We start from the raw sequence: 144,179 nt of genomic DNA on the forward strand, positions 1-144,179 counted from the left end.
TTGACGCAGGCTTTAACATTTCTTATAAAGCTGGTTTGGTTGTGCTGAACTCTTTTAGCTTTTGCTTGTCTGTATCTCTCCTTCAAACCTGAATGCTAGCTTTGCTGGGTAGAGTATTCTTAATTATATATTTTTCCCTTTCATCATTTTGAATATATAGTGCCACTCCCTTCTGGCCTGTGGGGTTTCTGCTGAAAAGTCTGCTCAGAGTCTTATGGGAGTTCCTTTGTACATAAATAGTTGTTTTTCTCTTACTGCTTTTTGTATTCCCACTTTATCTTTAATTTTTGCCATTTTAATTACAATGTGTCACGGCATCGTCCTCTTTGGGTTAATCCTGTTTGGGACTCTCCTTGCTTCCTGGACCTGGATGTTTGTTTCCTTTCCAAGGTTAGTGAAGTTTTCAGCTATTATTTCTTCAAATAAGTTCTCTGCCCCTTTCTCTCTTACTTGTCCTTTGGGACTCCTATAATGTGAATGTTAGTATATTTGGTGTTATCCCAAAGGTCTCTTAAACTGTCCTCATTTTTTAAAAAACTATCCTCAGTTGTGAAAAATTCTTTTTTCTTTTTCTTTTTTCTATTCAGCTTGGGTAATTCCACTACTCCATCTTCCAGTTCACTGATCAATTCCTCTGTATCATGTAATCTACTGTTGATTCCTTCCAGTGTATTTTTTATTTCAGTTATTGTATTCTTTGGCTCTGTTTGGTTCTTTTTTATATTTTGTAACTTTTTGTTAAAATTCTCACTGTGTTCATCCATTCTTCTCCCGAGTTCTTTGAGCATCCTTATAATCATTACCTTGAACTCTTTATTGGGTAAATTCCTTATCTCTCTTTTGTGTAGTTCTTTTTCTGAGGGTTTGTCTTGTTCCTTCATTTCGAACATATTCCTCTTTTTCCTCATTCTCTGTGCTTATTTCTATGGATTAGGTAGGTCAGTTACACTTCCCAATCTTTAAAAATGGCCTTATGTGGAAGACATTCTATGGGCCTAAGCAGCATGCTTCCCTCTAGTCACCAGAGTTATATGTTTTAGGAGCGCCCCTATTTGGGCTGCACACACCCTTCTGTTGGAGAAGCCAGCTACTGTGGTAATGCTAGTAGGTGAGGCTGGCCCCTGGCCCAGTTGGCTGCCAGGACCTCCCTCATGCAGTGGCTGCCCCAATGGTAGGCAGGTCCAGTTCCCATCATGGTTGGTTGCAGGGCTTGAAGGTGTCTGGGCTTGTTACAGCCTCCCTGGTAGGCACGGACAGGTTCTGGGGTGGCTGGCTGTGGGGCCCTCAAGGACCTGGGTCTGGTACTGGCCCACTGGTGAATGAGGCCTTGTCCCAGAGCATCTGGCTGTGCCACCTGGGGTCACCAGGTCTGGTGCCAGCCTGCTGGTGGGCAGTGTTGGGTCCCAGGCTGCCTGGGTGTGGGGCTGGTAGTGTCCAGGGTTGGTGCCTGCCTAATGGTGGGTGGGTTCCTGTCCCCACATCACTGGCTGCTTGTCTTAGGGAGTCCCAAATAATGGTGCCACCGACTAGTGACCAGATAAGCTCCCAGGACTAATAGGCTAGAGGGAGGACTCCAAAATGGCAATTGTCAGCACCAGTGTCCTTGTGGTAGAGTGAGCTCCCCAAAATGGCTGCCACCAGTGTCTATGTCCCCAGGATGAGCTCCAGTTGCCTCCTGCCTCTCCAGGAAACTCTCCAAGATCAGCAAGTGGGTCTGACCCAGGCTCTTTTCAAATTAGTCCTCTGTGCTAGGACCCAGAGCATGTGAGATTTTTACACACATCTTTAAGAGTGAAGTCTCTTTTTCCTATAGACCTCCAGGTCTCTCATATTTAAGCTCTGCTTGCTTTCAAAGACAGATATTTGGGGTCTTGTTTTCCTGGTTCAGAACACCCAGGCTGCGCAGACCAATGTGGGGCTTAGACTCCTTGCTCCTTGGGGAAAACCTCTGCAATTATGATTATCCTCCCATTTGTGGGTTGCGTACCATGGGAATGGGCCGTGACTATACTGCATCTCTCCTACCCATCTTGTTGTATTTCCTTCTATCTTTAGTTGTGGAACGTCTTTTCTGCTAGTGTTCAAGTCATTCTCATAGATAGCTACTCTGTAAGTAGCTGTAATTTTGGTGTGCGCATGGGAGGAGATGATCTCAGAATCTTCCTATTCCACCATTTTGACCATACCTCCCCCACTTTGTTATTTTAGAAAATTCTTTCTGGCATTTATATCCTTCAGATTTCCACACAAATTTTAGTAACAGCTTATAAATATCTCTTAAAAACCTGTTGGGATATTGATCAGCTTGAGTTGAATCTATAAATTAATGAGGAGAATTTGACACAACTTTAACACAACTGAGTCCGCCAATCTATGAATATAGTGTATTGCTCCATTTATTTAACTTTTCTTCTATTTCTGTCAGCAAAATTTGAAATGTTAAATGTGCAGGTTTTCACATATTTTGATAAATGTAGCTTTAAGCAATTCATATTTTTGGATACTATTTCAAATGTAATTGCTTTTTTATGTCAGTATTCAATTGTTATTTGCTAGTTTATAAAAAATAATCAGTTTTTGTATGCTGATCTTATATTTTGTGACCTTGCTTAATTGTGTATTTAATAGCATTTCTGAAGATTCATTAGGATTTTCCATTATACAAAATGTCACCTGTGAATAAAGATAGTGTTGTTTTTTTCCTTTTCAATCTTTATGACTTTTATGTCATGTACTGGTCTCATTATATAGTGGCTAGGACCCCCAGTACAATGTTGAAAAGAGATGGCAAGAGTGGACATCCTTGCCTTGTTCTCAATCTTAAGGGTAAAACATTAGGGCCTTTTTGTAGATGACCTTTATCAGGTTAAGTACCCTTCAATTTCTTTTTGCTAAGAGATTTTTAAAAAATCATCAATTAGTCTTGATTTTTTTCAAATGCTTTTTCTGCATATTAAGATGATCATATGGTTTTTCTCCCTTATTCTGTTGATATGGTGAACAACAGTGTATTTTCTAATGTTAATACAACCTTGCATTCACAGAATAAACCCAACTTACCTGTGATGCATTTTTAGATAGATATTGCTGGATCCAATTTGCTAATATCTTTTTGAGTGATTTTATATCTTTGTTCATAAGGGATGTTGCTCTGTAGCTTTCTATTCTTGTGATATTTTAGTCTAGTTTTAATATCAGGGTAATGCTGGCCTAAAATTTATTTGAAAAGTGTCCTCTCTTCTAATTTCTGGAAGAGTTTGTGTAAGATTGATATTACTTCTTCTTAAATGTTTCATAGAATTCATCTTGTCCATCTGGTCCTATAGTGTTTTAAATGATGAATTCAATGTCTTTATAGAATATAAACTTATTCTGATTTTCTATTTTTTAGTCAATTTCAAAAATTTGATTTTTTTACAATCAGTTTGTGAATTTCATCTAGTTGTGAAATGTCTTGGCATAAAGTTATTCATAATACTTTCTTATTATCCTTTTAATATATGTAGGATATGTAGTGATAGCCCTCTTTTATTCCTGATAGTCATAATTTGTTTCTTCTCCCTTTTATTCTTGACCATGTTAGTAAGGCTATTGAATCTTTTCAAATAACCAGCTCTTGGTTTCACTGATTTTCTCTATTGTTTTTCTGCTTTTAATGTCATTGATTCCCTTTCTTTATTATTTCCATCCTTCCACACCTTAGATTGAATTTGATCTTCTATTTCTAGTTATTCAGGTATAAGCTTAGATTATTTACTTGAATACTTCTTTCCTTTCTAATAATCAATACCATAAATAACCCATAAGCAACTGCTTTAGCTATAACCCACAAATTTTGGTATGGCATATTTTCATTTTCATTCAGTTAAAAATATTTTCTAATTTAATTTATGATTTCTTTGACCCATGTGTTATATACAAATTTGTTTTCAATTCCAAATATTTAGGTAATTTTGAGATACCTTATAGTTATAGAGTCCTATTTTATTCTACTGTGGTCAGAGAACATACTTTGTATGATTTCACTCCTTTTAAATTTATTGAGACTTGTTTTATGGCTCCAAATATGGCTATTTTGGTGACTATTCCATATACAGTTGAAAAGAATGTGTATTTTGATGTGTGGAGTTTTCTATAAATGCCAATTAAATCATGTTGGTAGATCTAACTCTTCAAATATTTTATACTCTTATTGATGTTCTGTCTACTTGTTCTGTCAGTTACAGAGAAAAATGTGTTGAAATACCCAACTATAATCATGTTTTGTCTATTTTGCCTTTCATTTCTGTCAGTTTTTACTTCATATACATTCAATCCCTGTTGTTAGGTGCATACACATTTAGGATTGCTATGTCTTCCTAGAGAATCAACTTGTTTATCATTGTGAAATACCTGTCTTTATTCCTAATATTTCTTATTCTGAAATCTACTTTATATAATGTTAATATAGCCACTTCATCTTTCTTTAGATTATTTCTGCATTGTGTATCACTTGCCACATATTTCCTTTTTACCTTTCTGTGTCTGTATAATAGAGTCTCTTAATTGGGTCTTGGTTTTGTATCCAAGAGAGGAGAAGAGAAAATGTTTCTTTTCTTTTGTAATGTAAGGAACTCCTATTTGAAAGTCAAAGTAAGTGAAGTCAAATGAGTATATTTTCCAAGATGAGTCAATGCCACCTGACCCAACAGGATTTTAAAAAATCACAGTAAGAAATGAGGAAGAATTAAAAATACTTCTGGCAATATTTTGACATTGAATGAATAATGCATGACTCTCAAGCAGCATATAATACAAATTAAAAATTTTGAGTCAACAGCTCAGGCACATTTTATAATAAGATTGCAATAGAGAATGAAGTATAGGCCTAAGTCATAGACACAATTGAAATACAAATAGCTTTCAATTTTATGCCTTAGTATAAGGGAGCAGTGATATTAATGACCTTTAATGAGAAATAATCTGAAACTTATTTTTATTTGTCAGTGGAATAGACTGCAGTACATTGATATGTGTTCTTTTTTCTAGCAGTTTTACAATATACCAGGTAGTTAGGACACAACAATTAACAACACTATCACTATTCCTGCCCTCATGAAGTTTATATTTTAGCAGAAGAAAGAATGAAATATGTAATTAAATAATTACATGTAATTAAATAACTACTAGTAGTGAGAGCACTGAATGCTATAGAAGTGTATGTAATGAGGACATAATCTAGTCTTCAAGGGACCAGAACCAAAGGTTATAGTTAAGATATCTAAAGAATGAGCAGGAGTAAGCTATGTGAAGAGGGTTGGTTTGATAGTCCAACATGGGCAAATGCCTGAGGCAGGAGCAAACTTGGTATGTTTAAGGAAATGAAAGAAGGCCCACTTTATTCCAGTATACCTGGAATAAAGTGAGGGGGATAAGGTAGGATATGAGATAGGAAAGAACTAGGCAGTGACCTGGCAATGTTAAGAAGTTTGTTTTAGTAATTAGGAGGCTGCAAAGAACAATGGAAATCAAGGTAATGACATAATCAAATGTGCATGAAAATTTTTTACTCTTTGCTGTGTGAAGAAAATATTGGAGTGGAGACAAAAGTTTTATGCAGAAACTAGTTAAGAAGGTATTGGAGCAGTACAATTAAGCATTATTAATAGCTTTGTGGTTAGTGGGTATGATTATGGAGATGTAGAAAAATAAATTAATTGGAGATTTTAAAAAATAAATTTATTTATTTACGGCTGCATTGGGTCTTCATTTCTGCATGTGGGCTTTCTCTAGATGTGGTGAGCAGGGCTACTCTTTGTTGTGCTGCGTGGGCTTCTCATTGTGGTGGATTCTCTTGTGGAGCATGGGCTCTAGGCATGCGGGCTCAGTAGTTGTGGCACACGGACTCAGTAGTTGTGGCTTGTGGGCTCTAGAGCTCAGGCTCTATAGTTGTGGTGCACGGGCTTAGTTGCTCCGCGGCATGTGGGATCTTCCCAGACCAGGGCTTGAACCCGTGTCCCCTGCATTGGCAGGCGGATTCTTAACCACTGCTCCACCAGGGAAGTCCCAAGATATTTTTTTAAGAAAGTAAAATTGACAGGGCATTTTTGATTCATTGTATATATGGGGTGAAGGAAAAGGAGAAAATAAGATTGATTCATAAGCTTATGGCTTGAGCAGTTGAATAGGTAGTATTACCATTTATTGAGTTTGGGAACCCCAGAAGATGAGCAGGTTTGAGGAAAAAAAGATAATTAGTTCAATTTTGAACATATTGAACTTGAAATATGCAGATGTAGAGTATGCAATTAGCTATAGTATTGAGCTTAGAAAATGGTGTATGCTGGAAATCAAAGGTGGAAGTCATCAGCATATCAATGGTAGTTGAAGTCAAGAGTGGATGGCATTTCTTATGACAAGTGTGTAGAATTGAAAAGCCAAGTGTCCAGGAAGAGTCCTGGGTATTCCAACATTGAAAGGCCAGGTACAGGCGAGGGATCTAGAAAAAGAGACTTGGAAATGGCCACATAATAGGAGGGAAACCAGGAAAATATAGCTTAATGGAAACCAAGGTAGGAAAGAACTTCAAGGAGGGAAGGGTCAATTGTGTTGAAAGCTGCTGATCTTGTAAAATGAAAAGGCAGGTTTAATTTTCATACACACATTCCAAATGGATATAATTAGCAAAGAAAGTGGTGTTGTAGAGTGCAAAGAACATGACATTTTATTGAGACAAACCTGGTTTAAAATCCTAGCTCAGGAAAGTAATGTCAGCAAGATAGTGGAATAAGGGTTTTAGCTCTCATCCCTCCACAGAAACACAGATTTTTTACAACAATCAATGATGAGAATACTTTTGTGGGCATGCAGAAGTCCATAGAGGGGTTCCAGCACCTCATTGGAGAAAAAATCCAAGAATAAACTAATTGAAGAGAATAAGAAGAACAGTTTTACTTTACCTGTGTAACCCCTCCCCAAAGGCGGCACAGCTCAGTGCCAAGAGAGATCCCCTTGGCCTGTGATTTCTCCCATGGGGGAAAGTGAGTGCTTGGCTTCTCTAGCTGCTTTGGAGGTCCACTTTATTTTCACTCCACCCATAACACTTAGGATATTGGCAGAGTGAGTAGTCAGGAGGCAGCGAGGAGCAGGGAAAATGGATGGAGACTCAGAGCAACTTGTGTGTGGAACTCAACAAAGGGTCATGGATTCTACTACTCACCTCATGGAATCCACCAAGAGGTCTGTACACAAACCTTGTAGGATGCATCACCTGCAGGCTCCCCCAGCTGGTCCACAGGTGCCCCCAGAACTCCATGCATCCTTCAACCCCCTGGAGCTAGTGCCCTGTGCATGCCTCCATAAAAGGTACATGTAAGCCTCTGCAGATCATGCACAAGCACGTGCATTCAGCTGGCTTGTCTCTGCTGGGTTGGGAGAAGGCACATAACCTTGAATGCTTCAGGGCACTACTCTAGGGAAAATAAATGGGAGACTCTCAGTGCTTGGCCTGGCTTTGCAGGATTGAGAGAGTGCATACAAAATTGACTCCCCCACCCCTAAGAGGGAACAAGAGGAGTGGAGTGGGCACACCCACAGGAAAGGTCTGAGAGACCCCCAGAGTCCCTAGCTAAGCTGACTTGTGAAGGTCTTTCTCTCTCAGAGTCAGTCAGTAAAGACCAGAGGAGCTGACTGTTTCTTCAAATGCAAAGAAGGCAACGCAAGAATTCAAGGAATATAAAAAAAAAAAAAAATCAAGGAAACATAACACTACCAAAAGAATGCATAATTTCCCAGTAACGAACCCCAAAGGAATGGAGATCTACAAATTTCCTGACAAATAATTGAAAATAATTGTTTAAGGAAGCTCAGAAAGCTACAAGAGAAAACATACAAAGTCAGAAAAACAACATAAGAACAAAATGAGAACTTCAGCAAAGAGGAAAAAAACCATAAAAAGAGAATGAAACAAATTCTGGAGCTGAAGATTATGATGCATGAAATGAGAAATGCAGTAGAAAGCTTCAACAGCAGACCTCATCAAATGGAAGAGAGAATCTGTGAACTCAAATACAGGTCACTTGAAATTTTCCAGTCAAGGGGAAAAAGAACAAAAAAGACTGAAGAAAACCTATGTGATTCATGGGGCTTCATCAAATGAACCAATAAACACATGGGACTCTGAACAAGAGATAGAAAAAAGGGCAGATGGTTTATTTAAAGATATAATTGCTGGGACTTTCCTGGTGGTACAGTAGTTAAGACTCTATACTCCCAATGCAGGGGGCCTGGGTTCGATCCCTGGTGAGGGAACTAGATTCCTCACAGCACAACTAAAAGATCCCACATGCCACAACTAAAGATCCTGCATGCCACAACGAAGATCCTGCATGCCACAATGAAGATCCCACATGCTATGCTGCAACAAAGACCTGGTGCAGCCAAATAAATAAATATTTTAAAAGTAGATAAATAAAATAAAGGTATAATTGCTGAAAATTTCAAATCATGGGAGGGATGTGGACATCCAGATATATGAAGCTCAGATCATCAAACAAGATCAACCAAAAGAAGATTAAACCTAGGCACATAATAATCAAATTCTCAAAAGTCAAAGACAGAGAATTTTGAAAGCAGCAAGAGAAAAGCAACTCATCATATACAAGAGAAATCCCATAAATCTATCACTGGATTTCTCAGCAGAAACCTTATAGACCAGGAGAGAGTGAGATGATATATATTCAAAGTGCTGAAAGAAAAAAAAAAAACCCTGCAAACCAAGAGTAGTATACCTGGCAAAGATGTCCCTCAGAAATGAAGAAGAGATAAAGCTGAGGGAGTTTATAATCACTAGACCTGCCTGACAAGAAATGCTAAAGGGAGTTCTTCAAGTTGAAATTAGAGGATGCTATTAATAGCATGAATACATATGAAAGTATAAAACTCAAGTGGTAAAGCTAAGTATATAGTCAAATTCAGAATACCCTAATACTGTAAGAGTGGTGCTTAAATGACTTTTAACTCTAGCATAAAAGTTAAAAGGTAAAAGCATTAAAGAGAACTATAGTTGGAATATTTGATAATGGATACACGTTATAAAAATGATGTAAATCATGTCATCAATAACATAAAATGTGGGTTGGGGAGTAAAAGTACAGAGATTTGTATGCAATTGAAATTAAGTTGTTACCAGCTTAAAATAGACTTTTATAACTATAAGTTGTTTTATGTAAGCCTAATAGTAGCTATAAGGAAAAAGTCTCTAGTAGATACACAAGAGATAAAGAGAAAGGAATCAAAGCATTGCACTACAAGAAGTCATCAAATCACAAAGGAAGACAGCAAGAGAGAAACAAAGGAACTTTAAAACCACAAAACAATGAACAAAATGGCAATAGTAAGTCCTTACCTATCAATGATTAACTCTAAATGGATTAAATTTCTCCAATCAAAAGACACAGAGTGGTTGAATGGACTTTTTAAAACTTTTTATTTTATATTGGAGTATAGTTGATTACCAATGTTATGATAGTTTCAGGTGTTCAGCAAAGTGATTCAGTTATACATATACATGTATCTATTCTTTTTCAAATTCTTTTCCCATTTAGGTTGGTACATAATATTGAGCAGAGTTCCCTGTGCTATACAGTAGGTCCTTGTTGGTAATCCATTTTAATATAGCAGTGTGTACATGTCAATCCCAAACTCCCTAACTTTCTCTTACCCCACCCTCCGGCCAGTAACCATAAGTTCGTTCTCTAAGTCTGTGAGTCTGTTTCTGTAAATAAGTTCATTTATATCATTTTATTTTTAATTCTTGATTTCTTTCTTTTTTAAATAGATCTTTATTGGAGTATAATTGCTTCACAATACTGTGTTAGTTTCTGTTGCACAACAAAGTGAATCAGCCATATGCATATGTATATCTCTATATTCCCTTCCTCTTGAGCCACCCTCCCACCCTCCCTATCCCACCCCTCTCGGTCATTGAAAAGCACTGAGCTGATCTCCCTGTGCTATGCTGCTACTTCCCACTAGCTAACTGTTTTATATTTGGTAGTGTATATATGTGTCGATGCTACTCTCACTTTGCCCCAGCTTCCCCCGCCTTCCCCTCAATGTCCTCAAGTCCATTCTCTATGTCTACGGCTTTATTCCTGCCCTGCCACTAGGTTCATAAATACCTTTTTTTTTCTTTAGATTCCTTGCACAGCAAAGGAAACCATAAACAAGATGAAAAGACAACCCTCAGAATGGGAGAAAATACTTGCAAATGAAACAACGGACAAAGGATTAATCTCCAAAATATACACACAGCTTATGGAGCTCAATGTCAAAAAAACAAACAATCCAATTAAAAAAGGGGTGGAAGGCCTAAATAGACATTTCACCAAAGAAGACATACAGATGGTCAAGAGGCACATGAAAAGATGCTCAACATCACTAATTATCAGAGAAATGCAAATCAAAACTACAATGAGGTATCACCTCATACCGGTCAGAATGACCATTATCAAAAAATCTAGAAAGAATAAATGCTGGAAAGGGTGTGGTGAAAAGGAAACCCTCCTGCACTGTTGGTAGGAATGTAAATTGATACAACCACTATGGAGAACATTATGGAGGTTCCTTAAAAAACTAAAACTAAAACTACCATATGACCCAGCAGTCCCACTCCTGGACATATACCCTGAGAAAACCATAATTCAAAAAGAGACATGTACCACAATGTTTATTGCAGCACTATTTACAATAGCCAGGACATGGAAGCAACCTAAGTGTCCATCAACAGGTGAATGGATAAAGAAGATGTGGCACATATATACAATGGAATATTATTCAGCCATAAAAGGAAATGAAATTGAATTTTGTGGTGACGTGGATGGACCTAGAGTCTGTCATACAGAGTGAAGTAAGCCAGAAAAAGAAAAACAAATACCATATGCTAACGCATATATATGGAATCTAAAAAAAAAGGTATTGATATTTAGATTCCGCATATAAGGGATATCATACAATATTTCTCTTTCTCTGTCTAACTTACTTCACTCGTATGACAATTTTTCGGTCCACCCATGTTGCTGCAAATGGCATTATTTCATTCTTTTTAATAGCTGAGTAATATTTCATTGTATATATGTGCCACATCTTCTTTATCCATTATTCTGTCAATGGACATTTAGGTTGCTTCCATGTCTTGGCTATTGTAAACAGCTCTGCAATGAACATTGGGGTGTATGTATCATTTCAGACCATGATTTTCTCCAGGTATATGTCCAGGAGTGGGATTGCACGGTCATATGGTAGCTCTAGTTTTAGTTTTTTAGGGAACCCTCCATACTGTTCTCCATAGTGGCTGTACCAATTTACACTCCCACCAATAGTGTAGGAGGGTTCCCTTCTCTCCACACCCTCTCCAGCATTTATTGTTTGTGGATTTTTGATGATAACCATTTTGACTGGTGTGAGATGATATCTCACTGTAGTTTTGATTTGCATTTCTCTAATAATTAGTGATGTTGAACATCTTTTCATGTGCCTTTTGGTCATCTGTATATCTTCTTTGGAGAAATGTCTATTTAGGCCTTCCACCCATTTTTTAATTGGGTTGTATGTTTTGATGATATTAAGCCACATGAGCTGTTTATAAATTTTGGAGACTAATTCCTTTTCAGTCACATCATTTGCAAATATTTTCCCCCAATCTGTGGGTTGTCTTTTTGTTTTGTCATGGTTTCCTTTGCTGTGCAAAAGCTTTTGAGTTTAATTAGGTCCCATATGTTTCTTTTTGTTTTTATTTCCATTACCCTGGGAGACAGAGTGAAAAAGATATTGCTGCATTTTATGTCAGAGAGTGTTCTGCCTATGTTTTCCTCTAAGAGTTTTATAGTGTCTGGTATCACATTTAGGTTTTTAATCCATTTTGAGCTTATTTTTCTGTATGGTGTTAAGGAATGTTCTAATTTCATTTTTTTTACATGTAGCTGTCCAGTTTTCCCAGCACCATTTTTTGAAAAGACTGTCTATCCACCATTGCATAGTCTTGCCTTCTTTGTTGTAGATTAATTGACTGCAGGTTCATGGGTTTATTACCGGGTTTTCTATCCTGTTCCATTGATCTATATTTCTATTTTTGTGCCATTACCATATTCTTTTGATGACTATACCTTTGTGGTATAGTCTGAAGTCAGGATTCCTCATTCTTCCAGCTCTGTTTTTCTTTCTCAAGATTGCTTTGGCTATTTCAGGTCTTTTGTGTCTCCATACAAATTTTAAGATTTTTGTTCTAGTAATGTGAAAAATGCCCTTGGTAATTTGATAGAGATTGCATTAAATCTACAGAGTGCCTTGGGTAGTACAGTCATTTTGACAATATTGATTCTTCCAATCCAAGAACATGGTATATCTTTCCATCTGGGTCATCTTCGCTTCCTTTCATCATCAGTGTCTTATAGTTTTTGGAGTAGAGGTCTTTTGTCTCCTTAGGTAGGTTTATTCCTAGATATTTTATTCTTTTTGATGTGATGGTAAATGGAACTGTTACTTTAATTTTTCTTTATGATCTTTTTTTGTTAGTGTATAGAAATGCAACAGATCTCTGTATATCAATTTTGTAACCTGCAACTTTACCAAATTTGTGGATGAGCTCTAGTAGTTTTCTGGTAGCATCTTTAGGATTTTCTATGTATAGTATCATGTCATCTGCAAACAGTGACAGTTTAACTTCTTCTTTTCCAATTTGGATTCCTTTTTTTTCTTTTTCGTCTCTGATTGCCATGGCTAGGACTTGAAAAACTATGTTGAATAAAAGTGGTGAGACTGGACATCCTTGTCTTATTCCTGATCTTAGAGGAAATACTTTCATCTTTTCACTGTTGAGTATGATGTTAGCTGTAGGTTTATCATATATGGCCTTTATTATGTTGAGGTATGCTCCCTCTATCCCCACTTTCTGGAGCGTTTTTATCATAAATGGGTGCTGAATTTTGTCAAAAGCTTTTTCTGCATCTATTTAGATGACATATGGTTTTTATTCTTCAGTTTGTTAATGTGGTATACCACACTGATTGATTTGTGGATATTGAAAAATCCTTGCATCCTGGGATAAATCCCACTTGATCATGGTGTGTGATCCTTTTCAATGTATTGTTGGATTCGAATTGCTAGTATTTTGCTGAAGATTTTTGTGTCTATGTTCATCAGTGATGTTGGCCTGTTATTTTCTTTTTTTGTGGTATCTTTTTCTGGTTTTGGTACCAGGGTGATGGTGGCCTCGTAGAATGAGTTTGGGAGTTTTCCTCCCTCTACAATTTTTTGGAAGAGTTTGAGAAGGATAGGTGTTAGCTCTTCTCTAAATGTTTGATAGAATTCGCCTTTGGAGCCATCAGGTCCTGGACTTTTGTTTCTTGGGAGTTTTAAAAACACAGTTTCAATTTCATTACTTATGATTGGTCTGTTCATATTTTCTATTTCTTCCTGGTTCAGTTTTGGGAGATTGTACCTTTCTAAGAATTTGTCCATTTCTTCCAGGTTGTCCATTTTATTGGCATACAGTTGCTTGTAGTAGTCTCATATGATCCTTAGTATTTCTGTGGTGTCAATTGTAACTTCTCCTTTTTCATTTCTAATTTTATTGATTTGAGTCCTCTCCCTTTTTTTCTTTATGAGTCTGGCTAAAGGTTTATCAATTTTGTTTATCTTCTCAAAGAACCAGCTTTTGGTTTCATTGATCTTTGCTATTATTTTCTTCCTTTCTATTTCATGTATTTCTGCTCTGATCTTTATGATTTCTTTCGTTCTACTAACTTTGGGTTTTGCTTGTTCTTCTTTCTCTAGTTGCTTTAGGTGTAAGTTTAGGTTGCTTTATTTTGAGATTTTTCTTGTTTCCTGAGGTAAGATTGTATTGCTATAAACTTCCCTTTTTGAACTGCTTTTGCTGCATCCCATAGGTTTTGGATCATTGTGCTTTCATTTTCATTGTCTCTAGGTATTTTTTGATTTCCTCTTTGATTTCTTCAGTGATCCATTGGTTTTTTTTTTTTTTTTTTTTTTTTGCGGTACGCGGGCCTCTCACCGCTGCGGCCTCTCCCGTCGCGGAGCACAGGCTCCGGACGCGCAGGCCCAGCGGCCACGGCTCACAGGCGCAGCCGCTCCACGGCATGTGGGATCCTCCCGGACCGGGGCACGAACCCGCGTCCCCTGCATCGGCAGGCGGACTCTCAACCACTGCGCCACCAGGGAAGCCCGATCCATTGGTTTTTAATGACATATCGTTTAGCTGCCACGTGTTTGTGTTTTTTTACAGTTTTTTTCTAGTAGTTTATTTTTAATCTCATAGCATTATGGTTGGAAAAGATGCTTGATATGATTTCAATTTTCTTAAATTTACTGAGGCTTACTTTGTGGCCCAGCATGTGGTCAATCCTGGAGAATGCTCCATGTGCACTTGAGAAGAATGTGTATTCTGCTGCTTTGGGATGGAATGCTCTATAAATATCAATTAAGTCCATCTGGTAGAATGTGTCATTTAAGGCCTGAGTTTCCTTATTGATCTGTCTGGATGATCTGTCCATTGATGAAAGTGGGGTGTTAAAGTCCCCCACTATTATTGTGTTACTATTTATTTCTCCCTTTATGGCTATTAGTATTTGCCTTATATATTGAAGTACTCCTATGTTGGGTGCATATATATTTATAATTGTTATATCTTCTTCTTGGATTGATCCCTTGATCATTATGTAGGGTCCTTCTTTGTCTCTTATAACAGTCTTTTTTTTTAAAGTCTATTTTGTCTGATATGTTATTGCTACTCCAGCTTTCTTTTGATTTTCATTTGCATGGAATACCTTTTTCCATCCCCTCACTTTCAGTCTGCATGTGTCCCTAGCTCTGAAGTGGGTCTCTTGTAGATAGCATATATACAGGTCTTGTTTTTGTATCCATTCAGCCAGTCTATGTCTTTTGGTTGGAACACTTAATCCATTTACATTTAAGGTAATTCTCGATACGTATGTTCCTATTACCATTTTCTTAATTGTTTTGGGTTTGTTTTGTAGTTCTTTTTTCTTCTCTTCCTCTTTTGTCCTATTCTCTTATGGTTTGATGACCATCTTTAGTGTTGTGTTTGGGTTGCTTTTTCATTTGTGTGTGTGTATCTGTTGTAGTTTTGGGGTTTGCTGTTCCCATGAGGTTTTGATGTGGCAGTCTATATATGTACACGATTATTTTAAGTTGTTGATCTCTTTCCTGCCTCAAGGAGTTCCTTTAGAATTTGTTGCAAAGTTGGTCTGGTGGTGCTGAATTCTCTTAGCTTTTGATTGTCTGTAAAGCTTTTGATTTCTCTGTCAAATCTGAATGAGAACCTTGCTGGGTAGAGTACTCTTGGTTGTAGGTTCTTCCCTTTCATCACTTTAAATATATTGTGCCACTCCCTTCTGGCCTGCAGAGTTTCTGCTGAGAAATCAGCTGATAACCCTATAGGAGTTCCCTTGTATGTTATTTGTCATTTTTCCCTTGTTGCTTTTCATATTTTTTCTTTGTCTTTAATTTCTGTCAATTTGATTACTATGTATTTCAGCATGTTCCTCCTTGAGTTTATCCTGCCTGCGATTCTCTGCACTTCTTGGATTTGGGTGACTGTTTCTTTTCCCATGTTAGGGAAGTTTTCAGCTATTATCTCTTCAAATATTTTCTCAGGTCCTTTCTCTCTCTCTTCCCCTCTGGGACCCCTATAATGCAAATGTTGGAGTGTTTAATGTTGTCCCAGAGGTCTCTTAGGCTGTTTTCATTTCTTTTCATTCTTTTTTCTTTATTCTGTTCTGCAGCAGTGAATTCCACCGTTCTGTCTTCCAGGTCACTTATCCATTCTTCTGCCTCAGTTATTCTGCTATTGATTCCTTCTAGTGTATTTTTCATTGCAGTTATTGTATTGTTCATCTCTGTTTGTTTGTCCTTTAGTTCTTCAAGTCTTTGTTAAACATTTCTTGCAACTTCTCAATCCTTGCCTCCATTCTTTTTCTGAGATCCTGGATCATCTTCACTATCATTATTCTGAACTCTTTTTCCAGAAGGTTGCCTAGCTCCACTTCACTTAATTGTTTTTCTGGGATTTTACCTTGTTCCTTCATCTGGGACATAATCCTCTGCCTTTTCATTTGTCTAACTTTCTGTGATTGTGGTTTTCGTTCTGCAGGCTGCAGGATTGTACTTCTTGCTTCTGCTGTCTGCCCTCTGGTGGATGAGGCTATCTAAGAGGCTTGTGCAAGCTTACTGATGAGAGGGACTGGTGGTGGGTAGAGCTGGGTCTTGTTCCTCTGGTGGGCAGGGCTGTGCTCAGTAAAACTTTAATCCACTGGTCTGCTGATGGATGGGTCTGTGTTCCCTCCCTGTTGGTTGTTTGGCCTGAGGCAACCCAGCACTGGTGCCTACAAGCTGTTTGGTGGGGCTAATGGCGGCCTCCAGGAGGGCTCACACCAATGAGTACTTCCCAGCACAGCTGCTGCCAGTGTCTTCATCCCTGCAGTGAGCCAAGCTGCCCCCCATCTCTGCAGGAGACCCTCCAATACTAGCAGGTAGGTTTGGCCCAGTCTTTTATGGGGTTACCACTTTTATGCCCTGGGTCCTGGTGCACACAAGACTTTGTGTGTGCCCTCCAAGAGTGGAGTTTCTATCTCCCCCAGTCCTGAGGAAGTATTGCAGTCAAACCCACTGGCCTTCCAAGCCAGGTTTTCTGGAGACTCCTTCTCCCATTTCCAGACCCTCAGGCTGGGAAGCCTGATGTGGGGCCCAGAACTTTCACTCCAATGGGAAATATTTTGTGGTATAATTGTTTTCCAGTTTTGGGGTCACACAATGGGTATGAGATTTGATTTTATTGCAATTGCACCCCTCCTACCATCTCGCTGTGGCTTCTTGATTGTCTTTGGATGTAGGGTATCTTTTTTGGTAGGTTCCAGCATTTTTTTTCCGATGGTTATTCAGCAGTTAGTTGTGATTCCAGTGTTCTTGTAAGAAGGGGCCAGCACACATCCTTCTACTTTGCCATCTTGAGCTGTCAGGTTGAATGGATTTTTTTTAAAAAGGCACACACACACAAGATCCAACTATATGCTGCCTACAGGAAGCTCACTTAACTTTAAGGACACATATAAGCTGAAAGTGAAGGGATGGAAAAAGATACTTCATGCAAATAATCAAAAGAGAAGGGTTAGCTATAGTCAGACCAGAAAAATAGACTTTAAGTCAAAAACTGCCAGAAGAGACAAAATAGGTAATTATATAATTATAAAGGGGTAAATTCATCAAGAGGATATAGCTTTTATAAATACATAAGCATCCAACCCTGGAACACCTAAATATGTAAGACAAATATTAACAGAAATGACGGGAGAAATAGATAACAATAAAATAATAGCAGGAGCCTTCAATAGCCCACTTTCAACAATAGATCATCCAGACAGGAAATCAATAAGGACACAGAACACTTGAGTAACACTACAGACCAAATGAACCTACAGATATATACAGGACATTCTATCCAATGGCAGCAGAATGCACATTGTTCTCAAGTGCACATGAAACATCTCAAGGATAGATCATATGTTGGGCCACAAAACAAGTTTTAACAAATTTAAGAGACTAAAATCATATCAGTATCTTTTCCAACTACAATTACCTCCACATAATAAAGGGTATATATGATAAGCCCGCAATTAACATCATAGTCAATGGTAAAAAGTTGAAAGATTTTCCTCTAAGATCAGGAACAAGACAAGAATGTCCACTCTCACCATTTCAATTCAACATAGCATTGGAAGTCCTAACCAGAGCAATTAGGCAAGAAAAAGAAATAAAAGGCATCCAAATGAGAAAAGAAGAAGTAATGTTTGTTTGCAGATGACATGATCTTATACACAGAAAACCCTAAAGATGTCACATAAACATTGTTAGAACTAATCAATGAATTTTAAAAAGTTGCAGGATACAAAATCCACACAAAAAAATAAGTTTCATTTCTATATACAATCAACCAACTATCTAAAAAAGAAATTAAGAAAACAATGCCGTTTACAATAACATCAAAAAGAATAAAATACTTAGGAATAAATTTAACAAAGGAAGAGAGCAATGTGTATACTGAAAAACTATAAAACATTGATGAAATAAATTGAAGAAGACAAAAATGAATGGAAAGATATCCCGTGTCCATGAGTTGGAATAATTAATATTGTTAAAATGTCCATACTGTCCAAAGTCATCTATAGATTCAATGCAACTCCTATGAAAATTTCAATGGCATTTTATACAGAAATAGGAAAAACAATTCTAAAATTCATATGGTACCACGAAAGACTCTGAGTAATCAAAGCAATCTTTTGCAAGAACTAAGATGGAAACAACACACTTCCTGTTTTCAAAATGTATTACAAAGCTAAAGTAATTGAAACAATAGGATACGGGCATAAAAATATACACACATACCAATGGAACAGAATAGAAAGCCTAGAAATAAATCTATACCCCTACAGTCAACTGATCCTTGACAAGGGTGCAAGAATATACAATGAGGAAAAATAATCATTTCAATAAATAGTATTGGGAAAATTGGATATTTACAAAAAGAAAATTTTCTTTTTGTAAATATCTAAGAATGGACTTGGACCCTTATCTCACACCTTATATGAAAATTAACTCAAATGGATTAAAGACTGAAACATAAGACCTGAAACTGTAAAACTACTAGAATAAATCACAGGGGAAAACTTCTTGACATGGGTCTGCACAATGATTTTTTTTGGATATGACCCTGTATTAGTCAGGGATCTTCCGTGAAACAGAACCTTAGAGATAGAGACAGAGATAGATAGATAGATAAATAGATAGATAGATAGATAGATAGATATGAGATTTATTATAGGAATTGGCTCATGTGGTCATGGAGACAAGAAGTCCTACAATCTGCTATCTGAAAGCTGGAGAACCAGGAATTCTGATGGTATAATTCAGTCCATGTCTGAAGGCCTGAGAACCAGGGAAGCCAATGGTATGACTCTCAGTCCAACATCAAAGACCTGAGAACCAAAAAACCACTGATGTAAGTCCTGAAGTCTGAAGTCCCAAGAACCAGGAGCTCTGATGTCTGATGACAGGAAAAGATGGACATCCCGGCTCAAAAAAAGAGAGAGAATTTGCCCCTCCTTTGACTTTTTGCTCCATTCAGGTCCCCCAACAGATTCGATGTTCCCCTCCCACATTGTTGAGGGTAGATTTATTTACTCAGTCTATTGAATCAAATGGCTATCTCTTCTAGAAACATCCTCACAGACACACCAGAAATAATGATCTGCCAGCTATCTGGGCATTCCTTAGCCCAATCAAGTTAATACATGAAATTAAGCATCACAAACACCCAAAACAAAGGCAACAGAAGAAAAATAAACAAATGGAATTGCATGAAACCAAAAAGCTTCTGCACAGCAAGGAAACAATCAACAGAGTGAGGAAACAACCTATGGGATGAGAGAAAATATTTGTAAACCATACATCTAATAAGGGATTAATATCCAAAATATATAAGGAACTCAAACAAAAAGTGGGCTAAGGAAATGAATAGACATTTCTCCAAAGAAGATACACAAATGGCCAAGCATATGAATAGGCACTTATAATCACTAATCATCAGAAAATGCAAATCAAAACCAGTGTGGTACTGGGATAAAGACAGACATATTGATCAATGGAATATGATAGAGAGCCCAGAGATAAACTCTCATGCATATGGTCAAATAATTTTTGCAAGGTTACCAAGACCATTTAATGGGAGAAAGGACAGTCTTTTAAACAAATGGTGCTGGGAAAACTAAATATCCACATGCAAAAGAATGAAGTTGGACCCTAATCTAACACCATATAAAAAAATTAACTCAAAATAGATCAGATAGATAAATGTAAGACATAAGACTCTAAAACTCTTAGAAAAAAGATAAGGGAAAATCTTCATGACATTGGATTTGGCAATGGTTTCTTGGATATGACACCAAGGGCACAAGAAACAAAAGGAAAAAATAGACAAATTGGAATTCATGAAAATTTTAAAACTTTGTGCATCAAAAGACAGTATAAACAGTAAAAAGGCAGCCCACAGTATGGGAGAAAATGTTTTCAGATCATATATCTGATAAAGGAATATATAGTGAACTCCTAAAACTCAACGACAACAAACAACCTGATTCAAAAATGGAAAAAGCCCTTGAACAGACATTTCTCCAAAGAAGATATGGAGAAATCTAAATGGCCAATAAGCACATGAAAGGATTCTCAACATCATGAATCATCAGATGAATGCGAATCAAAACTCACACCCATTAGGATGGATAATATCTAAAGAACAGAAAATAATGTGTTGCAAGGCTGTACAGAAATTGGAGACCTTGTGCACTGTTGATGGTAATGTAAAATGGTACTATCACTGTAGGAAGCAGTATGGAAGTTTCTCAAAAAATGAAAAATAAAACTACCATATTATCCAGCAATTCCACTTTGGAGGTATACCCAAAAGAATTAGAAGCAGGGTCTTGAAGAGATAGTTGAACACCAATGTCCATAGCAGTATTATTTACAATAACTAAAATGTGGAAATAACCCAAGTGTCAATCAATGGATATATGGATAAGCAAAATGTGAATATATATATATGTGTGTATGTGTGTGTATATATATATATATATATATATATATATATATATATATATATATATATATCACTATTGTACTGCGAGTCCTAGCCAGAGCAATCAGGCAAAAAAACTAAATAAAAGGTTCAAAATTGGAAAGGGAAAAGTAAAAATGTCTCTATTTGAAGGTGACATAATTTTATATATATAAAATCCTAAAGACTCCACCAAAAAAATGTTAGATCTAATCAATAAACTCAGTAAAGTTGTAGGATATAACATCAACATACAAAAACCAGCAGCATTTGTATACACTAACAATAAAATTATCCGAAAACAAAATAAAGAAAACAATCCCATTTATCATAGTATCAAAAACAACAAAATACTTGGGAATAAATTTAACCAAGAGGTGAAAGATCTCTACACTGAAAACTATAAGACACAGATGAAAGAAACTGAAGAAGACACAAAAAAATGGAAAGATATCCAGTGTTCATGGATTAAAAGAATTAATATTGGGACTTCCCTAGTGGTCCAGTTGTTAAGACTTCGCCTTCCAATGCAGGGGGTGTGGGTTCGATCCCTTGTTGGGGAGCTAAGGTCCCACATGCCTCATGGCCAAAAAACCACAACATAAAACAGAAGCAATATTGTAACAAATTCACTAAAGACTTTTAAAAATGGTCCACATCAAAAAAAATCTTATAAAGAAATGAATTAATATTGTTCAAATGTCCATACTTCCCAAAGCCATCTATAGATTAAATGCAATCCCTATCAAGATTCCAATGGAAAAATACCAGCAGTCAAACACACAATCCTAAAATTTGTTTGGAACCACAAAAGACCCCAAATAGCCAAAGAAATCCTGAGAAAGATGAACAAAGCTGGAGGAGGCATTGCACTTCTTGATTTCAAACAATATTATAGAGCTAATATAATAAAAAAATTGATTTATGTTTAAAATATAAATAAAAACAAACACATAGAAACAGATACATAGACCAATGGAACAGAACCAAGAGCCCAGAAATAAACCCATGCATACATGGCCAACTAATATTTGACAAGGGAACCAAGAATACTCAATGGAGGAAATTCAGTCTTTTCAATAAATAGTGCTAGGAAAATTGGATATTGACATGCAAAAGAATGAAACTAAGACTCTTATCTGACAACACTCACAAAACGTAATTCAAAATGGATTCAAGACTTGGGCTTCCCTGGTGGTGCAGTGGTTGAGAGTCTGCCTGTCGATGCAGGGGACGCGGGTTTGTGCCCTGGTCTGGGAGGATCCCACATGCCGTGGAGCGGCTGGGCCCGTGAGCCATGGCTGCTGAGCCTGCATGTCCGGAGCCTGTGCTCCACAGCAGGAGAGGCCACAACAGTGAGAGGCCCGTGTACCACAAAAAAAAAAAAAAAAAAAAAAAAGGATTAAAGACAAATGCAAGACCTGAAACCATACAACTCTTCCAAGAAAACAAACGGAAAAAACCTTTCTGACATTGGTCTTGGCAATGAGTTTTTAGATATAACACCTAAACGACAAGCAACAAAATAAAGTAAGCAAGTAGGACTGCATCAAACTAAACAGCTTCTGCATAGCAAAAGGAATGATGAACAAAATGAAAAGGAAACCTACAGAATGGGGAAAATTATTTGCAAATCACATATCTGATAAGAGGTTAATATCCAAAATATATGAGGAACCCATTCAATTCAGTGTCAGAAAAACCCACAAATAATCCAAGTAAAAAATGGGCAAATTACCTGAATAGATATTTTCCCAAAGGTTTTCAAATGGGTATTCACATGAAAAGGTTCTCAACATCACTAATCATCAGAGAAAATGCAAATCAAAACCACAATGGGGGTGGACCTTCAAGATGGTGGAGGAGTAAGATGTGGAGATCACCTTCCTCCCCACAAATACATCAAAAATACAACTACATGTGGAACAACTCCTACAGAACACCTACTGAAGGCTGGCAGAAGATCTCAGACCTCCCTAAAGGCAAGAAACTCCCCACGTACCTGGGTAGGGCAAAAGAAAAAAGAAAAAAACAGAGACAAAAGAATAAGGATGGGACCTGAACCTCTGGGAGGGAGCTGTGAAGGAGGAAAAGTTTCCACACACTAGGAAGTCCCTTCACTGGTGGGAATGGGGGTGGGGTGGGGGGGGGAACTTCGGAGCTACAGAGTAGAGTGCAGCACCAGAGGTGCAGAGGGCAAAGCGGACAGATTCCCGCACAGAGGGTCGGTGCCGACTGGCACTCACCAGCCCGAGAGGCTTGTCTGCTCACCCGCTGGGGCAGGTGGGGGCTGGGAGCTGAGGCTTGGGCTTCAGAGGTCAGACCCCAGGGAGAGGACTGGGGTTGGCTGCATGAACACAGCCTGAAAGGGGCTAGTGTATGCCACAGCTAGCTGGGAGGGAGTCCAGGAAAAACTCTGGACCTGATGGAGAGGAAGGAGACCATTGTTTCGGGGTGCGCAAGGAGAGGGGCTTCCTGCTCCATGTGCCCACAGATAGCAGAGCACCACCTAAGTGAGCTTCAGAGACAGGCGTGAGCCACAGCTATCATCTAGGACCCCACAGGCAGGCATGGACCACTAACGCTGCCACCACTGCCACCAAGAATCCTGTGTGCAAGTGCAGTTCACTACCCACCTCCCCCCAGGAGCCTGTGCAGCTCGCCAATTCCAGAGTCCCATGATCCAGGGACAACTTCCCTGGGAGAACACACAGCATGCATCAGGCTGTTGTAATGTCATGCCAGCCTCTGCTGCCATGGGCTCACCCCACATTCCAATTATGACTACCATATCCCTCCCTTTCCCTGGCCTGAGTGAGCAAGAGAGCCCTAATCAGCCGCTGCTTTAACCCCCTCCTGTCTGGGTGGGGAACAGAGGCCTGCGGGTGGCTTACATGCAGAGGTGGGGCCAAATCCAAAGCTGGACCCCAAGAGCTATACGAACAAAGAAGAGAAAGGGAAATCTCTCCCAGCAGCCTCAGGAGCAGCGGATTAAATCTCCACAGTCAACTTGATGTACCCTGCATCTGTGGAATACCTGAATAGACAATGAATGTTCCCAAAATTGAAGCGGTGGACTTTGGGAGCAACTGTAGACTTAGGGTTTGCTTTCTGCATTTGATTTGTTTTTAGTTTTATGTTCATCTTAGCTTAGTTTTTAGTGCTTGTTATCATTGGTGGATTTGTTTATTGCTTTGGTTGCTCTCCTCCTTTTTTTTTTTCTCTTTTTGAGAGTGTATGTGTGTATGTTTCTTTGGGTGATTTTGTCTGTTTAGGTTTGCTTGGTTTTTTTGTGTGTGTTTTTTTGTGGGGCTTTCTGTTTTTTCTTTTTATGACTGTGTGTGTGTATATTTCTTTGTGTGACTTTGTCAGTTTAGTTTTGCTTTTACCATTTGTTTTGCAGTTCTATCTGTTCGGTTTCTCTTTCTTTTTTTACTTCTGAGCCATGTGGCTAGCAGGGTCTTGGTGCTCCAGCCAGGTGTTGGGTCTGAGCCTCCATGATGGGAGAGCCGAGTCCAGGAGATTAGACCACCAGAGACCTCCTGGCCCCATGTAATATCAATCAATGAGAGCTCTCCCAGAGATCTGCCTCTCAACACTAAGACCCAGTTGCACCCAACGGCCAGCAAGCTCCAGTGATGAATGCCCCATGCCAAACAACTAGCAAGACAGGAGCATAACCCCACCCCATAGAAGAGAGGCAGCCAAAAGTCATACTAAGTTCACAGACACCCCAAAACACACCACTGGATGTGGCCCTGCCCACCAGAAGGACAAGATCCACCCCACCCACCAGAACACAGGCACCAGTCCCCCCAACCAGGAAGCTTACACAAGTCACTGAACCATCCTCACCCACTGGGGGCAGACACCAAAAACAATGGGAGCTACAAACCTGCAGCTTGTGAAAAGGAGGCTTACCCCAAACACAGTAAGTTAAGCAAAATGAGAAGACAGAGAAGTATGCAGCAGATGAAGGAGCAAGGTAAAAACCCACTAGACCAAACAAATGAAGAGGAAATAGGCAGTCTACCTGACAAAGAATTCAGAGTAATGATAGTAAAGATATCCAAAACCTTGGAAATAGAATGGAGAAAATGCAAGAAATGTTTAACAAAGACCTAGAAGAACTAAAGACCAAATAAACAATGCTGAACAGCACAATAAATGAAATTTAAAATACTCTAGAAGGAATCAATAGCAGAAAAACGGAGGCAGAAGAACAGATAAGTGACCTGGAAGATAGAATGGTGGAAATAACTTCCTCAGAGCAGAAAAAAGTAAACAGAAGGAAAAGAATTGAGGACAGTCTCAGAGACCTCTGGGACAACATTAAACGTACCAACACTTGAATTATAGATGTCCCAGAAGAAGAAGAGAGAAAGAAAGGATCTGAGAAAATATTTGAAGAGATTATAGTTGAAAACTTCCCTAACATGGGAAAGGAAATAGTCAGTCAAGTTCAGAAAGCACAGAGAGTCCCATACAGGATAAATCCAAGGAGAAAAATGCCAAGAGACATATTAATCAAACTATCAAAAATTAAGTACAAAGAAAAAATATTAAAAGCAGCAAGGAAAAAGCAGTAAATAACATACAAAGCAATCCATGAGGTTAATGGCTGATCGTTCAGCAGAAGCTCTGCAAGCCAGAAGGGAATGGCAAGACATATTTAACGTGATGAAAGGGAAGAGCCTACAACCAAGATTACTCTACACAGCAAGGATCTCATTCAGATTCAATGGAGAAATCAAAAGCTTTACAGACAAGCAAAAGTTAAGAGAATTCAGCACCACCAAACCAGCTTTACAACAAATGCTAAAGGAACTTCTCTAGGGAGGAAACACAAGGGAAGGAAAAGACCTACAAAAACAAACCAAAACAATTAAGAAAATGGTAATAGGAATACATATATTGATAATTACCTTAAATGTAAATGGATTAAATGCTCCAACCAAAAGACATAGACTGGCTGAATGGATACAAAAACAAGACCCGTATATATGCTGTCTACAAGAGACCCACTTCAGACCTAGGGACACATACAGACGGAAAGTGAGGGGATGGAAAAAGATATTCCATGCAAATGGAAATCAAAAGAAAGCTGTCTCATATCAGACAAAATAGACTTTAAAATAAAGACTATTACAAGAGACAAAGAAGGACACTATCGATCCTTGATAATGATCAAGGGATTGATCCAAGAAGATATAGCAATTGTAAATATTTATGCACCCAACATAGGAGCACCTCAACACATAAGGCAAATGCAAACAGCCATAAAAGGGGAAATCGACAGTAACACAATCATACTAGGGGACTTTAACACCCCACTTTCACCATTGGACAGATCATCCAAAATGAAAATAAATAAGGAAACACAAGCTTTAAATGACACATTAGACCAGATGAAATTAATTGATATTCATAGGACATTCCATCCCAAAACAACAGAATACACTTTCTTCTCAAGTGCTCATGGAACATTCTCCAGGATAGATCATATCTTGCGTCACAAATCAAGCCTCGGTAAATTTAAGAAAATTGAAATCGTATCAAGTATCTTTTCCGACCACAATGCTATGATACCAGATATCAATTACAGGAAAAAAAACTGTAAAAAACACAAACACATGGAGGCTAAACAAGACACTACTAAATAACCAAGAGATCACTGAAGAAATCAAAGAGGAAATAAAAAAATACCTAGAAACAAATGACAATGAAAACACGATGATCCAAAGCCTATGGGAGGCAACAACAGCAGCTCTAAGAGGGAAGTTTATAGCAATACAATCCTACTTCAATAAACTAGAAATATCTCAAATAAACAGCCTAACCTTACACCTAAAGCAACTAGAGAAAGAAGAACAAAAAACCCCCCAAAGTTAGCAGAAGGAAAGAAATCATAAAGATTAGATCAGAAATAAATGAAAAAGAAACGAAGGAAACAAGAGCAAAGATCAATAAAACTAAAAGCTGGTTCCTTGAGAAGATAAACAAAATTGAAAGCATTTTGAAAATTGAAAACAAAAACCATTAGCCAGACTCATCAAGAGAAAAAGGGAGAAGACACAATTGAACAGAATTAGAAATGAAAAAGGGGAAGTAACAACTGACACTGCAGAAATACAAAAGATCATGAGAGATTACTACAAGCAACCATATGCCAATAAAATGGACAACCTGGAAGAAATGGACAAATTCTTAGAAATGCACAACCTCCAAAGACTGAACCAGGAAGAAATAGAAAATATGAACAGACCAATCACAAGCGCTGAAATTGACACTGTGATTAAAAATCTTCCAACAGGGCTTCCCTGGTGGCGCAGTGGTTGAGAGTCCGCCTGCCGATGCAGGGGACACGGGTTCATGCCCCGGTCTGGGAAGATGCCACGTGCCGCGGAGCGGCTGGGCCCGTGAGCCATGGCTGCTGAGCCTGCGCGTCCGGAGCCTGTGCTCCGCAACGGGAGAGGCCACAACAGTGAGAGGCCCGCGTATCGCAAAAAAAAAAAATCTTCCAACAAACAAAGGCCAGGACCAGATGGCTTCACAGGCGAATTCTATCAAACATTTAGAGAAGAGCTAACACCTATCCTTCTCAAACTCTTCAAAAAATGCAGAGGGAGGAACATTCCCAAACTCATTCTACGAGGCCACCATCACCCCGATACCAAAACAAGACAAAGATGTCACAAAAAATGAAAACTACAGGCCAATATCACTGATGAACATAGATGCAAAAATCCTGAACAAAATAGTAGCAAACAGAATCCAACAGCACATTAAAAGGATCATACACCATGATCAAGTGGGGTTTATTCCAGGAATGCAAGGATTCTTCAATATACGCAAATCAATCAATGTGATACACCATATTAACAAATTGAAGGATAAGAACCATATGATAATCTCAATAGATGCAGAGAAAGCTTTCAACAAAATTCAACACCCATTTATGATAAAAACTCTCCAGAAAGTGGGCATAGAGGGAACCTCCCTCAACACAATAAAGGCCATATATGACAAGCCCACAGCCACCATCATTCTCAATAGTGAAAAACTGAAACCATTTCCTGTAAGATCAGGAACATGACAAGGGTGCCCACTCTCACCACTATTATTCAACATAGTTTTGGAAGTTTTAGCCATGGCAATCAGAGAAGAAAAAGAAATAAATGGAATCCAAATCGGAAAAGAAAAGTAAAACTGTCACTGTTTGCAGATGATATGATACTATACATAGAGAATCCTAAAGATGCCAACAGAAAACTACTAGAGCTAATCAATGAATTTGGTAAAGTAGCAGGATACAAAATTAATGCACAGAAATCTCTGGCATTCCTATACACTAATGATGAAAAATCTTAAAGCGAAATCAAGAAAACACTCCCATTTACCACTGCAAAAAAAGAATAAAGTATCTAGGAATAAACCTACCTAAGGAGACAAAAGTCCTATATGCAGAAAACTATAAGCCACTGATGAAAGAAATTAAAGATGATACAAACAGATGGAGAGATATAGCATGTTCTTGGATTGGAAGAATCAACATTGTGAAAATGACTCTACTACCCAAAGCAATCTACAGGTTCAATGCAATCCCCATCAAACTACCAATGGCATTTTCACAGAACTCGAATAAAAAATTTAAAAATCTGTGTGGAAACACAAAAGACCCCGAATAGCCAAAGCAACCTTGAGAAAGAGAAACAGAGGTGGAGGAATCAGGCTCCCTGACTTCAGACTATACTACATAGCTACAGTAGTCAAGACACTATGGTAATGGCAAAAAACACAAAAATATAGATCAATGGAACAGGATAGAAATTCCAGAGGTAAACCCACGCACATATGGTCACCTTATCTTTGATAAAGGAGGCAAGAATATACAGTGGAGAAAAGACAGCCTCTTCAATAAGTGGTGCTGGGAAAACTGGACAGCTACATGTAAGAGACTGAAATGAGAACACTTCCTAACACCATAAACGAAATAAACTCAAAATGGATTAAAGGCCTAAATGTTAGGCCAGACACTCTAAAACTCTTAGTGGAAAACATAGGCAGAACCCTCTATGACATAAATCACAGCAAGATCCGTTTTGACCCACTCCTAGAGAAATGGAAATAAAACAAAAAATAAACAAATGGAACCTAATGAAACTCCAAAGCTTTTTCACAGCAAGGGAAACCATAAAAAAGACAAAAAGACATCCCTCAGAATGGGAGAAAATATTTGCAAATGAAGCAACTGACAAAGGGTTAATCTCCAAAATATACAAGCAGCTCAATATTAAAAAGCAAACAACCCAATCCAAAAATCGGCAGAAGACCTAAACAGACATTTCTCCAAAGAAGATATACAGATTGCCAGCAAACACATGAAAGGATGCTCAACATCATTAATCATTAGAGAAATGCAAATCAAAAGTAAAATGAGATATCATCTCACACCAGTCAGAATGGCCATCATCAAAAAGTCTACAAATAACAAATACTGGAGAGGGTGTGGAGAAAATGGAACCCTCTTGCACTGTTGGTGGGAATGTAAATTGATACAGCCACTATGGAGAACAGTATGGAAGTTCCTTAAAAAACTAAAAATAGAACTACCATATATGCCTTAGCAATACCACTACTGGGCATATACCCTGAGAAGACCATAATTCAAAAAGAGTCATGTACCACAATGTTCATTGCAGCACTATCTACAATAGCCAGGACATGGAAGCAACCTAAATGTCCATTGATAGATGAAGGGATAAAGAAGATGTGGCACATATATACAATGGACTATTACTAAGCCATAAAAAGAAGCGAAATTGAGTTTTGTAGTGAGGTGGTTGGGCCTAGAGTCTGTCATATAGAGTGAAGTAAGTCAGAAAGAGAGAAACAAATACCGTATGCTAACACATCTATATGGACTCTATAAAAAAATGGTTCTGGTGAACCTAGTGGTAGGACAGGAATAAAGGCACAGACATAGAGAATGGACTTGAGGATACAGTATGGGGGGAAGGGTAAGCTGGGATGAAGTGGGAGAGTGTCATGGACATATATACACTACCAAATGTAAAATAGATAGCTAGTGAGAAGCAGCCACGTAGCACAGGGAGATCATCTCGGTGCTTTTTGGCCACCTAGAGGGGTGGGATAGGGAGGGTGGGAAGGAGACACAAGAGGGAGGGGATATGGGGATATATGTATACATATAGCTGATCCACTTTGTGATACAGTGGAAACTAACACAACATTGTAAAGCAATTGTACTCTCATAAAATGTAAAAAAAAGTACATAAAAGAAAAAACCACAATGAGATTTCACCTCAAATCTGTTAGAATGGTTATTTTCAAAAGACAAGAAATAACAAGTGTTGGCAAGGATGAGGAGAAAAGGCAACTCTTGTGAGCTCTTGGTGGGAATGTAAATTGGTGCAGCCACTATGGAAAACAATATGGAGGTTCCTCAAAAAATAAAAGTAGAACTACCATATGATCTAGCAATTCCTTTTCCAGGTATTTATCCAAAGAAAACAAAATCACTAACTCAAAAAGATATATCCACCCCCATGTTCATTGCCACATTATTTACAATAGCCAAGACATGGAAGCAAGCTGTTCCTATCAATGGGTGAATGGAAAAGAAAATGTTTTACACACACACACACGCACACACACACACACACACAATGGGATAGTATTCATTCATAAAAAGGAAGAAAATCTTACCATGTGCAATAACATCGATAGAACTTGAGGGCTTTATTCTAAATGAAATGAGTCAGACAGAGAAAGACAAATACTGTATGATCTCATATGTGGAATCTTGGGGAAAAAACTGAACTCAAAAATACAGAGAATAGAATGGTGGTTGCCAGAGGTGGGGGATTCGGGAGGGTGGGCAAAATAGGTGAAGGTGGTCAAAAGGTATGAACTTCCAGCTGTAAAACAAATAAATCCTGGGGATATAATATACAACCCAGTGGCTATAGTTAATAATGCTGCATTATATAATTGAAAGTTGCTAAGAGAGTAGATCTTCAAAGTTCTCATCACAAGAAAAAAAGGTGTAACTATGTGTGGTGATGGATGTTAACTAGACTTATTGTGGTGATCATTTCAAAATATATACAAATATTGGACCATTAGGTTCTACCTAAAACTAGTATAATGTTATATGTCAATTATATCTCAATTAAAATAAAAACAAAAACAATGTCATGCACACACATAGAAAGTCCTCATTATCCGAGGACAACTGGTACTTAAAATGCAACCTGAAGGGAATCAACCTAAAAGGGGAAAAAATTTCATCACAAATGATGGATAAAAGGTTTGTTTGGGACTTCATCCAGAAAAATAAAGCCTAAGATTATGAAAATAAGCTTGCTTAATCTCATATTTAAAAGAATTTAGGTTTTAATTGCAGCTATGCACTAATTTTTAGATTGGACAAAGAATGAAATAAGAATTGTTTGGGGGATTTGGGGCATTTTTCCAATAAAAGTATCACATTATACAGTATCCTTCACCCCATTTATTGTTCTCCTAGCATAAAAAGGTGATTTTTGCCCAAACATTTGAACAATTCATTGTTTCTTCTAAAGACTCCTCATTAATTTGGTATCAAAATACCTATCAATCATCCTCCATGTAGATTTTCTTCACTTCAGTTGTTAACTGATCTAATTCATGTGTCAGTGGCTTTGGCGTATTGAAGCAATTATCCAACACTACTTTCAAATTTATGAACTCCTGTATCTTTTGCATGATTTATAATTTTCCCTTGCAATTCATTTGTAATTTTTTATTTTGGCCATGCCACGCAGCATGCACGGGATCTTAGTTCCCCAACCAGGGATTGAACCTGCGCCCCCTGCAGTGGAAGAGCAGAGTCTTAACCACTGAACCACCAGGGAATTCCCATTAATTTGTAATTTTTGCATTGTTAGCATTCAACAGTCAACGAAGGACCAATGATATGATGAAGAGTATAGATGCTATTGTTTAGGTTTTTGAGGCGGACTAATTTTATGTGATCAATTTATCGGTGGCCTTTTCCATGGTATAATGAATTTTGCTTTCCTATACAATGTCATAAATCATACACACTCAGAAAAAAATTAAAGTAATTTTTTACACACACATACACACGTCTATATACATGTAAAGTCTTGTGAGATATATACCCTAAATGGTAGGATTAAGGTTGATTTTTATATTTTCCTTATTACCTACTTGCATTTTCAGATTTTTCTATTACTGATCATGCATTACTTGTGTAACTTAAAAAACTTTTATGACTTATCAAATGAAAGTAGGTTTTGAATAAGGTTGGAAAATAATGAGGCTTATAGTCTGTCTAGTGACAGATTTCGTTTGCATTTGTTTTACAAAGTGGCAGCTGAAATTAGGCCTCAGTAGCAGTGTATCCTAGAGACTATGGACAGTAAATGGACTTGAAACTACAGGATGATAGATTTTGGTTATATCTACTAAACGACATTCTGTTTGTGTTGTTAACTCTGGTAGGCACTACTGCAAATTGAAAAATCTGATCCCAGTTTAGGATTAAATCTGATCCTATTTTGGAATTGGGGAATTAAATAGGTTTCCATAGTCTCTGCTTTTGCAGTATTTTCTAAGCTTATCAGCATCACTTGTGTTCCTTGCTACAAATACAGATACTCATCTTACACCCTCAAAAATGTGACTTTGTAGGCCAGGAATCTATGCTAACAGCTAACATCCCAGGTGATTCTTGTGTAGCCTATGCATACACTGGTGTTAAAGGATCAATGTTTTAGTCCAATGGTTCTAGGAAGAAACCACCAAATTCTTGGTGAATGGACATTTACATTCACTTCTTCATGATCATATAATGAGAGTTTCTTAGGGTCCTCCTTGGGCAATAAAAATGTGATACAACTTCTATATGCATCAACTGCCAGCACCTGCCAACCAAGATACAGTGAAAGATTATTATGTTATTCCTCAGTATCAAGTAGCAGACCATAGAATGCAGCAAAATTTGAAAGAGAAAAGTAACCACTTAAAAAAGGCTTTTTGCCAGATTCTAATACAGCTAAATTATAAAAATTTTTCTTAATGACCAGCTAATACAACCTCATAATTTATAGAGAGTCAGAAAGATGAAGTCATATGAATTGTATTGAAATCAGAATTGTAACAAAATCCAGGACAAAAATGTCTCAATTGCATATATTATTTAAGTCTTTTCAGAGCATGTATCTCTAGTACTTAGCATACTTCTTGGCACATTATGGCTCAGTAAAGTTTGTTGAACTGAACTGCTCTGTTTAATTGCAGGTAATCAAAGTCATGGCAATAACTTCTAAAAAAATTTCCTAGAATGTTGGCCTTCCTAATTTGGCAGGCTAAAATTGTATGAATAACTCAGTAAGTCTGGATAACTAAATCATGTTACCTTAATGACTGAAGAAAAGTTCTTTCTGTGGGATTTATTACATAAGCAGTAACCTTTGTCTCTATTATGCTCCTGTCCCACTCATCTTTTAAGATGCAGTTTGACTGTGAAGTCAGATTGGGCTTGGCCCCACAGGAAGCTGCATTGTATAAAGGTATATGGGGACCGTGGAGTAAAAAGAGACATTGGATTTGAATTTCTGATTTGCTATTAACATTTAACAAGAGTTAAGCCCAAGATTTCTCACCATTTTCACCATGTTCTTTTATATATCTACATAAAGAGATATTTATGGATTGTTTGTAAAATTCTAGTTGTTACTGAAATTTTAAGATATGGACCTCAAGAAGATACTACCCAGGGTTGTTGGAATATTAACTGAGACCACATATATCTAAAAAAATGAATGTAAGAATGTGCCTGACACTTAGTAGGAACTCAGCCACTGCAGTCTCCAAGAGAGCAGGAACTGTGTTTTGTGTACTGTTGCAGTAGTATCTCGGACATAGCAGGGGCTCATTAAATATATGTTCAATAAATAAAATGTTAATGTTTCCTTTCCTCTGCCTACTTTGTTCATAAAATCTCTCTCATATCAATTATTGTTCTACCATGCTAAGTACCTTGACCCAGATTGTGAACGTATGGTTTTATCCTTGTTTGTAGTCTCCCAGTTCTTGGTCTTCAGCAGGCTCCAATAAATGTTTGCTAAATAGAAGCCATTAGCCTGTATGTTGATTCAATCCTCTTAAATTTCTATATGACTTTCCATTATACTTAGAAACTTACTGTCTTCTTGCAAAAAGTATTTCCATCTCTCAACAAAGCTAATTATCTGCACAGCTGTGTGAAGATAGAATGCAGAGTTGAGCAAGAGTGTATCCTAGAGATCTTGTGAGCCACAGGATACCTGAATGAATTCCAGCCACTTTTTTTTTACACAGCTTCCAAAACACTCTGCAATTACTTCCCAGAAGGAAGTAAGATACCCAAATTAAAAACATATATCCCTTGATTTCCATTGTGTTACATATGGACTCACAGCTTTCAGATACTCTTAAAACATAGCATGAAAACCATTATCTTTACATGTAAGCTATCTGAAGCCTTTTTTTTTTTTTTTGCAGTATGCGGGCCTCTCACTGTTGCGGCCTCTCCCGTTGCAGAGCACAGGCTCCGACGCACAGGCTCAGCGGCCATGGCTCACGGGCCCAGCTGCTCCGCGGCATGTGGGATCTTCCCGGACCGGGGCACGAACCCGTGTCCCCTTCATCGGCAGGCGGACTCTCAACCACTGCACCACCAGGGAAGCCCTCTGAAGCCTTTTTAAATTTCTTTTCCTTACAGGGAACTACCGCGGCCACAGATTTGAAATAAAGTTGAAGGCTGTAGTGGGAAGGAAAAAAAAAAAAGGCTTGTGATGCCTTGGGGACACCAAAGGTGTGGGTGGCAGCCGCCTTGGGTTCTAGTCCCAGCTCCACAGTCTCTAACCCCGGGATGATTTAGAGCAACCCCTGTGAGCCTTACTATTTTAGACTCTAGGACTGGACTCTATCGGTGGTCCCCACCCCGACCCCCCACCCTGTCAGAGAAGTGCTCCAGGTAAATCCCGAGCCGAGTGGGGAGGGAGATGAAATCCTGCTCACTGTGTTTTTGAGAAGCAATAAAAGAAACAAAAGAAAACCAAAGCTAACCTGCTCTTCATGACTGTTCTGTTCCCTTGCCCCTTGAAGAAGGTCACAGGTTCGGTCGGTTTCCCGCTGCTTTTCCGAACCGGGGTCACGAGCCCGCATTCAGCGGCCATGTTCAGTATGGAAGGGTAGCGGCCCTCCTACCCTTCCATTCCTCACTGGAGCGCTGCACCCTTAGCAGAGAAGCTGCCACAGGCAGTGACACAACACCAGGCCTGCCTGGTCTCTGTCCCCTGACCTTGTTCCCGGCTCTGTTTCAAGCTCTGGGCCCCTTGGGCCCTTTCTGCCAAGGTCCCTGGGCTGTGTACTCTGAAATACTTCACCCTTCGGTAGCACTTACGGACTGTCTTACAACCATTTTGCTGAGAAATGTGAGATTTCTGCTCCTTCTCCCATCTCTGCGCTTCTGCGTTGTAATCGTCCCTTTTCAAAGTGACAGGAAGGCCCAGGACACAGGAACAGAAATGGAGGGGACAAACGGAAGCAAACAGGTCGATCTGGAACTGTTGGATTTAGTCAACCAACACTGATTGCCTATCCTTCCTTGCACTCCCTCTTAAGGAACTTCTGAAACTTATGAAAGACGGGGTGGGTTAGGAAGCCAAGACCTCGGGAGACAAACCTTGGCCCCTTCAGTTTCTGTGCAACTTGAAGCCACGGTTTTCTTATCTGGAAAAAAAGGTTGATGACAATAATAACGACTTCCTACCATTACACCAATGATTAAATGCAGTAATATATATTTATCTTAGAATACTATTTGATACCAGAGAAAGACATGTGCACAGATATGGAGGTTCAGCGTTCAGTGCTGAGTAAACAGCTGATGCAAAAACTCAAAGGTAGGAACATACCAGCTCTGTTCCAAGATAGAAATCATGGACGTGCAATATGATCACGCCTTAGAGATGTATTTCTACCCCTGTACATGTGGGGATAACTTATATAGGCATCTTCATCCCTACCAAGGAAGAGTTGGAGAATGGGGAAGACATTGCTATGTGTCCTGGATGTTCTCTCATTATGAAAGTGATTGATGACAAAGATCAGTTTATGTGTGGAGAAACAATCCCAGCCCCTTCCACCAGCAAATCATTGGTTAAAGGCTGAAGGCTTGAGGAGTCAAAAATTCTAAACAATTGGAAATGAGGCAAGGTGGAAAAAACAAATGTCAAGTTACAGGCCTCTCCCATAGGGACACCAGTTTTGTGGTTTGTTATTGCGTTAGATTGTGGATTCTTTACATCAGATTATAAGTAAGCCAACGTATGGATTTTATGCTTAGAGCTTTGAACTCTAAGTGTTCTCAATTTTTCATCAGAATTGTAAAGGAGGATAATTTCAAGTCAGTGCTTTCTTTCCCTCTGTTTCATCATTTTAATGTCTTGAACCTAATTACTTGCTGTCTGATAGCAGCAGTATCTACCCCAAAGTCATTAGTATCCCTTATTTTTGACTTGGTTATAAAAATAATTCAAAGTAGCCCATTTTACAGTTTGACATCACCTTTGCTTTGGAAACTTTGGAACTTAAGACACTTAGTTGCCTTGTCAGTGCTGCACTTTCATCTCCTGCACCAAGCCTCAGGCTTGCCCTTGGTCTTGCCTTTTTGAGAATGTTCATGTTCTATGAAGCAGGCCTTTTCTGTTACACTCCATGCAGTGTTTGTCATGCCATTAAAGTGAAAATATAGTGAGCTGCCAATTTCTCCAGGACTAAATGTTCGTGGATAAAAAAGAAAAGTCAAAAAGTTAAATGGTCAAAAAACTTGGAATTTCCTCATGAATATTCTGTATTTTTTTTGAAAACTGGAAAAAGTCAAGGAGCTGAGGGAGGTAAAATTCATAACAGAATGAGAAGAGCAAAATATGCCAACTTAGTAAGTGGAACACTTGAATAATTTTGCCAGACCAGGGCAGATATTTCTATATCTGGATGCTCACTTGTTTTTAGAATAGGCTAATGAAATTGCTCTTCAGATGGGAGTTGATGTCAAGTCTTTGTGACTGGCAACAATGCTTTCAGCATTATCACAATATCATTTTACTTAACCTAAACAGTGAAGCACCTACAATAACTCTGTTTGCTGATGATTGTCTTGAAAATGAGAAGCCAAATCTGAATAGATGTGTCCTTGGGGGCATATCTAATGCACCTCTATAATCTGTGACCAAACCAGAGGAACACTCTGACAGAAGAATGTTGTCCTGGAGAAAAATAAATATATAAAGAAAGCTGGGTCATCAGCTTTCCTCCATTAGAATGCTGAGAGGAGCAAGAAATTAGAATCAATATGGAAATTTGAAAACTCCCCTTTTATACACAACTTTCCTGTGTGTATATAAACTTAACAAAAATGCACTGATGTCTGGCAGGTTGTTTGGGAAATGGCTCCTGCAATTAGAAAGTAAAATGGCTTACCAGAATGTGAACATTCTATTACTGTTAGCTGCACATGGAAACAAGAGGTTTAAATTAAAACGTTTGTAGTCTTTTATTTTAGTCTGCCAGCACCATGGCTACGTGTAGCCATTTGACTGAGAAATAATAAATCATCAAAAGTTGGATGATGGAAGTGCTTGGTATGTTATGAGAAGCACTGTTCTATTGCAGATGTAAAGAAACGGCATGTCCTTCGTATGATGAGAAATTTCATTGCTATGTGGGATAGAAACCTCAGAAGTAATCCACAGCTGCTTTGCCAAAGCTGGTGTTGGAACCATTGATGGCTAAGGCCAACAGAGCAGGAAGTGTGATGACACTAACTGGAATGAGCTACAAAGAGAAACAAACTGTCCCATACTCAAATGTCAATGATTTTGTAGATATTGATAATGTGTTAGCTCCCTCTACTGATTGTGAATTTCAAAGGAGAACAGGCATTCTCAAGGTAGATCTATTTTGAGCACAGACGAACAGGAAGAAAATTTGCCCAAGTCCAAATATCCAGGAGAAAAGAAGCATAAATAGCACTGGTGATCAGTGATAAATTGCAATAATGTGAATGATGTTGATGCCAAAACAACAGTCACTAGATTTGTTTGTGAACTACAAAATAACACATCACGATCCAATCCTGTTAAGCAGAATGTAAAACCAGGATCTCTCAGATATGACTAGAGTTCTGTATGACATATGTATCTTATTTTAGCACAACAGACAGTTCTGGAGCATCTACTATAAGAAAGCTAGTTTGTAATCCAGGCTCCATCTCTTCTTAGCTTTGTAATCTTTGTCATGTGTATAATTGGGAGACTGGATTAGGTTATCTAAACCATCAGTTCTATAATTCCAGGTTTGGTAGCTGCAGGAACTGAAATGGAAATTGAAACCTTTACTCCATAAGCTCATACTATCTAAAATCATGTATTATAAAAAAAGAGAATCCATTTTTCAGTAACCTGATGAAATGGTAACAGAACTTCTAAATTTGAAAATTATCAAATTATAAAGTCACCTATTTAAATGGTTCTGCATGCACTGTAGTATACACATCCAGAAGCACTCCTCTTGGAAACTACCCAACATATTTTGAAAACTGTACATATTAATTTATTACCAGGGTAGACAGTATATTGGTATGCTAAATAAAGCCAGATAATTTTTTAAAACCCATACATCATTTCACTCCTTTGCTTGAACCTCTCTATTTCCCATTACACTTAGAATAAAGTCCAAACTCCTTCTTCTAGCTTACGCAGCCTTGCAAGACCCTCTGGCCACAAAAAGATAAGAGGGAACAAACTCCAAGCAGAGAGAGCTGGTGCAAAGATATAAAGTGAGGAGGAGCTTGACATGTTTGAGGAGCAGAAGGGCCTGTGTGATCTCCTCTCCTACTACTCTCCCCTCACTTCCACTACCCTCCAGTCACTATGGCTTTATTTCTGTTCCCTCTGATCTTCTTATGGCTGATTCCTTCCTGACATTTATATTTCAGCTTAAATATTACCCCATCAGAGAGAACTTTCCCTGATTTCCCAGTATAAATGCTTGTGCTAGAGATACAAATTTTGAAGCACAGGTGAGATTACTTTAGGAGAGAATATAGAGTAACAAGAGGGGCTTTGATAGAGCTCTAAAACCTCTAAATTGAGGCAACATTTAGAGTTCATATAGCTATTAACTCAGGACTGTCCGGATCCAAAACTTCTCTTTCTAAGATACTATGCTGTCGGGCTTCCCTGGCGGCGCAGTGGTTGAGAATCTGCCTGCTAATGCAGGAGACACAGGTTCGAGCCCTGGTCTGGGAAGATCCCACATGCCGTGGAGCAACTAGGCCCATGAGTCACAACTACTGAGCCTGCGCGTCTGGAGCCTGTGCTCCGCAACAAGAGAGGCCGCGATAGTGAGAGGCCGGCGCACCGTGATGAAGAGCGGCCCCCGCTCGCCGCAACTAGAGAAAGCTCTTGCACAGAAATGAAGACCCAACACAGCCAAAAGTAAATAAATAATTTTTTTAAAAAAGTAACATCTCAAATAATAGGTATTGAATAAAATTAAATTAATATTAAGATGAAAAGTAAACCTTTGCAGAGGATGAAAAAGCTTAAAACAGCGTGTACTTGGCTGGAAAATTAAGAGGTGATATTTAAGATATGTCTTGAAGGGTAAATAAGACTTAGATAAGGGAGGCAGCCTGTGCAAAGTCACTGAGGCATGAAAGAGCATGGCATTGAAGTGTTAACTCCAGTAGGCAAGGACATTGTCTGTCTTGTTCACTACTATATCACCAGGATCCAGAATAGGCCTGGCTCATAGTAGGCACTTAGTACATATTTGTTGGAGGAATAGATAGATGGATGAATTAGTGAATGACACCATACAAGAGTAGGCTTGAGCACAGGATGTGTTGGTGAGAGAAGCAGAATATGAAGCAGGGAAGGTAGAGAGAGGTCAGGTCATTGAGGGCCTTGAATTCTCCGTTTAGAATCTTAGACTTTATCCTCTACATAATGGGGAGTGAATTAAGATTTTAAGTAGAAGTTGGAAATGATCAGATTTTGTTTTAGATAGAACAATTTCAAGTGATGAGGAGTGGGTGGGAGGGAGATGGTGAAGGAGATACTGTAGGTACAGAGATATTACTTCTGGTTTCTAGTGCTCAGATCATTTGTCATGATTTTTTTAATGTCTATAGCCCAGCCAGAGCTGATAACAATAAATAAGGTATGGTATATATTGCACACATTAGAGTAGAACAGTTTGTATAGTGCCTCGTGACTACTGCTATCTTTTTGTCATGATTGGAAAAATACTGAGGAATGCAGTGGATTGTAACCTACACAAAATATCTCACCATTTCTCATTTTCCTTTTCTTTCTCCCTAAGTATAAAGTAAATGCTAGCTATCATTATGTAAGACCTAATAAAGAAGAACTAATGACAAATATAATGCTTGTTCAGTACATGCTTATTGTCCTTGAGTGCTTACTCTTTGCCAGGCAGTATTGCTCATTTATCATTGCAGCAATCTTTGAAGACAGGTGCCATTATTATCTTCATTTCAAAGATGAGAAAACTGAAGTTTGACAAGTGAGATATTTAGGGAATGGAATTAACATGGCTTGCTGATTGTTTGGATGTGAACTATGAGGGAGTGAAAGCATTCAAAATGATACCCAGCTTTCTGGTGTGGGCAACTGATTGCATGGTTGTGCCATTTACTGAGATGGGATTAGAGGAGAAGGAGGAGCAGCTTATGGGAGAGGGGAGAGTAGAAATGTATTAGGTCAACTAAAGACTACATTAAGTTTTAGGTGCCTGAAAGAGATGCCCAGCTTTCATTAGATATTTCAGTCTGGGTTACAGGAGTCTTGTCCGGGCTTCCTATATGTGAGAATCATCAGCATACAGATGATAATCAAAGCAATGGGATTAGTTAAGATCACCCAAGAAAAGTTTGACGACTAAGAAAAGAAGAGAGTGTAAGGAAGAGCCCTATGGAAAATGAACATTTCAAAGGAAAATGAGGATCTGCCACAAAAGTGGGAGGGGAACCAGAAGAGTGCAGCATCTTAGAAAAAGCTAAGAGAATAAAGGGTGCTATAAAGTGAATGTTTGTGTTCTTCCCACCCCAATTTATATATTAGAACCTGGATCCTCAATGTGATTGTATTTGGAGGTGGATCTTTGGGAGTTAATTAGATCATGAGGGTGAGGCCCTCATGAATGGGATTAGTGCCCTTATAAGAGATGTGTGAGAGATACTATCTCTCCACCACATGAGGACACAACAAGAAGGCAGCAGTCTGCAAGCCAGGAAGCAGGTCCTCACCAGAACCCCACCATACTGTGGCACCCTAGTCTGAACCTTGCCAGCCTCCAGAACTGTGGAAAATTAATTTCTGCTTAAGCCATTCAGTCTGAGGTATTTTGTTAAAGCAGCCCAAACTAAGCGGGTTTCAAGAAGGAGGGAATAACCAATGTAAAATCCTGCAGAGTTGAAGTATTGTAATGGTTAAAAAGTGTCTATTCTAGCAACACGGTTGAGAATTTTGACTGGAAAGGAGAAGTTAAGTCTGTGTGTGGTGAGAGGTTTGGGGCGGTGTGGGGTTGAGAAAGCTGACTTTGGAATATTTTAGATGAGAGAAACTTTGACAATCTTTAAACGCTGATAATAAAGGGCAAATAAGCAGGGAGCCGTTGAGACACGAGACAGACTAGTTTATTCGTGGAGCTCGACTGAGTAAGTAAGAAGGAATAGGGATGTAAAGGGGATGAGGGAGTTTACATCAAAGGAGAAGTAGTTGGTTTATTATTATTATTACCATTTTTATTATTGCAAAAGAATGGGAGAAAGGATTGCTGAGGGATCCAAGGAGGTTAAAAAAATTTCGTGGCGAAAGTAGAGGGAATTCCTGTCAGATGAATTCTATCTTGTCTGTGAAGTAACAGGCGACGTTACCTGCTGAGACTAAGCAGGGAGACGGTGGGGAAAGCTCGGCTCTTCATTTATCCCGCCGGTGGACTTTTTGTGGCCGGGCATTCTCTCGCTTTCTCTAAGGAACAGCGCTTGATGTTGTTTATGACAAGAATTGTTGATGGAGCGAGTGACAGATTCGGCGATAGGCCAGCCGAAACTACCACTCCCAGAATGCAGTGCGGCTCCTGGGAAGTGCGGAGGCTGGGAACGCAGCAGGCCCCTCCCCTCCTCTCGCTCCCATTGGAGGAGCGCTCACATTCCCAGGAAGCCGCGCGCGGGCGGGGCGCTTTTGCGGAAGCCGGCGGCGTCTGGTTCAGCCTCCTCCGGGAGCAGGCAGTTGGCGACCCCGCGCTAACCGGCGCGACTCTGTCCCGATCCCCGAGTTCTCACACGGTGTCCAGACAGGTAAAAGCAGCGGGGAGCGCTGGGCCGAAGGCGGGGAGACGATGGCAGAGGGAGGGCAGAGGTGTCGACGGGAAGGTGGAATTAGGAGGCACTGCAAGGTTGACTAGGGCTTCTCTGGTGTCGACAGTTCGAATTGTCGGACAGGTCCAGTTTTGGTGAAGTGCGTTTTATGCCGCTAACAGGGCCTCGAGTGAAAGAGTCAGAATGCGTCACTTAAGTTGTTACAGAGGAAAAAAGAATGTTAACTTTCCCTCAGTTTGCATTCTGCAAGACCTCTTTGTACCATTTGAATATCTTGAGATTTCTTGAATCTTCTAAAAACTCTCTACGCCCTTGTTTCGATGACGTCACTTTCTGGTTAACCTCCTACTTCTAGGCTCCTAGCCCTCTGCGTGCCCTTCCTCCAAGGCCCAGTGTTGTAATTCTTCTTCCTCAGTTCGGATAGGAGCTCTATATCTCTGCCCCGACCTATTTCCTCAGCGTCAGACCTGTACAGTGTTGTTCTTCTTATTACTATTGGCCAATATTCAAGAAACTGACCACGTACTAGACTCTTTAGTAAATGCTTTACACCTCCCTCCTCCATAACCCCCACAAACAATCAGTTATCAAGTCCTTTTCTTTTTGTCTTATTAATTGCTCTCAACTACCTGTACCTCCATTGTCCCACCCTTGATCCCGGAGTATACTGTCATGTTTCGGACATTTTTTCCCTTTGAAAAGCTGTGACTGAGAGCAGAGCCACTCATATGTTTTGTTTAACACATATTTATTGAACAGCTAATATGTGCTAGACACTCTTCTAAGTGCAAGGGATATAGCTGGAAACAAGACATAGGAGATCGCTACTCTCAGTAGCTTACATATTTGTGAGTGTGTGTGGAAGGGGCAAACGAGAATCAAGGTGATGTTATATGGTGGTGGTGGTTAAAGGAAAATAGAACAAATGTTTTACTTGACAGGGTAGTCTCCTGTCCTGAGAAAGTTAGAAGGGTTGGGTTGGGTCTCAGAGCATCACCCCAAAAGAATATTTGTAATACCAACAAGAATAGTCTTGATCTGTGACCAGAGTTCAGGATTTTCATAAACACTTCTTCTTTTTCTCTCTCATATCAATGTTTGTTCTTCATTCTTCTGTCTCCTCCAAGGTTATTACATCAGAATTGGTGGCTTTTCTGTCATTTGCTTAGTTCCTCCCTAAGAAGAGTTGAGGATTGGATTATTCTCAGCTCGACTCCTTTATCTTAGGGAGATAGTTTGGTAATCAAACTATTGTTCCTGCCAGGTCCTACTGAATATAAAGTTATCTGTCATTTATAGTATATTTAAAACCAAAGCATGCTCAGTGTTTATTATTATTATTAGGGATTATTATATGTCAGGCACTATGCTGGACATTGAGAACCTAGTAAGGATAAAACAGACTTTGACCTCTCTTCCAAGAAGAAATAATTGTATACTGAGGGAATTCCCAATACATAGGCTGACACCTGCATTTTTTTTTTCTTCATCCAAGATGAGATAATCACAAAACTTTAAGGAATCTTCTAAACAATTGGTGCATTCTTAGATTATTCACCCTTAAAGTCTATTGCATTTATTTGTTTATGTCTGTCTTCCATATTTTACTATGGTTTCCTTGAGTATAGACGTCCTTTCTTGCTGGTCTTCATACCTCCAGTGTTTACTATATTGGGTGCCATATAGTAAAGCCTTAGAACATGTGTTGAACTGAAATAGAAAAACTATTTGAGGAAATACAAGTTACTTAATTTATACAAGGCCTTCTTTTTACATATGGCCATTAGACTTATCCCAAAACCTTCTCATTTGCCAAATGTGGACCATTCCATCTCATCAGGCTAGTTTATTTACCTTCTCAAGCATGTTCTCACTTCTGTGCCTTCTCTTGTTTCATACCTGTCTCCTAAAATGAGTTCCCATCTTTTTCCTGAGCACCTTCCATGCCCCCCACATTTAATTTAATGGGACAATTTAATAGTATGCCCCATGATACAATGGTGGAAAAAATTTAATTTCCATAATGTATTTCCTGTGAAACATTCTGCTAATGAACTGTTGCAAGGATTAAACATAATACATTTCCTTGCAGTAATACAGATAATGATACAAAATGCTTTCTTTTGATTTGGCATTGGCTATTGCCATGCGCTATGTGACGAGTTAATTCTTCCATTTCTTTCTTCTGTTTGAATAGTTGCGCAGTTTATTCATATAGCACATTATAGTATCATTTGGGTTCCATTTGGTACAAACACCTTTGAGTATTATTTTTTGCTTAGCTTGAGATAATTTATGAGTTAGTTATTCTTCCACACTGTCATTTTCAGAATGTCAGAAAACTAAGTCTCAGTTCTTAAAAATAAAAGTCTTTTTCCATGCAGATATCTTTCATATGTAAATCGTTACTGCAAAGTATAAATTTTGTCCTTATAACTGATTAAAAAACACAACAGGAATACAAGAGTGCTTGAGTCATGATTGTCATTATGATTTTAGGATGTGTCAGCCTAGGAGCAGCCAGACATGCCTCCAATACATTAAAAATTAAGCACTGTTTTAGGGAATTTCTTGGCACCTATGCCTTCGTAATGCAAATGCAGCACTGAATTGTTTGCCATCACTCATTTATATGGTATACATGTAGATAATCCGGGTATTCGTATATATTTTTAATGTTATCAAAATAAAAATACAGAATTAAAAAATTTCTCAGAACACAAAGACTTGAGTGTGAGAAACACTGACTCGTCCTTTTACCCTACTCAGTTCCCTGAAACCATCTTCAACTTCCATTTGAAGATGCCTCCACTGAGGAGGGACATTTATGTTGTTGCTGTGCTATTTTGTTAGCAATATTTTTAATGCAGGCAATCCCTTACAAATGGATATATCCCAGAATTTCCTTTGTAAGATTATTGTTTGAAACTCTGGGTGCATTTTTTTCTATAAATAATGCTACTTATGACATTTCGGTTGTTACGCCAACGAATAGCATCATATATAACCTTTAATGGACTTAAAGACCTTCACCACAATTTCTAATAATTCCTCTATAAAAAACTACATTCAGAATTCTCACTCGGATTCCCCCGTAGCATATCTTTTTTTTGGAATCCCAGCAACTGAAACAAAAATGTTCTTTCCTTAAAACTTTCTGGGCAGTAGAAACTGGTCTTTCTAACTCTAAGCTGTTGGAGGTTGCTCTTCTGGCCCATCGTTCTAAGGACAGGCCTCTAATATGATTATGGAAGGATGTGAGACAGAGGTTTTGGAGAAGAGAGGGAGGCAAGTTGGGGTGATATGAATATGTGGAGAGGGGAGAGTAGGAGTGATTTGGGAGGACTGGTGAGTTCCCAAGATGGGATTTGTTGTGTCCTCAAAAAAGATGTTGAATCCTGACCCCTGCTATCTGTGAATGGGACCATATTTGGAAATAGGGTCTTTGCAGATGTAATTAAGATGTAAGTTAAAGTGAGGTCATACAGGAGTAGGTGTCCTTATAAGAAGGGAAGAGACGCAGAGACTACCACGTGAAGACATAGACACACGTGGAGAATGCCATGCGACTATGGAGGCACAGATTGAAGTGCTGCAGCTACAAGCCAAGGAACGCCAAGGATTGCCAGCAAACCACCAGAAACTAGGAAGAGATTCTAGAAGAGATTCTCCCCTACAGATTTCAGAAGGAGCATGGACCTGCCAACATCTTGAATTCGAGCTTCTGGCCTCCAAAACTATGAGGCAATAAATTTCTGTTATTTTAAGCCTTGCATCTTTTGGTACTTTGTCACGCAGCCACAGGAAACTCATACAAGATTCTTAGCAGGAATGTAGTAGAATTGGGATGATGGCTATGGGACCAAGCAAGGAGTGAGTAAGAGAACAGGGAGGGACAGTGTTAAGACAACTTTCCTTTATATTCCATTATCTTTTTTTTTTCTTCTCTTTCTGGCTTATAGTTTAATTCTTTTTCTTCTTGAATCTGATCTTATATAGCACTTTATCATTTAATGGACATTCACATACTGCTAATAATTAGCAGAGCCATGTTTTCGGACTTCAAATGCAGTATTCTTCTGGCCACAGTTGTTTCTATTGTCCCAATATTCATTAAGACATTACAGATTCTATTGCAAGATAATAATAGTGGGCCCATGTGAGACTTGATTACAGGTGTGATTTTTAGCAGTATAGGAGAGAGTAAGAAATGCTTATTTGTTTTTAACATCTTTATTGGAGTATAATTGCTTTACAATGTTGTGTTAGTTTCTGCTGTATAACAAAGTGAATCAGCTATATGTATACATATAACCCCATACCCCTCCCTCTTGCGTCTCCCTCCCACCCTCCCTATCCCACCGCTCTAGGTGGTCACAAAGCACCGAGCTGATCTCCCTGTGAGATGCAGCTGCTTCCCACTAGCTATCTGTTTTACATTTGGGGGTGTATATATGTCAGTGCTACTCTCCCACTTCATCCCAGCTTACCCTTCCCCCTCCCCGTGACTTCAAGTCCATTCTCTATGTCTGTGTCTTTATTCCTGTCCTGCCTCTAGGTTCTTCAGAACCATTTTTTTTTTTTAGATTCTATATATATGTGTTAGCATACGGTATTTGTTTTTCTCTTTCTGGCTTACTTCACTCTGTATGACAGACTCTAGGTCCATCCACCTCACTACAAATAACTCAATTTAGTTTCTTTTTATGGCTGAGTAATATTCCATTGTATATATGTGCCACATCTTCTTTATCCATTCATCCGTTGATGGACACTTTAGGTTGCTTCCATGTCCTGGCTATTGTAAATAGTGCTGCAGTGAACACTGTGGTACATGACTCTTTGAATTATGGTTTTCTTAGGGTATATGCTCAGTAGTGGGATTGCTGGGGCATATGGTAGTTCTATTTTTAGTTTTTTAAAGGAAGTTCCATGCTGTTCTCCATAGTGGCTATATCAATTTACATTCCCACCAACAGTGCAAGAGGATTCCGTTTTCTCCACACCCTCTCCAGCATTTATTGTTTGTAGATTTTTGATGATGGCCATGCTGACTGGTGTGAGGTGATACCTCATTGTAGTTTTCATTTGCATTTCTCTAATGATTAGTGATGTTGATCATCCTTTCATGTGTTTGTTGGCAATCTGTATATCTTCTTTGGAGAAATGTCTATTTAGATCTTCTGCCCATTTTTGGATTGGGCTGTTTGTTTTTTTTGATATTGACCTGCATGAGCTGCTTGTGTATTTTGGAGATTAATCCTTTGTCAGTTGCTTCATTTGCAGCTATTTTCTCCCATTCTGAGGATTGTCATTTAGTCTTGTTTATGGTGTCCTTTGCTGTGCAAAAGCTTTTGAGTTTCGTTAGATCCCATTTGTTTATTTTTGTTTTTATTTCCATTTCTCTAGGAGGTGGGTCAAAGAGAATCTTGCTGTGATTTATGTCATAAGGTGTTCTGCCTATATTTCCCTGTAAGAGTTTTATAGTGTCTGGGCTTACATTTAGGTTTTTAATCCATTTTGAGTTTATTTTTGTGTATGGTGTTAGGGAGTGTTCTATTTTCATTCTATTACATGTAGCTCTCCAGTTTTCCCGGCACCACTTATTGAAGAGGCTTTCTTTTGTCCATTGTCTATTCTTGCCTCCTTGATCAAAGATAAGGTGACCATATGTGCATGGGTTTATCTCTGGGCTTTCCATCCTGTTCCATTGATCTATATTTCTGTTTTTGTGCCAGTACCATACTGTCTTGATTACTGTAGCTTTGTAGTAAAGTCTGAAGTCAGGGAGCCTGATTCCTCCTGCTCTGTTTTTCTTTCTCAAGATTACTTTGGCTCTTCAGTGTCTTTTGTGTTTCCATACAAATGGTGAAATTTTTTGTCCTAGTTCTGTGATAAATGCCATTGGTAGTTAGATGGGGATTGCATTGAACGTGTAGATTGCTTTGCATAGTATAGTCATGTTCACAATGTTGATTCTTCCAATCCAAGAACATGCTATATCTCTCCATCTGTTTGTATCGTCTTTAATTTCTTTCATCAGTGGCTTATAGTTTTCTGCATACAGGACTTTTGTCTCCTTAGGTAGGTTTATTCCTAGATACTTTATTCTTTTTGTTGCAATGGTAAATGGGAGTGTTTCCTTAATTTCCCTTTCAGATTTTTCATCATTAGTGTATAGGAATGCCAGAGACTTCTGTGCATTAGTTTTGTATCCTGCTACTTTACCAAATTCATTGATTAGCTGTAGTAGTTTTCTGGTAGCATCTTTAGGATTCTCTATGTATAATATTACGTCATCTGCAAACAGTGACAGTTTTACTTTTCTTTTCCGATTTGGATTCCATTTATTTCTTTTTCTTCTCTGATTGCCGTGGCTAAAACTTCCAAAATTATGTTGAATAATAGTGGTGAGTGGGCACCCTTGTCATATTCCTGATCTTACAGGAAATATTTTCAGTTTTTCACCATTGAGAATGATGGTGGCTGTGGGCTTGTCATATATGGCCTTTATTATTTTGAGGGAGGTTCCCTCTATGCCCACTTTCTGGAGAGTTTTTATCATAAATGGGTGTTGAATTTTGTTGAAAGATTTGTCTACATCTATTGAGATTATCATATGGTTTTTATCCTTCAGTTTGTTAATATGGTGTATCACATTGACCGATTTGCGTATATTGAAGTATCCTTGCATTCCTGGGATAAGCCCCACTTGATCGTGGTGTATGATCCTTTTAATGTGCTGTTGGATTCTGCTAGTATATTGTTGAGAATTTTTGCATCTTTGTTCATCAGTGATATTGGCCTGTAGTTTTCTTTTTTTGTGACATCTTTGTCTGGTTTTGGTGTCAGGGTGATGGTGGCCTTGTAGAATGGTTTGGGAGTGTTCCTTCCTCTGCATTTTTTGGAAGAGTTTGAGAAGGATAGGTGTTAGCTCTTCTCTAAATGTGTGATGGAATTCACCTGTGAAGCCACCTGGTCCTGGGCTTTTGTTTGTTGAAGATTTTTAATCACAGTTTCTATTTCAGTGCTTATGATTGGTCTGTTCATATTTTCTCTTTCTTCCGGTTCAGTCTTGGAAGGTTATACTTTTCTAAGAATTTGTCCATTTCTTCCAGGTTGTCCGTTTTATTGGCATACAGTTGCTCGTAGTTGTCGCATGATCATTTGTATTTCTGCAGAGTCAGTTGTTTCTTCTCTTTCTTCATTTCTAATTCTGTTGATTTGAGTCTTGTCCCTTTTTTTCTTGATGAGTCTGGCTAGTGGTTTATCAATTTTGTTTATCTTCTCAAGGAACCAGCTTTTCATTTCATTGGTCTTTGCTGTTGTTTCCTTCGTTTCTTTTTCATTTATTTCTGAGCTGATCTTTATAATTTCTTTCCTTCTGCTAACTTTGGGGTATTTTTGTTCTTCTTTCTCTAATGGCTTTAGGTGTAAGGTTAGGTTGTTTATTTGAGATTTTTCCTGTTTCTTGATGTAGGATCACATTGCTATATACTTCCGTCTTAGAGCTGCTTTTCCTGTGTCCCGTAGGTTTTGGGTCATCGTATTTTCATTGTTCTTTGTTTCTAGGTACTTTTTGATTTCCTCTTTGATTTCTTCAGTGATCTCTTGGTTATTTAGTAACGTATTGTTTAGCCTCTATGTGTTTGTATGTTTTACAGTTTTTTCCTGTAATTGATATCTAGTCTTATAGAGTTGTGGTCGGAAAAGATACTTGGTATGATTTCAATTTTCTTAAATTTACTGAGGCTTGATTTGTGAACCAAGATATGATCTATCCTGGAGAATTTTTCATGAGCACTTGCAAAGAAAGTGTATTCTGTTGTTTTTGGATGGAATGTCCTATACATTTTAATTAAGTCTGTCTTGTTTAATGTGTCATTTATTTTCATTTTGGATGATCTGTCCATTGGTGAGAGTGGGGTGTTAAAGTCCCCTACTAATAGTGTGTTAGTGTCGATTTCCCCTTATGTATTGAGGTGCTCCTAGGTTGGGTGCATAAATATTTACAATTGTTATATTTTCTTCTTGGTTTGATCCTTTGATCATTATGTAGTGTCCGTTTTTTCTCCTGTTTTAGTCTTTATTTTAAAGTCAATTTTGTCTGATCTGAGAATTGCTACTCCAGCTTTCTTTTGATTTCCATTTGCATGGAATATCTTTTTCCATCCCCTCACTTTCAGTCTGTATGTGTCCCTAGGTCTGAAGTGGGTCTCTTGTATACAGCATATATACGGGTCTTGTTTTTGTATACATTCAGCCAGTGTATGTCTTTTGGTTGAAGCATTTAATCCATTTACATTTAAGATAATTATTGATACGTATGTTCCTATTACCATTTTCTTAATTGTTTTGGGTTTGTTTTTGTAGGTCTTTTCCTTCTCTTGTGTTTCCTGCCTAGAGACGTTCCTGTAGCATTTGTTGTAAAGTTGGTTTGGTGGTACTGAATTCTCTTAAATTTGTGTGTCTGTAAAGCTTTTGATTTCTTTGTCTAATCTGAATGAGATCCTTGCTGGGTAGAGTAATCTTGGTTGTAGGTTTTTCCCTTTCATCACTTTAAATATGTCCTGCCACTCCCTCTGGCTTGCAGAGTCTCTGCTGAAAGATCAGCTGTTAACCTTATGAGGATTCCCTTGTGTGTTATTTGTTGCTTTTTCCTTGCAGCTTTTAATATTTTTTCTTTGTATTTAATTTTTGATAGTTTGATTAATATGTGTCTTGATGTGTTTCTCCTTGGATTTATCCTGTATGGGACTCTCTGCGCTTCCTGGTCTTGATTGACTATTTCCTTTCACATGTTATGGAAGTTTTCAGCTGTAATCTCTTTAAATATTTTCTCAGCCCCTTTCTTTTTCTCTTCTCCTTCTGGGGACCCCTATAATTTGTGTCTTGGTGTGGTTAATGTTGTCCCAGCAGTCTCTGAGACTGTTCTCAATTTTTTTCATTCTTTTTTCTTTATTCTGCTCTGTAGTAGTTATTTCCACTATTTTATCTTCCAGGTCACTTATCTGTTCTTCTGTTATTCTTCTATTGATTCCTTCTAGAGAATTTTTAATTTCATTTATTGTGTTGTTCATCATAGTTTGTTTGCTTTTTAGTTCTTCTAGGCCCTTGTTAAATATCTTGTATTTTCTCCATTCTGTTTTCAAGATTTTGGATCTTTACTATCATACTCTGAATTCTTTTTCAGGTAGACTGCCTATTTCCTCTTCATTTGTTTGGTATGGTGGGTTTTTACCTTGCTCATTCATCTGCTGTGTTCTCTGTCTTCTCATTTTGCTTAACTTACTGTGTTTGGGGTTCTCCTTTTCACAGGCTGCAGGTTCGTAGTTCCGTTGTTTTTGGTGTGTGCCCCCAGTGGGTAAGGTTGGTTCAGTGGATTGTGTAGGCTTCCTGGTGGAGGGGACATGTGCTTGTTTTCTGGTGGGCGGGGCTGGATCTTGTTGTTCTGGTGGGCAGGACGCAACCAGTGGTGTGTTTTGGGGTGTCTGTGAACTTAGTATGACTTTAGGCAGCCTCTCTGCTAATGTGTGGGGTTGTGTTCCTGTCTTGCTAGCTGTTTGGCATAGGGCATCCAGCACTGGAGCTTGCTGGCTGTTGGGTGGAGCTGGGTCTTAGCGTTGAGACGGAGATCCCTAGGAGAGCTCTCGCTGATTGATATTACGTGGGGCCACGAGTTCTCTGGTGGTCCAATGTCCTGAACTCAGCTCTCCCACCTCAGAGGCTCAGGCATGACACCAGGCCAGAGCATCACGACCCTGTCAGCTACACGGCTCAGAAGAAAAAGAGAAAAAAAGAATAATAAAAAAAAGTTTTTTTAATAATTAAAATAAAAATAAATTTTAATTATTAAAATAAAAAGGTAATAATGAAAAAAAGAAGAGAGCAACCAAACCAATAAACAAATCCACTAATTATAATAAGTGCTAAAAACTATACTAAGATAAACATAAAAATCTGAAATCAGTTCCAGACAGCAGACCCCAAGTCAGTTACTCCCAAAGTCCACCGCCTCAACTTTAGGATGATTCATTTTCTATTCAGGTATTCCACAGATGCAGGGTACATCGAGTTGATTGTGAAGATTTAATCTGCTGCTCCTGAGGCTGCTGGGAGAAATTTCCCTTTCTCTTCTTTGTTCGCACAGCTCCTGGGGTTCAGCTTTGGGTTTGGCCCCGCCTCTGCATGTAGGTCGTCCTCAGGCATCTGTTCCTGTCCAGACAGGACGGGGTTAAAGCAGCAGCTCATTAGGGGACTGTGGCTCACTCAGGCCAGTGTGGGGAGGGAGGGTTACGGAATGTGGGACAAGCCTGTGGCCGCAGAGGCCAGTATGACGTTGCAACAGCCTGAGGCACGCCGTGTGTTCTCCCAGGGAAGTTGTCCCTGGATCTCGGGACCCTGGCAGTGGTGGGCTGCACAGGTTCCCGGGAGGGGAGGTGTGGATAGTGACCTGTGCTTGCACACAGGCTTCTTGGCGGCTGCAGTAGCAGCCTTAGCATCTCATGCCCATCTCTGGTGTCCGAGCTGATAGCCATGGCTTGCGCCCGTCTCTGGAGCTCGTTTAGGCGGTACTCTGAATCCCCTCTCCTTGCGCACCCCAAAACAGTGGTCTCTTGCCTCTTAGGCAGGTCCAGTCAGCTCCCAGCCCCCACCCACCCCAGTGGGTGAGCAGACAAGCGTCTCAGGCTGGTGAGGCTGGTCGGCACCGATCCTCTGTGCAGGAATCTCTCCGCTTTGCCCTCTGCACCCCTGTTGCTGCGCTCTCCTCCATGGCTCTGAAGCTTCCCCCACCATCTCCACCAGTGAAGGGGGCTTCCTACGGTGTGGAAACTTTTCCTCCTTCACAGCTCCCTCCCAGAGGTGCAGGTCCCATCCCTATTCTTTTGTCTCTGTTTTTTCCTTTTTCTTTTGCCTTACCCAGCTACGTGGGGATTTTCTTGCCTTTTGGGAAGTCTGAGGTCTTCTGCCAGTGTTCAGTAGGTGTTCTGTAGGAGTTGTTCCACATGTAGATGTATTTTTGATATATTTGTGGGGAGGAAGGTGATTTTCACATCTTACTCCTGTGCTATCTTGAAGGTTCCCTCAAGAAATGTTTATTAGTGACATCTGAGAGGAAAGTAAAGTTTCGGTTGCGATGTACCCAATGTTTAATAGGCATTTTTAAAATTGAGGACTGCTTTTATTGAATAAAACACTGCTATGCATAACTTACATAGCTATCCTTATAACTTATATTCACTGTTCCTAGGTATATTCCAAATAATGTCCTCCCTCTTCTAGGTGACTATACTTTATATAAACTTGAAGATTGCTGTCTTTTTCATGTGTAATATTTCTAGTTCCTCTAGCCATTCTTCAAGTGATACAATCTCCAGGTCTCTCACCATACTTTGCCCTTCTGTCCAGTCTTAGAATACTGTACCTAGAACTGAACTCAGTATTACACATGTGTTCTAAATAGCACAGAGTATAATGGCAATAGTACTTAAAGAGATCAAGATACCCTGTTTCTTAATGTAATTTAAGATTACATAAGCATTTTAAGCAATTACATCATAACACTTCATAACGAACTTATGGTCCGCTAGCACACTAGATCTTTTTGTATTGTTGCTAAACTCAGTTTTCTTCTTGAAGCTGCTAAAGGACTGAGGCTGCTACCTTTTCATCTCTCTGTCTCAGGGACCATATGATTTCTCATCTCTGTTTCTCTTTGTGTTTTTTTCCCACTCCACTGCATGTCTCTTTGACCCTTACCAATGACCTCCTTCCTTATAAAATTTCAGTGACTGTTTTATAGTCTTAATACTGTGTATCAGTGAACAGAGCTGGGAGGTGGCACTTGTTCCTTCTTCAAGGTTTCTTTTCCTTTGGCTTCAAGGCCACCATACTCTTCTGGCTTTCCTTTCACTTTCCTGGTTGGTCCTCCTCCATCTTCTTTGTGGGTCTCTATTCATCCACCTTTCCCTCAACTATTTGGTATGCCTTGTGTTTTGTCTTTGGTTTTTCCCTCAACTTTGGTTGTGCCTTTGGTTTTTTCTGTATGCAATGTATCTTCAGCAAATAAAGCATGTTTAAAATGGCAGGTCTAGATGAGCTCATCTAGGATAAGAGAGTGTAGAACCAGTACCCATGGAAAGTCAACATTTAGAGGTCAGCTAGAGGAGAAGGATTCAGCAAGAAGACAGAAGGAACAGCCAGACATTTAGGAGTGTTCCCAGAAGGAGGGTTATTCAGATGTGTTGACTATTTCTGAGAGGTCAAGTAAGGTGAGAATAGAGAAATGACCACGGAAGTTTGCAATGTAGAGGCTGTTGGTGATCTTGACAAGCATGGTTTTGTGGAGTGTTGAGGGGAAAAGCCAGATTATAGAAGAGAAGAATTAAAAGAAGATAGAGAAGCAGAGATAGTGTGTAGACGATAATTTTAAGAAATGGAACAGTACCTGGAGCATGTTACATGGTCAGTTGAGGCTTTTAGGTTCAAGGGATATAGTGTATGAGAAAGTCATTTGGAAATTATAACATGCTACTACATATGTGTGTGGAGAAATCCAGAAAGAAGATGGCTGAGGACACAACCCTGCGAAACACCTTCATTTAGAGAGTGCAATGAAGAGACTCCAAGAGGAGTTCAGCTCAAGAGACACATGAGCATTTCTGTTCTGTATGCTGTCCTTCATACCAAAGGCATTCCAAGAGGGAATCAGTGGATTCCCTGACCTCAAGCATTTTATAGTTACTGTGTTTCACAAAACGTGGTCATGTGAATCACCTGCATCCAGACAGGCTTGGCTCTTAAGTATATATTCCAGGGCCCCACCTCAGGCCTACTGAATCAGAATTTCAGGGAATTATACCAAGGATTTGAATTTTTAATAAGTGACTCTCACTTTGCCACCCAAGATGACTCTGGCTTATTGGATGAAACTGAACATGTTAACAAATAACATTAGGTTGAAGAGTTAGTTGAAGAATAGGAAGATATTTGTTCATCTCTTTTATAAGTTCATGCCATTAAATAAGAGAAACCAGGCTATTCTGTGGGGAAAAAAAATAGTACAAATTCATAAACATGAGGAAAATACAGGCATACCTCTTCTTATTGCACTTTGCTTTATTGTGCTTCACGGATATTGCTGGGGTTTTTTGTTGTTGTTTTTGTTTTTTTAACAAATCAAAGGTTTGTAGCAACCCTGCATTGAACAAGTCTGTCAGTGCCATTTTTCCAACAGTATTTTGCATACTTCATGTCTCTGTGTCACATTTTAATAATTCTTGCAATATTTCAAACTTTTTCAGTATGTTTGTTATGGTGATCTGTGATCAGTGATCTCTGGTGTTACTGCTGTGACTCCCTGAAGGCTCAGATGACAGTTAGCATTTTTTAGCAATTAAGTTTTTTAAAATTAAGACATGTACATTGTGTTTTTTTAGGTATAATGCTATTGCATACTTAATAGACTACAGCATAGTGTAAACATAACTTTTGTATGCACTGGAAAAACCAAAAAATTCATGTTACTTGTTTTATTGTGATATTTGCTTTATTGTGGTGGTCTGGAACTGAACTTGCAGTACCTCCAAGGTATTACTGTAATCTTAAACTCATTCTGTATTGTTTTAGAAATATTTTGTTTATAAAGGATCTTACCATAATTTATAGAACCATTCCTCTCTTGCAGAAGATTCGGGTTATTTTCAGTTTATTTCTGTGATGGATAATGCCTTCGTAGGACAGGCAGAATATAGTATAGGGATAAAATTGTGAGTTCTAGAACCATACTGCCTGGGTTTAAATACCATCTTTTACCACTTACTAGCTCTGTAATTCTGAACAAATTATTTAAGTCATTTATACTTCATTTTCCTCATTTTAATGTAAGTATCATGATAGTGTATTAATTTCATTGATGTAAGGATTAAATTAAGTGTTTAAAATGGTGCCTGGTGCATAGTAAGTGCTTAATAAATATGGGCTATTATTATTGTTAATAGGTATATTAGTGAATATGGAATCTAACTGCTGTTGAACTATTTCCCTAGGATAAATTTTCAGGATGGGATTACTTTATTAAAGGATGAAGACATTTTTTTTTTTTTTTGCGGTACGCGGGCCTCTCACTGTTGTGGCCTCTCCCGTTGCGGAGCACAGGCTCCGGACGCGCAGGCTCAGCGGCCATGGCTCACGGGCCCAGCCGCTCCGCGGCATGTGGGATCCTCCCGGACCGGGGCACGAACCCGTGTCCCCTGCATCGGCAGGTGGACTCTCAACCACTGCGCCACCAGGGAAGCCCGATGAAGACATTTTTATGTCCCTTTGCCATCTATGGTCATTGCTTTTCAGAGGATGATAACAGTTTGTGCTGTGTAATTTGTAAATGCAACCTGTGTATCAGTGTAATGTATGTGTATGTATGCATGTATCACATATACATTACATTGTATATACACACACACATAAAAATATATTATGTGTATGCATTTGGTTTTTCTCTAAATATGAATGCATATCAGTGTGGTTTAGGTTATAAGTTTGTAGAAGACTGTGATTTTGTTAAGTCTGTTGTTAAGTCTGTTCTGTTTAATGTTACAGTGCCTTGGTCAGTACTGTCTCCAGATGGATGTTGATAACGATAGTAAGTTACTTTTGAAAGATTATGTCAAAGAAATATTCTAAGTCTTATGTGTCTTTTTTCCTTTTGATAGATCGAAGCCATGGCCATTCTTTTCGCTGTTGTTGCCAGGGGAACCACTATCCTTGCCAAACATGCTTGGTGTGGAGGCAACTTCCTGGAGGTGACAGAGCAGATTCTGGCTAAGATACCTTCTGAAAATAACAAGCTAACGTACTCACACGGCAAGTGAGTTCTGCTCTGTGTGGGTAGCGGGTGAAAGAAGTGAATTATATTATTATAATCAGAAAAGTAGAAAACTAGAAAAGCAAGCTTCTCAGTAGATAATCTGAATAAGCTGACAGAACAATAATCTTTACCAGCTTAGAAAATGTCTGGTTCTATTAATTTTAAATTTAACTAAAAATTATTTTATTCTGTCATCAAAGTGATATTAATATTTTAAAGAAAGATATGGAAATGTTAGATATAAAAGTGACTTTGCTATAGAGCTCTAGTACATGTGAAACTTGATGTAGTTAAGATAAAGAATATTTTTTTCTTTCATTCTTTCTGTAAATATTTACTGAGCACTTGACTATCGCCAGACGCTTTGCTTGGTGCTGGGGATACAAGAAATCACTCAGTATTTGCCCTCATGGAGGTTATAGTTTAATGAAGGAGACAGTCAAATCCATAGGTAATCACAGTAGAGGGTAGAAGCTAGTGGATAGGGGGATGGTATTCCAGGTAGAAGGAACAGCTGGTAGAGAAGTATGGAGGCATATTTAGCGAACTGCAGGTGTTTGTCTGTGACTGGTGCCCAACATGGTGAAAATAAAGCTAGAGAGACCGACAGAAGAGAAGTCCTGTAGGGCCTCATAGGCCATGTTAAGGGGTTGTACTTTACCGTATGGGCAATGGGAAGGCATTGAAAGTTTTCAGCTGGGGTGTGACTTGGTAAGCTTTTGCTTTAGAAAAATCACTGTCGTGGCTGGTTGGAGAATGAATTGGAGGGGGCATAGGTGGGAAATCTTAGTAATCATAAAAAGTGCCTCAACCTTCCTCCTCAGTACTTAACAATCTTTGGTTACCTAACTCATCCTAATTTCCTTAGACCCTATCTCAGAAGGAGGTCCTTATTGGTTTCCAGGGCCAACTCCTTGTATAATTTAGGATCTAGTCTAAGCTGCTGTAAGAGAGAGAACCCAAAATACAGTATTAATTTATGAGATAGCCCAGAGATGAGTACTTCGGGACTGGTGGGGTGGCTCTGCCATTTTTAATTAGTGCCTTCCAACTCTGGCCAAGGCAGCTTCTTCTGTTCTTGTTACTTCCCTGTGCTTGCCCAGTATTTTTAAAGGCAAAGCCCAGAAGTGGCCTGACAGTTTATTGTTGACTGCATAGTTATGTAGCTAACCTAGCTGGAGTGGAGACTAGAATTTGTCATCTCTAGCTGTGCAGCCATATGCTCAGCTAAAACTCTGTTACTCTGGAGGAAGTTATAGGACATCAGGAGACAACTTGCAATCTTCCAGTCTACTCTTCTGGGCCACCAAAATATTAGGATGTACTCTTCTTCCCAAACATGGAGCATACCTCCTCTCTGCAGGAGGTGGCCCCAAAGACTCATCTGATCGCTGTGTCCAGCTCCAGGTCCAGACAGTCCGAGTGATACGCAGTCCTCTCCATCATGCACAGGAGTGACTCCTGTGGCCCATTAACAAAAACTAAAAGACAAGTCATATGATCTCCCTGTTTCATCAGACCAACCCAATAGACATTGGTGGAATAAGAACAGCATCACCAAGTGGAAGTTGTAAACCTCGATTTAGAAAAGGGAAGAGCAAGAAACACATAGATGTCACTGCTTCTTAGCAATATTCAAATAACTACTCCACAGCAATTTCAGAGACTCTTATTCTGACCTGGGAGTGGTTAGTGGTTCTGCTTTCTTGGAAGAAATTCTTCATCTTTTCTCCCTTTCTTCTCCAGGAGGCTCTTCCTGGTCCATTATCCTCTCTGGCCACATCCAGAATGGGTGTTAGTGTGTCATCTTTGGGAACTGTATAGGTTTTGTAGTCTGTCACTTCCTGGTGTAGTTTAGGGGCTAAGAAGTTACCTCTGGGTTAAATGACCTCAGTTTCTTGTGAGTATGGCTTTAGGGTTTCTTCAAAAATTTATTGGGCTCAACGATCGTGTTTCTAGTCAGTTCCCAGGAAAGTGCTCAGGGAAAGCACATGTCATCTTTGTAGAGGCAAGGCTGGGAAGTAGGGTATGTTTCTTCCACTCATATTTTATCAGGCAGAACTTAGTCACTAGCCATATCTATAGCTACAAGAGAAGCTAGACTATGTAATCCAATGAAAATGTGGTTATAGTGCAAGAAAGTGATGTTATCCATCTGCTGTGTCTTTCCACCAGCATCCTGACCCAGTCCTACCCGGTATCCTTTGGAGTAAGTCTCTATCACTGAGTTGTCTTTTCTTTTTAACCCTCTGCCTTAGTTTCTTTCCTATAATCATGTTCCATCATCCCAATCAGTTTGGGAATAAAATATCTTTTATTACTGTGCACCAACAGAAAAAAGTACATTTTACTGTATGAAAATCATTTCTCCCTGAAATCTGACCTTCCTTTTGCTATTTCTTTCTTTCTTTAATAGCATCACCAGTCATTCAGTTGGCTAAGCCTAAAACTTCAGAATCATATTTGACTCCTTAACCAAATCCTTGCCATTCTCCTCCAGGAGGTATTTCAATCTCCTCTATCCTCACTTGTCATAGCGTCTGTTCAGGCATTCATTGTTTCGCATTTCTAATAACCTCCTCCTAGCTGGTTTTTCTGCTTCTAGTTGATCCCTCCTTAAATCTGTATTTCACTTTCCTATGATTATACTTTCTTGCTTAAAACCCATTGCTTTCAGAATAAAGCCCAAACTCAGCCTTCACAATTTTGTCTATTCCTGACTTTTCTTTCCTTATCTCTGTAGAAATCTTTGTCATTACCTGACCTATCTATGTTATTTCAAGCTTTGGTATACTTTTTTCATGATTTTGTGTCTTGGAATGTCCTTCCATTCCTAGGCCCCCGGTAAATTTTTGCTCATTTTACAGGTTCCAAATGAAATACTTTCTTAATTGTCACTTTAATCCTTCTGATTAAAGGGCAGTTCTGATCATGTCCCTTCCTTCAGCAGGTACTCAGGGTAAAGTTCCTTAACACTACTTGAAAGATTCTTCAAGATCTGCCCCTGCTCCCTTCTCTGGCCTTATCTCTCTTTACTTGAGCCCTCAGTTTTGTTCTCCAGCCATACTCAGCTACGTGCATTTCAGTGTTGGGTTCTTTCTCTCTTCCTAGCCTTGTAATAGCTATTACTTTTTAAAAATCTGAGTTTGTCTTCCTGAGCTTATACGTTTCCTCTTCTGGAAATCCCCGAATTCCAAGACTGGGCCAGGTGCCCCCTTTTTGTGTATCTCCATAGCATCCTGTGTTTATTCATATTGTAACACTTATGAAGCAGTGTTATAATTGCTATCTTTATTTTTTGTCTCTGTCCTCTGACTATAGGCTCCTTGATGGCAAGGACCATATCTCATTACCTTCTGTGGTCTTTGCACCAACATACTCCCAAGTGTGGTTTAGGAGAAACAAATTTTGTGGGGGAAATGATGACTTTCATTTTTGCACCTGTAGTGTTTAAGTTGTCTATGGTACTCCTGTTGGATATGTCTAGTAGACAGTAGCGTATGCAGGCCTGGAGCTCGGGAGATAGGTCAGATTTAGATTTGGGAATCATTATTATTGTAGTAGCTGAAAACAGATATCGACAGCAAAACAAGAGAGTGGATGCCACCCTCCAGGGAATGTGTGTGAGAAAAGCAGGGGGCTCCGGATGCTGCAAGACATCAACAGAGAGCGAAAGAGACTACCATATAAACCAGGCAAGCCTGGTGTTAAGAAACCTAGTGGAGAGAAAACACTTTCTAGAGGAAGGAAGTGATCAGCACTATCAAATGTGTCAGAGACAGCCACTGAATATGCAGTGTGGAAATCATTGGTGGAGTTGATATCAGCAATTTCAGTGGTGGAGGAAGACATTTTGCCTGAGTTCCCATACCTCCTTGTAATTCATATCAAGCCTCTATGTGAACATTAATAATACAATTCAACAAGTATTCTTGTCTATCTACTTGCCCAGGGTAGAAATCTGGGAAGCAAAATAGACTTATCCCTCTGCCTCACCCCCAGTAGCCAGTCGTCAAGTTCTATTATTTCTTCTCAGTCCCTTCTTCACTGCCCATAGTACTTTAGTTTGTTTCTCTCACTGTTCTACTTCAATAGTCTTCTGTCTGGTCCTCCTTTCGGTCAGTTCTCCACACTTTAGCCTAAGCATCCTTTTATATGGCAAATCTGATCACACTCCCAGGCTAAAGCCCTTTGATGCTTGTTCATTGTTCTTAGGATAATGCATAGTGAGGTTTGAAAGTCTTATACAGCATGATATTTGCTTACTTACAACCTCATTTGTGCAAGCAGTTTATTTTTTCCTTACATTCTGTACTCTAGTCCAGGGGTCCTCAAGCCCCAGGCTGCGGACCGGTGGTGGTCCAAGGCCTGTTAGGAACCGGGCCACACAGCAGGAGGTGAGTGGCGTGTGACCAAGCAAAACATCATCTGTTGCTCCCCATCACTCCCATCACTCGCATTACTGCTTGAACTATTGCTCGCTCACATTCATTACCACCTGAACCATCCTCCCAGTCGCTCGCATGACCGCCTGAACCATCACCCCTTCCCCGCCTGTGGAAAAATTGTCTTCCACGAAACTGGTCCCTGGTGCCGAAAAGGTTGGGGACAACTGCTCTAGTCATATTAACTAATTTTACTTTTAAACCCAGTATTTGCTCTTTTATCTCAAAGCCCTTAAGCTTGTTGGTCTCTCACTCTGGAACACTCTTGCTTGTTCTTTTTGCCGTCTCTTACTTAGTCTTCAGGTCTCAGCTCAAACATCACTTGCTCCAGGATGTTTTCCTGTTACCCTTTGACAAACTCTGTTAGGTGTCACCTCTATGTCCTCACAGCACCATGTACTACCCTTAACTCCTTATCATCCTGCTTACTATGTTTGTTCCACAATTGCCTGCACTTTCATCTCTGTAAAGGCAGGGACTGATGGTTTTGCTTATTTGTATCCTCAGCACCTAGCCCAGTGACTAGTTCAAAGTAGATGACAAATAAATGTTACTGTTGAGTATTCAGTAGAAAAAGTGTTTGCTATGAAATCTTAGGAGAAGTCAAAGAAGACTGTATGGCCCATTTGGGGGTTATTCTTAATTACGTGTCCCTCAGATGTCATCTCTTGTTCAAACCTTAAGTATCTGGGAATTCCCTGGCGGTCCAGTGGTTAGCACTTGGCGCTTTCACTGCCAGGGCCCAGTTTCAATCCCTGGTTGGGGAACTAAGATCCTGCAAGGCACGTGGCACAGCCAAAAAAAAAAAAGTCCAATTATGCTTTTGCAGTTATTATTTTAATGGGTAATGTGCATAACATTGCACTATGTAGCTTGTTTTAATTTCTTATTTATTTCTATCAGTTTGACTTCAGAGGAACATGTATATAGGGGAGAGGGAGAATAGACAGTATCTATAAATAATATGGTCACGTTGGCAGTACTAAAATTTCTTATACATAGATAGAAGTGAAAGAGATATTACTCATAACCACAGTAAGTTTTATATCTTTTATTCTACAGTTATTTGTTTCATTACATCTGCCAAGACAGGATTGTATATCTTTGTATCACTGATGATGTAAGTAACTTGAAGACATGTTGCTATTTAAGTATGTGTAATGTTAATAGAGCTGGTTCTTAATTATCTGTATCTGTGGTGGGTAAAGGTGATGTGAATATAATGTCTGTAGCTGGAAATTTTTTTCTATACTTTGTATTTATCATATAGAGCAGCAAAACAAAATAAAAGTTGATATCTGGGTATATGCAAATCAGCTTGGTTTTGTAGAGTTTTAGCTTAACCTCTTGTAATTTCTACATTTATTTTATTGTGTAGTGAGAATTGGTGTTCATAATTATGATTCTTTGGTATCAGACCCCCTCAAAATTTATTTATCTGAAATAGTAAATCGATTATTTCACTCCTCCAATCAATAGTGAATTTCTTTTAATGTATGTGGACTTTGGGAAAACAAAATCACAATACATTATGATCAGCTTTGTAAACCTGTAGTTCACATTGGTAGGTTGTTTTTGAGTATTTGTAGCTTCTAGATGGAAAATGCTCAATAACTTAACGGTGGTCATCAAGGTCCTTTCTCCTCTCTGCAATCCTAGTGTTAGCTTCTTCCTGGACACATTCCCCTTATGGTTGCATGGAGCCACATGCTTATTTATTTGTGTCCAAAAAAGACGGACTATGTCTTCTCAAGTCTCTTACTGTATGAATGAGGAAACTTCCCAGATGCACACCCTCCCCTCCCCGCGCTTTCAAAGTAGACTTCTTTTCATGACTTATTGGCTAGGACTAGGTTAAGTATTTATTTCTAAATTGATCACTGACAAGAGGCATGGAATTGGCATGATTGCCATAGGTCAGGGTTCTTACGTTTATTGTGTCACAGACCCCTTTGGCACTCATGGGCCCCTCCCAGAATTTTTTTAAATGTGTGATTATAAACAAAACCAATTATATTGAAATACAGTATTCAAAATATTTTAAATATTGATATAGTAATGTATATGCTCCTTTATGAATTCATTAAATAACAAGTTCTACTCATGGGTCTAATAAATAAAAATTATTTTGATGTGGTGATGAGTATAAATAATATTTTGAGAGATGTTTATAACTGATGGTATATGAAAAAAAGACTTCTTTTGGTGACAAAGTCACAGGTACTGTTAAATACTTCTCCGGTTTGTTACCACATTCACAATTGAAATTTGAGTTAAAGATTGGTGAAAATAATGATGAGATTTTTTTTTCTATCCAAGTACATCAGCTCCTTGAATTTGGACCATTGACCCCACTTTAAGAACTCTTGGCTTAGACGAATCATCTTAGGTGAAATGGAGATGAGTGTCAACCACAGTGATCATCACAATGATTTATATTCCCTGATTTCACAGTATTTTCTAAAATTATTTTAAAAATACAGCTATATCTGAAATGACTAATGTGAAAGTGCTTGGAGTAGGTGAGAAATATCACTAAATTTGGGATGCTCAGAGTTGAGTCTTATATTTCTTGAGCTATAATTATATTTTTGTATATATGTTACACACACACACACACATTTTGACTGGGACTAGATAAGAGTACATCCCTTGATCTTTTCAAATGTACCACCACCATTGAAAAAAATCAATTCAAACTTTATGTCAATAGTGTTATCTTTGTATGTGAAAGACTGTACTATTATGGATTTCTTAAGCATCTTCTTGTGCTGGGCTTTCTAATAGATCCTGTGAAAGATATAGATGGAGTAAAACCCAATTCCTGCTCTCAAGAAGCTAACCTAGGTACTGTTATCTTAGTTGGCAGTAATCAAACATATTTGGATTAGACTCTCAGCTCTTTCATTTACTAGTTGTTTCACCTTTGGCAAGTTAGTTACCTTTTCAGAGCTTTTGTTTCTTTATCAGTAAAATGAGGTCAGTTCCTCCTCATAGAATCGTTGTTAGTAAATGTTAGCTGTTCTTCTGGTTGTTGTTAATCATCCATATCATCTTTGTTTACTGTAATGTAAACTCTGTGTTGATCTCCTTTCAGGATTTTGAGCGTTCCAGAGCCTTTAATTTTCTGAATGAGATAAAAAAGAGGTTCCAGACTACATATGGTTCAAGAGCACAAACAGCGCTCCCATATGCCATGAATAGTGAGTTCTCAAGTGTCTTGGCTGCACAGCTGGTAAGATCTTTCTCAGGATATAGTATTTGATTCATATCTTCTTTATTACCTTAAAGCACCATGAATATAGGGGACTCTGACCTGCAGTGTATTTTTCTGATTGTGTTATTATATGCCAAGATAGTAAAACTTCCCTGATTAAAAAAATATATACAGGGGCCATTTTAGGATGGAAAGTGAATAATTGGTGATATTCTCTATAAATGGTGCTCAGAGTATCTCAGGGTTGGGAAAGAGATTAAAGATCATCTACTTCAACTACCCATTTAATGTGTAAATCCACTCAACATGCCAAATGGCCTCTTAACCTATACATTAACCTCTACCCTCCCACGAGGCAAATTTAATTTTTGAACAGCTCAGTCATTTGAAAGTCTGTTCATCTGTATGAATACTTAATTATCCGCTCAGTAAAGTTGTACATATGTATACACCCGTGAAATACCACCCTTTTCAAGATACAAAACATCTCCATGACCCTAAAGGATTCCTCATATCCCTTTGCAGTCAGTTCCCTCCCCATCACTCTGCCTGAGGCCACCACTGCTCTATTTTCTTTCACCATAAATTAGTTTTATCTTTTCTAGAATTTCCTATCAATGGAATCATACATTATATACTCTTTTGTGTCTTCCTTGTTTTGTCAGTGTAAGCTTTTTGATATTCATCCATGTTGTATAAATCAGTAGTTTCCTTTTTTGCTGAGTAGTATTGTATGCATACACCACAATTTGTTTCTCCATTCACCTGTTGCTGGATATTTGAGTTACTTCCAGTTTTCAGCTATCACAAACAAAGCTGTTATGAACATCCATGTACAAATCTTTGTGCAGACGTGTTTTTATTTCTCCTTGGTAAATACCTAGGAATGGAATTGCTGGGTCATATGGTGAATGATGTTTAATTTTATAATGAATTGTCAAACGTTTTTCCAAAGTGGTTGTACCATTTATATTCCCACTAGCACTTGCAGTGTTCCGGCATACTTGCCAACACTTGTTATGGTCTGTCTTTTTAATGTAATTCGTCCTTGTGGGTGTGTAGTGATATCTCATTGTGGTCTTAATTTGCATTTCCCTGATGACTAAGGATGTGGAGACCTTAAAAAAATGCTTAGTTACCTTTTATCCATGAAACTATTTGAGTGCAAAGACATAAGTTTTATCTGTGATGGTGTTGTGAATGAGAAAAAGAGACTTACTGTAATTGAATACGTTCCTTTTCACTTCTCCTTTTTAATACCCTTTTTGAGGATTACACTTCTAAATATGCATCCTGTAGGGATGAAGTTCCTTTAAATAGTTATAAATCTTTATTATTCAATCAGTTGGTTTGTTTCATACTTCCACTAGGAAACATTCATATATGTGAAGCTATGTAAAACATCACCAGGAAAATATATACCAGTGCCCATTTGAAAGTAAATAGGGTCAGGTTGGTGGCCAAGATGGTGGAATAGGAAGACCCTGAGCTCACCTCCTTCCATGGGCACTCCAAAATTACAACTATTACAACTATTTACAGAGCAACTATTGATGAGAAAGAACAGAAGACTAGTAGAAAAGATCTTATACAACTGAAGATATAAAGAAGGAACCACAGTAAGACAGAGGGGCAGAGACACAGTATAATCAAGATCCATACCTCTGGGTGGGTGACCCACAAATGGATAATTACAATTGCAGAGGTTCTCCCCAAGGAGCGAGGTGTCCAAGCCCCACATGAGGCTCCCCAGCCCTGGGGTCCTCCATTGGGAAGATGAGCCCCCAGAACATTTGGCTTCAAAGGCCAGCGGGACTTAATTTCAGGAGTGCCAGAGGGCTGTGGGAAATAGACTCCACTCTTAAAGAGCATGTATAAAATCTCACATGCTCTGGAAACCAGAGCAGAAGCAGTAATTTGAAAGGAGCCTGGATCAGACCCACCTGCTGATCTTGGAGAGTCTCCTGGAGAGGCAGGAGGCACCTGGAGCTCACTCTGGGGACATAGACACTGGTGGCAGCCTTTTTTGGGAGCTTGTTCTACCATCCTTTACTAATGGAGCTCGCAAGCACCATTTTAGAATCTTCCCTCTAGCGTATTAATGCCAGGACCTGGCCCTGCCCATCAGCCTATCTGCATCAGTACTGGGACACCTCAAGCCAAGCAACTAGCCAGGCAGGGACACACCTTCACCCACCAGCAGGCTGGTTGCCTTAAGAACCCTTGAGCCTACAGCTACTCCAGGACCTGGCTCTGCCCAACAAAGGGCCCAGGACCTGACCCTGAATAGCAGTGTGCCTGCACTAGCCCTAGGACCCGCTGGGCACTGGCCCTGCCTACCAGCAGACCAACACCAACTTCGGGACACCCCACACTCCACAGCCAGCCATCTCAGAAACTAGCTCTGCCCATCAGCAGGCCAACACCAGCTCTGGGATCCCCAGGGCCCTGCAACCAGAGACCCCAGGATCCCCTGGACCTCTACAGCCAGCTGCCTTGTGACCTGGCCCTGCCCACCAGCGGCTGACAGCCTCCACACAAGGCAGGATCTGGCAACCAGCCAGACTGGGGACCAGCCATGCCTACCAGATTATCCACAGTAGTCAGCCAGCCACAACAGAAGGACCCACACAGCCCATGTAGGAGGTATCCTTATAGCATACGGCTCTGGTGACCAGAGGGAAGTGCACTGCTGGGACTCGTAGGACGTCTCCTAGAAAAGGCCAACTTCTTCAAGGTCGGAAAATGTAATCAACTTACAAAATACATAGAAATAAAAAAAGGAAATTAGGAAAAATGAAGGCACAGAGGAACGTGTTCCAAACGAAGAAACAAGATAAAATCCCAGAAGAAGAGCTAAGTGAAGTGGAGATAAGCAATCTACCGAATAAAGAGTTCAAGGTAGTGATTGTAAAGATGATCAAAGAACCCAGGAGATGATTGGATTAACAGAGTGAGAAGTTAGAATTTTTTAACAAAGAGAAAGTGTAAACAATGACCGAACAAAGATGAATACAATAACTGAAGTAAATACACTAGAAGGAATCAACAGTGGATTAGATGATACAGAGGAACGGATCAGTGAGCAGGAAGACAGAGTAGTTGAAATCACTGAGGTGGAACAGAAAAAAGAATAAAAAGAAATGAGGACTGTTTAAGAAACCTCTAAAACAACATCAAATGTACTAACATTTGCATAATAGGGGTCCCAGAAGGAGAAGAGAGAGAAAAAGGGGCAGAGAACATATTTGAAAACATAATAGCTGAAAACTTCCTTAACCTGGGGAAAGAAACAGATATCTAGGTCCAGGAAGCACAGAGAGTCCCAAACAGGATCAATCCAAAGAGGACCACACCAAGACATTGTAATTAAAATGGCAAAAATTAAAGAAAGAATATTAAAAGCAACTAGGGAAAAGCAAAGTGTCACATACAAGGGAATTCCCATAAGGCTGTCAACTGACTTTGCTGCAGAAACCCTGCAGGCCAGAATGAAGTGGCACGATATATTTAAAGTGATAAAAGGGAAAAACCTACAACCAAGAATGCTCAGCAAGGCTTTCATTCAGTTTTGGTGGAGAAATCAAAAGTTTTACAGAAAAGCAAAAGCTAAGGGTTCAGCACCGTCAAACCAGCTTTACAGGAAATGTTAAAGAGGCTTCTCCAAGCAAAAAAGAAAAGGCCACAAGAAGAAATATGAAAATTATGAAAGGAAAAATCTCATTGGTAAAGGCAAATATACAGTAAAGGTAGTAAACCAACCACATATAAAGCTAGGAGGAAGATTACAAGAAAAAGGAGTAAAATCACCTATAACCACAATAAAGGATACACAAAACAAAAAAGATGTAAAATATGTCAATGTGGTGGGAGGGGGCATAAAAATGCAGGGTTGTTAAAATGCATTTGAACTTAAGAGATGAGCAACTTACAGTAATCACGTATGTATATATAGATTGCTACATATAAACGTTATGGTAACCACAAACCAAAAATCTATACTAGATACACACACAAAAAAGGGAAAGGAATCCGAACATAACACTAAGATACTCATCAAATCACAAGGGAAGAGAGCAAAAGAAGAACAAAAAAGAAGTATAAAAACAACTGAAAAGCAGTTAACAAAATGACAATAAGTACATACCTGTCAATAATTAAATGTAAATGGATTAAATGCTCCAATCAAAAGACATAGAGTGGCTGAATGGATACAAAAACAAGACCCATATATATACTGCCTACAGGAGACTCAGTTCATATCTGAAGACGAAAACAGAAAGTGAAGGGATAAAAAAGGTATACCATGCAAATGGAAATGAAAGGGAAGCTGGGATAGCAATATTTATATCAGAGAAAATAGACTTTAAAACAAAGTCTGTAACAAGAGACAGAGAAGGACTACTTAATGATAAAGGAATCAATCCAAGAAGATATAACAATTGTAAATATATATGCACCCAACATAGGAGCACCTAAATACACAAAGCAAATATTAATAGACATAAAGTGAGAAATTGACAGCAACACAATAATAGTAGGAGACTTTAAAAAAAGTTAATTTATTTTTTTACTTTTGGCTGCATTGGGTCTTCGTTGGGTTGCGCGGGCTTCTCATTGCAGTGGCTTCTCTTGTTGTGGAGTACGGGCTCTAGGCTTGAGGGCTTTAGTAGTTGTGGCTCTCGGGCTCTAGAGCACAGGCTCAGTTGTAGCACACGGGCTTAGTTGCTCCCCAGCATGTGGGATCTTCCCGGACCAGGGCTCGAACCCATGTCCCCTGCATTGGCAGGCGGATTCTTAACCACTGTGCCACCTGGGAAGCCCAGTAGGAGACTTTAACACCACACTTACCTCAATGGACAGATCATCCAGATAGAAAATCAATGAGGAAACACTGGCCTTAAACAACACATTAGACCTAAATGGGCTTAATTGACATATATACAACATTCCATCCAAAATCAGCAGAATACACATTCTTTTCAAGTGCACATGGCACAGTCTCCAAGATAGATCACATGCTAGGCCACAAAACAAGCCTCAGCAAATTTAAGAAAATTGAAATCATATCAAGCATTTTTTCTGACCACAATGCTATGAGGCTAGAAATCAACTATAAGAAAAAAAACTGCAAGAGACACAAACACATGGAGGCTAAACAGTATGCTACTAAACAACCAATGGATCACTGAAGAAATCAAAGAGGAAATTAAAAAAGTACCTGGAGACAAATGAAAATGAAAACACAATGATTCAATATCTGTAGGATCCAGCAAAAGCAGTTCTAAGAGGGACATTTATAGCAATGCAAGCTTACCTCAGGAAACAAGAAAAATCTCAACCTAACATTACACCTAAAGGAGCCAGAAGAAGAACAAGCAAAACCCAAAGTTAGTAGAAGGAAAGAAATCATAAAGATCAGAGCAGAAATAAATGAAACTGAGACTAAGAAAACAATAGAAAGGATCAATGAAACTAAGAGCTAGTTCTTTGATAAGATAAACAAAACTGGTAAACCTTTAGCCAGACTCATCAAGAAAAAAAAGAGAGGTCTCAAATCAATAAAATCAGAAATGAAAAAGGAGAAGTTACAACAGATACCACTGACATACAAAGGATCATAATAGACTGCTATGAACAATTATATGCCAATAAAGTGGACAACCTAGGAGAAATGGACAAATTCCTAGAAATGTACAATCTCACAAGACTGAACCAGGAAGAAATAGAAAACATGAACAGAACAACTACCAATAATGAAATTGAGTCAGTAATTTTAAAACTTCCAACAAACAAAAGTCTATGACCAGATGGCTTCACAGGTGAATTCTACCAAACATTTAAAGAAGAGTTAACACCTGTCCTTCATAAACTATTCCAAAAAATTGCAGAGCAAGGAACACTTCCAAACTCATTCTACAGGTCAGCATCACCCTGACACCAAAACCAGACACAGATATCACAAATAAAATTACAGGCCAGTATCACTAATGAACATAGATTCAGAAATCCTCAACAAAATATTAACAAACTGAATTCAACAATACATGAAAAGGATCATACAGCATGATCAGGTGGGAGTTATTCCAGAGATGCAAGGATGGTTCAGTATCTGGAAATCAATGTGATATACCACAGTAACAAATTGAAGAATAAAAACCATATGATCATCTAAATAGATGCAGAAAAAGCTTGACAGAATTCAACATCCATTTATGATAAAACCTCTGAACAAAGGGGGAACATACCCCCAAATAATAAAGGCTGTATATGACAAGCCCACAGTTAACATCATACTCAGTGGTGAAAAGCTAAAACCCTCTAAGATCAGCAACAAGACAAGGGTGCCCACTCTTGCCACTTTTATTCAACATAGTATTGGAAGTCCTAACCACAGTAATCAGACATGAAAAAGAAAGAAAAGGAATCCAAATTCGAAAGTAAAACTGTCACTCTTTGTAGATGATGTGATACTATATATAGCAAATCCTAAAGATACTGCCAGAAAAACTGTTAGAAATAGTAAATTCAGTAAAATTGCAGGATACAAAATTAATATATAGAAATCTGTTGCATTTCTATACACTAACAACAAACTATCAGAAAGAGAAATTTAAAAACAATCCCCCTTACCATCACATCAAAAAGAATAAAATGCTTAGGAATACATCTAACTAGGGAGGTAAAAGACCTGTACTCTGAAAACTATTAAGACCCTGATGAAAGATATTGAAGAAGACACGGATGAAAAGATATACTGTGCTCATGGATTTGAAGAATTTATATTGTTAAAAATGACCATACTACCCAAGGCAATCTACAGATTCAATGCAATACCTATCAAAATACCAATGACATTTTTTACAGAACTATAACAAATAATTCTAAAGTTTGTATGGTGATGCAAAAGTTGCAGAATAGCCAAAACAATCTTGAGAAAGAAGAACAAAGCTTGAGGTATTACACGCCCAGATTTCAAACTATACTACAAAGCTACAATAGTCAAAACAGCATGGTACAGTCACAAAAACACATAGATCCATGGAACAGAACAGAGAGACCAGAAATGAACCCATGCTTATATGGTCAATTAATCTACGATAAAGGAGGTAAGAATATAGTGGGGAAAAAGCTGTCTTTTTCCCTCTTCACCAAATGGTGTGGGAAACCTGGACAGCTACAGCAAAAGAATCAAACTGGACTACTTTCTTACACCATGCACAAAAATAAATTCAAAATGGATTAAAGACTTACATATAAAACCTGAAACCATGAAACTTCTAGAAGAAAACATAGGCAGTATGCTCTTTGACATTGGTACTAATAATATTTTTTTGGATATGTCTCAGGCAAAGGAAACAAAACCAAAAATAAACAAATGGGACTTTATCAAATTGAAAAGCTTTTGCAAGTGAAGGAAACTACCAACAAAATGAAAAGGCTGCCTACCGAATGGGAGAAGATGTTTGCAAACAGTATATCCGATAAGGGCTTAATATCTACAATGTGCAAAGAACTGATAGAACTTCAACATATAAAAAACAAACCAACTATAAAGTGGGCAGAGGAGCTGGATAGCTGTCTTTCCAAAGAAGACATACAGATGGCCAACATCTTTTCATGGCCAACATGAAAAGATGCTCAACATCACTAATTGTCAGGGAAATGCAAATCAAAACCACAATGAGATATTACCTCACACGTGTCAGAATGGCTATTTTCAAAAAAGGCAACAAATAACAAGTGTTGGTGAGGATGTGGAGACAAGGGAACCCTCCTGCACTGTTGATGGGATTGTAAATTGGTGCAGCCACTATGGAAAACAATATGGAGATTACTCCAAAAGTTAAAAATAGAACTATTGTATTATCCAGCAGTTCCACTCCTGGGTATTTATCCAAAGAAAACAAAAACAGTAATTAGAAAAGGTACATACACCGCTATGTTCATCGCAGCATTATTTACAACAGCCAAGATATAGAAGCAACCTAAATGCCCATCAAGAGATAAATGGATAAAGAAGATGTGGCATACACACGCACACAGACACACAGACACACACACACAGGAATATTACTCAGCCATATAAAAGAATGAAATCTTGTCATTTGCAACAACATGGATGGATCTAGAGGCTATAATGCTAAGTGAAATAAGTCAGAGAAAGACAAACACTATGATTTCACTTATATGTGGAATCTAAAAAAACAAAACAAATGAACAAACTTAACCAAACATTAACAGAGTTATAGATACAGAGAACAAATAGGTTGCCTGAGGGGAGAATGTTGGGGGTAGGAAAGAATAGGTGAAGGAGATTAAGAGTTACAGACTTCCAGTTGCAGTATAAATGAGTCACAGGTATGAAATGTGCTGTGTTGGGAATATAGTCATAACTATGTAATATCTTTGAATTTTGACATATCATAGCTAAACTTATTGTTGTGATCATTTTGAAATGTGTAGAAATATCAAATCACTATGTTGTGTAACAGGAAATAACATAGTGTTATAGGTCAATCATACTTTAAAAACAAACTCATAGAAAGATAGATCAGAGAAGCAGAGTTGTGAGGAGGGGAATTGGATGAAGGCAGTCAAAAAGTACAAACTTCCAGTTATAAGATAGATAAATACTGGGGATATAGTGGACAACATGATAAATATAATTAATAATGCTTTATGTTATGTATGAAAATTGTTAAGAGAGTAAATCCTAAGAGTTCTCATCACAAGGGGGGAAAAAGGTAAATAGGGTTAGCTGGCAGCAAAACTTTCAATTTAGCTGGTTTGTCTTTAGCTCCAGATGTGTGTGTGAACCTCTAAACAAATCTGTGCCAGGATCCTTGACTATAAATGGAGATAATAAAAATGGCATCTTCGTCATAGAGTTTTTGCATGGATTAAATAGTATCCCTTATTTGAAGCACTTAGCACAGTGAAGTGACTGGCATATTGTGTATTAAGCAGTCCACAATTGTTTGCTATAGATAATAATTTCAAAATATATATACTATCTTCAGTGTCTTACATTTCTAGATCCTATAAGAAGCCAATGAAAATAGGATGCATACTCTGATCCCAACAGATAACAAGAACAGATGCTCAGAAGCTGGGCCAGTCCCTACCTCATCATACCCAAGAAATGGGGGAAAATTTAGAGTACCCTTTCCCTGTCCTGTTCCCCCTGCCCCCACTACAGTCTTTTCTCCTTTCTTCCTTGTCTGAGCACAGATTATATAACACCCTACTTCTGCCCCAGGAGTCTCAGATGTATATTTGATGTAACACGTTTAGCTTTATTTCATTTAAAATAAGGTGATCTTTTTATACTATAACAATTATATTTCATATGGTAGCAAGTTTTATGCTTGCCTATATTTTTGGTAACAATTTTTGAATGAAGTGACATCTATCTTTTGTGCCAAAGATAAAGACAGTTTTATAGCATTCTTCAATGTCATTCCTCTTCTTTTTGTTTTTGTATTGTAAATAATGTCTGGGTATCATGAGTTAAATCATATTCTTTTATAGAAGCATCACTCCGAGAATAAGGGCCTAGATAAAGTGATGGAGACTCAAGCCCAAGTGGATGAACTTAAAGGAATCATGGTCAGAAACATAGGTATGTTTCATGGCATACTCCGCATGCATGAGGGCAAAAATGATAATAGATTACTTGATTGGGGTCAAATCATTCTAGAGAGGCGGAAATAGCACTTCCTTATTCTTAATATTGGAAGCTAATTGTCAGCTGAGATATGGATATTACTTACCTATGATACTGCCTGCTGTATGATGGTTTCTTTTTAGCACTTATGACTATTCATTCTAAATTTGTTAGCTTGCTTAGCAAGACTAATTTCCAAGACCCTTAAACAGTTCAGCAACTTAGAATAATTTAGTCAGTTTTGGCTGGAAATACCCAGATAGTTGATATCATCAGTATAGACACTTAAAGTATAACTATTTGCCCTCCTTAGAAAGTTTGTAGCTCTTGACTGAGAAAGAATTGGACCAAAAAACTGTTGTATTCTTCAAGAGAATGAACTATGGCATGAATTCCATTGGCCTGTGTTTTGTCAAGAACCTATTTACCACATTAAAGTAGTCCAGAGAAATGCACTGTTTATTTTTTAATTGATTATAACAGTGGTATTTAGATTTAGGATGATGTTAATTTTTTAATAGCACCAGTTCTCACAATATAGTCCCTGGGCCAGCAGCATCAGCATCCCCTGGGAACCTGTTACAAATGCAAATTTTCAGGCCCCACCCCAAGCCTACTGCATCAGAAACTCTTGGAGTGGGAAATCTGTGTTTTCACAAGCCCTCCAGAGGATTCCAGTGCACACTCAAGTTACAGAACCACTCTTAAATATATCTTCTAAGAGGAATGTCTTGCAGAGAATAAATTCTTAATATAAAATTGAACAAAAATTAGTATATAAATGCTTTACAAGATATTTAACTGAGATGTCATTTCATAAATGTCCATTTAGTTATAATTTTGAATTTACTATTTGAATTTTACATTTATTATTAGAACTCTTAAAAGTTATGAAAAGACATTTTTAAAAATTTACTTTGTCTCACCATCCTAAAGTTTTATTTACATTTTCTTTCCTTTAAATTTTTACTTACATGTATACATAGTTAATCATAGTTTATATTCAGCTTTGTGGAGGCAGTATAATAGAGTAATCAAGATTTGGAGTCATACATGCCTGAGTTTGAGTCCTGATTTCACTTCCTACCTGCTGTTAAACCTTGATCAGTCCTCTAACCTCTCTGACCTTTACTCCTTAATCTGCAAAAAGGAGGTAATAGAACCTGAGATTACCAGGATAAAAGAGGTAATGTATGTAAAACACTGTGTACAGTCCCTGGCACATAGTAAGAGCTGAATGATTGTTAGCTGTTAGTCTACTTTATGCTCATGCAGTATTTCTTTGAGTTATATCACAGGTTACCAATTATGTCCTTATGTTGGACACTTTGGGTCTTTAGAGCATTATTACTCAGAGTGCTGTTTTACAACCAGCAAGGAGCTTGCTCCAGAATAGAAGTCAATGCTGTGCTTCCTTCATTGAGAACATCTTGCTATGAAAATGTCAATTTGACTGAACAGTATACTTGGAAACTTAGTTGAGCAGTAGCAAACACTCTTAGGTAGCACTGATTTAGAGTTTGTGTTATAGTGACAGTACTGTTACAAATGTTTCTGTGCCTATTATATTCTTCTTATTTTGTTGAGATTAGTTCCCAGGAATGGGATTAATAATCAAAAGGCAGAAACATTTTTATATTTCTTTTTTTTCTTTTCTTTTCTTTTTTTTTTTTTTTTTTTTTTTGTGGTACGCGGGCCTCTCACTGTTGTGGCCTCTCCCGTTGTGGAGCACAGGCTCTGGATGCGCAGGCTCAGCGGCCATGGCTCACGGGCCTAGCTGCTCCGTGGCAAGTGGGATCTTCCCGGACCGGGGCACCAACCCATGTCCCCTGCATCGGCAGGTGGACTCTCAAGCACTGCACCACCAGGGAAGCCCTATATTTCTTAATATGTATGTCTCTGGGTTATTTGAAGTGATTTCCTTTCATTGATTTTAGTTTTAAATATAGGTCTAGATGCAGACTAGAGAACTCTTAAATATATCTTTCAATATACCTATTGAAAAACTACTAATATTTTTCTCTTTTTTTGGTCACCAAATATATTTATTTGGCCTAAAAGTGGAAGCAGCCAACTGCTACAATAGTATTTATTGCAGATGCATAATGTTTCCAGAAAATGAACCTTTTTAATCAACTCCTCTTAAATGACATTTATGTTTAGAATTACAGAAATAGCAAATTAAAAATGTAGCAAAAACCTTTCTAATCATCTCCCTTTGATTTTTTAACAGCTTTATTGACATATAATTCACATACCATACAATTTACCCATTTAAAGTATACAATCCAATGGTTTTTACTATGTCCACAGAGTTGTGTGACTATCACCACAATCAATTTTAGAATATTTTCATTACCCCCCAAAGAAATTCTTTACCCATTTACAGTCATTCCTCTTTTCCCCTCAACCTGCAGACCTAAGCAACAATTAATCTCCTTTCTGTCTGTATAGATTTGCTTGTTCTGGACATTTCATATAAATGGAGTTATATAAAATGTGGCCTTAGCAATTTTGAAGTATATAATACAGTATTGTTGACTACAATTAGTGTGCTGTACACTAGATGTTCAGAACTTACTAATCTTCTAGTTGCAAGTCTGTACCCTTTTACAACATCTCCCCAATTCCTGTACCCCCCAGCCCCTGGTAACCACCATTCTACTCTGGTTCTATAAGGTTCACATTTTTAGATTCCACATATGAGTAATATCATACAATATTTGTCTTTCTTTGACTAGCTTATCTCACTAAGCATGGTGCCCTCAAGATCCATCCCTGTTGTTTCAAATGGCAGGATTTTCATTTTTCTCATGGCTCAATAATATTCCATTATATATGTACACTACATCTTCTTTATCCATGCATCCATTGACAGACACTTAGCTTGTTTCCATATCTTGGCTGTTGTGAAATAATGCTGCAGTAAACATGGGAGTACAGATATCCTTTCAATATCCTGCTTTCATTTCCTTCAGATAGAAACTCAGAAATGGAATTGCTAGATATATATGGTAGTTGTATTTTTAATTTTTTTAAGGAGACTCCATACTGTTTTTCATAGTGATTGAACCAATTTACATTCCCACCAGCAGTGCATAAGGGTTCCCTTTTCTCCATATGCTCACCAACACTTATCTCTTTCTTCTTGATGATAGCCATTCTAACTGGTATGAGGTTGATATTTCATTGTGGTTTTTATTTGCATGTTCCTGATGACTTGCGATGTTGAGCATCTTTTAATGTACCTGTTGGCCATTTGTATATCTTCTTTGGAAAAATTCTATTCAGTTCCTCTGCCCATTTTTTAATCCAATTGTTTGTTTTTTTGTTACTGAGTTGTATTAATTCTTTATATATTTTGGATGATAACCCCTTATCCAATATATGGTGAATATTTTCTCCCTTTCTATAAGTTGCCTTTTCATTTTGTTGATTGTTTCTTTTCATGTCCAGAATCTCTGTAGTTTGATGTAGTCCAACTTGTTGATTTTGCTTTTATTGCTTGTGCTTTTGGTATGCTAAATATCATTGCAAAGACCAATGTCAAGAACTTTCTTCCCTATATTTTCTTCTAGGTGTTCTATTGGTTTCAGGTCTTACATTTAAGTCTTTAACCCATTTCAAGTTAATTTTTTGAGTGATGTATATAGGGATCCAATTTCAATTTTCTGCATGTGGCTATCCATGTGGTTTTCCCATCACCATTTGCTGAAGAGACCATCCTTTCCCCATTGAGTGTTCTTGACTCCCTTGTCAAATCTTAGTTGACTCTATATGTGGGGGTTTATTTCTGGTCTCTCTGTTTTGTTCCAATGGTCCATGTATCTATTTTTGCCAGCAATACTGTTTTAATTACTATAGCTTTATAGTATAGTTTGAAATCAGGAAGTGTAATGCCTCTGGCCTTGTTCTTCTTTCTCAGGATTACTATGGCTATTTGGGATCTTTTGTGGTTTCATATACATTTTAGGATTGGTTTTTCTATTTCCGTCAAAAATGCCATTGGAATTTTGATAGAGATTGCATTGAATCTGTAGATGACTTTGGGTACTATGAATATTTTAACAATATTAATTTTTCTGATCCATGAACATGGGATGTATTTCCATTTGTTTGTAATTTCTTTCATCAAAGTCTTGTAGCTTTTATCACACAGATCTTCACTTCCTTGGTTAAGTTTATTCCTAAATATTTTATTATTTTTTATGGTATTCTGATTGGGATAGTTTTATTACTTTTGTTGATATTTTGTTATTATATAGAAACAACTGATTTCTGTATGTTGATTTTATATCCTGCAACTTGATTGAATTCATTGATTAGTTTAACAGTTTTTTTGGTTGAATCTTTTAAGATTTTCTATGTATAATATCATATCATCTTAAATAATGGCAATTTTACTTCTTCCTTTCCAATTTGGATGCCTTTTATTTCTTTGTCTTGCTTGATTGCTCTAGCTAGGATTTCTAGTATTTTATGAATAATAGTGATGAGAGTGGGCACCCTTGTCTTGTTCCTGATCTTAGAGGAAAAGCTTTCAATCTTTCATCATTGAGTATGATGTTAAGCTATGGGTGTGACATAATGGCCTTTATTATGTTGAAGTAAACACCTTCAATATTCAGTTTGTTGAGAGTTTTTGTCATGAAATTATGCTGAATTTTGTCAAATGTCTTTTCCCCATTTATTGAGATGATCATAAATATTTATCTTTCATTCTATTAACGTGGTATGTCACATGTATTGATTTGTGTATATCAAACTATCCTTGCATCCCAAGGATAAATCCCACCTAGTTGGTGTATGATTGTTTTGATGTGTTGTTGAATTCAATTTGCTAATATTTTTTTGAGAATTTTTGCACCTATATTCATCAGGAATATTGGTCTAGTTTTGTTTTCTCATAGTGTCCTTATCTGGCTTTGGTATCAGGGTAATGCTGGCCTTGTAAAATGCGTTTGGAAGTGTTTCCTCCTCTTCAGTTTTTTTCAAAGAGTTTGAGATGAATTGGCATTAACTTTCCTTTAAACGTTTGGTAGAATTCACCAGTGAAGCCATTTGGTACTGCGCTTTTCTCTGTTGGGAGGCTTTTGATTACTGATTCAATCTCTTTGTTCATTATTAGAATCTTCAGAGTTTCTATTACTTTCCGATTTAGTCTTGGTAGGGTGTATGTTTCTAGGAATATATTCATTTCTTCTAGGTTATCCAGTTTGTTGGCATATAACTTTTCATAGTAGTCTCTTGTGGTCCTTTGTATTTCTGAGCTATCATACGAGCTATCAGTTGTGATATCTTCTCTTTCATTTCTGATTTTATTTATTTGGGTCCTCTTTTTTTCTTAGTCTAGCCAAAGCTTTGTCAATTTTGTTTATCTTTTCAGAAAACCAGCTCTTAGTTTTGCTGATATTTTCTATTGTTTTTCTGGTCTCTATTTCAGTTATTTCCACCATGATATTTGTTATTTCCTTTCTTCTGCTAACTTTGGGCTTACTTTGTTCTTTTTCTAGTTCCTTGAAGTGTAAAGTTAGGTTGTTTATTTGAGGTCTTTCTGTTTTCTTAATATATGCATTTATCACTATAAATTTCCCTTTGAGACTGCTTTTGCAGCATCCTATAGGTTTTAGTATGTTGTCTTTCCATTTTCACTTGTTTCAAGTTTTTTTTATTTCCATTTTGATTTATTCTTTGACCCATTGGTTGTTCAGGAGTGTGTTATTTAATTTCCACATATTTGTAGATTTTCTAGCTTTCCTTTTATTGTTGATATCTGGTTTGACCCATTGGTTGTTCAGGAGTGTGTTATTTAATTTCCACATATTTGTAGATTTTCTAGCTTTCCTTTTATTGTTGATATCTAGTTTCATACCATTGTGGACAAAACAGATAGTATGATTTCAATCTTCTTGAGTTAGTTAAGACTTGTTTTGTCCTATCAGATGATCTATCCTGGAGAATGTTCTGTGTGCACTTGAGAAGACTGTGTATTCTGCTTCTGTTGGATGAATTGTTTTGTACATGTCTGTTAGGTTCACTTGGTCTAATGTGTGTTTTGAGTCCAATGTTTCTTTTTTGATTTTCTGTCTGAATGATCTATCCATTGCTGAAAGTGGGGTATTGAAGTTCCCTAATATTATTGTATTGTCTATTTCTCCCTTCATATCTTTTAGTATTTGCCTAAGATAATTAGGTGCTCTGATATCATGTGAGCATATCATTGATTGTTATATCTTCTTAATGAATTGACCACTTTATTATTTTATAATGACCTAATGTGTCTCTTGTTACCATTTTTGGTGTACAGTCTTATTTTGTGTGATATAAGTATAGTTATACCCACTTTCTTTTGGTTTCTACTTGCATGGAATATCTTTTTCTATCCCTTCACTTTGAGCCTGTGTGTGGACTTAAATCTGGAGTGAGTCTCTTTGTAGGCAGCATGTAGTCGAGTCTTGTTTTTTTTTCTGTTTGGTTTGTTTGGTTTTGTTTTTTTTTTGCGGTACGTGGGCCTCTCACTGTTGTGGCCTCTCCCGTTGTGGAGCACAGGCTCCGGACGCGCCGGCTCAGTGGCCATGGCTCACGGGCGCAGCCGCTCTGCGGCATGTGGGATCTTCCTGGACCAGGGCACGAACCCATGTCCCCTGCATCGGCAGGCAGACCCTCAACCACTGCGCCACCAGGGAAGCCCGAGTCTTGTTTTTTAATCTGTCCAACCACTCTGTGCCTTTTGATTGGTAAATTCAGTCCATTTACAGTTTGAGTAATTATTGTTATGAAAGGACTTACTAATTACATTTCATTCATTGCTTTCTGCCTGTTTTATAGTTTCATTGTTCCTATTTCCCTCTACTTCTGCTTACCTTTTGAAATTGGTGATTTTCTGTGGTTGTGTCCTCTATTTCCCCTTTCTTTGTCTTTTGTGAATCTAATATAGATTTTTGTTTTGTGGTTTCCATTGGGCTTACATAAAGGCTCTTATAGATAAAATAGTCCATTTTAAGCTGATAGCAACTTAACTTTGCATACAACTCTCCACCCATTTACTATCCCTATTTTATCTTTTTGACATCACACTTTACCTCTTTTTATATTGTGCATTCATTAACAAATTATAGTAGCTGTAATTATTTTTTAATTAGTTTTTATTGGAGTATAGTTGCTTTACAATGTTGTATTAGTTTCTACTGTACAGCAAAATGAATCAGTTATACATACACATATATTGCCTCTTTTTGGATTTCCTTCCCATTTAGGTCACCAGAGTGCATTAAGTAGAGTTCCCTGTGCTATACAGTATGTTCTCATTTGTTGTCTATTTTATACATAGTATCACTAATGTATATGTATCAGTTTCAATTTCCTCACCCCCGCCCCACTTTCCCCCTTGGTATCCATACATTTGTTCTCAATGTCTGTGTCTGTTTCTGCTTTACAAATAAGATCATCTATACCATTTTTGTAGATTCTACATATGTGTGTTAATATATGATATTTGTTTTTCTCTTTCTGACTTACTCACCCTGTATGACATTCTCTAGGTCCATCCACGTCTCTGCAAATGACCCAGTTTCATTCCTTTTAATGGCTGAGTAATATTCCATTGTATATATGCACCACATCTTCTTTATCTGTCAGTAGACATTTAGGTTGTTTTCATGTGCTGGCTGTTGTAAATAGTGCTGCAATGAACACTGGGGTGCATGTCTCTTTTTGAATTATGGTTTTCTCAGGGTATATGCCCAGTAGTGGGATTGCTGGGTCATATGGTAGTTCTATTTTTAGTTTTCTAAGGAACCTCCATACTGTTTTCCATAGTGGTTGTATCAATTTACATTCCCACCAACAGTGCATAAGGGTTCCCTTTTGTCCACACCCCCTCCAGCATTTATTGTTTGTAGATTTTTTGACGATGGCCATTTTAACCGGTGTGAAGTGATACCTCATTGTAGTTTTGATTTGCATTTCTCTAATGATTAGTGATGTTGATTATCCTTTCATGTGCCTCTTGGCCATCTGTATGTCTTCTTTGGAGAAATATCTATTTAGGTCATCCACCCATTTTTTGATTGGGTTGTTTGTTTTTTTGATATTGAGCTGCATGAGCAGCTTGTATATTTTGGAGATTAATCCTTTGTCAGTTGCTTTGTTTGCAAATATTTCTCCCATTCTGAGGGCTGGCTTTTTGTCTTGTTTATGGTTTCCTTTGCTGTGCAAAAGCTTTGAAGTTTCATTAGGTCCCATTTGTTTATTTTTGTTTTTATTCTCATTACTCTAGGAGGTGGATCAAAAAGGATCTTGCTGTGATTCATGTCAAAGAGTGTTCTGCCTGTGTTTTCCTCTAAGAATTTTCTAGTGTCTGGCCTTACATTTAGATCTTAAATCCATTTTGAACTTATTTTTGTGTATGGTGTTAGGGAGTGTTCTAATTTCATTCTTTTACATGTAGCTATCCAGTTTTCCCAGCACCACTTATTGAAGAGGCTGTCTTTTCTCCATTGTATATTTTTGCCTCTTTGCCATAGATTAGGTGACCATAGGTATGTCAGTTTATCTCTGGGCTTTCTATCCTGTTCCATTGATCTATATTTCTATTTTTGTGCCATTGCCATACTGCCTTGATTATGGTAGCTTTGTAGTATAGTCTGAAGTCCGGGAGCCTGATTCCTCCAGCTCCGTTTTTCTTTCTCAAGATTGCTTTGGTTATTTGGGGTATTTTGTGTTTCCATACAAATGGTGAACTTTTTTGTTCTAGTTCTGTGAAAGATGCCATTGGTAATTTGATAGGGATTGCATTGAATCTGTAGATTGCTTTGCATAGTATAGTCATTTTCAAAATATTGATTCTTCCAATCTAAGAACACAGTATATCTCTCCATCTGTTTTTGTCGTCTTTGATTTCTTTCATCAGTATCTTATAGTTTTCTGCATACAGGTCTTTTGCCTCCTTTGGTAGGTTTATCCTAGGTATTTTATTCTTTTTGTTGTAATGGTAAATGGGATTGTTTCCTTGATTTCTCCTTCTGATCTTTTGTTGTTAGCGTATAGGAATGCAAGAGATTTCTGCGTATAAATTTTGTATCCTGCTACTTTACCAAATTCATAGATTAGCTCTAGTGGTTTTCTGGTGGCATCTTTAGGATTTTCTATGTACAGTATCATGTCATCTGCAAACAGTGACAGTTTTACTTCTTCTTTTCCGATTTGGATTCCTTGTATTTCTTTTTCTTCTCTGATTGACATGGCTAGGACTTCCAAAACTATGCTGAATAATAGTGGCGAGAGTGGACATCCTAGTCTTGTTCCTGATCTTAGAGGAAATGCTTTCAGTTTTTCACCATCGAGAATGATGTTTGCTGTGGGTTTGTCGTATATGGCCTTTGTTATATTGAGGTAGGTTCTCCCTATGCCCACTTTCTGGACAGTTTTTATCGTAAATGGGTGTTAAATTTTGTCAAAAGCTTTTTCTGCATCTATTGAGATGGTCATATGGTTTTTATTCTTCAGTTAGTTAATATGGTGTATCACATTGATTTTCGTATGTTGAAGAATCCTTGCATCCCTGGTATAAATCCCTGTTGGTCATGGCGTATGATCCTTTTAATGTGTTGTTGGATTCTGTTTGCTAGTATTTTGTTCAGGATTTTTGAGTCTGTGTTCATCAGTGATATTGGCCTGTAAGTTTCTTTTTTGTATCTTTGTCTGGTTTTGGTGTCAGGGTGATGGTGGCCTCGCAGAGTGAATTTGGGAGTGTTCCAGCCTCTGCAGTTTTTTGGAAGAGTTTGAGAAGTATAGGTGTTAGCTCTTCTCTAAATGTTTGATAGAATTTACCTGTCAAGCCATCTGGTCCTGGACTTCTTTTTGTTGAACGATTTTTAATCACAGCTTCAATTTCATTATTTGTGATTTGTCTGGTCATATTTTCTATTTTTTGCTGGTTCAGTCTTGGATGGTTGTACTTTTCTAAGAATTTGTCCATTTCTTCCAGGTTATCCATTTTATTGGCATAGAGTTGCTTGTAGTAGTCTCTTATGATCTTCTGTATTTCTGTGGTGTCAATTGTGTCTTCTCAGTTTTCATTTCTAATTTTATTGATTTGGATCCTCTCCCTTTTTTACTTGATGAGTCTGGCTAAAGGTTTATCAATTTTGTTTATCTACTCAAAGAACCAGCTTTTAGTTTCATTGATCTTTGCTATTGTTTTCTTCATTTCTATGTCATTTATTTCTGCTCTGATCTTTATGATTTCTTTCCTTCTACTAACTTTGGGTTTTGTTTGTTTTTTCTCTAGTTGCTTTAGGTGTAAGGTTAGCTTGTTTATTTGAGATTTTTCTTGTTTCTTGAGGTAGGGTTGTATTGCTGTAAACTTCCTTCTTAGAACTGCTTTTGCTGCATCCCATAAGTTTTGGGTCACTGTGTTTTCATTGTCATTTGTCTCTAGGTATTTTTTGATTTCCTCTTTGATTTCTTCAGTGATCTCTTGGTTATTTAGTAACATATTGTTTAGCCTCCATGTGTTTGTACTTTTTACAGTTTTTTTCCCCTGTAATTGATTTCCAATCTCATAGCATTGTGGTCAGAAAAGATGCTTGATATGATTTCAATTTTCTTAAATTTACTGAGGCTTGATTGTGACCCAAGATGTGATCTATCCTGGAGAAAATGTTCCGTGAGCACTTGAGAAGAAAGTGTATTCTGCCACTTTTGGGTAGAATGTCCTATAAATATCAATTTAGTCTATGTGGTCTGTTGTATCATTTAAAGCTTGTGTTTCCTTATTTATTTTCTGTCTGGATGATCTGTCCATTGGTGTAAGTGGGGTGTTAAAGTCCTCCACTATTATTGTGTTACTGTCAGTTTCCCCTTTTATGGCTGTTAACATTTGCCTTATGTACTGAGATGCACCTGTGTTGGGTGTATAAATATTTACAATTGTTATATTTTCCTGGATTGATCCCTTGATCATTATGTAGTGTCCTTCATTATCTCTTATAATAGTCTTTATTTTAAAGTCTATCTTTTCTGATACGAGTATTGCTACTCCAGCTTTCTTTTGATTCCCATTTGTATGGAATATCTTTTTCCATCCCCTCACTCTCTGTGTGTATGTGTTTCTATGTCTGAAGTCAGTCTCTTGTAGACAGCATATATAGGAGTCTTGTTTTTGAATGCATTCATCTAGTCTGTGTCTTTTGGTTGGAGCATTTAATCCATTTGCACTTAAGGTAATTATAGATAATGTATGTTCCTATTACCATCTTCTTAATTGTTTTGGGTTTGTTCTTGTGGGTCTTTTCCTTCTCTTGTGTTTCTTGCCTAGAGAAGTTTCTTTAGCATTTGCTGAAAAGCTGGTTTGGTGCTGCTGAATTCTCTTAGCTTTTGCTTGTCTGTAAAGCTTTTGATTTCTCCATCGAATCTGAATGTGATCCTCGTTGAGTAGAGTAATCTTGGTTGTAGGTTTTTCCCTTTCATCACTTGAGATACGTCCTGCCACTCCCTTCTGGCCTGCAGAGTTTCTGCTGAAAAATAAGCTGATAACCTTATGGGGATTCCCTTTTTGGTTATTTGTTGATTTTCCCTTGCTGCATTTAATAGTTTTTCTTTGTATTTAATTTTTGTTAGTTTGATTAATATGTGTCTCTGTTTTTTCTCCTTGGGTTTATCCTGTATGGGACTCTCTGCACTTCCTAGACTTGATTGACTATTTCCTTTCCCACGTTAGGGAAGTTTTCACCTACAATCTCTTCACATATTTTCTCAGTACCTTTCCCTTTCTCTTTTTCTTGGACCCCTGTAATTCAAATGTTGGTGTGTTTAATGTTGTTCCAGAGGTCTCTTAGGGTGTCTTCATTTCTTTTCATTCTTTTTTCTTTATTCTTCTCCACGGCAGTTATTTCCACCATTCTATCTTCCAGCTCACTTCTCCGTTCTTTTGCCTCAGTTATTCTGCTGTTAATTCCTTCTAGTATATTTTTCATTTCAGTTATTGTGTTGTTCATCACTGATTGTTTGTTCTTTAGTTCTTCTAGGTGCTTGTTAAACATTTCTTGTATCTTCTCTATCCTTGCCTCCATTCTGTTTTCGAGATCTTGGATCATCTTTACTGTCATTACTCTGAATTATTTTTCAGGTAGATTTCCAATCTCCTCTTCATTTATTTGGTCTTGTGGGTTTTTATCTTGCTTCTTCATCTGCAACATATTTCTTTGTCTTCTTATTTTGTCTAACCTGCTGTGTTTATGGTCTCCTTTCCACAGGCTGCAGGGTCGTAATTCCTCTTGCTTCTGTTGTCTGCCACCTAGTGAGTGAAGTTGGTCCAGGGGCTTGTGTATGCTTCCTGGTGGAAGGGACTGGTGCCTGTGCTCTGGTGGGTGGAACTGAGTCTTTTCCCTCTTAGGGCAGGGCCGCGTCAGGTGGTGTGTTTTGGGGTTTCTGTGAGCTTAGTACAACTTTAGGCAGTCTGTCTGCTGATGGGTGGGGCTATGTTCCTGTCTTGTTGGTTGTTTGGCGTGAGGTGTCCAGCACTGGAGCCTGCAGGCAGTTGTGTGGGCTGAGTCCTGGTGTTGATGTGGATACCCCAGGAGCACGTGCACCGATTAATATTCCCTGGGCCCAGGGATTCTCTGGCGGTCCAGTGTCCTGGAGTAGGCGCTCCCAGCCCAGAGGCCCAGGCCTGACCCCTGGCCAGGGAGCCAAGAGCCCGCAAACTTCACAGAGCGGCCAGAGAAAAAAGGAAAAATAGAAAAGAAAACAAACAGACAAACAAAATCCAAGACAAATAGAAAAAACAACAGCAAAGAGACAGCAGCAGCAACAAACACACACACAGAAAAAAGAAAATAAAATAAAAACAAAACAAGAGCACAAGCAAAGGAATTCAAAGATGAGAATAGTCCATAAGGACTAAACTAACAAAAACAAAAAAATGAAAAATAAAACTAAAACAGAAAGCAAACAGCAAAAAAAGTGAAGAAAACAAAATAGAGACATAAAAACAATAAAAAAGTAAAAGGGGAAGAACAAAAACAAGAATAAACCCACAAAACAACAAAAAAGTAAAGTAAAAATTTTAAAATATATATGTTAGGGGCTTCCCTGGTGGCGCAGTGGTTGAGAGTCTGCCTGCCGATGCAGGGGACGTGGGTTCATGCCCTGGTCCGGGAAGATCCCACACGCCGTGGAGTGGCTGGGCCCATGAGCCATGGCTGCTGAGCCTGCGCATCCGGAGCCTGTGCTCTGCAACGGGAGAGGCCACAACGTGGCCTGCGTACCGCAAAAAAAAAAAAAAAAAAAATATATATATATATATATGTTAAAAATTATTTTTAAATAAAAATAAAGAATAGAAAGGTAAAAAATAATAAAATAATAAAAGCAACAGCACCAACAACTGAACAAAATGAAACAAACCAAAAACGAATAATAGTAATAAGAATATTTTCCTGGGGCCTCCTCTGTCAGTGTCCTTGCCCCCACAGTGAGCCAGAGCCAATCCCTGTCTCCCCAGGAGGCCTTCCAATACCTCTAGTTAGGCCTCGGGACCTGCTGTGGGTACTGTGGGGCCAACTCAGACTCTGACCTGGCCAGACTCCTTGCCCCCAGAGTCCACTGCTGCAAAGGCTAGACTGGTCTCAGTTGTGGAACACTCGTTGTCTACTCAGGTATTCCACAGACACAGGATTTAGCAAGCCAACCTCAGGGATTTAATCCGTGGCTTGCACAGCTGCACAGAAAGATTTCCATTCCTCTTCCTTAGTCGCACTGCCCCTGGGCCTCAGCTTTGGTTTTGACCCCACCTCTGCGTGTGCACCACCCTCAGGCATCTGTTCCTTGCCCAGGCGAGAGGGAGGCGAAAGCAGTGGCTGCTTGCAGCCCACTTACTCAGGCCAGGGAGGGGTACAGCGGCCACAATTGGGCTGTGTGCAAATTGCCTGCGGTGGCAGAACCAGCAGGCAGTTGCAACAGACTGGCACACTCGCTCTGGTGAGAGTCCCTCCCAGTGCCCGCGGAGGCAGGAGCTGGAATGGGGGGGCGGTGGTGGCCCTGCCCCCCACGTGTCTCTCAACAATGGTGCCTCATTTTCCAGGCAGACCACACTTCCTCTAGGGGCATTCCCAGCTGCGCATCCCCTCACTCCTGTCCCCTCTGCTATATCCACACAGCCAACAGTACTCCTCTCCCCAGACCCATTCTTCCAACCCCACACTTTAGTTCTCAGCCCCCACCAGCATCGACAGACTTTTTGTACCAGGCAGGGGTGCCCAGAGCTGGTTCCCAAGGAGGTTTTGGGGTGTGCAGCGCTCAGTCCCCCAGAGCCCACGGGCAGAGACCCCAGCTCGAGAGGCAAGTGGGCCTGCTCAGATGGGAGCCCCTCTCAGTGCCTGCAGAGGCTGAAGAAGCTGGTGGGTGGGGAAAGGGGTTGTAATGGCGGCTCCACCCCTCACGCACCACTGAACAATGACACCTTGATTCTATGGTATCCTGGATTTTTTCCACAGACTTTCCCAGTTGTGGAGCTCCTTACTCCTGTCCCTTCAGACTGTCTTTTCACAGCCAACAGCTGCCCCCTCCCTGGGTCTGCACTCCAAACCCCACTTTGCAGCACCCAGCCCCCCTCCACAACAGGCAACTCACGACTCAGGCCGGAATGTGCAGAGCTGCAGTGTAGACCATGCATGCAGTCTTTGTCCTGCCTTCCACAGAGTGTCCACTGCATTCTCCTTTGATCCCCCAAAGATCCGTTTCTGTCCCAGCTGATTTCCCCACTGTGAGGGAGTTTTTCTGCGTGTGGGGACCTCTCCTCACCTTCAGCTTCCCGCCAGATTGCTGGTCCCTGTTTTGATTCCTCTTTTCTTTTTTTCTTCTTTCTTTCATCCTACCTGGTTGTGAGGGAATTTTTCTTGTCCTTTTAGGTTGTCTGAAGTCCTCTGCTAATGTTCAGCAGGTGCTCTACGAGAGATGTATTGTGTTGTAGATGTATTCTTGATGTACTTGTGAGGAGTGGCAAATTCCACGTCCTCCTATTCCACCATCTTGACTCCTCTCCAGTAGCTGTAGCTATTTTTAATACTCTTTTGCTTTAACCTTTATACTGTAGTTGTGTCTAACACACCAACCTATTACAGAATCAGAGTGTTCTGAATCTGCATGCTCACCTTTACCAGTGTATTATATACTTTCATATGTTTTCATTTCACTAATTAGAGTCTTTGCCATTCAGCATTTCTTGCATTGCAGGTCTGGTGGTGATGAAATCCCTCAGCTTATGTTTGTCTGGGAACATCTTTATTTCTCCTTCATATCTGAAGGATAACTTTTCCATATAGAGTATTCTTGGCTGACAGTTTTTTTCTTTCAACATTTTGAATATGTCATTCCACTCTCTCCTGGCACATAGGGTTTCTGCTGAGAAAACTGCTGATAACCTAATGGGGGTTCTTTTGTAGGTCACAATCTTTTTCCTCTGGCTGCTTTTAGGAATTTCTCTTTGATTTTTGACAGGTTCATTGTAATTTATCTTAAGAAGGTCTTTTTGCATTGAGATAATAGGGTGATTAGCATCATGAATTTGGATGTCCCAGTCTTTCCTTGAGTTTGGGAAGTTCTCAGCTATTATATCTTTAATAACTTTTCTGCCTTTTATCCCTCTCTTTTCCTCTGGAACCCCAGTTATTATAATATTTGTATGTTTGATGGAGTCCTATAGATCACATAGGCTTTCTAAATCACTCTTTTTCATTATTTTTTCTTCGTTATCCTCTGATTTCAAATTTCCTATCCTTTAGCTCATTTAATCTATCTTCCACTCAGTCTACTCTGAGATAGATGCTCTCTATTGCATTTTTCATTTTACTCATTGAATTCTTCAGCTCCAGAATTTCTGTTTGGTTATTTTCCATAATTTATATCTCTTTATTAAATTTCAGATTTTGTTCATGTACTGTTTTCCTGATGTTGAATTGTCTTTCTGTGTTTTCTTGCTGCTCTTTTGGTTTCCTCAAAACTGCTATTTTGGGCTTCCCTGTTGGCAGCAGTGGTTGAGAATCTTCCTGCCAATGCAGGGGACACAGGTTTGAGCCCTGGTCTGGGAAGATCCCACATGCTGTGGAGCAACTAGGCCCGTGAGCCACAACTACTGAGCCTGCGCGTCTGGAGCTTGTGCTCCGTGACAGTGAGAGGCCCGTGCACCACGATGAAGAGTGGCCCCTGCTCGCCGCAACTAGAGAAAGCCCACACACAGAAACGAAGACCCAACACAGCTAAAAATAAATAAATAAAAAAACAAACAAAAACCTGCTATTTTGAATTCTTTATCAGCTAGATCCTAAAATTTCATGTCTTTGGTTATTGGTGAATGATTGTTACCTTTTTTTTTTTTTTTTTTTTGCGGTACGCGGGCCTCTCACTGTTGTGGCCTCTTCCGTTGCGGAGCACAGGCTCCGGACGTGCAGGCTCAGCGGCCATGGCTCACGGGCCCAGCTGCTTCGTGGCATGTGGGATCCTCCCAGACCGGGGCACGAACCCGCGTCCCCCGCATCGGCAGGCGGACTCTCAACCACTGCGCCACCAGGGAAGCGCTGATTATTACCTTTTGGTGATATCATGTTTCCTTGATTCTTCATGTTCCTTGGAGTTTTGTGTCACTGCTTTCACACATGAAGTAGCAGACACTTCCTCAAAACTTTGCTAATTGCTTTCAGGTGGGAAATATTGTTCGTACGTCCTGTTACATCGGGGGTTTTCTCTGACCTTGTGTGGATATACCTGCTCCATGCTTCTTGCTCCCTCTTGTGGCATAATTATTCTTTTATGTCTTGTCTGGTCTTACAGCTCACCAGGATGTCTGCTAGAAACCTCTCTTTTGTTTTTCAGAAGGTAGCACTACAGTTCAAGTTTTTGGTTTCTCCCTTTCACATAGACCCTGGTCAGGTACTTTGAGAGCACTTCTTTTGTTAGAGCTTGCTCTTGCCACTGAACTCAGGAGCACATATAAGGAGCTGGCCGGAGAGTGGGGGGAGGTGTGAGTCTTGCCCTCTGGGCATTGGGGGTGACTGTGGGACTGGTGAGGGGATCATCGGGTGAGGGTTTCCCAGAAGCTCACGGATGGACTTTCCACTGAAGTCTTGAACACAGTCATCAGGAACTATATCCCTTTAATATTGATATTCTTACCTGCTTCTTTCCTGATTTCTTCCCTTCCCCCTTCCCCCAGTCATGGAGGTCCCAGCCTCAAATTTGTTTTGTTTTGTTTTGCTCCAGTAGCATGCTGGAATCTCCCCTCAGCAAGGCTGGAGTTATACAAACTCTCTTTTGTCCTTGGGTGCCTGCTCAAGTCAGTACTCTTCAGGTTTTCCCCAGCCCAACCATGGCCAAGAGGGACTGGGGCAGGTTCACCGGTCCTGCTGATTCCACAGCTCATACAATGGTCTTTCTGCCTATTACTGATGCACAGGTGGATGAGACTCCTCCCAGGTCCCTTGGCATATCTGGATCCCAGAACTCTAACAGAGGGACTTTTGTTCATGGATGGATGCCTAACTAGTTGTTTAAAAGGGGGGACAGAAAGGAATATCTTATGCCACTATGATGCTGACATCACTTGTCCTTGTTATATTCAGAGTTGAGCTCAGTCTCTCTCCCCTATTCCAATAATCTTGACCCCTATTGCAATAGTCTTGAATAAAGTCTTTCTTACCATTTTTGACAAGTGCCAGAATAATTTCTTTTTAATAGTATCTCTCTTCCAACATCTTTCTTGCCTTGTTCCCATTTTTTTATGCTATTGTAAATTGAATTTTTCTCTTTTTTTCTTGGATTTTTCATTGCTCATGTATAGAAATACAGTTGGTTTTTGTATTTTGATCTTGTACAATCTTGTTGAACTCATTTAATAGTTCCATATGATTTTATATATATAGGATCATACCATCTGAAAGTAGAGTTTTAATTCTTCCTTTCCAATCTGGATAACTTTCATTTCTTTCTCCTGCCTAATTGCCCTGGCTAGAACCTCTGGTACAGTGTTGAATGAAAGTAGCAAGAGTGGACATCCTTGTCTTATTCCTGATCTTAGGAAGACTTTCACAGTTACGTATGATGTTAGCTGTGGTTCTTTCATAGGTGCCATTTGTCAGGTTCAGGAAGTTCCCTTCTATTTCTTGTTTGTTGAGTTATCATGTAAAGGTGTTGGTTTTTGTCAAGTCCTTTTTTGTATCTATTGAAATGATCATATTGGTTTTTGTCCTTTATTTTATTAAAACATTACAATAATTGACTTTTGAATACTAAATCAACCTTGCATTTCTGAAACAAATGCCACTTCATCATGGTGTATAATCCTTTTTATATATTGCTGGATTCATTTTGCCAGTACTTTACTGAGGACTTCTTATGTCTTTATTCATAAGAGATATTGATCTATTATTTTCTTGTGATACCTTTATCTGGTTTTGATACCAGAGTAATACTGACCTTATAGGATGAGTTGCAAGTATTCCCTCCTCTTCTATTTTTAAAAGAATTTGTAAAAAATTGGTATTAATTCTTCTTGAAATGTTTGGTAGAATTCACCCTTGAAGCCATCTGTGCTTGTGCTTTTCTTTCTGCAAAGTTTAAAAATTACTGATTCAATCTCTTTATTTGTTGTAGCTCTATTCAGATATTCTGTTTCTTCTTGAGTCTGTTTTGGTGGTTTGTGTCTTTCTAGGAATTTATCCATTTCATTTATCTAATATGTTGACATACTCTTGTTCATAGTATTCTCTTAGGATCCCTTTCATTTCTATGAATTTGATAGTTATTATTTTAGTAATTTGAGTATTCTCTCTTTTTTTGGTCTGTTTATGCAAATATTTGTCAATTTTGTTGATCTTTTCAAACCTACTTTTGGTTTCATTGATTTTCTCTATTTTTCTTTTATGATCTATATATTTTTTCTGCTCTAATGTTTATTATCTACTTCCCTCTGTTAGCTTTGGATTTAGTTTGTTCTTCTTTTTCCAGTTCCTTAAGATAGAACAGTAGGTTATTAATTTGGGATCTTTTGTCTTAGTCAACTTAGAGTACTATAAAAAATTACTATAGACTGGGTGGCTTAAACAACAGAAATTGATTTTCTCACAGTTCTGGAGGCTGGAATTCTAAGGTCAGGGTGCCTGTATGGTTGGGCTCTGATGGGAACTCTCTTCCCAGCTTGCAGATGGTGCCTTATCACTGTGTCCTCACATGGCTGGAAGTAAGACAGGGAGCAAGCTCTCTGGTGTTTCTTCTTATAAGGCCACTAATCCCATCATAAGCCTTCATGGCCTCATCTAAATCTAATGATCTCCCAAAGGCCCCATCTCCAAGTACTATCACATTAGGGGTTAGGGATTCAATATATGAATTTGTGGGGACTCAATTCAGTCTATAACATTTTTCTTCTCTGTAATGTAGGTGTTTGCTGCTATAAATTTCCTTCTATTCACTGCTTTTACTTAATCCCATAAGTTTTCCTTGTTATTGATTTCTAATTTCATTTCATTGTTGAGTGAAGCAGCTGAGCTCCCCCTCCCCAAAGCAAGTTTCTAATTTCTGCTCTTTTTCCTGTGTATGGATCACACTTTCCTGTTTCTTTTCATATCATAACTTTTTTTGAAAATTGGACATTTTCAATAATGTAGCAATTCTGGGTACTGATTCCCAACCCCTAGGGTGTATTGTTTGCTGGTTTACTTGTTTAGTGACTTGGCTGCACTTTTTCTTTGAAGTCTATTTCTCCCACAGTGTGCAGCCTCTAATGTCACCTCTCAGAGGGAACAGCCTTGGGCATGCACACAGTCACCCTGGAATGACACAGCTTTCTTGTTTCTTTTCCTAATCTCCCTATTAAGCCTGCCTCTGTGGTACCTCACCCAGCTGTTAGCCTCCACTAATTGCAGACTAATTGTTCCATTTTTATTTTTCTGACAGTTTCCCATACATAAAGTCCTCCAGTGATCTAATTAGATTTGGGTTCCCTTGTGTTTGAGGCCAGTCTTAGGTATTTGTTCGGACCTCAGGAGGGTTCTTCTTAGCTGACTCTTCCCCCAGGTACTCTGTTAAACTTCTAGCTGTCACATGGTTTAGCTTGTTATTCTCATGAAGCTCCCAGCTTCCTGTAACTGCTCATCTCTCAAATCTCCATTGTTTTTGACAGCACCCTTAGGCTTGAACTTCCCCATACTCTGTTCCAAATAAAGTCTGTTCTCTTAGGAAAGCTCTCTGTTCTTAAGTCCTGCCTTTCCCCCTGGGAACAATCTATGAACCACTGTTCTGGAGCTATGGATAGGGACAGTGGACTGCTTCTCTTGGAGTGACACCCTTGCCCTACCAGTGGAGTGCTGGGTAACCCTGGTTTTCTTGGCTTGCCTCTCCCAGTATGGAACCTCTACTCTATGAGTTACGTCAGGGCAGGGGCACTCAGAGCCCACTATTCTTGGCCTCCACCTGCGGTAGAGCTTCTGCCCTGTGCATGGGGGCTAGGTAGATGGAGGAAGCCTCACACCTACCAGTCATGCCATGCTAGAATAGAGCTTCTGCCTTATGGACCTGGGGATGGGGTGAGGTAGGAGGAGAAATGCTGATGAGTTGCTCCTCCTGGGGGCAAAGCATAGCCTTTGAATGGGACCTGAGGGGAAAGAGCGCTCCCAGGCTTTATTTGCCAGGAGTAGAGCTTCCATCTCACTGAACTGAAGCATGGAGTAGATCATGTCTCAAATACCATAGACTCTCACTTTTCTTACTAAGAATTCATTGATTTTCTTGTGTAAGTGTTTCTTCATTTGCTGTATGCCCTTAGGACATTCACAGTTTTCAGAGACTTTAACTTGTTTTTGTTTGTTTTTATAATTTTTACCAGTTATGGTGGTTTTATTGGAGAGAGGCTCTGTGGAGCTCCTCACACTGCAGTTCTGGAAATGTCCAACTCTCATTTATTTTGAAGGTTCTTTTTTGGTTTTTACTCTCAGATCATACCCTTAATTCAGGTGTTTGCAAACTACAGCCCTTGGATCAAATCTGGCCTCTTTTTCTAAATAAAGTTTCATTGGAACACAGTCATGCCCATTCGTTTATTGTTTATGGCTGACAGAGTTCAGTAATTGCAATTGAGACCATTTGGCCCACAAAGCCTAAAATATTTAGTGTCTGGCCCTTTACAAAAAAACTGACAACACCTACTTTAGTTGATAAGCTTTACTAAAGTCTTTCATTACTTAAAGATATAAGTGCTTCCATAGTAAATATGAGTTGTCAAGAATACCAACAATAATTAAAATCAGATTTGGCTTAAAGGCAAAATTAGTAGATTTGTAATATAAACATGATATTTTTTGTTTTTCCAACATTTTCAGATCTGGTAGCTCAGCGAGGCGAAAGATTGGAATTATTGATAGATAAAACAGAAAATCTCGTGGATTCGGTAAGTATGGGGTATGGTAATATTTTTCCAGGGTGTAAACTAGAGAAACCGTGGTTGCTGGCTAATATAATAGGGAAATGTCTTAAATTCAATACTTTAGTGGGGTTTTTTTTCCATTCTAACCCCCATTATGTGACTACATTGTGATCATGAGGATATCAATGAGGCATAGAAAAAAGCCATAACCAATTAATAGCCATTAAGGAAGCTTTCACTTGGAAAACATACTCAATATAAAGAAACAATTTTTTAAAGCTTTGGATTGATGCCTACATAATTTAGCACCTTAGCTACATATACCAGTCTGTTCTCTGTATATTCGTAAAACACAAAACAAAAGTGCGGGCCAGTTGTGACCCATTGTGGATCCTAAAAATCAGACAGTTCAGTCACTTTCTTGCTTACCGTGACAGCTTGAGCTTTTCTTGTATTAAGCAAGAGGCAGAGATTGATAGGGAAGGATGTGTCCCTGTAACCTACTTATGCTACAATTACGTGTGTCTCTGCATTTTCCATCTGGTTGGTGGATGGAAGTTTTCAGGGAAGATGATACATATACAGTGAATAGAAGGAGGGCAGAGATCAGTTACAATTTGGGTCTATACAATTACAAATTTACATGAAGAGTAGAAATTTACCCCTTGAAACAGATATCAGTGAGTGATCTTGTTCATTCTTACTGACAGGTAGATTGTAGTGGTTAAGAGCACAAGCTCTAGAGTCTGGTTGCCTGGGATTGAATCCCAGCTCTGTCACTCACTAGTTGTGTGACCTTAGGCAAGTTACTTAAACTCTCTATGCCTCAGTCATCATCATCTGTAAAATGAAGATGAATCTTCTTCATAGTGTTTTGAGGGTTAAAGCACACAATGCATGCAAAATCCCTAACACAGTGTCTGATACATAGTAAGAGCTATTTAAAGGTTTATTGTTATTGTTAGTTTTACAGAGACATCTATTAACGGTAGGTCTTAGGAGGATAATAGTTTTTTCACCAAAGTACATGGAAATTGGAGGAAGAGTAGCACCATACAGGAAGTTAAGACACCAGGGTTCTATAATGGCTCACTTTGTAAACTGTTGCTTGGGGACAAGGAGAGACAGGTGTCTGATTATAGATCTGATGACAAGTTTTTTTGTACTTCCAGTCTATCTCTTAGGTATCCTTAGTCCCTGAAGATGACCTTATTTAGCTGGAGTGGCCTGTGTTTGACCAGTACTAGTATAGTCTGCACTTTCCAAAAAAAGCTTTCTTAACTTTGTTGACTACATCACCCAGATTAACAAAAGGTACTCATTAACTGCTGCCTCTTTTTATGGAGGAATAACAAATACAATAAAGTGCAGTAAATGTACTACTTTTAATAAGTGTGCAGCTCAGTTATTTTTTTACATATGTTTATACCCATGTAACCACCACCTAGGTCAAGATATAAAACACTATCAGCACCTCAGAAGGCAGCCTCAAGCCCCTTCCAGTTAATAATCCCCAACAGAAGTAACTTTTCTGACTTATATCACCCTAGATAATGTTTTTCCCATTCTTAAAATGTATAGAAAAATGGAAACGTATGTTATATATTTGCATCTGTCCCCTTTCACTCACCAGTATGCCTATGAGATTCATCCATGTTGTTGAATGTAGTAATAATTTATTATTTTTTATTGTTTTGTACTACATATTCCATTGTATAAGTCTACCTACCACTATTTATCCATCCTCCTCTGTGGGGCTTTAATTCTGGATTCTCTATTTTGTTACATTGTTCTCTTTGTCTGTCTTTATGCCAGTACCACACTGTATTGCTAACTGTAGCTTTATAGAATTCCCTAAGTCCTTCACTCTGTTCTTCACCAGGACTGTCTTCACCATTTTAGGTCCTTTGCATTTCCGTTTGTGTTTCAGAATAAGCTTGTTATTTTCCATCCTTAAAAAAAATTTGTATCTTTGATTGTGATTGCATTTAACTGATAGGTCAACTTAAGGAGAATTGGTAATCTTGACAGCATTGAGTCTTCCTATCCATAAACTTGACATATGTCTGCTTTTGCATAGGATTTCTTTAATTTTTCTCACCAGTGCTTTTTAGTTTTTGGTGTACAAGTCTTGCACATATTTTGTGAAATATACCTTTGAGAATTTCATGCTTTTGCATTCTATTTTAAATTTTGTTTTCCAATATTTATTGCTAATTATATAGAAATGAAATTAATTTTTGTATATTGACCTGGTTTGTATCCTTCAACTTTCCAAAATTCACTTATTAGTTCTACGAGCTTTTTTGTAGGTGCTTACATTTTATTTCTTTTCCTTGTATTATTGCACTGGCTAGAACCCTCTACACAATAGTGAAGACAAGTTGTGACTGGACATTCTTGAATGAAGCACATCTTATGGGGAAAAATTCAGTATTTTCACAATTATGTTGTTAGCTGTAGATTTTTTAATAGGTACCCTTTATCAGGTGAAAGAAGTTCCTTCAATTCCTCATTTCAGAGTTTTATTCATGAATTTTATCAAATATTTTTTCTCTATATATTGAGAAGATTATATGGTTTTTCTCCTTTAATCAGTTAATATGACTGAACCTAACTTACTAAACTAATATTTGTTTCTGAATGTTAAACTAACCTTGCATTCCTGCAAGATCATGATACAGTATCCTTTTTATATAATACCTTACTGGATTTGCTATTGATTTATTCAGAAATTTTGTATCTGTGTTCATGAGGGATGTTAGTCTATAATTTATTTTTCTTTTTGGGCTTTGGTATCAGGGATATACTGGCCCCATCAAACAGGTTGGGAAGTGTTACCTCTCTCTCTCTATCCTCCAAAAGAGTTTAGGTAGTATCGATATTATTTGCTTCTTTGCTGTTTGGAAGGATTCACCAGTGAAGCAGTCTCAGCCTGGAGTTTTCTTTGTGGGAAGGTTTTAAATCTACCATTTTACTATTTGTTTCCTTTTTTTTTTTTTACCATCTGTTCTTTGTTCCCTTCACTCTCTTTTTCTGCCTTCTGTTCCATTAATGAGTATGTCTTAAATTCCATTTTTATTCTGTTTTGTTATTTTGTGATTGCTTTAAGGTTTACAGTATAAGGCTTTAACTTATCATAGTCTACCTCCAAGTGGTATTATCCCACTTCACAAATAGTATGAGAACCTTATAATAGTATACCTCCAATTTTTACCTGGCCTTGGTGCTATTTTTGTCATACTTTTATACACACATATAACCTTCAAAAGAGATTTAAATAATAAGAAAAACATCTTTTCTATTTATCCATGTAGTTAATATTTCTCGTAACTCTTCATTCTTTTGTGTAGATCCAGATTTCCATCTGGTGACATTTTCTTTCTGCCTGTAGGATGTCTTTTAACATTTCTTGTAGTGTAGGTCTGCTAGTAATGAATTCTTTCAGTATTTGTATATCAGAAAAGTCTTTATTTCACTTCCTTTTCTTACAGATATTTTCACAGAATAGAATTCTATATTATTTTTTTCTTTCAATATTTGAAAGATGTTTCATCACTGTCTTTTATCTTCTTTCTGACAAAAATTCCACTGTTGTTTTTACATATATAATTTGTCTTTTTTTCCTCTGGGTGCTTATAAGATTTTTCTATCATTGGTTTTAAGAAATTTGATTATAATATACTTTGGTGTAGTTTTCTTTATGTTTCTTCAGCTCTGGGTTTGTTGAACTGTGGGTTTGTAGTTTTTATCAAATTATGAAAACAGTCAGCTGTTATTTCTTCAAATATTTTTCTGTCCTTCTTTCCTTCTAGGACTCCAGTTATGTGTACATTAAAGCACTTGAAGTTGTCCCACAACTCACTGATGCTCTGTTCGTTTTTTTCAGTCTTTTTTCTTTCTGTGTTTCATTTAGGATAGTTTCTATTACAGTGTCTTCAAGTTTACTTATCTTTTTATGCTGCAGTTTGTAATCTGTTACTCCCATTTTGTGTATTTTTCATGTCTACAAGTTTGATTTTGATCTTTTTTATGTCTTTCATGTGTCTCCTTAACATTTGCATGCTTTCCTCTACATTGCTTAATATATAAAGTATATTTATAATTGAAATGTTTATTCCACTTACATGTAATATAAATATTGATAGAGTTGAGTTTCAGTAAGCTATGTTGCTCTTTGGTTTTTATTTGCTCTGTCCTCTTTGTTCCTCTTTTTTATTTTGTTTATTCAAATGTTTAAAAAATTGTTTCATTTTATCACCTCTTGGTTTTTCTAACAACCTTATTTAATTATTTATTTATTGATCAATAAATCACAGACCATACAGTTGACCCATTTAAAGTGTACAGTTCAATGGGTTTTGGCATATTACATTATAATTTTTAATTGTGGTGAAATATATACATATAATAAATTTGCCATTTTAACCATTTTAGTGTATAATTCAGTGACATTAATTACATTCATAGTGTTGTGCAGCCATCATCACTATCTATGTCCAAAACTTTGTCATTATGCCAAACAAATTCTGTAACTGTTAACCAATAAGTTCCCATTCCCACTCCCCCCAGCCCCTGGTAACCTCTTATCTACTTTCTGTCTCTATGAATTTGCCTATTCTAGAGATCTATAATTGGAATCCTACAATAATTTGTCCTTTTGTGTCTGGCTTAATTCACTTTGCATCATATTTTCAAGTTTCATCCATGTTGTAGCATGTGTCAGGACTTCATTTCTTTTTATGGCTGAATAATATTCCATTATAGGGATATACCACATTTTATTTATCCATTCATCTGTTGATGGACCACTGAGTTATTTCCATCTTTGGGCGCTTGTGAATAATTCTGCTATGAACATTGGCATACAAGTATCCATTCAAGTCCCTGCTTTTAGTTCCTTTGGGTATTTACCTAGGAGTGGAATTACTGGGTCATATGGTAATCCTATGTTTAGCTTTTTGAGGGACTACCAAACATTTTTTCATAACTGCCACACCATTTTACATTCCCAACATGTGCAAGGATACCAGTTTTTCCACATCTTCACCAGCACTTGTTATTTTCCGTATTTTTCTTATAGCCATCCTGGTGGGTATGAAGTGGTATGTCATTGTGGTTTTGATTTTCATTTCCCTAAGGACTAATGATGTTGATCATCTTTCCGTGTGCTTATTGACAATTTGTATATCTTCTTGGGAGAAATTATTCAAGTCCTTTGCCCATTTTTAGTGCATCATCAGCTGCTAGTGAAACCATCTACATGAAGTGGAGAGGCCATCAGGCTGGTCAGCTTGCCCTTGTCATTCTCACAGGGGTTTTTATATCTTTTTGTTCTTTTCTACTTACATCCACCCCCACCCATCCCCAAGGGAAGCTTTGGTAAGGTGTAACAATTGTTCTTTATAGTTGAACTGGTTTTAAACAGGTGATATATCAGCGTTCAAATACTGACCTGAGGATTGTGGAGAAATCTTCACCCCAACCTGTTGAATCACATAACTGTATTTAGGTTTATTAGTTTCATTGCTCACTACTTTTTCTTATTCATATTATCTTCCTCCTTCTTGGAGTCTTTATTGTGACTTAGTTTGTGAGTAATTGAAAAGAGTTTGGGCAACTGAGAAGTTCACCAACTATGTACAATTTAGAGGGCACAGTCCCCAAGCCTCCCTCAATTCTGACACCAGCTGCAAGTTTGTTCATTCCCCAAACCATTCTAAGGTTTGATAACTCACTAGAAGGACTCACAGAACTCTATGAAAGCTATTATAGTTATGGTTTTTACAGGCAAAGGTTACAGATTAAGCTCAGCCAAAAGAAGCAGCACATGGGGTGGAGTTGGAGAGGTAACAAACCCACAGTTTCTGTTGTTCTCTCCCCATGGGCTCATTACTCTCCCAGCATAGATGTGTGATGACATTGTCAACAAAGAATTAATCAGTCCATCTAAGAAAGAAATGGAAAATTTTATTTGAGCCAAATTTGAGAATTATAACCAGGGAAGAGAATCTCAGAAAGCTCAGAGAACTGTTCCGCCTGTTAGAAGTCAAGTCACAGTTCTATAAGGCTTTTGAGACAGAGGACTGGACATTAAATGACATATTATTGACACTTACACAATCCAGATCTAAGTGTCACTGTGACCCCTTACAAGATCAAGAAGGAATGTTATCTTTAAGTTGTCTTGTTGGTGCTGGGAGAATGTTGGTCTTTATGGTTGAGCAGGAGTTTTTGCTGATGGGGAAGGTTTGGTCAATGCATAATGCAGATACACAGTGCACATTGTGGGGAGAGAGGAGGCCAAAGGGCAGAGAAAAATTTTTATGTTTAAATTTTTGTCTTGCCATAAAATATGAATTTTATTTCACAAAATACACAGAGCATTGTACAACAAGGAAGCTTGCCCAAGCTTCATTGTTCAGTTTTGTTGTTGTTTTTATTGAAGTATAGTTGATTTACAATGTTGCATTAGTTTCTGGTGTACAGTAAAGTGATTCAGTTATATATATATATATATATATATATATATATATATATATATATATATATATATATATATATATATATATATGCTTTTTCACATTCTTTTCCTTTATGGCTTATTATAGGATACTGAACATAGTTCCCTGTGCTATACAGTAGGACCTTGTTATTTCATTTTTCAGTTTTTATTGTGGTTTCATTACATAAGCATGATTGACTGATTGCCTACTTGCTTAATCTGAGTCTCCAGTCTCTAGCTCCTCTAGAGACCCAGAGCCCCTATCCTAAATCATATAGTTGGGCTTTCTAGAGTGAGTAGTCCCTGCACTAAGTCACATTGTTACTATTTGGCTAGCCCATGGCCCCCAGAAAAGAAAAGGTTACCTCCCAGGAGCTGAGAGCAAAGGTCAGATCCCTGTTTGGGCAAGGTTAAATTCTTTATGATACAGTACACTTAGTAGGCATTTGGGTTGTTTCCAGTCTTGAGATTAGACAAATAGTGCAGTTAGAAACATTTTTGTATATGTCTTTAGATGAACTTATACATGTAATATCTCTGTTGGGTATATGCCTAGGAGTGGAATTGCTGGGCTCTTAGGGATTTTTGTTTGTTTGTTTGTTTTAAACTGCTTGTGTCCTGGTGGGAATCGTTCAGTAGTTATTGAGAAATTGATGCTGCAACAGAAAATGGATAACTGAAGGAGTGAAGTTCTTTGGGTTTGGGCCCTCATACGAGTAAATACATATCTTCCTATGGAAATTGAACAGGTTCTTATGGTTCACAATGCCAGGATTATACTGGGCAGAATAGGCAAATGTGTTTGCAGCCAACTAGCTCATGCTTTCTTATTGGAAGCATGAAGATGAAAAGGCTTTTCTGCTATCACGAAGAACTACTTCTAGTGCTCAACATCACATGCATTGCTGTGGTGGAGAAGAAAAAGGAGGGAATCCTTTCCAGTGGGCTCATACTGCTTACCATATATGTGGCAGAGTCCTGCTTTGTGGAACTAGTGATTATGAATGGCCAGTCTCTACCTGTGGAGAGGGAAGGGGTAAAAACCATTGAAACAGAATTTAATGAAAGTAAAAGTTTTGCAGGTATTATTGCAAATCAATCATGTAGTCAATGCCAGGGATCAGACAATTCATGCTTTTTTTTTTCTAGTCTGTCACCTTCAAAACAACCAGCAGAAATCTTGCCCGAGCCATGTGTATGAAGAATCTCAAGCTCACTATCATCATCATCATCATATCAGTCGTAAGTTTTTGTCCTTTTAATATATGATTTTATTTTTCAATCTCTAAGAAATTAGGTGCTGGAATTCTTTCTCAGTGATTAGCACTCTGAAAAAAAATGATTAGCACTCTGAAATGAGCTACATATAAATTTTAATGGTGAAACACATGACCAGGGATTAGCTTTCCTATGAAGTTACTGTGTCATAGCATCCCTACTTAAACCCTATTTCCCTACTGAGAATTCTTATATGTAAGTAGTCGTTTAAGGCATTCCAGATATTCCTGATTATTTAACGGTTTTCTCACTGCTGAAATGGGACTCTTTTAAACTTGCATTTTCTAATTGAGTGAATATTTTCTAATTATATTTCTGTTTTCTAGTTAATTCTGTTTTCTGTTCCTTTGTTTCTGTTTTCTCTTTTCTAATTCATCTGTTTTGTTTCTGGCAACCTTGCATAATTTTTAGTAGTTGTAATAGTTTGTCAGTTGATTCTTCTGTGTGCTGTAGATCAGGAGTCAGCAAACTTTCTGTGAGGTCCAAATAGTAAATATTTTAGGCCTTGCAGTTCACATACAGTCTCTGTCACATATTATTTTTTTAAACAACTGTTGAAAAATATAAAAACCATTCTTAGCTCACAAGCAATGGCTGTAGTTTGTTGACTCCTGCTATAGATAAATTATGATACTGTCTATTAATAATCTTAACCTCATCATTTATTTATACACACACACACACACACACGCACACACACACACATTTCATTTACAAGCGGTGCTGAATAATTGTGGTATCAGTAGGAATCTTTATTTAGTTCCTGGTTTTAATTGGAATGCTTCTAATATTTATGAGTGGTATTTACTATGAATTCTTGTCACTTTTATTGTGAAGTTAAAGAACATTTTATTTCTAGAGTGCTAAAAGTTTTTTTTAAGAAATGGTATTTCTCTACCCAATGAATTGATAATATAACAACATTTAATAATATATTGAATGACATTAATGAAAGCACTAATAATTAACTATTCTTTCATTTCTGGGATAAGTACTAAGAGGTCATTATGTAGTATTCCTTTTTTTTTTTTTTTTTTGTGGTACGCGGGCCTCTCACTGTTGTGGCCTCTCCCGTTGCGGAGCACAGGCTCCGGACGCGCAGGCTCAGCGGCCACGGCCCACGGGCCCAGCCGCTCCGCGGCATGTGGGATCTTCCCAGACCGGGGCACGAACCCGTGTCCCCTACATCGGCAGGCGGACTCTCAACCACTGCGCCACCAGGGAAGCCTGTAGTATTCTTTTAATGCATGGTGAGTTCAGTTTCCTAATACTTACTTACTTACCCTTGTCTATAAATATAAAGTAGTCTAGGGACTTCCCTGGTGGTCCAGTGGTTAAGACTTTGCCTTCCAATGCAGCAGGTGCAGGTTCAATCCCTGGTTGGGGAGCTAAGATCCCACATGCCTCGTGGCCAAAAAATCCAAAACACAAAACGGAAGCAATATTGTAACAAATTCAATAAAGACTTTAAAAATGGTCCACATCAATATAAACAAAAAAAAATGTAGTCTGTATGCTGTCCTCCTTTTGGAACCCCAATATAAAAAGATATTGGACCTCTTTGAACTATCCTGCATGTCTGGTAACCTTTTTAATATGTTTAAACTCCTTTTTGCAACACATTCTGGGTGAATCATTCAGCTAACTCTTCCAGCTCTGTTCATTCTGCTATCCAGTTCTTCTTTTTAAAAATTAATTTTTAAATGTTTATTTTTTAAAGCCATGCTTTAAATTTCTAAGAACTTTTATTATTCTTATTTTAACATTTTTTTTTCATAGAAGTTGTACTTGTTAACAAATATACTCTCTCCTTGAATTTGTCTGGATATATATTCAGAGATATATCATAGGGAATTCGTTTCTGCAAGGGCAAGAGCTGGCTAGGCAAGTCCAAAATCCACAGAGCAGGCTGTCAGGAAGGGCTGGCTGGACCTGAGGGGCAGGAGCAAACCTGTATATACAGGCAGAATATCTTCTTCAAGGAAACCTTGGCTCCACTCTTAAGGCCTTTTAACTGCTTGGATCAGGCTTATTCAGATTATGTAGGATAATCTGCCTTACTTAAAGTCAACTGATTTATGAGCTTTAATCACATCTACAAAATACAGCAACACCTTGATTAGTGTTTGATTGGATACCAGTGCAGTGTAGCCTCCCCAAGTTGACACACAAAACTGACCTCACAGAAATGTAGTTAGTTATGTTTATACGTAATGGGTATATTTTTAAAATTTTATTTCTAATATGGTTAAGTGTTGATAGTTATAACCCACCTCTAGACAAGAGGTCTTTGGAGTCCTCACTAATTTTTAAGAGTGTAAAGAAGTCCTGAACCAAAAGCTTGAGAGCTGCTGCTCTAAGGAGTGGGGGAGGGATCCTTTGCTTTGGGGGTAGTTTGTGTCTGGGCAAAGCAGCATTTCCTCCTCATCCTTTTTTCATTTACAGATGCCCAAAGTTAACTCCTAGCAGATATCTCTGACTCAGCTCCACTTCTCCTTGACCCCTATTGAAGGTCTTCCACCTTAGACAGCTGGACTTGCCTAACAGAGAAGGGCAGCTATAGCTCTATTAATGTTGTACTGGAAATTGTGCCTTGATTGTTCCCTTGTTCAGGATCCTCAGGTGGCACATTCTTGGCTTCTCAGCTTAGCTTCTTCCTCCTTCTTTGGTCTAGGAATTTAGATTGATTTATAAAGGTAGATTATTATTAAATTCAGATTATATTTATTGATTACTTACTACATGCAGAGTACTTTGCCAACTTGCCAACCCTTTACCAGAAGGTGTTGTCACCTAACATATTGTACTTCAGCTTTAAAAATCCTTATATTTTAGCCGTGGCAAAGAGTCAACTTTCTATCAAATTGGAATATCTGTGTTTATGTGAATATGTTGAGTAGTTTAGCCTATTTATTAATAACCAGAATTTTCTATAACCCCTACCCCCAACATTTATAGAGAAGTAAGGAAAAACACTTTGCTGACTTTAGGTAGGGAGCATGTAATTCATAAAGTATTTTTTTCTAAGTGTGTGAGTAATGAAATCAGTCACTTAAAGATCTTAGAAAGTTGCAATTTAAATCAGAACAAAATGACTGATTTAATGCGAACCTAAATTTTACAATGAATCTATTTTTGGAATGTAGTAATCTGAGCAAGCATATGCCATGCAGAATATCATAATTTAAAATTATAATACCATAATTAAAAAGCTAATACCTCTTTTTTGTTTTTTCAATTTTTAAAGCTTTTTAAAATTGAGATACTTAAAGGAAAATGCACATATCTTAAGCATACAGTTCAATGACAGATTCACACATTTGTGTAACCCATACTTTTATCAAGATACAGAGTGTTTTCATCCCCAGAAAGACGGTTCATGTCCTTTCTCAGTCAACCCCCACCCCCAGCTGAGTGGCTACCATTGTTCTGATTTCTTTTGCTGTGGACTACTTTTGCCTCTTCTAGGACTTCACGTAACAGAATCATACAGTGTATCCTGTTTTTGAGTCCTAAAACGCTAGTACATCTTTATTAGGACTAGTATTTTTGCTGTGTTACTTATAATTGGGTAATTATAATTATCATTGTAATCCACTGAAAGGTTCATGGCAACATTTTTGCTCATAGGTGATATAGATGTAGAGTCTACTCATGCTTTTTAATATTTTTAATCATCCTGATAATGAAAAATTAATCCATGTGCAAAAACCTAAAAATATACTTAATTATAAAATCATACTTAAGGGAATCATGCTAATCTGTGATCTTTATGACAATGATGTTATCAGTAGAGTTGCTTATATAATTCCATTCTGCCTACTTCCCAGTGAAGAGAAACAACCCCACTGCTTTCCCTACCAGAAAAGAAAACAGTGGAATTCAAGTGGATGTGGGTTATATCAAAAAAGATCATTTAAATTCCACTTATGTGTTTGAAAATACTTGATTAGTATATTGTATTATTACACAACTCCTACTCTAATGGAACCAATATTTGTTCATCAGTCTTTATATATTATTTAGGAGCCTATGATGGATTCAAGAAGATAAAATTGCCTTCTCTGCCCCTCCCCAGGTATTCATCTATATTATTGTGTCACCACTCTGTGGTGGATTTACATGGCCAAGCTGTGTGAAGAAATAAAAAAGTTATCATTAACCAAGGATACGAGAGAACAAAGAGTTAAAAGCAATCCGTGTGATTCAAGCCTTTTAATACTGACAGATGGTGTCTGCCAGTCTCTTCAACCCTCTTCTTTCTCTTTTTTTAATATTCTTCTATGCCTCCAGATTTATCTTTGTCCTATCAACCAGTTTATTCCAGTGCACTTCAGACTGAACCATTTATTGCAGCAGTAGCCTTAAAAAGGCATTTTGTTTCTTTGGTTTGTTAACTAGTGTCATCTACTTATAGATACATTTTTGTTTATAACTGCACAAAGCTATCACCAAGGTAGAAACCACCTGTCTTATGAGCTGTCTACTGAAATTATGGATGACCTTTGTGCACACAAAAGTTTAAGAGACAGTATTGCTAACATCTCGTCTTAATGTCTTTTGATTTTGAAGGGTTTTAAGTGCTTGAAAATAAAATACATGGAAAATTGTTGTTATTTGGGGAATTGTAATTAATTGTTGGTGTTTCTAGGAGCCCAAGCAGGTAAAGTATTAAACATTTTATCTCAGTCAGATGGGGAACGTTTTGCTAGCCTGTTAGAAGCAAACAGAATTATCCTTGTCTGCCTATTATTAACTTTTAGGAAGAAAGTTTTGATCATTCACAAACCTCACAGAGCTTGATAGTCTCTGTTTCTCCATTGCAGTTGATTTGAGAAGACGGTGGTTTAAATATTGTTGAAGGTTGTGGTTTTTTACGTATTCCTTTTTCTTTGGTGGGTATTTAGGGCAATTGTGTAGATAATAGAATGGGTAGTGGAGGGAGTGGGGAGACACATTCCTCTGGCTCACCAAAGAAAAGGAAGAGAACCACAGTGGAAAAGCCCAAACTGAATATAGTCAGCAATCAACTCCAGGGTTTGGGTTTGACTGGTGTTGAATAGTAGTTTGAGCATCCTTTGTGGTTTAGTAAGTTCTTTAATCTGCCTAGTTTTGAAGAATTCTTTTGGGAAACTTGAGAGTAGACAGTATGATACATAGAAACAGTACAAGACATTTTAGCTAACATCCATGTAACTGCAGTGTGAAATAACTGGAGTGTAATCATACTGCTTTGGCTACTCTGGCATCTGTTAGCTAGTGTGTACTTTTGGTGTGTATCTGAAAGGACAGCATTTGCTGCTGTAGATCTAATTGCATTTATTTATCAATAAATGCCAGTAAATGGAAATTATATTACATTTGACTATTTTCCCAATGAAAGAACAAATTGGTCTGTAAAACCTAGTCACCTTTTTAGCCTAATCATGTGCCTTGAATATTTATGTGTCACATAATCTGGCACCTGCTACCTGTTCTTCCATCTATATCTTTCAATTCATGCTGATTCGTTTATTTGACATATTTTCAACCCCTTGGGACTCTTTTCCTGGTGAACATGTATAGTGAAAATGTTTTTTCAGTCCTCTTTATCAACACTAATGCCTTTTAATTACATCAGCATTTCCTATTGGAAAACACATTTGTTCCATGAAAACATTTGGCATTCCTTAATAATAACTTCCAAATGTCTTTAATCCAAAGAAAAAGACTTAAAGCTTATTTCCCTTTCTTATACACACCTGAATAAAAATGATGTGCATGTTTTAGGGATAAATTACTTAACCATCCCTTGATCTATTTATGTATAAGAATGCTTTTTAAAGCACATATCTTGTTTTAAATGATGCACAAACTGAAGGCATTAATAAAATTTAAGAGTAATACAATGAGTTGCTTGTTTTAGAGTTTCTTCCTGCAGTCTGATTTCTTCTGATGACATTTTACTATAGTTTACAGAACAAAAGTATTTTACTTATGCTGAAAATACATTTAAAAGTGTGACCTGGAGCCTTACAGTAAAGAGCTATAGCACTGTCTCAGGTGTAAAAAATTTCTTCAAAACCAAAAGACACAAAAGAAGTTAAAAAAGTATGTAGGGCATACCAAAAACAATGAAAGATCATGAAATGACCACACAGCCTCTACAGCCATCATCCTGAGACCATGGTTGAGACAGAACAGGAAAAGAACCCCAGGGATTGTAATCCAGTTCAACACAACTGACTGGTTCTGAAATAGATGGCTCAAAGGAAGGCATTTGAGGGTGAGAGAGAATAATTTGTTGGAGCAAAACAGGTTTGGGTAAAGAAAAAAAGAAATAAGAGTGGCAAAGATGAAATGTACAAAAACTGGGCCACAACGAAACAATAATCTGTCACTTTGGGCCTTTGAACCTAGGTAACTGAAGTCAAGAATGGTAGAATATGTTTCTGTACATGCTAGAGCAACTCAAAAACAGCCCATTTAACTCTCCCCAGGCCTCATCCAGGTTTCAACTGAAGTGTGCATTCCCTAACCAGACAGAGGGGGAAAAAAGGCTATTTGGTTGTTATGAACAAAGAAAGAAGTGGTTAAAAGCTAATTATTTCTCTTTACTTCGAACCCTTGGCCACAAGGTCAAATAGTGTCACAGTCCCTAAGTTTCCTTCAGAATAGATGGATATGGCTTCCATCAGATAATGATTCTTCCTTGCTTAACTCTGCTTTCCCAGCCTCAAGATAGACGAAGAAATTGGGTTGCTTCCCTGGATATCTTAATGAAATTGATATAACAACAGAAATAACAGCCCTAGACCCTCCTACAGTGTTTTACATTAGAAGCAGATCTGTTTCTGACTACTCCATCTTTTAAAAAATAATAAATGGGGTAGAGTGGTGGTGGTGGTGGTGGTTAACCTATGATTCAGTTTGAATTCAATGAGTAAAACAGAGCCAACACAAGTATTACTGAAACAAGGGGTTTAATACTGTCTTCAAGCTTATACAGGTGTATGACAAAGTAGGAAGATAAAGTCTGGAAGGGAGGTGCCAGGGGATCAGAGGAACAGTCCTAAGCATTTCCACTTAAAGTGCTAGTGCTGTTGAACAGGTTGGAGCTTGTTGGAAAACCTGAGAATCCCTACACGTCTGTTTGCCAAAATAGGTGTGTGACAAGAGTTGTGTGGAAAAGAAGCCACAGGCTCAGTAAACCTGATGCCAAGTACCCAGTTGTGTCCCCAGTTGGTCAGCAGGGCCAGTAGTCAAGAGGATGAGCTGGATGCAGAGTGGAGGAGATAGAGAAAAAGCTAGGGTATGTCAGGCACCTTAGCGTCTTCATGTCTGACTGCCCTGACCTTCAAAGAGTATTGGCCTCCACTTTCCTTCTGCTTTCCAAGTCTTACGTGAGTTCATTTCACTGGCAAAACAATTCTAAAAGCATATAGGGAAGGGAATTTTAATGAAATTCCCAGCTTCTAGCAAGAACAGTGGTGCCAGTCTAGCACAGTCAAGTTCTTCCTATATTCATTTTTAAGATCAACTGCTTCATCTTAGGGAGAAAGACCATTTGGGAAGTTAAAGCATTCTTTTGGTCAAGGTACATTGTACAAAATTATTTTGGATGCGTGTTGTTTACTAAAACAAAACGTCTAAATTCAAAATATGTTGTGACTTGTTACATCTCTTCCAAAAAGAATAACTGTGAAAGAAAATTCATATGCACAGGTTGACACCCTGATTTACTTTGTTTTTTATTTGCATTCCAATTTGAACCAGCATAAAGAAAAGTTTAAAAGTCTCATGCACAGAGAGAGAACATTAAATTCAGTAATACCCCTTACAGACTTCACTTCTGGCCAAGATAGAGTAACAGTGATTGTATTTACCCTCCTACCTGAAATAACCCAGTAAAGGACAAAATATTTGAAACAACTGTTTTTAAGACACTGGACTCCAGGCAATGAAGGGCAGTGATATTTCAAAGAGGTGAACCCAATTATTACCCCAGCTTATTATGTTGAGAGAGTATCCAGGCTACAATGGAGTGAGAAGGAACCCAGGAAGAGCCTGGAAGATTCCTTAAGTTGACACATGACAGATACCCAGAGATGTTTGCAGGGCAGGGCATGGTACTAAAAATGAGACAGTTGCAGAGAGAGGACTCTAGAGATCTGAGGAAACTACCCAATGGCAGGGAAAGAACCACCCAAAGACTAGAAGGAAGAATATCCTACACCCACACAGGGCTAGGAATAACCCTACAGATAGGAGATAGACAGGAAAACCTCATGAGTCACAGGGTATTGGGTAGAGTACTCAGAAGGGTCTTGCATAGACCAGGGTTTCTCAATCTTGGCACTGTTGGCCTTTGGGGCCAGATGTTCTTTGAGACTGTCCTGTGCATTGTGGGATGTTTAGCAGCATCCCTGACCACAACCCACTGGATGCCAGGAGCACCCTCTCTCCAATTGTGACAACTAAGAGTGTCCCAAATGTTCCTGCAAAGTTGGGGTGGGGGACAAAATCAACCTTGGTTAAGAACCACTGGCCTAGGGCTTCCCTGGTGGCGCAGTGGTTGAGAGTCCGCCCGCCGATGCAGGGGACACGGGTTCGTGCCCCGGTCTGGGAAGATCCCACATGCCACGGAGCGGCTGGGCCCGTGAGCCATGGCCGCTGAGCCTGTGCATCCGGAGCCTGCGCTCTGCAATGGGAGAGGCCACAACAGTGAGAGGCCCGCATAACGCAAAAAAAAGAAAGAAGAAAAAAGAACCACTGGCCTAGACTTAACAGTCTCACCCAGGATAATAAATCTTAAAATCCAGACCTTAGAAGCTGTTTCCAAGTAACTGTCCTAGAACAAAGCTTAAGGATATATTTGTGGGAATATAAACAAGGTAAAAGAGTGTTGGGCAGGGCAGCAAATAAAAAATGACCAGTCACACAAAGAAGCAGAAAATATGACCAATAATAAGGGAACAGCCATTCAATTAAAATAAACGTGGAACTGATACAGATGTTAGAATTACCAAAGACATAAAAAGTTGTTAATATTATATTTCATATGTTCCAAAAAGTAAGTAAAATATGGAATTTGAAAAGGCCCATTGAATTTTTAGAGATGAAGGCTAGGTTTTCTGAGATAAAAAATACACTGGATAGAATTAGTGACAGCATAGACGTTTCAGAAGAAAAGATTATTGACCTTGAAGACATAGCAATACAAACTATCTGAATGAAACATACCAGTTAAATACATTGTTAAATGTCAAAATGAATTTTAAAAAAAGGAAGAGTCAACTCTAAACGCCTATAAGAAACTCACTTTAAACATTAATGGGTTAAAGTAAAAATATGGAACAATATACATGCTGACACCAATCAAGAAAATTGGAATGGCTATTGTAATATCAGATGAAGTAGATTTCAGAGCAAAGAGTATCCAGGGATGAAGGAGTTTATGTGTCAATTCATCGGGGGTCAGGGTATAGGGATTAATATTGGGGGATAGGTTTGGGGTCACCTCTAACTGCAGCCCTATAATATGAGGAAAAAAATAAATACTAGAGGTTGGTTTGTACTTCAGATTCTTGCTTAGAAACTAACCCTAGTAAAGAATTGTGACTGGAGGTACAGTGAGACATGAGAAATCAAAAGTATACCTTTATCAATTACATATTACTGCATAACTACAATCCCGGAAATGTGTGCCATTAGAAAATTACAAGTATTTTCCAGTGTTCGTGTTTATGATCAGGTTAAGGGCTCCATAGGGGTCAGGGTGAGGGTCAGAATCAGGGGCCAGGGGTAGTTGTCCGGAGTAGGGGTAGGGGTCAGGGTTAGGGGCAGTTCAGTTGCTCATCATTGTGCATAAATAGATAAAGCACAGATAAATACATGTTAAAGGTTACAATGTAGAGGCATGAATTTTAATTTAATTATTTGCTTTATGGTCTGCAAATACTTGCTACAGGTAAAACATACACAACAATCCTGAGGAAAATGAACACTGGGTTTCTGATTAGCGCTAACATTTCTGAAAGCCACTTTTTCTCTGATGGCTCCATGTGGCTTTTGAAGTAAATAAACTGAGCACACAAAGATCAACTTTGACCCACACACCAGTAAAACAAGCAACGCTGGTGAAAACTGTAAAGAAAAAAAAAAAAACAACCATTGCAGTCCTGGAAATTGACTTAAGGGCAGTCAGCACATGAAAAAAAATCAGGAAAGTCTGCTACATCTTGGTAAGAACAGTGAGATTCTGTGGCACTTTAACCCTGACCCACTCCCTCTCTTCCCCTCCAAACTCAAGCTTGATGGAGTGAGGCTAGAAGATAGGTATCCCTCCTCTTCCAGCTCCAGTCAAGAGATATGGAATCTCCCCAGGAGTGTCAGGCTGCCAGCCCTTCTTATGTCCCCAGCTCCACATTACAGAGGCTCAATCCTAGGTCAGTGCAGCCAAGAATCAAGGCTCCCTTCCTCCACCTAGTACCCCTTCATAGGGCAGAGGCTCCACCTCAGGTGCAGCATGATGAAAATACTGGGGCTCCAATCTCCCTCACCCCAGGTCAATTGTAGAGTACAGATTCTGTGCCAAGGCAAACAGGCTGCCACTCCAGCTCAGCACCCTGTCAGAAAGCACAGGTATCACTTTGAGGGAAGTGGGTTCCTGTCCCTAGCTCCAGAGAAGTGCCTTAGATATTCCACCCAGGGAGAGAGGCAAGAGATAGAAGGCTCTAAAGCTATCCCTAAAGGGACAGGCTATATATAGAACAGAGTGTGTGGGACGAAGCCTACGATGTAGATAATGGAGCAAAGCAATTGAGAGCAGACAGGAGATCAAGATGGAATAGAAGGACATGGAGGTCACCTCCTCCCACAAATGTATAAAAAATAGTTACATGTGGAATAATTCTCACAGAATACCTGCTGAACACTGGCAGGTGATATCATACAACCAGAGCTGCAAGATCACCACATAACTGGATAGGACGAAAGGGCAAAAAAAAAAAAAAAAAAAAAAGGAATCAGGACAGAACCTATGCCCCAGGGAGGGAACTCTGAAAGGGGAAAGGTGCCCTCATCCTGGGAACCCCCTTCACTGGCTGGGAGATTAGCTGGACAGATAGAGAGCTTCAGAGGCTCAGAGGAGAGTGCAGCAGCCTGCTTGCAGCAGGCAGAACAAAGATAGACCTGCACAGAAGGCCACCTGGCCACCTCACTGAACACCCCAGCCTGAGATGTGTACCTGCCAGTGTATGCATCGGCTGGGTGCTGAAATCCAGGCTTCAGTGGACAGACCCAGGGACAGGACTCAGTTTGGCTCTGTGGAGACAGCCCAAAGGACCTGGAGTGTGGTCTGAGCCACAACTGGTGGTGTGAGCAGGATGGAGTTCAGGTCCACAATAAGAGCCCCATGATCAGTGCCTGCCTGAAGGGAGGGGTGTGGCCCCACCATAGCAGCCTCATTCTTAGCTTGCTCACAGTGGGCCTAGCTCCACTGCTATGAGTTCTTGGAGCACGCAAGCTCTGGGGGCAAGAGGGCTGAACTCTGGGCTGACTCCCAGTGGGTGTGCAACTTTGGCAGATTCATTCTGGCAGTTTTGTGAGCGCAGCACCTGGGGGACATCCAAGGTGATGACCGGTGCTCCCGTAGCTGAGGTGGGTCCAGCACCAGCAGCAGCAGGCTTTATGGGTGCACACACACAGAGGTGGGGCTGAAATCTGAGCTGATTTGCAAGTGCTTCCACAGCAGAGGTGGACCCAAGTGTAGTGCCAACAACAGTGTACTTTGTGAGCACACACAGTGGGTGACAGGCAACATCACAGAGTACAAGTCTTGGAGGACAGCTCTTGGAGAGGAATACACAGTGACTCCTTTCCCAGCAGGAGCACTCCAATTCCACCTACCTCACACCTCAGCTTAAAACTGGATCTGGGGACTTGTACTCCAAAAACTGGAGAGCAGACCCTGTCCCCAAAAGGGCTGTGACAACCATGGAGCAAAGAGGAGGCCCTGTCTAACATCCAGTGCAGACTCTGGTCACCACAGCACTTATCATGCCCCCTATCAAGGGGATAATGACCAACACATCCTGAGGAAAGATATGGCAGGCATCCATACCAAAAACAGCCCTTGCACCAAAAATTTTAGACTTGTGCAGGCTACACAGGGATGACCCCACATAAAAACAGGCCTTCAAGACAACAGTAGATAACTGTTTCTCCTAAATTCGTAGCGTCAGAGAAATATAAGCAAAATGAAGAAGCAGAGGAACCACTCCCAATTAAAAGAACAAGAGAAATCCCCTGAAAGAACAAACAATGAAACAGACCTTCAGTCTACCAGACCCTTTGTTCAATAAGTAGGTAATAAAAATGCTGAAGGAATTAAGATAGGCTATCAATAGAAATGCAGATCACTGTAACAAGGAACTAAAAACTTTAAAGAGAAGTCAATCAAAACTAGACAACTCAATTGCCAAGATGAAAACTGAGCTAAAGGCAATAAATAGCAAGGTAAATAATACAGAAGAACAAATAAGTGATCTGAAAGATAGAATAATGGAAATCATCTGATCAGAACAGCAGACAGAAAGACAAATGAAAAAAAATAAAAGCAACATATGAGACTTATGGGATAATATAAAGCATGCCAATAGGGATCCCCAAGGGAGAAGAAAGAGAAAAGGGGATCAAAAATGTGCTTGAATAAATTATAGCTGAAAACTTCCCAAACCTAAAGAAAGAAACATATCCAGGTACAGGAAACACAGAGGGTCCCAAACAAGATGAACCCAAGCAGACCTAAACCAAGGCATATCAGGATTCTAAAGGCAGCAAGAGAAAAACAAAGTGTTAGTTACAAGGGAACCCTCATAAAGCTATCACCTGGTTTTGCTACAGAAACTTTGCAGAAGGGAGTGGCAAGATGAATCCAAAGTCCTGAAGGGGAAAAACCTGCAAGCGAGGATACTTTACCCACCAAGATTATCATTTAGAATAGAAGAGAAAGAATTTCTCAGACAAGCAAAAACTAAAAGAATATAGCAATACTAAACCTATCCTAAAAGAAATATTGAGGGCTTCCCTGGTGGCACAGTGGTTGGGAGTCTGCCTGCCGATGCGGGGGGCGTGGGTTCGTGCCCCAGTCCGGGGGGATCCCACATGCCGTGGAGCGGCTGGGCCCGTGGGCCATGGCCGCTGAGCCTGCGTGTCCGGAGCCTGTGCTCCACGGCAGGAGGGGCCGCAGCGGTGAGAGGCCCGTGTACTCCAAAAAAAAAAAAAAAAAAAAAAAAAAAATTGAAATATTTATTTTCATCTCTAAATAGAAATGAAGCAAGAATCTGTAGGAAAGGGAAAATCACAGTAGGAAAAGCAAATGTATAAAAGGATTATAGATCACTTATATAAGCAGGTGTATAGATTTAAAAAAAAATTTGTGAAAGCAGTTTTAACTACAATGAATAGCAAAAGGATAAACATGAAGATGTAAAATAGGACATCAAAATGATAAAGTGTGGGGGAGGGGAGTGAGAAAATGTAGATTTTTTAAATAATGTGTTTGAGCTTATATGACTACCAGTCTCAAGTAAGTAGATATAGTAATGGGCTAACATACTTGAAAACCAGGGTAACCACAAATCAAAAACATACAATAGATTCACAAAAAACAAAAAGAAGGGAACTCAAATGTAATACAAAAGTAAACTAATCAAACCACAAAAGGAAAAACAAAAATAAAAAGAAAGGAACAAAGAAGAAGTATGAAATCAACAGGAAACAAGGTTTAAAATGGCAGTAAATACTTATCTATCAATAATTACCTTAAATGTCAATGGACTAAGTGCTCTGATCAAAAGACAGAGTGGTAGACTGGATAATAAAACAAGAACCTACAATATGCTGCCTACAAGAGGCCCATTTTAGAGTGAAGGACACATATAGATTGAAAGTGAGGGGATGGAAAAGGATATTTCATGCAAATGGAAATGAGAAGAAAGCAGGGGTAGCAACACTCATATCAGACAAATAGACTTTAAAACAAAGGACGTAAAGGAAGATAAAGAAGGACACTTACATAATTATAAAAGGATCAATGCAAAACAGGATATTACACTCATTAACATATATGCACCCAATATAGGAGCACCTAAATACATAAAACAAATATCAACAAACATAAAGGAAGAAACTGATGGGAATACAATAATAGTAGGAGACTTTAACACCCCACTGAGATCAATGGACAGATCTTCCAGACAGAAAATCAATAAGGCAACAGAGATCCTAATGACAAAATAGAACAGTTAGACTTAATTTATATCTTCAGGGCATTACATCCAAAAAACCAGAATACACATTCTTTAAAAGCACACATGGGACGCAAGAGGGAAGAGATATGGGAACATATGTATATGTGTAACTGATTCACTTTGTTATAAAGCAGAAACTAACACACCATTGTAAAGCAATTATACTCCAATAAAGATGTTTTAAAAAAAGCACACATGGAACATTCTTTAGGATAGATCACATACGAGGACACAAAACAAGCCTCAACAAATATAAGAGGGTAGAAATGATTTCAAGCATCCTTTCTGACCAAAATAGCATGAAGCTGGAAATCAGCCACAAAAAAAAAAAAAAATGAGAAAAAAAAAAAAGATTACATGGAGGCTAAATAACATGCTACTAAAAAACCAGTGGGTCAATGATGGAATCAAGGCAGAAATTTTAAAATACTCTGAGACAAATCACAATGAAAACACGGCCATACAAAAATCTATGGGATGCAGGAAAAGCAATCCTAAGACGGAAGTTCATAGCAATACAGGCCTTCCTCAAAAAACCAAGAAAAATATCAAATAAACAACTTAACCTACCACCAAAAAGAATTAGAAAAAGAAGAACAAACAAAACTATTATTTCCTTCCATCAGAGGAAGGAAATAATAAAGATCAGAGGGGAAATAAATAGAAATAAAAAATAGGAAAAAATCAATAAAACCAAGATTTCGTATTTTGGAAGGATAAAAAAATCAACAAACCTCTAGACAGGCTCACCAAGAAGAAAAGAGAGAGGACCCAAATAAACAAAATAAGAAATGAAAGAGGAGAAATAACAGCCAATACTGCAGAAATACAAAAAAATTATAACAATACTATGAACAATTATATGCCAACAAGTTGAACAACCTAGGAGAAATGGACAAGCTTCTAGAAACATACAGCCCACCAAAACTGAATCAAGAAAGAATAGATGATTTGAACAGACTGATACTAGAAGTAAAAGAGAATCTGTAATTTTAAAGCTCCCTGCAAACAAAAGTCCAGGACTGGATAGCTTCACTGGGGAATTCTATCAAGCATACAAAGAAGAACTTATGCCCATCCTTCTCAAACTCTTCCAAAAGATTGAAGAGGAGGGAACATTTCCAAAGTTATTCTATGAAGCCACCATCACCCTGATAGCAAAACTAGACAAAGACACTACCAAGAAATAAAATTACAGGCAAACATCTTTGGTGAATATAGATGCAAAAATCCTCAACAAAATAGCAAACTGAATCCAGCAACACATAAAAAGGATCATACACCATGATCAAGTTGGATTCATCCCAGGGTCACAAGGATGGTTCAACATATGCAAATCAATTAATGTGATACACAACATCAACAAAAGGAAAGACAAAAAGATGATCATCAAAGACACATCATCATCTCAATAGATGCAGAAAAAGCATTTGATAAAATTCAACATCCATTCATGATAAAAAAAAAAACCTCTCACCAAAGTGGGTGTAGAGGGAACATATCTCAGCATAATAAAAGCTATTTATGACAAACCCATAGCCAACATAATACTCAACAATGAAAAGCTGAAAGCCTTCCTGCTAAAATCTGGAACAAGACAAGGAAGCCCACTCTCACCAATTCTGTTCAACATAGTATTGGAAATCCTAGCCACAGCAATCAGACAAGAAAAAGAAGTAAAAGGTATCTAAATTGGAAGGGAAGAGGTAAAATTGTCATTATATGCAGATGGCATGATACTTTATATAGAAAACACTAAAGATGCCACACAAAAACTATTACTACTGATAAATGAATTCAACAAGCTAGCAGGATACAAGATAAACATACAGAAATCGGTTCCATTTCTCTACACTAACAGTGAAATATCAGAAAGAGAAAGTAAAAACTACAATCTCTTTTAAAAATCGCATTAAAAAAATACATAGGAATAAACCTGACCAAGGAGGTGAAAGACTTATACACTGAGAGCTATAAAACATTGATAAAGGAAATTGAAGGTGATTCAAAGAAATGGAAACATATCCCATGCTCTTGGATTGGAAGGGTTAATACTGTTAAAATGGCCATACTACCCAAAGCAATCTACAGTTTTAATGTGATCCCTATCAAATTACCCCTGACATTTTTCACAGAACTAGAACAAATAATCCTAAAATTTATATGGAACCACAAAAGGCCTAGAATTGCCAGAGCAATCCTGAGGAAAAAGAACAAAGCAAGAGGCATAACTCTCGCAGACTTCAAACAGTACTACAATGCTACAGTAATCAAAAGAGTGTGGTATTGGCACAAAAACAGATATATGGATCAATGGAACAGAATAGAGAGCCCATAAATAAACCCACACACCTGTGGTCAATTAATCTTTGACAGAGGAGGCAAGAATATACAATGGAGAAAAGACAGTCTCTTCAGCAAGTGGTGCTGGGAAAGCCGGACAGCTCCATGTAAATCAATGAAGTTAGAACACTCCCTCACACCACACACAAAAATAAACTCAAAGTGGCTTAAAGACTTAAATATGAGACATGACACCATAAAACTCCTAGAAGAGAACACAGGAAAAACATTCTCTGACATAAATTGTAGCAATGTTTTCTTAGTTCAGTCTCCCAAGGCAAAAGAAATAAAAGCAAAAATAAACAAATGGGACCTAATCAAACTTATAAGTTTTGTACAGCAAAGGAAACCATAAACAAAACAAAAAGACAATCTGTGGAATGGGAGAAAATATTTGCAAACAATTCGACCAACAAGGGCTTAATTTCCAAAATATACAAACAGCTCATACAGATCAATATCAAAAAACAACCCAATCAAAAAATGGGCAGAAGACTTAAATAGACATTTCACCAAAGAAGACATACGGATGGGCAATAAGCACATGAAAAGATGCTCAACATCACTAATTATTAGAGAAATTCAAGTCAAAACCACAATGAGATATTACCTCACACCAGTCAGAATGGGCTTCATCAAAAAGTCTACAAAAATAAATGCTGGAGAGGGTGTGGAGAAAGGAGAACCCTCCTATACTGTTGGTGGGAATGTAAATTTGTAAAGCCACTATGGAGAACAGCATGGAGGTTCCTTAAAAAACTAAAAATAGAACTACCATATGATCCAGCAATCCCATTCCTGGGCATATAGCTGGAAAAGATGAAAAGTCTAATTCGAAAAGACGCATGCACCCCAGTCTTCATAACACTACTATTTACAATAGCCAAGACATAGAAACAACCTAAGTGTCCATCAGCAGATGAATGGATAAAGAAGATGTGGTGTATATATATATATATATATATATATAATGTAATACTACTCAACCATAAAAAAGAATGAAATAGGGCTTCCCTGGTGGCGCAGTGGTTGAGAGTCCCCCTGCCGATGCAGGGGACGCAGGTTCGTGTCCCAGTCCGGGAGGATCCCACATGCCGCAGAGCGGCTGGGCCCGTGAGCCATGGCCACTGAGCCTGCGCGTCCGCAACGGGAGAGGCCACAACAGTGAGGGGCCCATGTACCACAAAAAAAAAAAAAAAAGTGAAATAATGTCATTTGCAGCAATATGAATGGACTTAAAGATTACCATACTAAGTGAAGTAAGTCAGAGAAAGACAAATATCATATGATATCACTTATATTCAGAATCTAAAAAAACGATACAAATGAACTTATTTACAAAACAGACTTAGAGAATGAACTTACGGTTACTGGGGGGAAGGGATAGTTAGGCAGTTTGGGATCAACATGTACACACTGCCATATTTAAAATGGATAACAAACAAGGACCTACTGTGTAGCACAGGACCTTTGCTCAATGTTATGTGGCAGCCTGGTTGGGAGGGGAGTTTGGGGGAGAATGGATACATGTATACGTATGGCTGAGTCACTTTGCAGTGCACCTGAAACTATCACAACACTGTTAATTGGCTATACTCCAATATAAAATAAAACCCCCAAAAACCACTAATTTGAAAAGATACATACACCCCAGTTCATTCTTGATTTGACTATTGAGAGGTCTTTCCATTGGCTCCTGTTTTCCTTTGACATAATTCCATCTTGTGGGGTTTTTTTTTTTTTGGAACTTCCTTACTTTCAAGATTATCCTGGCTTATATATTTACTGTCTCAGTCCTAGCATCAGCCATTTCTTCAAAGAGCCCTGGTTCATTTTATTAGAGAATGGTATTAAAAATGTACATGTGGGAGCTAAATGTGCCCCAATGACAATGCAAGAAAATATATCCAACCTATGTGTACTGTTGAAGCTTAGCTTGGCCCACTCCAAAATATGCCACAATGGCATAGTGATTATTTTGAATTAAAGTTATTTAAGAAATGGCTGACCTTCCTCTCTATCTCCCTGAAAGCAGGAAATACATCTCCCTTATGAAAGGTGCACTCCCATAAGGGTGGTAAAGAGACACCCTTATCCTGTGAGATAGGGAATTCAGGGCCAAGAAGCCTATATGAAGTGTGGACCAAAAAACAATGCAGAAGGCTGCAAATAAGAAGAGTTTATTTGAGGTCTTAAGAATTGCCATTCAGGGATTTCCCTGGTGGTCCAGTGGTTAAGATTCCATGCTTCCAATGCAGGGGGCCCGGGGTTGATCCCTGGCCAGAGAACTAGATCCCGCATGCATGCCACCACTAAAGATCCTGCATGTCTCAATGAAGGTCCCGCACTCGGCAATGAAGATCCCACATGCCACAACTAAGACCCAGCGCAGCCAAATAAATAAATAAATATTAAAAAAAAAAAAAAAGAATTGCAATTCAGGTGAAACTGAAAGAGTGTTCCAGGGAAGAGAAAGAGTCAGGAGTTTATAAATATCCTCAGCATCCATCTCCAGTACTTTTTCATTTTTACGAAGTGAAATTGCCTCCATTAAACACAAACGCTTCTCAGCCTCTGGCAACCACATTCTACTTTCTGTCTCTGAATTTCATTTCTCTGAATACGTCTTATAAGTGGAATCATATAACGTTTACCTTTTGTGACAAGGTTATTTCACTTGGCATAATGACTTCAAGGCTCATCCACGTTGTAGCATGTGTCAGAAATTTTTTCATTTATAAAGCCGAATAATATTCCTTTGTGTATATACCACATTCTTTTTATGGATTCATTCATCTTTGGACATTTGGGTTACTTCCACCTTTTGGCAATTGTGAATAGTGTTGCTATGAATATGGGTGTCTAAATATCTGTTTCAGATTCTGCTTTCAAACATTTTTGGTGTATACTCTGAAGTGGAATTGACAGATCATATGTTAATTCTATGTTTAAGATTTTGAGAAACTGCCATAATGTCTTCCACAGTGGCTGCACCATTTTACTTTATTTCTTATATGGCAGAATAATATGGAAGTTTATGGATCTACCCTGTTTTGCTTATCCATTCATCCACTGATGGGCATTTGAATTGTTTTTACCTTTGGGCTATTGTGAACACAGTTGCTATGAATATTCGTGTACCACTTTTTGTTTGAACACCTGTTTTCAATTCTTTGGAGGCCTGTATCTAGGAGTGGAGTTGTTGAACCAAATGGTAATTTAATTTTTATCTCTTTGAGGAAATGCCAAACATATGGTCTGAACTTTTACATTTCCATAAGAAATGTGTAAGGGTTCCAGTTTTGCTACATTGTTGCCAACACGTTTATTTGTTTGTTCTTGATTATAACCATTTAGTGTATATGAATATATATTGCATTGTGTTCTAATTTGCGTTTCCATCATAACATGAAAAATATACCTAAGATGGTTTTATTAGAAACTCAAATCTCAGGATACTGCTCAGTAGCCATAGCTGTTGTATAACCCCAAACTATTAACATTTACCCTAAATACATGTTTAAAACCATTAGGCCGGGCTTCCCTGGTGGCGCAGTGGTTGGGAGTCCGCTTGCCGATGCAGGGGACACGGGTTCGTGCCCCGAGCCGGGAAGATCCCACATGCCGCCGAGCGGCTGGGCCCGTGAGCCATGGCCACTGAGCCTGCGCGTCCGGAGCCTGTGCTCCGCAACGGGAGAGGCCACAACAGTGAGAGGCCCGCGTACCGCAAAAAAAAAAAAAAAAACCATTAGGCCCAAAAATGAGCCACCAAAATTCATTACAATACCACAACCAGTTCTAACACTCACAATTAACACAAGCTCACAATAAATTTGTGAAGGTTTTAAAGAAAAGCCTATACGAGTAACTAGAAAAATAGTACTTAAATACAGTGTATGTCATCATTATTCTTACATGGAATGTAACCATGGCCAATGACATGAAAAATCCTCACTGTATTTCAACTATAAGAACACTAATGATCAACATTCAAAAATCCCTCGCATTAATCAAAATTGCTAATGACAAGTTTATTGATCTACCAGTCCTATGAAATATCTCATCATAGTGAAGTTTCTATTCCCTGCTTGGTATTTGTTTAATTTTACAAATATTAACAGATTTATTCCTAGCAATATATTATACATCAGATACAATAACCATTTTCTCATCTGTAATGCATATCTACCAAGATGTAAACTACAGATGAATTATCCGATACTTACATGCAAGTGGAGCTTCCATATTCTTTATTTGCTTATTTGTTCATGTAGGGTGAAGGCCTGTATTATGGATTTTGCACCCTTCTTAGAAACATGAGACATTGGAATCATCCTACTATTTACAGTAATAGCCACAGCATAGGTTATTACATCTTACCATGAGGCTAAATACCTTTTGAGGACCAACAGTCATTTCAGCAATTCCTTACATTGGCCCCAGCCTAGTCAAATGAATCTGAAAAGGATTCTCAGTTGACAAATCCACCCTTACCTGATTCTTCACTTTCCACTTTATCCTCCCATTTTTTATTGCAGCTTTAACAGCTGTTCACCTATTAGTCCTTCATGAAACAGGCTCTAATAATCCAACAGGAATTTCATCCAATATGGGCAAAATCACATTTCATCCATACTGCAAAATTAAAGATATCTTGGGTGCCTTGTTCCTATTTCTAATCTTACTAATACTAGTAGTATTTTCACCTGAACTTCTAGCGGACCCAGACAATTATACTCCAGCTAACCCCTCCAACACTCCCCACACATCAAAGCAGAGTAATATTTCTTATTTGCATACACAATTCTATGATCCATTCACAAAAAATAGGTGTACTAGCCTTAATCTTCTTGATCCTAATTTTAGCAACTGTCCAAATATTTCATACATCAAAACAACAGAGTATAACATTCTGACCTCTTAGCCAATACTTATTCTGAGTACTAGTAGCAGGCTTATTAACACTAACATAAATTGGAGGACAACCCATTAATGATTCATTTATTATCATTGGACAACCAGCATCTATTCTATACTTTCTTCTAATACCACTAACAAGCATTATTGAAAGCAACCCCCTAAAATGAAGAGTCTTTGTAGTATATTTATTACTCTGGTTTTGTAAACCAGAAAAGGAGAACATATTTCTTTTTTTTTGTTTTTTTTGGGTTTTTTTGCAGTACGCGGACCTCTCACTGTTGTGGCCTCTCCCGTTGCGGAGCACAGGCTCTGGATACGCAGGCTCAGCGGCCATGGCTCATGGGCCCAGCCGCCCTGCGGCATGTGGGATCTTCCCGGACTGGGGCACGAACCCATGTCCCCTGCATCGGCAGGCGGACTCTCAACCACTGTGCCACCAGGGAAGCCCAGGAGAACATATTTCACTAAGACTCAAGGAAGAAGCTCCAGCTCCACCATCAGGACCCAAAGATGAAATTTTACTTAAACTATGCCCTGAACAATTTGCTATGGGACATAAACGCTATCTTTAGGTAATATATAAGTATTTAAAAATGACATCATAAAAGCTAACATTACTATGTATTTGTGCATTGTGCCCTCCCACATATATAAACACATAATATGCTTTATCATACATGGTACATATATGTATAATTGTGAATTAATTATCTACCCCATGCATATAAGCATGTACATCAGTCTATTAATATTACATAACACATTAAAACAGTTCAATGCATATTAGATTCCAGCCCCTAAGGATATTCATAGGGATAATTGAAGTGATTAATATTACATAGGACATACATTTATTAATCATATATACCACATAAAGTCAAATCATTTCCAGTCAACATGTTTATCATAACTGATAATGAGAGCTTAATCAGTAAGCCACAGTAAATCATAAACCCGCCCACAAACATGCCTCTCTCTTTGTTCTGGGCCCATGAACCATGGGGATTTTTGTAAATGAACTATATCTGGCATCTGCATCTTACTTAAGGGCCATCTCACCTAAAATTGCCTACTCATTCTACTTCAATAAGACATCTTGATGGACTAATGACTAACCACCCCATGTTAACACATAACAGGTTTCATGCATTTGGTATTTTTAAATTTTGAGGGGTGCTGTGACTCAGCTATGGCCATCAGAGGCTTTAACACAGTCAAGCAACTTGTAACTGAGCTTAAATTGAATATTATTTACCAATTATTTACCAATAAGCAACTATAATGTGTTATTGAGTCAATGGTCATAGTACATAGAGCAATTACACGTATATGTACATATGCACATGTGTTTCAAGTAAATAGCTTCCTTAATCAAACCCTCCTACTTCCCACTAAATCTCATACTTTGTATGCCATTATTGCCCTGCCAAACCCCCCCAAACAAGGCAAAGCATATAACTACACAGGAGTCAACTAACTCATCTAACAAACATATTGCCCTTACCTCACCAACCCAAAGTTAGTATAACTACAAACTAGCCTCCTCATAATACCAATTACCTATAGAAGTCTTATATAGAAAGACATCCCCCTAGATCTGCCATTTACTTCAAACAAAATAAATAATAAAGTACATTTTAATACTCTGCATAAGAAAAAATATTAAATATTTCAATACTAATTTTAACACAACCCAAACTACTAAACCAAATACCAATATATCACTTAAATACAGAAATCTTATATGTACAAAGTCCTGCTTAACCTGTAATGTAGCTTAATAATTAAAGTGAAGCACTGTAAATGCCTAGATGAATTTATTAACTCCATAAACACATAGGTGTGATCCCAGCCTATTAATTTCTTATAAAATTCCACATGCAAGTATCTGCGTCCCATTGAGAATGCCCTCTAAATCATAAAAGATTAAAAGGAGCAGGCATCAAGCACACTAAAAAGTAGCTCACAATGCCTTGCTTAATTTCACCCCCATGGAAAATAGCAGTGATAAAAATTAAGCCATAAAAGAAAGTTTGAGTAAGTTATATTAACTAATTAGGGCTGGCAAATTTCATATCAGCCACCTTGGTCATAAGATTAACCCATATTAATAGAACTACAGAGTAAAGCATGTTAAAGATTACCCCAAAATAAAATCCTAGCTAAGCTAAAAAGCCCTAGCTAAAATAAAAATAAGCTATAAAAGTGACTTAACATTTCTGATTATATGACAGCTAAGATCTAAACTGGGATTAGCTATCCCACTATGCTTAGCCCTAAATTCAAATAATTATAACAATAAAATTATTCACTAGAGTACTTACTAGCATCAACCTAAACCTTAAAGGACCTGGTGGTGCTTCATACCCTGCTAGAGGAGCCTGTTCTATAACCAATAAACCCCAATAAACCTCACCAAACATATACACCACCATCCTCAGGAAACCCTAGAAAGGAACAGTAGTAAGCATAATTATAAGACATAAAAATGTTAGGTCAGGGCTTCCCTGGTGGCACAGTGTTTGAGAGTCCGCCTGCCAATGCAGGGGAGATGGGTTCGTGCCCCGGTCCGGGAAGATCCCACATGCCGCGGAGCAGCTGGGCCCGTGAGCCATGGCCGCTGAGCCTGCGCGTCCAGAGCCTGTGCTCTGCAATGGGAGAGGCCGCAACAGTGAGAGGCCCGTGTACCAAAAAAAAAAAAAAAAAAAAAAATTGAGGTCAAGTTGTAACTTATGGAATGGGAAGAAATGGGCTACAATTTCTACCTCAAGAATATAAATAATTTATATGAAAGATTTTATGAAATAAAACCAAAGGAGGATTTAGTAGTAAATTAAGAATAGAGTGCTTAAATGAATCAGGCCATGAAGCACACACACACACTGACTGTCACTTCCCCTCCAATACTGATAATTTCATATGCCAGTAATAAGTTCCAGACATATAAGAGGAGATAAGTTGTAAGGAGGTGAGCATACTGGAAAGTGTGCTTGGATGAACCAAAGTGTAGCTTAAAGAAAAGCACCTAGGGACTTCCCTGGTGGCACAGTAGTTAAGAATCCGCCTGCCAATGCAGGGGACATGGGTTCGATCCCTGGCCTGGGAAGACCCCACATGCCTCAGAGCAACTAAGCCCGTGCGCCACAATTACTGAACCAGCGCTCTAGAGCCTGCGAGCCACAAGTACTGAGCCTGAGTGCCACAACTACTGGAGCCCGCACACCACAACTACTGAAGTCCGTGCACAGCAACGAAGACCCAACACAGCCAAAATTAAAAAAATAAATAAGAAAAGAAAAGCACCTAGTTCACACCCAAGAGAATTCATACTGCATGAACACTTTGTACTACAAGTAGCCCAAACTTCCCACCAAATTCAACTATCATTAAGTAAATTAAATAAAACATTCATTCAACATCTTAAGTATAGGATATAGAAATTTGTCTGGTGCTATAAAGTACCATAACGGAATGATGGAAGAAGTATTAAAAGTAGCAAAAACTGACCCCTTTTACCTTTTGCATAATGATTTAACTAGAAAACTTTAACAAAGAGAACTTAAGTTAAATACCCTGAAACCAGACAAGCTACTTATGAACGGTTTACAAGAACAAACTCATCTTTATGGCAAAATAGTGGAAACGATTTATGAGTAGAGGTGACAAGCCTAACAAGCCTGGTGTCAGCGGGTGGTCCAGAAAAGAATTTTAGTTTAACTTTAAATATTACTTTAAAAACATAACTTTTAACATAATTTTAAATGTTATTATAAAAAGGTAGAGCTTCTTAGATATAAGATACAACCTTCCTTAGAGAGTATGCATAAATATCACCATAGCTGACTTAAAAGCAGCCACCAGTTAAGAAAGCATTCAAGGTCAACAACACATTCATCTTAATACCAATAGTAAATAAACCAACTTCTAATTTAATACTGGACTAATCTATTAATTAATAGAATCAATACTGTTAATATGAGTAACAAGAAATATTTCTCCATGCATAAGCTTATATCAGAACAGATAGCCCACTGATAGTTAACAATAAACCTAAACTAATACTTAATCTATTCAAACACTGTTAACCCAACACAAGTATGCATTTAAGGAAAGATTTTAGAAAGTAAAAGGAACTTGGCAATCACAAACCCTGCCTGTTTACCAAAAACATTACCTCTAGCACTTCTGGTATTAGAGGCACTGCCTGCCCAGTGACATCTCTTTAATGGCTGTGGTATCCCAACTGTGGGAACACAGCCTAATCGTTTGTTCTCTAAAGAAGGACTTGTATGACTGGTCACACAAGGGATTTACTCTCTCTTTTAATCAGTGTAATGGACCTTCCTGTGAAGAGGTGGAAATAAGATGAGGAGACCCTATGAAGCTTTAATTAATTAATCCAAAAAATAAACAATAAACTTTAAGGGCTAACATCACTTTTTTTGTTTTTTGCTAACATCACTTTTAATGGATTAACAATTTTGGGTGGGTGACCTCAAAGAATTAAAACAACCTCCGAGTGATTAAAATTTAGACCAACTAGTCAAAATGCTTTACCACTTATTGATTCAAAATATTGATCAATGGAACGAGTTACCCTAGGGATAACAGCTCAGTCCTCTTCTAAAGTTCATATCAACAATAGGGTTTATGACCTCAATGTTGGATCAGGACATCCCAATGGTGTGACTGCTATTAATGGTCTGTTTGTACAATGATTAAAGTCCAATGTGATCTGAGTTCAGACTGGAGTAATCCCAGTCGGTTTCCATCTATTATACATTTGTCTCAGTATGAAAGGATGAGAGAAATAAGGCCCACTTTACAAAAGCACCTTCAAACTAAATGATGATAAAATCTACATTCAATTAATTTATACATATCCTATTGTAGACAGGGTTTGTTAGGGTTTGCAGAGCCCAGCAATTGCATAAAACTTAAACCTCTATTCCCAGAGGTTCATGTCCTCTTCCTAAGAATATGTTTATAATTAACATTCTTTCACTAATTACCCAATTTTACTCACCATAGCATTCCTTACATTAACTGAATGGAAAATCCTAGGCTATATTGAAATCCAGAAAGGGCCAAACATCACCAGCCCCTATGGATTATTACAGCCTACTGCTGATGCAGTCAAATTATTTATTAAGGGACCACTATGACCATCAACATCATCACTTTATATGTTTATTATTGTGCCAATGCTAGCCTTAACCCTGGCTCTCACAATATGAATTCCTCTTCCTATACCTTATTCACTTATTAATATAAACTAGGCATACTATTTATATTAGCCATATCAAGCCTAGCCATTTATTCCATCCTCTGACCTGGATGAACTTCAGATTCAAAATATGCAGTAATTGGAGCTCTATGGGCAGTAGCACAGGAAACTTCATATGAAGTAACAGTAGCAGTTATTCTCTTATCAGTCCTACTGATAAATGGATCATTTACACTTTCAACAGCAATTATTACACATGTGGACTGAAAAAAATGCACAACGTGAGAGTTGTGAGTTAAGTTTTATTTGGAGCAAAATGAGGACTATAGCCCAGGAGACAGCATTGCAAACAACTCTGAAAAACTGCTCCAAAGAGGTAGGGAGGAAGGTCAGTACATATGTGATTTTTCAGAAGGCTGCTGCTAATCTCATGAAGCAGATGTCACCATGACAGATTTTGGTGCTTTTCTAGATATGAGGAGATGCAAGAATTGGGCTCATAAAATTTTCTCCTGAAAATATCTAATTTCTGAAGGCCTGTTCTGCCAGTTTTCCCCAGAGCACAGAGGGCCTCATTCCTGATCTCTGCCCTGAACTCCTTTCAGGGGTTGTTGAAAGTCAGTGGTCTCAGCAGCTTGTGAGTTAATCCTTGTAGAGAGAGGTGGCAAGTGCCAACCTTTATCTGGCACACAAGAACACCTGTAACTAATTTTCCTCCTGACCCCATCCATAAATCGTTTATTCTAGCAGAAATCCAATGGAGCCCCATTTGATTTAACAGAAGGAGAAACCTGTATTTGCCTTCAATGTAGAAAACGTAGCCGGACAATTTGCCCTGTTCTTCCTAGAAGAATATGTCAATATCATCATAAGAAACATTTTCATAACAATCTTATTTTTAGGAGAATTTCGCATTTCCTTCCAGAATTATATACAGCTAATGTCATCATTAAAACACTCCTAACAGGGCTTCCCTGGTGGCGCAGTGGGTGAGAGTCCGCCTGCCGATGCAGGGGACGCGGGTTCGTGCCCCGGTCCGGGAAGATCCCACATGCCGCGGAGCGGCTGGGCCTGTGAGCCATGGCCGCTGAGCCTGCGCGTCCGGAGCCTGTGCTCTGCAACGGGAGAGGCCACAACAGTGAGAGGCCCGCGTACTGCAAAAACAAAACAAAACAAAACAAAACAAAAAACAAAAAAAACCACTCCTAACAGTCTCCTTTCTATGAATTCGAGCATCATATGCACAATTTTGAAAGGATCAACTTATACATCTCTTAATTTTTTAATTTTATTTTATATTGACATATAGTTGATTCACAATGCTGTGCCAATCTCTGCTGTACAGCAAAGTGACTCAGTTATACACATATAGATAATTTTTATATTCTTTTCCATTATGGTTTATCACAGGATATTGAATATAGTTCCCTCTGCTATACAGTACGACCTTGTTTATCCATTCTATATATAATAGTTTACATCTGCTGATCCCAAACTCCCAGTCCTTCCCTCCTCTATACTGCTCCCCCTTGGCAACCACAAGTCTATTGCCTATGTCTGTGAGTCTGTTTCTGTTTTGTAGATAGGTTCATTTGTACCATATTTAGATTCCACATATAAGTGATATGATATGGTATTTGTCTTTCTCTTTCTGACATACATCTCTTATAAAATTTTTTACCACTAACATTAGCCCTATGTATTATATATGAGAGGTTTCATCACATCAGGCATCACACCACAAACATAAATAATATGTCTGAGAAAAGAGTCACTATGATAGAGTAAATAATAGAGGTTTAAATGCTCTTATTCCTATAATCATAGGAATTGAAACTACCCTTAAGAATTTTACATTCTCCATGCTACCACATAACACCACATGCAATAGTAAGGTCTGCTAAATAAGCCAGCGGGCCGATACCCCCCAAAATGTTGTTGTATATCCTTCCTGTACTAAGAAACCCTATTTTTACTATCATTCTACTGACCATCATCTCAGGAACCATAATAGTAGTAACAAACTCACACTGGTTACTATTATCCCCATTATAATAAAAAATTTAACTCATGAGCTATAGAAACGTTCAACAAATATTTCCTAAAACAATCCACCACATCAATACTACTTATAATGGCTATTATCATTAATCTAATATACTCTGGTCAAAGAACACAAAGAATAACACAAATCTTTAATCCAGCAGCATCCACCCTCATGAAAATCGCCCTTGTCACAAAAGTAGGACTTGCCCCATTTCACTTCTGAGTGTCTGAAGTCACACAAGGCATCCCATGAACAGCAGGCCTGATGCTATCAGCCTGACAAAATTGCACCCCTATCAGTTTTATACCACATGTCACCATCCATCAACCTAAATATACTATTAATCATAGTGATATTATAAATCATAGCTGGAGGCTGAGGCAGACTTAGCCATACTCACCTGGAAAAAATAACACCCTCCTCATCAATTGCCCATATAGGATGAATAACAGCTATTATAAAGTATATTCCAATTATAACAATCCTAAACATACTAATTTATATCATAACAACACTCTCCTCTTCTTATTTATGCCCAGATCATGTACTACAAGAGTATCATTATCACACACATGAGATAAAACACCTCCCATCACAATCCTTTTCCTCACCATTATAGTATCATTAGGACATCGCCCATCACTATCAGGGTTTTTACCCAAATGAATAATTATCGAAGAGATAACAAAAATGATAACATCATTCTACCAACACTAATAGCCATCATAGCAGTCCTCAGCATATATTTCTACTTGCAGCTAACATACTCCACATCACTAACTATATTCCCTTCAATAAACAACACAAAAGTAAAACAACAGTTTGAACATACAAAACAAATAACCTTCCTATCATTACTAATCGTGATAGCCACATGATTACTACCCTTAACTCTGATTTCTATCAGTGCTGGACTAGGAATTTAGGTTAGTTTAGACCAAGAGCTTTCAAAGCCCTAAGCAAGTATTATTTACTTAATTCCTGAAAATAAGGATTGCAAGACTCTATCCTACATCAGTTGAGTGCCAAGAAAACACTTTAATTAAGCTAAATCCTTACTAGATTGATGTTCTTCCACCCCAGGAAATTTTCATTAATAGGTATGTACTCTAGTCAACTGGCTTCAATCTAATTTTGCCATCAAGGAAAAAAAGGTGGGAAAAGCACTAGCAGAACTGAAGCTGCTTCTTTGAAATTACAATTCAATTTGTTGATTCACCACAGTGTTTGGCAAAAAGAGAGCTCAATCTCTGTCTTTAGATTTACAGTCTAATGCTAGCTCTATCATTTTACCTCTGTTCGTACACTGCTATGTAAAGTTAAAATAAGGAAGGAATAGAATTGTTTTCAACTGCTGTCAAGCCAACACCATAATCATTATTTCTTTCTCAATAAATGAGATAATAGTAAAAAATTACATAACTTTTTCAAAGTTAAATCATAGGCAAAAATCCTGTGTATCACTAAGGCACATCCACTTCATCTAGGCTCTCAAGATGCAGCATCATCTATTATGGAAGAACTTTTACATTTTCATAATCACACATTAATAATAATTTTTAAAATAAGTTTTCTAGTTCTCTATATTATTTCACTAATATTGACAACTAAACTGACTCATATGCGTAAAACAGATGCACAGTTAAAGAGAAGTTGAACAATTTGCCAGCCATCATTGTAATCTTCATTGCCCTATCATCATTGTGAATCCTTTGCATGATACAGGAAATCAATAACTTTTCCCAAACCATAAAAACTAGGGGTCAGTAATGATGCTGAAGCTACAAATACACAGATTATGAAGAATTAAATGTTGACTCCTCTATAATCCCCACATCAGATCTAAAACCAAGAGAATTATAACTAATAGAAGCCAACAAGGGACTTCCCTGGTGGTCCAGTGGTAAAGAATCCATCTTCCAATGCAGGGGACACAGGTTCAATCCCTGGTCAGGGAACTAGATCCCACATACTGTGGGACAACTAAGCCTGCGTGCCACAGCTACTGAGCTCGCACCCATCAACTAGAGAAAAGCCTGCGCCATGCAACGAAGAGCCTGCATGCTACAACGAAACATCGTGCATGCCTCAATGAATATCCCATGTGCCGCAACTAAGACCCAACGCAGCCTCAAAAATAAACAAATAAAATAATAATAAATATATAAAAAGAAATCAATGGAATTAAAAAAAAGTCAATAAGGGAGTAGCATAGAGATAATCATCAAATGTTAATTTCATCTGAAAATGTTTTACACTCATGAGCTGTTCCTTCTTAGGCCTAAAAAACAGTTGCTATCCCAGAATACTTAAATTAAAGAATCCTAATATTGACAGGACCTGGCGTTATGTTGTGGACAATGATCAGCAGAGGTCGTTTTCCTGCATTCAAAGACAGGACAGAAGGAGATGGCTGAGATGCAGGGGTGAATTTGGAGCCCATGGGGGACGTGCTCTCTGAGCTCCACGACAGAAACAGGGTCCCAGACCACCCGTCATGCCCTCCTGAGCGGAGTCTTGGGAACATTATGTGTTGGTGATGAAGTGATCTGAGTGCTTGCATAGCCCTGATGCTGTGTCCAACATGGGCCCCATGCTCTTGGGACCACACCTCGCAATCTATGGGTCCACCCTGCAGGGTCCTTCCTGCCACAGGAGTAGAGACCACCCAGCAAGCAGCCCCCTCCCCAACTAACAGGAAGAGAGGAGGAGAGCAGGGTCACCAGAGGAATCTCACTTAGACAACAATGCCCCAGGGGTGCCAGCGGGAACAGTGATGATACAGATGAGGCACAGCCCAAGAGACTGGACCAGAGGGCCCAACAAGCAGCTGGTCAGGTCCTGGCTCATCTGCACCCCAGACACCCTGTCCTTCATACACCCCCTTCCTCATATACCCTCTCCCTAAATGCAGATTCTTCAGATGTAAACAGGCAGAGCTTCAGACTGAAAGTCAGCTCTTCCAAAATGATCCCTCAGCAAACACTGCAGGATTCCACTCAAATGGGGGCCCTGGAGTTGACAACTCATGGACTGAGGTGGACGGCGGTGCTGGGACAGTGGGAGGAAATGGGAGTGAGACTTTCGTGGTTGTGGAATTTTGGTTTTACAAGATGAAAAGTTCTAGGGTTGGTGTGATGACTCCATGAGAAGGTGAATATATCTGATGCCTCAGAAACATGCACTTAAAATGGTGATGATTGTAAAGTGTATGCAATGTATGTTTTATTTCACTTAAAATAAAACAAAATTTTTAAATGATGTCTTATTAATTGGGATTCCAGTTAGACTCTCCTTTATCACAAATGTGTGAGGCCCAAGCACCATCCATCACCTTGGGGGCCATAATGGTACCCTCCCATGGCACGTGAGGGACCATTCTTAGGGGGGCTAGTCTGTGATACCTAAGCTCTGTTCAGGGGAACGCAGACAGTGGTGACACCCCTCAGATTAGATATACAATATGCTATGATATTAATATGATACCACCAAGGGTTATTTGTCACTCAGCAGAACACAGAACAGCAACTCACTCAAAGTTGCCTGTCCTCAAATGAATGTGACAAGATTAAGACAAGAAAAGGGACCACAGGTTAATCAGGGCAACAGCCTCAATTCAGATGTTGGAAATCTCAGAGGGCACAAGACACACTACAGCCAAAAAGCAGATGTACACGTGATCCTGACCCATGCAGATGACGTGAGACCCACACAATCCCCACACTCCCTACCTGGGGTCACCTGTCCATACTCCCTAGAGTGACCCCACCTCCCCAGACTCTGTACCTGGGGTCTCACATCCACACTCTCCAGGGTGACCCCACCTCCCCAGACACTGCACCTGGGATCACACTTCCACACTCATCAGGGTAATCCCCACCTCCCCAAACTGCCCACCTCGGGTCACACGTCCACACTCTCCAGGGTGACCCTCACCTTCCCAGACCCTGAACCTGGGGTTACCTGCCACACTCACCAAGTGACTCCCACTTCCCCAGACTCCACACCTGGGGTCACATATCTACCTTGGTCAGGACACCATGGCTGTGCTAAGTGGGGCCATATGTGTGAACAAGGCAGGTTCCTGGACCTCCTGGGACCCTAGAAAGAAGTGTAGGGTCCATCTCCTCTCCCCACACTTGGCCCAGAGAAGTCAGTCCCCTCCTGTTTCCACTTTGGTTCTATGTTATTTTAATTGTTTTTAATGCTTTCATGCTAAAGTTGAACACACCACCTTGGTTCTGGCAGGCTCAGCCCTTTCCTTTCTCACTGAGGTGATGAGAAAACTCATGGGACAGGAAGGCTGAAAAAGGAGGACAGGCCCAGAGAGTGGGGATGGATGGTCGACCGGAAGGACAGTGCAGAAGCAACCTCACCTGCTGCCCATCAGCCTTAAGTCCAGGTCCACGTGCCCTGCAGTCAACTCACCAGGTAAACCTGCCTCCCTACTCTCCCTGTGCATGCTGGTGAATAGGAATAATTACCAGGTAGCACACCTGAGGAATCTCCATGAGCCCTAGGGAAGGTGAACCTCACAGGGATGAGAACTGAGGCCTCTACCACAGCACTGACCCTCAGCATGCATCCCCTGGGAGGGCCAGGTAACCACACTCAGAGCAGAGGCTCTTACCCAGACAAGCCCACATCAGCTCCAGACCCCAGACATCTGAGCACTGACATTTGGATGAAAGCACAGAGCTTCCCAGTGCTGAGGCCAGGCCAGGTCTCCACATCCACCCTGAAGCTCCCAGGACTGAGGCAAGGCTGGGTCTCTACCTAGGTCTCCACATCTTAGTGCATGCAGAACACTGTCAGGTCTAAATATACTTGGTGTAAAGAAGATGGTAAGGTCTAAATTTCCCAGCATAGACAGAAAATATTCTGGTCTAAATGTTCCAGTATAGACAGAACAAGCTCAGGTCTAAATGTACTCAGTGTAGACAGTACTTCATCAAGTATCAATGTGGTCAGAGTGACAGAATACTGTTAGGTCTAAATATACTCAGTGTAGGGCTTCCCTGGTGGTGCAGTGGTTAAGAATCTGCCTGCCAATGCAGGGGGCACGGGTTCGAGCCTGGTCCGGTAAGATCCCACATGTTGTGGAGCAACTAAGCCCATGCACCACAACTACTGAGCCTGCGCTCTAGAAGCCCATGAGCCACAACTACTGAGCCCACGTGCTGCAACTACTGAAGCCCATGCACCTAGAGCCAGTGCTCCACAACAAGAGAAGCTACCACAATGAGAAGCCTGTGCACCAAAACAAAGAGTAACCCCCACTCGCTGCAATGAGAGAAAGCCTGCGTGCAGCAATGAAGACCGAATGCAGCCAAAAATAAATGAATAAAATAAATAAATTAAAAAAATAAAATAGTTAGATAGCCTCATCCACCAGAGGGCAGACAGCAGAAGCAAGAAGAACTACAATCTTGCAGCCTGTGGAACAAAAACCACATTCACAGAAAGATAGACAAGATGAAAAGGCAGAGGGCTATGTACAAGATGAAGGAACAAGATTAAACCCCAGAAAAACAACTAAATGAAGTGGAGATAGGCAACCTTCCAAAAAAAGAATTCCGAATAATGATAGTGAAGATGATCCAGGACCTTGGAAAAAGAATGGAGGCAAACATTGAGAAGATGCAAGAAATGTTTAAGAAAACCCTAGAAGAATTAAAGAACAAACAGACAGAGATGAACAATACAATAACTGAAATGAAAAATACATTAGAAGGAATCAATAGCAGAATAACTGAGGGAGAAGAACGGATAAGTGACCTGGAAGACAGAACAGTGGAATTCACTGCTGCAGAACAGAATAAAGAAAAAAGAATGAAAAGAAATGAAAACAGACTAAGAGACCTCTGGGACAACATTAAACGCAACAACATTCGCATTGTAGGGGTCCCAGAAGGAGAAGAGACAGAGAAAGGACCAGAGAAAATATTTGAAGAGATTATAGTTGAAAACTGCCCTAACATGGGAAAGGAAATAGCCACCTAAGTCCAGGAAACGCAGAGAGTCCCATACAGGGTAAACCCAAGGAGAAACATGCCAAGACACATAGTAATCAAATTGGCAAAAATTAAAGACAAAGAAAAATTATTGAAAGCCGCAAGGGAAAAACGACAAATAACAAACAAGGGAACTCTCATAAAGTTAACAGCTGATTTCTCAGCAGAAACTCTATAAGCCAGAAGGGAGTGGCATGATATACTTAAAGTGATGAAAGGGAAGAACCTACAACCAAGATTACTGTACCATGCAAGGATGTCATTCAGATTTGATGGAGAAATCAAAAGCTTTACAGACAAGCAAAAGCTAAGAGAATTCAGCACCACCAAGCCAGCTCTACAACAAATGCTAAAGGAACTTCTCTAAGTGGGAAACACAAGAAAAGTAAAGGACCTACAAAAACAAACCCAAAACAATTAAGAAAATGGTCATAGGAACATACATATCAATAATTACCTTAAATGTGAATGGATTAAATGCTCCAACCAAAAGACACAGGCTTGCTGAATGGATACAAAAACAAGACCCATATAAATGCTGTCTACAAGAGACCCACTTCAGACTTAGGGACACATACAGACTGAAAGTGAAGGGATGGAAAAAGATATTCCATGCAAATGGAAATCAAAAGAAAGCTGGAGTAGCAATACTCATATCAGATAAAATAGACTTTAAAATAAAGAATGTTACAAGAGACAGGAAGGACACTACATAATGATCAAGGGATCAATCCAAGAAGAGGACATAACAGTTATAAATATATATGCACCCAACATAGGAGCACCTCAATACATAAGGCAACTGCTAACAGCTATAGAAGAGGAAATCGACAGTAACACAAAAATAGTGGGGGACATTAACACCTCCCTTACACCAATGGACAGGTCATCCAAAATGAAAATAAATAAGGAAACAGAAGCTTTAAATGATGCAATGGACCAGATAGATTTAATTGATATTTATAGGACATTCCATCCAAAAACAGCAGATTACACTTTCTTCTCAAGTGCGCACGGAACATTCTCCAGGATAGATCACATCTTGGGTCACAAATCAAGCCTCAGTAAATTTAAGAAAATTGAAATCATATCAAGCATCTTTTCTGACCACAACACTATGAGATTAGAAATCAATTACAGGGAAAACAATGTAAAAAACACAAACACATGGAGGCTAAACAATACGTTATTAAATAACCAAGAGGTCACTGAAGAAATCAAAGGGGAAATCAGAAAATACCTGGAGACAAATGACAATGAAAACACGATGATCCAAAACCTATGGAATGCAGCAAAAGCAGTTCTAAGAGGGAAGTTTATAGCTATAAAAGCCTACCTCAAGAAACAAGAAAAATCTCAAATAAACAATTTAACATTACACCTAAAGGAACTAGAGAAAGAAGAACAAACAAAACCCAAAGTTAGCAGAAGGAAAGAAATCATAAAGATCAGAGCAGAGATAAATGAAATAGAAACAAAGAAAACAATAGCAAAGATCAATAAAACTAAAAGCTGGTTCTTTGAGAAGATAAACAAAATTGATAAACCATTAGGCAGACTCATAAGAAAAAGAGGGAGAGGACTCAACTCAATAAAATTAGAAATAAAAAAGAAGAAGTTACAACAGTCACCGCAGAAATACAAAGCATCCTAAGAGGCTACTACAAGCAACTCTATGCCAATAAAATGGACAACCTGGAAGAAATGGACAAATTCTTAGAAAGGTATAACCTTCCAAGACTGAACCAGGAAGAAACAGAAAATATGAACAGACCAATCACAAGTAATGAAATTGAAACTGTGATTAAAAATCTTCCAACAAACAAAAGTCCAGGACCAGATGGCTTCACAGGTGAATTCTATCAAACAATTATAGAAGAGCTAACACCCATCCTTCTCAAACTCTTCCAAAAAATTGCAGAGGAAGGAACACTCCCAAACTCATTCTATGAGGCCACCATCACCCTGATACCACAACCAGACAAAGATACTATAAAAAAAGAAAATTACAGACCAATATCACTAATGAATAGAGATGCAAAAATCCTCAACAAAATACTAGCAAACAGAATGCAGCAACACATTAAAAGGATCATACACCATGATTAAGTGGGATTTATCCCAGGGAGGCAAGGATTCTTCAATATACGCAAATCAATCAGTGTGATACACCATATTAACAAACTGAAGAATAAAAGCCATATGATCATCTCAGTAGATGCAGAAAAAGCTCTTGACAAAATTCAACACCAATTTATGATAAAAACTGTCCAGAAAGTGGTCATAGAGGGAATCTACCTCAACATAATAAAAGCCATATATGACAAACCCACAGCAAACATCATTCTCAATGGTGAAAAACTGAAAGCATTTCCTCTAAGATCAGGAACAAGACAAGGATGTCCACTCTCACCACTATTATTCAACATAGCTTTGGAAGTCCTAGCCACGGCAATCAGAGAAGAAAAAGAAATACAAGGAATCCAAATCGGGAAAGAAGAAGTAAAACTGTCACTGTTTGCAGATGACATGATACTATACATACAGAATCCTAAAAATGCCAGCAGAAAACTACTAGAGCTAATCAATGAATTTGATAAAATTGCAGGATACAAAATTAATGCACAGAAATCTCTTGCATTCCTATACACTAATGATGAAAAATCTGAAGGAGAACTTAAGGAAACACTCCCATTTACCATTGCAACAAAAAGAATAAAATACCTAGGAATAATCCTTCCTAGGGAGACAAAAGACCTGTATGCAGAAAACTATAAGATACTGATGAAAGAAATTAAAGATGATAGCAACAGATGGAAAGATATACCATGTTCTTGGATTGGAAGAATCAACATTGTGAAAATGACTCTACTACCCAAAGCAATCTACAGATTCAATGCAATCCCTATGAAATTACCAATGGCATTTTTTATGGAACTAGAACAAAAAATCTTAAAATTTGTATGGAGACAGAAAAGACCCCGAGTAGCCAAAGCAGTCTTGAGGGAAAAAAACGGAGCTGAAGGAATCAGACTCCTTGACTTCAGACAATACTACAAAGCTACAGTAATCAAGACAATATGGCACTGGCACAAAAACAGAAGCATAGATCAATGGAACAAGATAGAAAACCCAGAGATAAACCCACGCACCTATGGTCAACTAATTTATGACAAAGAAGGCAAGGATATACAATGGAGAAAAGACAGTCTCTTCATCAAGTGATGCTGGGAAAGCTGAACAGCTACATGTAAAAGAATGAAATTAGAATGATCCCTAACACCATACACAAAAATAAACTCAAAATGGATTCGAGACCTAAACGTTAAGACTGAACACTATAAAACTCTTAGAGGAAAACATAGGAAGAACAGTATTTGACATAAATCACAGCAAGATTTTTTTGATCCACCTCCTAGAGTAATGGAAATAAAAACAAAAATAAACAAATGGGACCTAAGGAAACTTCAAAGCTTTTGCACAGCAAATGAAACCATAAACAAGACGAAAAGACAACCCTCAGAATGGGAGAAAATATTTGCAAACGAATCAATGGACAAAGGATTAATCTCCAAAATATATAAACAGCTCATGCAGCTCAATATTAAAGAAACAAACAACCCAATCCAAAAATGGGCAAAAGACTTAAATAGACATTTCTCCAAAGATGACATACAAATGGCCAAAAGCACATGAAAAGCTGCTCAACATCACTAATTATTAGAGAAATGCAAATCAAAACTACAATGAGGCATCACCTCACACCACTTAGAATGGGCCTCATCAGAAAATCTACAAACAACAAATGCTGGAGAGGGTGTGGAGAAAAGGGAACCCTCTTGCACTGTTGGCAGGAATGTAAATTGATACAGCCACTATGGAGAACAGTATGGAGCTTCCTTAAAAAACTAAAAATAGAATTACCATATGGTCCAACAATCCCACTACTGGTCATATACCCAGAGAAATCCATAATTCAAAAAGACACATGCACCCCAATGTTCATTGCAGCAATATTTACAATAGCCAGGTCATGGAAGCAACCTAAATGTCCATTGACAGATGAATGGATAAAGAAGATGTGGTACATGTATATAGTGGAGTGTTACTCAGCCATAAAAAGGAACAAAATTGAGTCATTTGTTGAGACGTGGATGGATCTAGAGACTGTCATACAGAGTGAAGTAAATCAGAAAGAGAAAAACAAATATCGTATATTAATGCATGTATGTGGAACCTAGAAAAATGGTACAGATGAAATGGTTTGCAGGGCAGAAGCTGAGACACAGATGTAGAGAACAAACATATGGACACCAAGTGGGGAAAACCACAGGTGGTTGGGGATGGTGGTGGGCTGAATTACGTGATTGGGATTGACATGTATACACTGATGTGTATAAAATTGATGACTAATAAGAACATGCTGTATAAAAAAATATATAAAATTAAATTAAAAAATTTAAAAAAATAGCAAAGAGGACAAAGCAGGGAAGTAAAAGCATCTCTTCTTACCAAAATAAATAAATAAATAAATAAATAAATAAATATACTCAGTGTAGACGGGACACCTTCAGATAAATGTTCCAATGTTCCAGTGCAGAAAGAACATAGCCAGGTATAAATGTACTTAGTGTAGACAGATCACTCTTGGGTCTTAATATCACAGTGTAGACAGGATATGGTCAGGTCTAAACATACTCGGTGTAGACAGAATATGGGAGATCTAAATCTACTGTGTAGACAGAACTTGGTCAGGTTTAAACTACCTTAGGGCTGCTCTCCTAGGAGGACAGGTCATACAAGTGGGGTCTCTCATCTCTGGACAGGGGGCTCACTCTCATGGTACATTGCTTGGAGACTAAATCAACATTGGGCTCCACATTTCACCCACATCAGGAAACGGAACAAAATCTCTCTGTCATTAAACATTTTGGCATGCAAAACAAAAATGTTACCAGTTTCTCTGGCCACATTATGGTTGGGATCCAGGGAAGAGTAAAATATGACTCCATGTTGGATCTGCTTCTTTTACTTTAACTTTTGCTCTCCGTTGCTTTTTGTTACTATAATCACTAAAAGGATGTTGACTATAGCCATTGGCATACATAATGGCCTACTTTGGGTAATCCTGCCCCTCTGCCTGAATGTTAAAGTGCCTTTGTTCCACTCACAGAGAGACATTCTGACCTTACCCACCTGTGAATAGCTGCAGAAAAGAAGAAATTAAGACATCCCCTCCCCGAGGCTGACCAAAACCAGGAGATATTTTGCAAGACTTATGGCCTTTTTACTTTACTTCCACATATCCTCCCCCTCTCTGTTCTATAAAATAAACTGGCATCCAGACCCCAATAAGATGATACTCTAGGACATTAGTCCACCATCTTCTCAGACGCCTGGCTTTCCAAATAAGTCACTGTTCCTTGCCTTAACACCTCATCTCCTGATTTATTGGCCTGTTGTGTGGTGAGCAGAGTGAGCTTGGACTCGGTAACAAATTTGGCTTAGCCAGCCAGGAGCCTTCCTGCTCGTGGCTAGCCAGTCCTGGTCAGGGAATTTTAGGGCAAGGCCCTAGCAGCTGCTGGGACCATTTGTCCTGAAGATCTTCTCTTCAAACTCCATGAAGCAGCACCTGCTACCCCAGCGCTTGGCAGTTGAAGCAAGGAAACTACAAACTTATGCTAGTTGATGGACTCGATTTTGGAGGGTAAGTCACTCTGGTGTGCACCCCAGGAGCATATTCCCCCCTCAATTTTGGCTTTCCCTTT

The 144,179-nt window shown here is 38.6% G+C and overlaps 1 protein-coding gene across 1 annotated transcript; it reads left to right on the forward strand.

Moving 5' to 3' along the window:
• The first annotated feature begins 42,032 nt into the window (after positions 1 to 42,032).
• On the forward strand, positions 42,033 to 109,454 carry VAMP7 (vesicle associated membrane protein 7). The gene is made up of 8 exons (XM_082681315.1): positions 42,033 to 42,149; positions 56,882 to 57,036; positions 62,544 to 62,601; positions 64,579 to 64,716; positions 74,233 to 74,323; positions 95,740 to 95,807; positions 103,438 to 103,530; positions 107,645 to 109,454. The coding sequence occupies exons 2-8, from the start codon at positions 56,891 to 56,893 to the stop codon at positions 107,711 to 107,713; spliced, it is 663 nt and encodes a 220-aa protein (XP_082537441.1). The 5' UTR covers positions 42,033 to 42,149; positions 56,882 to 56,890; the 3' UTR covers positions 107,714 to 109,454.
• The last annotated feature ends 34,725 nt before the right edge of the window (positions 109,455 to 144,179 follow it).

This window comes from Grampus griseus (assembly GCF_964374135.1).
Source record: "Grampus griseus genome assembly, chromosome: X".
In the NCBI taxonomy this organism is placed as follows: Eukaryota; Metazoa; Chordata; class Mammalia; order Artiodactyla; family Delphinidae; genus Grampus; species Grampus griseus.

Coding starts and splice junctions, on each gene's coding strand:
- VAMP7 (XM_082681315.1), top strand. CDS start 56,891: ATGGCCATTCTTTTCGCTGTTGTTGCCAGGGGAACCACTATCCTTGCC. Junction 74,324..95,739: donor AATCATGGTCAGAAACATAG/GTATGTTTCATG, acceptor CAACATTTTCAG/ATCTGGTAGCTCAGCGAGGC. Junction 95,808..103,437: donor CAGAAAATCTCGTGGATTCG/GTAAGTATGGGG, acceptor TTTTTTTTCTAG/TCTGTCACCTTCAAAACAAC.